This window comes from Vitis riparia, chromosome 8 (genome assembly GCF_004353265.1).
Source record: "Vitis riparia cultivar Riparia Gloire de Montpellier isolate 1030 chromosome 8, EGFV_Vit.rip_1.0, whole genome shotgun sequence".
Lineage (NCBI taxonomy): Eukaryota > Viridiplantae > Streptophyta > Magnoliopsida > Vitales > Vitaceae > Vitis > Vitis riparia.
In genome coordinates this window covers 16,249,019-16,393,197 of record NC_048438.1, presented here as the reverse complement: position 1 = coordinate 16,393,197, position 144,179 = coordinate 16,249,019, and the positions used below count along the sequence as shown (strand labels likewise).

Genomic DNA, 144,179 nt, shown 5'->3' with positions numbered 1-144,179 from the left:
TAGAGTTGAAATGGACTAAGTTGAAGGAATGAGCTTCTGTACAACAGAAACAGAGGAACTGATAGAGGATAGACATAAAAAAAGTGAACCTAGTTTGTTTTACTCTAGCATCCACAGATTCTTATTTGTCAAAATGAAGTCAAAACTGAGATATATGCAAGACCAGTGATATGCCATCAATGTGCAACACCATGTCTCAATCTGTTTGATCAGAAACATACCAGATCGTTTCTATCTATCAACACTATGTCTCAAGGCTAATCACTTTCCAGAAGAACATTGATCTCAGGGGTGGGGAGTTTGTTTGGTCTCATATTAGCCCCTTGAGGTATGGACACCTATCCACATTGGATGATACATTAAACTTTGATAGGATAAGATATTTGGATGTCTGAAGCAAAAGAGAAACCATGGAAAAAAAACAAAACAATTGCTGGAATCACAAATACTCTCTTGTTTTCAGAAAATGTAAGCCTTCATAGTTTTGTTTCTTGCTCTTTAACTTTACGATTACATTCCTTTTTTGTTTGATATCCTAGCTTATTCTAGTTACAACTTAGCTCTTCAAAATACAGCCCTGCAAAATTAAGCATGAACAAGGCACATTGCTTCAGAATTATTACTTCTCTGAACAAGGACTTATGATCAATACTCATTTAAATTAAATGAAGTCTAATAAGAGAAAACAAATAGAAGTATCACAAGCAATACAACAGGAAAGAAAAGTGAAATTGACCATCAAAATGTGATTACAAGAAGAGCAGTCCAAGATTCAGAAATCACATCAATTGAACAGAGATTCATCAATCTCAATTTTGACAACCTCATCATCTTCGAAGCGATCCTTCTTTGGGGGAGAAGGCGGTATCGGTGCCCTAGGAGGACCTCTCCCTTTCTTCTTGTTCCGAGGCCTTGCCTATTTTATGCAACCAATTTCAAACGCAACCGCCAAATCAAACCATCATAATAAACAGATAAGAAAATTTAAGAAACAAATAAACTTACATTTCCAAAGGAGTGATTGAACCGCTTTCCTTTTGCAGTCTTCTTATCACCTCTGCCACAGTACACTGAAGCACAAGAACAGAAAATTTAAGGCACCGCAATATAATTTTTTATATATGCATGTCAAGAGAGTGAGAGTCGTGTTTAATTATACCAGAAGGGATTGGTGGAGGAGAAGTTGCAGAAATTGAGAGTGAAACGAAACGAGTGTCGAAAGAAACGGCGAGGGTTTCGGATTGAGAAAATGAAAAGCGAGAAGAGAGATTTAGTGATTGAGGAGCGATTGCAGGAGCTCCGAGTATGAGTGCGGCCATGGCTGACCTGGAGAGATGGATAGAAATGGATAAGGTACGTTGGCTGTGTGCGATGGTCGCTAGAACAAGAACCAGTGAACGCAACCGATAAGGAGGTGCTGTGAGCAAAAAGGCCGAAGGTTTCATGCCACGTTTCACAACATGGTAGGGCCAAAATGAGATCCAGGCCCATTGAGCATATTGGGCCGAAAAGGAAAGTACTGGTAATTTGGGCCTCAGAGGCTAAACCAAACACGTTTTTCAAATAAAAATGTAGCCGAGGTAAGTTATTCCACTGGAAAAGTGATAAGCCGATATAGCTCGAGGTGATATGAACTTTGAATTTATGATTGAAAGTGGCAAAGGAATTAATCTCTGAATGGAGAGGAATTTTAAGTTGAGGGTCCAACCCAAAATTCGGTTTCCAATTGAAGGGCAGAGCCCGACCCTAAAATGGGGCCTTTCTATAACATTTGTGTAATTAAAAAAAAAAAAAAAAAATATATATATATATATATATATATATATATATATATATATATATATATATAAAATAAATAACATTATGCAACAAATATACATTTTTATCACATATTTGTATGAGATAAATAAATGAAAGTACATCATACTGAGAGAATTAGATTTTTGACTCGTTTATATCTTATTCATTATAAAACAAACTCCATCTTTGTTATGTCTGATTATAAAATTATAGGATTTATTAAATTTTGATAAGTATTAAATAGAATATATTTAATGAACTTTTTTATTTTTATTATCTTATTAATCAAATGACCAAACTATGTAAAAAAAATATCTTCAAAATAATACTTAATTAATTAAAAAAGAATTTAAAATTTATAATGTTATATAATATACATATATTAAATAATGTTAATAGAAGTGTTACAACACGAGAGAGCACCTATTAAAAACACAAATGAAAATAATTGGAAATATGGATTCCTAGATGGAAATACTACATCTGGAGTGTAATGAAATGTACATATAATATTTGGAATTGGTCCAGGATTTTGATTTTGGGATAATTAATAACATTTGTAATGTTTTGATACATTTTTATGTACAAAATTTCTAGTATTCATTTAATATATGTCTTAAGGTTAAATTTCATTTACCTCTTTGGAAGTTATGCCAAAATTTTAAATTTCTCTATATTTTATTTTTGTTTTTAAAAATAAGTGAAGATAACTTCTATATGTTATCTAAAAACTATCCTCTTACTTGTTTTTAAAAACTAAAAATGCAAAAAAAATGACTAAACAGTATCAAGAATTTTTAAAAATAATTTTTTGTTTTTAAAAACAAAAAAAATTATTTTTAAATTATATTGCCAAATAGGCTCTAATTGCCGACATGGATACACTTCATATCTTTATTTTTGAAAATAAAAATGATATTAAGTTCTATATAAAATTCAAGAATTCTTACACAGTTATATTGAAAAATATAATGTTTTTGAAATCTCATAACAAAATTAAGATATTAAAAAAAATTTACTACTTCAAATTAAAAAAAAAATTAAAATAATTTTAAAGGAGATAAAATAAGTTTATACCTTTTGTATAAAAGTTTCTACTTAAAAGTGAATTCAAACAAGCCCAAATATTTGCTTTTTGCATAAAAGTTGTGTTGCTATTTTTAAAAATGAAAATAGGAAGTATATCCAAACTTTACGTACATATTTTATAAAATTAAAGAACGCTGCAATCACGAATATGTCTATGATACAAATGGGTAAGTCAAATAAAAAAATGTAATCACATATGAAGATGTGATTAATGTCAAAAAAATTAATCAATGTATGAAAAATATAATCAAGATACTAAGGTATAAAAATTGAAATTAGACTGTGAAGTATGTAATTATGCAATAAAAATATTACTAGGATAAATAAAAAATGTGACTACAAAAATATGAAAAATATCATTAGGATATAAAAAAAAAACGACCAATATAACATGGTACTATCATAAAAAGAAATGAAGAATGTGATTAGTACAACTAATATTACTAAAATATAAAAAATATGAGAGAAGAGTAATCTTTATTTGTGGATATTGAAAAACAACATGGATGAACTCTTCAGGAATTAATGGTTCCAAGTGGCCACTGAGGGCACTCCAAAAGAATGCCCGGCTCGGTTGCAACACTATAATACATTTTCTAATTCGGAACCTCCATTATAATATGAGCAGACAGTATAAACGGTCCCTAATCCGGTGAGAATGAGAAGCAACAGAGAAGCTAGAACAGCTATAATTTTCCATGGATTTGAGCAATAATCACGTTTCAGCTCTCCAAAACATCTCCGGTTCCTGACTGTCCAGATTGCTTTCTGTCTCTGCCAGTGAAACCTGGATGCACGGTATTCTCTCACGTCAGTGCACAGCTTATTGAAAAAGAAGCGTTCGCTAAAAACGACATTCTTGCAGACACCGTCAATGGCAATCCAATCACTTCCACCCAGCTCCAAATCGGAAATTATGATCCCTTTCTGTTGAAGCAGTTTAACGTCCACTGAGGAACGGATGAGACTTCTCATCATGAGTGCATATGATGAAATGTGAAAGGTTCTAGTGCTAATATCGCATTGCTCCAGGGCGATGAAGTTTCTCAAGAGCGACTCTTTTTCGTCAATGGACAATGGTGGGATTTTGATCACTCCATCAATGGGATCGAACTCTATGTCCAATAATTGGCGGCTTTCATTCTTTTCGAACTGAATTCCAGCTTCTATGAGTTCTGAAGCACAAAGATCGAACCCCCGAGTTTCGCTGCCGCTTTGGCCCATGTCAGATCTGGGGAGCCAAATTTTGTGTAAGAGATCGAGTAAATGGTTTGGTTCCGTGGACATCCCTTCCTGCATATCATCCATTTTTAGGTGAAAGAATGAAAGAGCGAGTGAAGTGAGTGAGTGCTCTGGAGGTATATTGAGACGCTCCTGGAAGATGTTATACAATTTCACAAGAATAAAAAAGGGGATCTGGTTCTCGAGTAGCACCAAATCATGCTCCAGACTGGAGACCATCCAAGCATTATTGGCAATGGGATCATTCAAGTTCGTTTCCGGCGGGAAGGCACGCCTATAAAACATTTCAAATATAAAGCAACCATCGACCACCAGTATTTGGAGAAGCTTATTTTCAACAGAACGACGTATATCTTCGGCATAGCACCCACGAACTCTTTGGACAAGATTTTGAATGGCCATACCACAATCATCCAAGGTCTTTACTGGTGTTGCTGTTCGTTGAAGAAGATGTAGCACGTACTGCAGTTTGTACTTTTCCATATCTGGCAGGTTCCCTTTGCCATGGTGATAAGGACCAATGGAGACAATTTGAGGGCTATATGCTTCTTTTTTCAAACGTCGAAGTTCATTTGGAACCTTAGAAATTCTCGAAATCGATGACGGTGATTCCACTAGACCCAGTGTCCTTTTAAGAGGAAGCAGCCTGTCAGTTGCCATTGCTTTCGGCACCCTGCAAGATCAGAAGAAAGAAAATACAAAGTGGTCAAGTGTTGTGGGAAAAGAGGCCCAAAAAGATTTACTCTCACATTGATGCTGCATTTGATTTCAAAAAGGCTCTTGTGTAATTGAAATCATTTCTTCCTCCACAAAAGCCAGACAATCAAATTGAGTTTAGGGAGTAAAATGAATATGCATGGGTTTTGGTTGAGTATCTCTGCGTACCTGGTTGATCTCTATTTTGAACTCAAGCTAGTCTTGTGTTATCTTATAATGTTAGGTGACTTGGAGTTGCATTTATAGGAATTAGCCATGGATTCTCTGAGAGAAACAAAAAGTTGCGAAAAAAGAGATGAAATTGGCGAGGAGACCTCGATCAGGTCAGCCAACCTCAATCAATGCTATGCCTAGTTGCCAACTAGTGGAAGAAAGAAAAAATAATTTGGAACCTCAACTACTCCTCAACGAGGTGAGCCCAACAAGTTGAGTCGGTTCCTAACTGGTTCAGACTACCCCCAACCCTGAATTAAAATAGGATTCATCCATTTTCAAGATTAAGATGATTTTTGAAGCTTAAGTAAAGATGAAGAAAATAACTTTAAAGTGTATGAAAAATATTTTAGACCTAAATGCATCAAAGAAAACAACCTTATAGATTTTTTAAGCACTCTACGTCTTCAAGAAATCTATGCCTTTAAGGTTGCTCGAGTTCTTTTTTTTTTTTTTTAAATTATAATTAGAACTTGAAAACTTCACTTATTTTAAATTTATTAGTATATTTAATCTTATTTTCTAATCACTTTAAATAAAATAAACTTAAAATGGTATATAAAAATAATTTATTAATTTTAATATATATTTACTTTTTTTTTCTATATTTTCTATCCGTCTAATCTTTGGTCCCATTTTTAAATATTATCTAATTTACTTAGATATTTTTTAGTACATCGAGACACCTTTTGACCAGAACTAACACCATCTTCCTTAGTTAGGTGGGGTCGGGCTTATAAAAATTCCTTAGTACAAGGTAGGGGAACTTAACTAAATTAGAAATTAGAAGAAATAAAAAATAATACAAGCAATGAATAAAAAGTCGCCGGAAAAGTCGTGGGCGGATTTATGGGTCTTGACAAATAAAATTAACTACTTTTCATGTGTCATAAAACCCGTTGCCATATTCGCGGTCTCAATATCACCAATATATTTAGATGAAATTTTGTTTATTTGGGTGACTTGACTATTAGCTTAAAATAAAGACTAATAAATAAATTTTAAAATTTTATAAATTTTTTATTTTTTTATCTTTAATTACATAAAATAAGGATTTTTGTCAATGTATTTTTATACTAAAATTTCACTTCTTGTTGTCAATTTTCTTTTAAAAAAAATAAAATAAAATCTCCCTATTGTTATCCAAAAAAAAAATTAAATATTCTCTTAACAAATTTTTAAAGAAAATAAATATTTCAATTGAAGTCAAAAGAGAATAAAAAAATAAATATTCTATTGTTGGTAAATTTCTTTAATGAAGAAAAATTATTAAAATCAATGAATCAAATTCTTTGAATCGAATAACTAAATCTTGAGAAATTTTAAATTTTAATTTCATTACCTTAAACAGGAATGACTTCCTTTAATAGGGAGATTTTTTGCATGACTCTACATTAGAAAAAAGTTATACAAAGAAGAAAATTTTTTACAAGTTCAATTAATAACAAAAGTACTACACACGCAATCTTCGTCTTCTAATAAATAAATTTAGAGACCATCGATTTATCTTTAAAATTAAAAAAATATTTTCATCATCTTCCAAATTGTGATCAAAGTAAAAACATCAAAAGGACATATTTTTTTATAAAAGCATGTTGACACAAAGATTATATCTCCATAATTTATTAGTTTTAATAAAAATTTTGTTTATATTTTGCTTATTATTTTGGTTACATTGCAAGACTTCCAAGAAATTAATGCATAAACATATACTTGGTTCCATAAATATTAATCCTTAATCAAAGAATTATATTTTAAATGTTAAACTATCCAAATATCTCTTATATCCTACTAAATTCTAACGGTAGTTGAGAAATAATACTTATCCAAGTATGTCTTTTTAAACCTATATAAACATATAAAGGGAGATGTCTTTTTAACTCTCTTAGCTTAGTGAGACATCTTCAATCTAAGATTAAACATTCATATCTTTGGTAAAAATAGATTGAGTTAAATGCAAGTTAATCTAAATCAAGGCACGCTAGTTTAAGATATGTCAAAGCTTAAGCCGAAGCTTAAAACATGCCGAGATCCAAAACAATTCAAGAGAAATTTGTGTATGCAATGTCATTATATACCATTTTTAGACTTTAAGTATAAAATAAAACCCAATGTTTTAAACCTTAGATGATACGAAATGTTTTTCATATTTAAGAATTCAATAGTTATACTTCAATGATAAGATTTTAAAATTTTTAAATTTTTTGAGATATTTTGAAGAGAAAAAATTTGTTTTATTTATTTATTTATTTTTGATTTTTTTTTAAAGAGGAAATTATATTTCTAAGGACTGGGGTTACACTAAATAGAGATTTCATTTCAAATAACTCCACTTGATGGAGAGAATCAAATTTAAGATTAAAAAGGCCAACTAGATAAAGTCTGTATTTAAAAAAAAATAATACATATAGTTTAATGAAGTAAACTATATAATATCATATATGAGAAATGCACATGCGTTGGTGAGATTTTCAACACCAATGAGTAAGGACAAACCATGTGTAGCTGAAATTTTCAACACCGATGAGTAAGGACAAACCATATGTAGGTGACGTTTTAAAGATGATAAAGAAAATGACAAAAACATTATATTTTAGATTAGTAATGCAAACACCATATATTTTAAAAGCACTCACCAAACTTAACCCAAAAAACGAACATTATGTTTTAGTAACACCATCAAAACATTGTATTTTAGAACCACCCAATTGGTTAGTCATGTGGACACTATATATTTTAAAAAGACTCACTAAACTTAAAATAAATAAGAAAGACTTTGTATTTTACAAACACCCAATTGATCAATAATGCAAATATTATATATTTCAATCGATGCAGATATATTTTAAAAAGACTCATTAAACTTAAAATAAATGACAAAAGACTTTGTATTTTACAAACACCCAATTGGTCAATGATACAAATAATATATATTTTAATTGATGTAGATATATTTTAAAAAGACTCACTAAACTTAAAATAAATGACAAAGACTTTGTATTTTACAAACACCTAATTGGTCGATGATGTGAATAATACATATTTCAATTGATGCAAATATATTTTTAAAAGACCCACTAAACTTAAAATAAATGACGAAGACTTTGTATTTTACAAACACGTCAATGATGCAAATAGTATATATTTCAATAGATGTAAATATATTTTTAAAAGACCCACTAAACTTAAAATAAATGACAAAGACTTTGTATTTTACAAACACCCAATTGGTCAATAAAGCAAATAGTATATATTTCAATTGATGCAAATATATTTTTAAAAGACCCACTAACCTTAAAATAAATGACAAAGACCTCGTATTTTACAAACACCCAATTGGTTAGTGATGCATATATAGTATATATATATTCTTAAAAAAAACCCACTAAATTTAATAAAAATTACATAGACATTATATTTTAGAAACACTCAATTGATGCCGACACTGTATATTTTAAAAAGACCCACTAAAGTAATGGTCAACGATTAAGACATTATATTTTAAAAAGACTCATCAAGTATTTGTGTGCTACCCTTAATTTTTTTAGATTTACCTTGTATTTTTTAAAAATTTAAATTTAAGATAGTTAAAAAATTTTGACACAGTTTTTAAAATTATTATATTTTCAATATAAACTTCTAAAAATATTTGTACTATTATTTTTTAATTTTTAAAACAAAAAACAAGAAGTATATTGAAATGAATGCTAAATTCAAGTTTTTTTTTTTTAAATAATCAAATTGTTAAAGTGTCATTTGAGTACCATTTATATTTCTATTGCTAAAAATAGAAAGTTATAGAATCTATAAGAAATTTTATATAAGCAATAAAAATTTATTCTAAAAATAATAAATTTTAAATTTTTTCTAAAAAATAAATATTTTGAAAAATATACTGCATCATATTAAAAAAATTTGATAACAAGTTTTAAGGATATAACAAAAAAAAACTATTTTTTTAAAAAAAAATAAGTTTCTTTGATTTATACATGAATTACCATGGTTTTAAAAACTCGATTGGCTGACTGGTCCGACTGTCGACCAGTCACGGTTTCGGTCCAATTCGATCAATTGGATCGGGAAGTGGTCGGATTGGACCTATTAAACTGGTGGTCCCAAGGGCGAACCATCCCCTCGGCAAGATCCCCACAACCCCATTGGAATCCCCGTGCTGGAAAAACTTCCAGTTTTTGCCCGTTGGAACCCATCCCCCCACCATGTGTTGCTGGACCTCTTCCCAGCGATCCCACTGGAACCCACACTAGAAAAAGTGAAAAACTGTTTCCCTTTTTATCGGACTGCCTCATCCTTTCTTCCATATTTTTTTTAAAATTATTTTTTACCTCATCTCACTATTATTTATTTATTTTTATATTTATTATTTTTTACTTCATGTTTAAAACTTATAATTTTAATTTAAATTAATAAAAAAATTATAATTTTAAATAAATTTCTGATTTTAAAGTAAGTTTTTTATTTAAAAATGAATTTTTAATTTTAAAATTGAAACTAATTTTCTGATTTTTGAATAATATATAAATTATTATTTTTATTTTTATAATTATTTTAAATTTTAATAATTTATAAATTATATATTTATGACATCACCACCAATCCGACCAATGAACCGTGAACCGATAACTTTTTCGATTCAATGATTGATAACTTTTCCGGTTCAATGACCGGTCCGATTTTGAAAACATTGTGAATTACTAATATATTTTTTAAAAAAACTAAAAAAATAAGAAATTTATCCAAACAAGATTGACATGATTAATTAATATAGTTTTAATTTATGAAGGATGATGCTTTGATTAATGGTTGATAATCAAATCCTTTAATCTTCTACCAGCAATCTACAATTTTAATTTATTAAGGATTATCCTTTTATTAATGGTTGATAATCAAATCTTTTAAGTCTCTACTCAAATTTCAGCGGTTCATTCTTGTTATGCAATATGCTAATTTTTAAGACAATTGATTCTATCTATTTGTATGTATGTATTTGTAACACAAAAATAGGTTTGTGCTTCATTATTAAGTTATGTTTCATTTTTTTTTTTTATGTAGAATAATTTTTTCAAATTTGATTTTACAAAAATAGAAAATAAAATAAAATATAATTAAAATTATATATATATATTTAAGTTATTTAATCCTTGTGAAATGAATTTGAAATAGAATAAGAAAGTAATTTATCTAATTTTAATTTATTTTTAATTTTTTCTTTCTATGTTCTTTTCTTTACATTTGCTTCCTCAATGTTTTAAAATCAAATATAGCCAGATGATGGGAAAGTTAAAACAAATAAAAATAATAAATTAAATAAGCATCTATAAACGGTTAGATTTGTGGATGTTCTTGAAAATTATTCTAAAATTTTCAAATTTTGAGATAATAAGAATTTTTTGCTACCTTAATTATTTTTTTAATATTATTATTTCACCAAAAAAATATCTTAACTCATGTTTTTTAATAATAAAAATAAAAATTTATTTAAACTAGGTGTAAAGATGTTATTATTAATTTATTTTTTCCTTTTATTTTTCTATTGTTACTGAGTATTGAAATGAAAACAAATAATCTTTTCAATTTTACATTCCTAACTGCATTCAAATATAAGAATTGAAAAATGAATAAAAACAAAATATCTATTTCCATTATATTATGATAGGATTGAAATAATTATTTGTTTTTATTTCAATATTAAGTAACATTGTGAATAAGAATGAAAATGGTAATATTTGTATATATAATTTAAAATAATATTTTATTTTAATTTTTAAGAAAATTCTTATGTTATACATAGTTTAAAATAATTTTTTTTTTTATTTAAAAAAACGTCTTGAAGAGTTTTTTTTTTTTTTTTGTTCAATAATAAAAATCTATTTAGATTTGTGATTTAAAAGCAAAATTGTTTTTAAAATTAATACTTCTTTTTGGTAGTTGTTATTGAGAAACAATTTTTAAAAACAAAGTAATAAGTTCAATAATTTTATACTATAATTATTAAATTTAAATTATTTTTTTTAACAAAATAAATCAATTATAAAGGTGTTATTTTATAATATTTATATAAAACTACAATTTATGATTATATCATAATATTACTATTCATATTTTAATTTATTTATAATTACTCAATTATTTTTTTAACAAAACCTAGATTGAATTTATTTCGTATTATGTAAATTTAATTTACAATTTTCTTTTTACAAAATTAAAATAAAAAATTATTTTTAAAAATAATTTATCCAATTATTTTATTTTTAATTTTTTAAAATATTTTTAAAAATAATTTACACTAGGGAATCCAAATACCACTTCTTGGGGTGAAATGAAATCTCATTTTGGAATAATTCTTGATTCTATCATGATTGTTACTTAAGTTATCAAAATACGAGAATTGATGAGATAAGAATAAAGTGTTCATTCTTACTCCTTATCTTTATCAAACAAATACTTATAATTTGTTTTTACAGAATGTGACAAAAAGATATTAAATATTCTTTTGATAGAAATATTTATTTATTTATTTATTTGATTATATATATATATATATGATTGAGTGATGTTTACTTGGAACTTGGAAAATCCGTAAAATAGCGCAAATGAGATTTTATTTTCAAATTTAGAATATTTTATTACTTAAACAGGAAGTTGTCTTTTCGAAAGACAAGGGTTTGATTGCTAAAAATTTGAAATCGGCCAAACAGTAGAATTTACAACGAAGTCGTAAAGGCAATTTCCAACGTATCATTTCCTAAATTGCATAAATCCAAATCCTACTTACTTCTGCCAATTTCACAAATATTTCATAAGAAAGCCGTAAAAATATCATGTATCTTCTTGCAACAACATTATTGCCTGACAGAGTTCTCGCCAACTGCTTCCTAGTTGCGATTTGAAGAATTTAAGAGAAGTGAGAAGTAAAAGTTGTTATTGGGAGATTCAGGAATTACTAGCGTGCGGGACTGGATGGCCGGCCATATCAGTCGGTGGTAGTAAACACGTCGGGAAAGGCAGATTTTAACAGGTGTTGACCATCGGTTATCAGTCTCTCCCCTTCTTGGAACAACATTATTGCCCTTCTAGCTTCCTCGCCCTTGGGATTTGAAGAATTTAAAAGCATCAACACATACGCCGAATCAGCCATTTCAAGAACATCTTCGCACGCTTGTTGGGATTCTAATAGTTGCTTCAGGCGAATTTGAAGAGATGGCTGTAGATCATCCTTGAGCTTGTCAAATTGCTTCTTGGTTAGAGGGCGCTCGAACAATCTGTGGGCCATTTGCAGATCCAGCAGAACTGCATGAGTTGCATCTTGGTTTGGACTGCTGGAATTCTCGCCATCACCTGCGTAAGCAAACCAATATGCATTTTGACAAGTGTCACATGAAAAACTGGTGAGGTTTGGGCTATAAAATGTGAGCGTAAAAACCATTTCCCAATTCATTTGGAGTTGGAGGCACGCTGTGGCTTCTGCACCAAACCCAGACACCAAATGATTTAATTATCAGCATACTTGTTAGATGTTCCAGGTCAAATTATTTAATTAAGTTATATGTGGTGATTGATACTCATCGTTTCATCTACTTTTTTCCTCCTTTAATCTGCAAGCAAGGAATTGACAGGGTGATCCAAGAAGGCATCCGAGCTCTAAGAATAGAGATAAAGAGTAACGAACCTCGACGACGTTCTCTCTGAACTCTTAGTGGGGTTGGTGGAGGTCCAATGAGAGATTCTGTATTCAGGCTCTCTAATTCGTTCTCATCTAACTTACGTTTCTTAGTCGTAACGAATTTTGCGAATTCATTATTAAGACTCATTGTTGAAGAAGTGAATGGCAACGCACCGGTGAAACACATTCGGTTGACTTGTAAGCGTCCCAACATCGACCACATCCTGTTACAAATATTTGTAACGAGAAACAAAGTAAGTTATAAAAGAGAATTCAGAGAAGAGAAGAAGCAGAGAATGAGAGATGGATGTGTCCCCGGTACAAAATAGGAGGAGCTTTTTATAAGCTTTCCGCAGATGACTTCCATTGCTCACGAGTAAATGGAAATTCATAAATGAATTTTTAATTTTAAAATTTAATTCTACAATTAGTTAATGTGATGTTCAATCACCGCTTCATTTACAACAGAATTAATAATTTATTATTTATTATCTTACAGGGTCATAAGGTTGGTAATTCAACAGTAGATATAAATATAAATTATTTAATTTATGAATCTAAGTAATATTTTCATGATTATTGGCTTCAGTCACATCTTAATCAAGTTAAATATTAAGGCTGATTTGTTTAAATAATTTTCCGTTTTTATTTTCAAAGGAAATAGTATTGTTTGAATACACTTAACTTTTATATAAAACACAAAAAACTCTATTTTAAAATTTTGAGTTATTTTATAACTTGTTTGGTCGTATAATTTAAAAATAGTTTTTTGTTTTTCAAAATAAAAAAAATGCTTTTAAAAATTTCTAACACTATTTAACCATTATTATTTTAAAACAATTTTTAAAAATAAAATGAAGTAGATAACAAGTAAAAATTAATTTCACCATTTTTTAAAATAAAAGAAAACATGAGTTTGTTTGATCATGTTTTTTAAACCTTGTTTTTAAAAAACATTTTTTATTTTATTTTATTTTTTGAAAACAAATTTTGAAAAACATTGTCAACTAGACCCTTAGTACCTTAAATTTTTAAAGTACTTTTTGAGATAATAAGATAAGTTTAGACCTTTTTTTATAAGAGTTTTTATTTTTCTTTATAGAGAGTTCATGTTTAGAGAGAGAATAATTGGAGGACAACAATATTACACGTCAATTAAGAAAGAATGTGTGATTGTAATCAATTCATAAGAAAATTTTAAGGTCTAAAATTTCTTGAAAAAAAAATTAGTGAAAAACAAGACCTATTTCACTCATATTCAATTTTTTTAAATGAGAACTTTACTAATTTATAATAAATATATTTCTCATTTTTATAAAAATAAAATAATGTAATTAGTTTTTACAATAAAACTTCTTTAAAATTGTAAAAATAAACTTAATTTTTAAATTTGTATAAAAAAAATTTGAGTATTATAATAAAGTTAAGAATTGAAAAGATACAAAGGAGTTTTTTTTTTTATTTTTTTTTTATTAAGATAATAGTAAAAAAATATTATATTTTTTAATTAAAATAAAAGTTTGGTAGAGATTTGAAGAAGCATTTCTAATATTTTTAATATTTGAAAATTTTTATTTTTTAAATATTAAAAAATTAAAAATATTTTTAAAAATTATTATCAAATGCATTCTAAAATTATTTTAAAAAAAATGATAAGTTTAAAAAAGTCAACTCTAAAGCAACTTGTAAGTTTTACCAATATTTAATTTTTTTTTTTTAAATCCCCAAGTCTTCGCTACAATTTTTAATATAAAAAAAAATCTGACTTTTCAAGCTTAATGAATTGCGGTTCCAGAAAATAAGGTGGACATCGAAATAAAGAATATTCTTTTTAAAGAAATTAATACATATAGTTTAGTGAAGTAAACTATAGAATATCATACATGTAGGTGAAATTTTCAACATTGATGGGACAAACCATGTGTAGTTGAAATTTTCAACGTGAGTAATGAAAATGACAAAAACATTATATTTTAGGAACAGTCAATGGGTTAGTGATCCCAACACTCCATATTTTTAAAATACTCAATAAACCTAAGAAAGACATATTTTAAGAACATCCAATTGGTTAGTGATGCCGGCACTATATATTTTAAAAAGACCCACTTGATTTAATAAAAATTACAAAATATAATATTTTAAACACACCCGATTGCTTAATACTGGGATAACATATGGATTAGGGTTAATTTCATTAAGACTCCTTAAAATTTGGTGTAAATACACTCGATCATCATTGATTTTAAATTTCGTGAATTAACACCTTTATAAATTTATTTTAGTTTAGAAAGATTTTAAATAAAAATATTTTAGATAAAAGTGTTTAATAATTTTCTAAAAATTAAAATTTATTTTAAAAAATAAAATTCATATATAAAAGCACTAACGACAAAATTTGAAACTTGTGATAGGTCAATTTATTTACATTAAACTTTAGGATTCTCAATAAAATTAATCCTATATTTTAAAAACAACCATTATACTTAATAAAAATGATAAAAACACTATTTTAGAAAAAGCCAATTGATCAGCCTCAACCCTAAATATTTTAAAAAGACCCATTAAAGTCAACAAGCACTCTAGATGGAGACTTTTCTCAATAGTACAGTAATTTTAAAAAGTTATGCTTAAATTATTGTAGTAGAAGAAGTTATTACAAATATATGGTAGTTTTTGCTACCTAGGAGAGAGGAGATAGGAGAGAGGAGAGAAGGTGAACGGATAAATTTTTTTTTAAACCAAAATCATCTTTTCAAAATTCAAAAGACGAAATCGTCTTTTCAAAAGACGATTTTAAAAAAATTTCAAAATCCACATTTATAAAAAAAAAAAAAAAAATTCCTCAAGAGAACTCGTCTCTTCATGAAAATATATATATTGTAGACCCCCATTTTAAGGCCTCACTTTCATGCATTTTTTTTTTGCAGCTCTTTTTTTTTGCCAGGTGGAGTGGCTCTTAAAGAGCCACGTGTCGTCTCGTGCTTGGTGGACAGAGAATCAAGTAGTGGAATCAAGGAGCAAATGAGATTTGAACACGTGTAAAGGGGATTCTGCAGGCGGTTAGAAGGAGCGTATGAGAGAGGGGATATTCTGCAGAAAGTGGGGTGGCTTTTGGGAGGTTGGTTAGGAGATATTTTTTGGAGGAGGGGCAAATCAGGGAGAGAAAAAAAAGGCTGCAGAGAGCTTTTGGGGGTGAGGGAGCAAGAGGAAAGGAAAGGAAAAAGAAAGGGAGGAAAAGGAGTTGAGAAGGGGAGAAGAGGCTGCTGGAGAGTGGGTCTCCGGGAAGTTTTTGTTTGGGCGATTTTTGGGAGGAGGACTCGTTACAGAGGGATTGAGGTTTTTCCTAAAGAGATTTTTTTGAGGAAAGCAGCAGAGAGCTAGAGAGGAGGAGCTTTTGTTTTGGTGACTGTTGTTTGGAGTGGCAAGAGAGGGAGGATATAGCAGAACAGAAAGCTGGTGGGAGGGAGGAGAGGCCTCCATTGACGACTGTGAGAGATTTTTAGCAGCTGTAGTTTAGGAGTGATAGCAGAGAGCTTTGGAGAAGGAGGAGAAAAAGCTTAGAGGAGGAAGGTGACTGGACCGGAGAGTGAAAGGGAAGCATAGCAGAAGAACAGAGGAGTCTGCTTGCTCAGTTCTGCTAGAAAGGAGCTCTCCCAGGTGCGGACATGGTTGTTTCTTTTTAGTTCATTGTTTTCCTGTCACTTTGTTTTTCATGGTTTTTTTTTTTTTTTTTTTTTTTCTCTGTGCGTTTAACTCTCATTCACTATTTAGATGTGCTTACCCTGCTATTATCTTATGTTCTTGGGTTTCATTTGAAGTTATCACATACATGGATTGTATAAATTGATTTAACTTTCCCCTTCATCCCACCAGTTTTGAGCCCATAGATTGACCTTGAGATGAGACTACATGAGTTCTCTATCTTTCATGATTATTATTTTCTTCTATTTTTCTTTCTTTCTTCTCTTTCACTATTTGTTGTCGCTCAAAGAGTTGCTTTGTTTCTTCATAACTGTTTCATCAACACCTTGCATGAGGTGAGATTTATTAAAGGGCAAAGACGGGTAAGTTTGTGTTAAAGGAGGCTCATAGAGATGCCAATGAAAGAGCGGGACGTGGGATGATGACTGGTTTTGTTAGGACATTGTTTTTTAGAGAGAAGACCAGAATGAAAGCCTAAGGGCAGTGGAGGGAGAGAAAGGGAAGAGAGAGAGCTTTAGAAAAGAGCTTGAAGCCTAACTAGTCTGGCTGAATAATCTGGTGATACATAAGGTGATATCTGGAGAGGAGAGAAACAAAGAAAAGGGAGATAGAGACGGTCTGAGGGAGACGAAAAAAGGCTGCGCTCGGGAGGAGTCTTTTAGGTAAGGTTTTTTTTTTGTAAACGTCACATCTCTTTTTTCTCTCTTAGGTGCAGTCTTCAGTCTTCACGCCCACTGTGGAGATGAGGAATTCGTTGTTTTTTTTTGTAGAGAGAGAGAAGAATTGGGCGGCTGGGGGATTATAAGACAATGGGATGCTTTTTAAAAGATTTTAATTCAAATTGTTTCACTAGCAAGGCATTTGGATTCGTGCCAATTTTTACTTTGAGTAAAGCTCTCAAAGTCATGTATATATATATTTTTTATTATTCCTTTCTTGCATTGAAATCATAACATGGCAGAAGACTTTTTGGAGGGCTTGAATATTTATGTCCATTTTTATTTATTTATTTTTTTGTTTGTTTTGTTGTTTTTTTGGCTAACACGTTTCCACAAATTGAATTCTTAAAACAACTTTCAAAATTTCAGATTTTCAATCACTTCAATCTTCAAATTAATTTTTCAAAAATTCTAATATTTAAATTTAACTTCTAAAATGCCATCTTAAAATAAATCTTTCAAACAAATTCTGGTAGCCAAATTCAATTTCCAATTTCTGAAATTTTAATTTTCCGACTTCCAAATTTAATTTTCAATTTCCAAAATTTTAACATTCACATTCGTTTATTTAATCATTACTATTTTTTATTTATTTATTTATTTATTTTATTTTATTTTTATGATTATTATTATTCTATTTACTTATTTATCTTAAAATTCCATTTTCAAACATTTTTTTTCTCAAAATTTCAATTTTCGAACTTAATTTCCAATTTCCAAAATTCTAATTTACTTCAAATTTAATTCCCAAAATTCCAATTCTTAAATTTAATTCCCAAAATTCCAATTTTCAAATTTAATTCCCAAAGCTCTAATTTTCAAAAATCCAATTTTCACTCGAACAGTTTTTAATTCCGCTTTGGTTTTTAAATAATCTTCTTTTTTTTCTCTCTCTTAATTTTATATAAGCGTGAATGTCATTTTCATAATTTCAGAATAATGGAATTTGTGAGATTAATTCATGCAAAATAAAACGGGCTTTGGTGGGGGCCCAACATCAAATGAATTTTCTTTAAAATAAAAGTGAATTTTGAGTGAAGTGTCATGCGTGCCTTTGATGATTTTGCACTCAATTTAGTGACATGTGAGCTATGTTTATGCTATTTATTGTGCACTAACCCTCTCTCTTGATAGCGCATAGTGGTTCGCCGCTCAGGTACACACTCATTCTTACTCTGTTTAGTCTATGTGCATTTTCTGACTCCCGTATGTGCATGTTTCGCTCTGAGTATCCATTGATTTATTCATCCATTGCCATATCAACTTCATTTTATTAGTAGAGACCCGACTTTAGGGACTTAGAGGGGTGCTACGATTTTTACCATACCTTCCCGATAAGTAACCTGACCCCCGAACCCGATCCGGTTTTTCACAGACCGCCTTTTCCAAAACAAGGAGTTACGCTTAGGGTTTTTCTTTCTTATTTTGTTTACCCTTTAAAAATAAAACAAAAATAAGTGGCGACTCCAAGTCATTTTCAAATAATCAATAAAAATCAATTTTTCAAAATAAAAATCGAGCTCGCCATCGAGTGGGAAACGCATTGAGCCGAAATGCGGGGTCCACAAAATGGCGACTCCACTGTCATTTTCAAATAATCAATAAAAATCAATTTTTCAAAATAAAAATCGAGCTCGCCATCGAGTGGGAAACGCATTGAGCCGAAATGCGGGGTCCCCATATATATATATATATATATATATATATATATATATATATATATATATATATATATATATATTAAAAATTCCCAAATTATTAAAAAAAAAAAAAAAAAACAATTCCTCAAGGGAACTCGTCTCTTCAAGATACGAGTTCTATGAAATATATATATATATATATATAATATATATATATAATTTCCAAATTATTATAAAAATAAAAAATAAAAATAAATCCTCAAGGGAACTTGTTTCTTCAAGAGAAATTCCCAAATTATTAAAAAAAAGAAAAAAGAAAAAAAAAACAATTCCTCAAGAGACGAGTTCCCATGGAAAAAAAATATATATATTTTTTAAAAATTCCCAAATTATTAAAATAAAAAAAAAAAAATAAAATAAAAAACAATTCATCAAGGGAACTCGTCTCTTGAAGAGACGAGTTCCCATGAAAAAAAAATATATTTTTTTTAAAAAAATTCCCAAATTATTAAAATAAAATAAAAAATAAAAAAAATAAAAAAATATTCCTCAAGGGAACTCATCTCTTCAAGAGACGAGTTCCCATGAAAAATAATATTTTTTTTTTAAATTCTCAAATTATAAAAAAAAAAAAAAAAAAAATTCCTCAAGAGAACTCGTCTCTTGAAGAGACGAGTTCCATGAATATATATATATATATATATATATATATATATATATATATATATATATATATATATATATATATTATCTTTTATTTTTATTTTTTATATAATTTGGGAATTTTTTTTCCATGGGAACTCATCTCTTCAAGAGACGAGTTCCCTTGAGGAATTTTTTATTTTTTTTTATTTTTATAATTTGGGATTTTTTTTCATGGGAACTCGTCTCTTCAAGAGACGAGTTTCCCTTAAGGAATTTTTTTTTTTTTTAATTTGGGAATTTTTTTAAATATATATATTTCATGGAACTCGTCTCTTCAGTTCCCTTGAAGATTTTTTCTTTTCTTTTTAATTTGGGAACTTTTTTTAAAAAAAATATTTTTTTTCCATGGAGACGAGAAGAGACAAGTTCCCTTGAGGAATTTTTTTTTTTAAATAATTTGGAAATTTTTTTTAAAAAAATATATTTTTTTTCATGGGAACTCGTCTCTTGAAGAGACTATTTCCCTTTTAAATTTTTTTTTTTTAAATCGTCTTTTGAAATTTGAAATATGATTTTGGTTTAAAAAAAAATTTATCCGTTCACCCTCTCTCCTATCTCCTCTTTCCTAGGTGGCAAAAACTACCATATATTTGTAATAACTTCTTCTACTACAATAATTTAAGCATAACTTTTTTAAATTACCGTACTATTGAGAAAACTCCCTCTAGATGGTCAATGATGGATACATTATATTTTAAAAAGACTCATCAAGTATTTGTTTGCTACCCTTAATTTTTTTAGATTTATTTTGTATTTTTTAAAAAAATAAATAAATTTGAGATAGTTAATTTTTTTTTAACACCTGAATCTTTTAAATTATTATATTTTCTATATAAACTTGTAAAATGTAGTCTTCTCATCACCTCTGCCACAGTACACTGAGGCACAAGAACAGAAAAACTAAGACACCGTAACATAATATATTTTTAATACATGCACGAGCCGAGAGTGATTGGTATTTACTTACCAAAAGGGATTGGTGGAGGAGAAGTTGCAGAAATTGAGACTGAAAAGGGACGAGTGTTGAAAGAAACGGCGAGGGTTTCGGATTGAGAAAATGAAAAGCGAGAAGAGAGATTTACTGATTTAGTGATTGAGAAGCGATTGTCGGAGCTCCGAGTATGAGTGCGGCCATGGCTGACCTGAAGAGAGATGGAGAGAAATGGACAAGGTACGTTGTCTGTGTGCGATGGTCGCCAGGACAAGTACCAGTGAACGTAACTGATAAGGAGGTGCTGTGAGCAAAAGGCTGAAGATTTCATGCCACGTTTGACAACATAGTAGGGCCAAAAAGTGATCCAGGCCCATTGAGCAGATTGGGCCGAAAAGGAAAGTACTGGTAATTTGGGCCATCAGAGGCTAAACCCAGCACGTCTTACGAATAAAAATGTAGCGGAGGTAATGATATAAAGAAATATAATTAAAAGTCTATATACCATTCATATAATAGAATATGGTATATTATTAAAATGGACAATATTTTAAGAATAAATTATATCATAATATACACTATATTTTATATACACTATATGTAAGTTTATTATTATATTGCATTTACTCATTATTTGTTTTTTTATTATATTTCCATTTTAAATGGTACAATAAAATACTTATAAGTATTTATAATTAATTAAATAAATTATTTTAATATAAAAAAATATATCTACTTATAATGTAGTCTAAAAAATAAACAAAATATTTATACCATACTTTTACAATAATATTTGATTTTAATTGTATATGAAATAATCTTTTATTCGTATTAATATTTGTTGCACTTTCATAATATTTATATTCCTTTGATATTATGGGTCTAATAGGGCCTTTTATTTTATTTTATTTATTTTTTAAATAAAGAGATTTGAACAAAATTTTGCAATTTGGTTTCTAGAAAATGAAAATGTTTTCTTTAAAAATCAAGACAGAAAATACTCTAAACAAATAGAGTCTAAATGCTTACGTTTTATATATATATATATATATATATATATATATATATGTAAGTTTTTATATATTGCATGAGAATTTTTATTTTTAAAAATAAAATATAAAAAATGTATCAAAAGGTCACCTAGTTATTTTATAAAATAAATAGATAAATAAATCAAGAATTTGACTAGGATACAAATATATAAGAATGGAAAGAATGTAGATAACTATGAAATATATGTCTAGAATAGTAATATATGAAGTATAAAAAAGATGATCGAAACATAAAAAACATAATTAGAGTATAAAAAATATAATCAAATATGAAGAATGGAACTGATATATAAAAATGTAATCAATTTATAAAAATATTAATCAAGATACCGAGATACCAAAATTGGAACTAGAGTGCAAATTATGTGATTAAAAAGTTATAAAATAAAAAAGCAATTCAATTTTTTTTAAAAAAATTAGTAGAATACTAATTCATTTTTCACAATTGTTTTTCTTCAAATTGATAAATGGTAGTTTTTTTTCATTCATCCTTTCATTCGTTCATGTACAGAGTATATATAGAGGGTAATCATCATTCTAAGAATGGGAAAGAATGATACAAGGAAAGAATGATATAAGGAAATAACAACTAATATCTTAATATCTCAACTTTCCTAATATCTCAATATTCCTAGTATCTCAATATTCATAATATCTAAACATTTCTAATATCTCAACACTAAATGATATAAGGAAAGAATGATATAAGGAAAGCATTCCTAATATCTCAACACTCCTCCTCAAGTTGGTGCATAGATGTCACATATGTCCAACTTGTCTAAAAATTTTGAGAACACTTGACTTGAGACAGCTTTGGTAAGGATATCGGCCAATTGATCTTCTGATCGAATCTTAGGCAATTCCACAATCTTATCATCCAACTTTTCCTTAATGAAAAATCTATCCACCTCGACATGCTTTGTATGATCATGTTGTACTGGAATATGAGCAATGTCACATGCGGCTTTATTGTCACAAAACAATCGGATTGGTTGCCTAGATAGGTAACCTAAATCCTGTAAGAGGAGTCTTAGCCATAATGCCTCACAAAGTCCTAGAGTCATACCTCTAAATTCCGCTTTTGCACTTCAACGAGCGACGATATTCTGCTTCTTACTTTTCCATGTCACAAGATTACCACCTACAAAGGTAAAGTAACCAGATGTAGATCGCCTATCATCCACTGCACCAGCCCAATCAGCATCAGTATATACTTCTATACTCTGCTGATCAACATTTTTAGTGAACAAAATTCCTTTCCGAGGAGCATTCTTCAAATACCTCAAAATACGCATGACTGCATTCATATGTTGCTCTCCATGATTATGCATGTATTGACTCACTACACTCAATGCATAAGCAAGATCTGGTCTTGTATGAGCTAAGTACATTAATCTCCCCACAAGTCTCTGGTATCTTCCCTTATCGGTTGATACTTGATTAAGCTCAACACACAATTTCAAACCTTCTTCTATTGGTGTATTAACAGGTTGACATCCCAACATTCCAGTCTCCTGTAAAAGATCTAAGGCATACTTTCTTTGAGACAGAAAAATTCCTTCACTTGATCGAGAAACTTCAATCCCAAGAAAGTATTTCAGAGGACCTAGATCTTTCATTTCGAATTCTCTAGATAGATAATTTTGCAGAACTTTTCTTTCTTCAGGATCATTTCCTATAACTACCATGTCATCCACATATACGATGAGTGCCGTAATCTTACCATGTTGCTTTTTTAGGAACAAAGTGTGATCTGAATTACTTTGACGATAGCCAAAAGCTCTCATTGACTTTGTGAACCTTCCAAACCATGCTCTCGGGGATTGCTTCAACCCATACAATGACTTCTTCAATTTGCACACCTTCTGACATTGCTTTTCTGACACCATGCATCCTGGTGGAAGATCCATATATACTTCTTCAGATAACTCACCATGCAGAAAGGCATTTTTCACATCGAATTGTTGTAATGGCCAATCTAGGTTTGCAACTAAAGACAGTAATACTCGAATTGTGTTGATCTTAGCTACAGGTGCAAATGTCTCTGTGTAGTCAATTCCATAAGTTTGAGTATACTCTTTTGCTACCAGTCTTGCTTTAAATCGTTCAATACTACCATCTGCCTTGTACTTCACAGTATAGATCCAACGACACCCAACTGGCTTATTTCCTGGTGGACATTCTACGAGTTCCCATGTTTCATTCTTCTACAATGATTTCATCTCTTCATTCATGGTTGCTTTCCACCTTGGATCAGCTAAGGCTTCCTGCACACTGTTAGGAATAGCTACAATAGATAATTGATTTACAAATGACTTATTTGATTCAGACAAACGATGGGTAGACACATAGTTGCTCATGGGATATTTGACTTTAGTAGACAATTCAGGTTCATATGTGGGTTTAGGAATACCTCTATTATAACGATGTGGTAACCGTTTCATGAATGGATCAGGTTCCAAATTAAGAACACCCTCAACAGACGACGATTGGTTTGGTATTTCAGTGAAGACATCTTCGGACCCAAATTGTTGACCACTCATATCCAACTCACCCACTTCCTGGTTCACTAGTTCAGATTGTCCAGATTCATCTTCCTCAGAGATATGATAATCATAATCGAGAGTTTGAATTTCCTTATGGTACTCCCCCTGAAGTTCATACTCAGATGAAAAATACATTGAATCTTCATGAAATACCGCATCCATTGTAATATACATTTGTCGAGTTGGAGGATGGTAACATCGATATCCCTTTTTGTGCAATGCATATCCAACAAACACACATTGCAATGCATGGGAAGTTAACTTGGTGCGTTGGTGCTTATGTAGATGCACAAATGCCACGCAACAAAAAACACGAGGAGGTAGATTTGGGATGGTTGGGGCAACTACGGCATTAGTAAGAGCTTGGAGAGGTGTTTGAAAGTTAATTAAGCTAGAAGGTACCCGATTGATCAAGTATGCGGCAGATGTGATTGCTTCTCCCCAATAAGATATCGGTGTTTTTGCTGCTATCAAGGAATCACGAACAACCTCTAACAAGTGTCGATTTTTTCGTTCAACGACTCCATTTTGCTGGGATGTATTGGAACAAGTAGTCTGATGAATGATGTCATGTCCTTCCAAATACTTTTGAAGATCAGAACGTTGATATTCTCCACCATTATCACTACGTAGAACCCGAACCTTTGCATTGTACCGAGTTTCAATCATTTTATGAAAATTTTGAAACAACAAATTCACTTCATCTTTGGTCTTCATCAAGCATAATCATGTCATTCTGGTACAATCATCAATAAAAGTAACAAACCAACGTGAGCCACTCAAAGTTGGGACTTTGAATGGGCCCTAAACATCAGAATGTATAACCATAAAAGGAAACGGAATTAACGGAAACGAAGCACGATGGCTTTTAGCTAATTCACAAATATCACAACGGAAACCAGAAATATCACTCTTTGCAAACAAACTAGGAAACAATTTTTTTAAATAACCAAAGGAAGTATGTCCCAAACGTCGATGCCACAACCAAATTTCAGACTTTTTCTTCTCTCCCTCAGATCCATCTGCCATCAAGGCTTGTTGCAACTTATTTGAATCCTTTGACTGCAAGTCCAAGTAATAGAGTTTTCCCTGTTTAATACCACAACCAATCGTCTGTCTTGTTTGAATGTCCTTAATCACACAAAATTCAGGTCAAAAGATGACAATACAAGATAAGGCTGCAGTGATTTGAGAAACTGACAAAAGATTGTAATCTAAAGATGGAACAACTAAAACAGAATCCAAATTCAAAGTATCAGTAAGAGTTAAGGATCCTTCCCCAATGACTGGGGTTGTGTTACCATTGGCTGTGGAAACAATTTTTTGTGAGAAAGGTCTAAGGGGTGAAACCTGTCTAGAATCAAAAGTCATATGATCTGTAGCACCAGAATCAATTATCCATGCACTATTAATAACAGGTGTAAAAGTATTTAAAAACTTACCACCATGATCAGTAGTGGCTACCAATGCAAAGACTTTCTCAGCAACATTAGCCTCTGTTTTTATTTCGGCAACAGTTGCAGTCGAGGTTTTCTTGGAATCCTTCTTCCGTTGATCAGGATTAATAACAAAGTGTTGATAGCCTAAACATGATCTAAAGGTCCATGGTTCAAACCCTCGGTTCCTTATTGTTTTCCTGGTCATACCAAGAGTCGTTGCTTCGAAATTGTGGGATATCCAGACTGGTGGGACCAGTCTTATTGCAGTGAGTGCATTAGAAGGTTGACTTATCAATATTAGGGCTTGTCTTAGGATGGTTGATCGCTGTCGGACTACCATAGCGACAAAATATCCAGGATTTCAGTTCCATGGCTCTAATACCATCTTCAAATTGATAAATGGTAGTTTTTTTTCATTCATCATTTCATTCGTTCATGTACAGAGTATATATAAAGGGTAATCACCATTCTAAGAATGAGAAAGAATGATACAAGGAAAGAATGATATAAGGAAATAACAACTAATATCCTAATATCTCAACTTTCCTAATATTTCAATATTCATAATATCTCAACTTTCCTAATATCTCAACACTAAATGATATAAAGAAAAATGATATAAGGAAAGCATTCCTAATATCTCAACAGTTTTTAGTAGAAGTGTTATATTCTTATCAAGAGTACTGTCAGCTGTTCGTGAATAACCTTCTGCTAGCATCATTCCCAAATATACTACTAACAATCTTCTGAAATGTGTGTCGGAGGAGCGGGGAATTAATGGTTCATGAAAGCGGCCACCGAGGACACTCCAGACGAATGCTAGCTCAGTTGCAGCTCTATATCACATTTTCTTATTTAGAAGACCCGTTTCCCATCTCAGTGGCTGAACAACAAATTGATGAAACAAAAGCGCAAGATCAGTGAAGATGGTATGAGCGGACAGTATAAAAAGTCTATAATCCGGTCAAAAGTAGAAGCGCCAGAACAACTAGAAAAGCTACTGTTTTCCATGGATTTGAGAGATAATTACGTTTCAGCTCTGCTAAATATAAGTCGAAATGGACTCCGCAGAATCTTTGAGGAGAACGAAAACATTTCCACCCCTCTCCAAATCGGAAGTTATGATCCCTTTCCCTTCAAGTAGTTCAACGTCTGCTAAGGAACGGATGAGACTTCTCATCATGAGTGCATATGATGAAATGTGAAAGGTTTTTCAGCTATTGCTTAAAACTGTATTGCTCCAGAGCGATAAGGTTCCTCAAGAGCGACTCTATTTCGTCAATGGACAATGGCGGGATTTTAATCAATCCACTGTTACTATCAAATTTTGTGTCCAATAAATGGCGGCTTTCATTCTTTTCCAATTAAATCTCAGCTTTTAAGAGTTGTGAAGCACAAAGATCGAATCCTCGATCTTTTAGCTGCCGCTTGCGTCCATGTCAGATTTGGGGAGCCAAAACTTGTGCAGGAGATTAAGTTAATGGTTTGGTTCCCCGGACATGCTTTCCTGCTTGACGTCCATTTTTGGGTAAAAGAATGAAAGAGCAAGTGAAGGGAGTGAGTGCTCTGGAGGTACATTGAGACGTTTATGCTTAAAGATGTTATACAATTCCACATTACTAAAAAGTGGGATTTGGTTCTAGATTGGCACCAAATCATGCTGTAGACTGGAGACTGTCCAAGCACTACTGGCAATGGGATCATTCAAGTTCGTTTCCTGCGGCAAGGCCATAGTTTTAAAAGGCTCAAGGCGCACCAAGGCGCAAAGTAGTCCTGGAGCCTGAGGCGCAAGGCGCATCTAAGGCGCGGGCTTTAGTGAAGTGAGGCGCACCCTTTCCCCTTTCTTTTTCTCCTATTTTCCCCCTATTTTTCTTCTTCTTTTTCTTCTTCTTCTTCACTTCTCCAGCACGGAAGAGGCTAGGGCAAAGAGTGGCAGTGGTCTCGGGTTGAGAAAGACCAGAAAATGGGGGTGGATGGAAGGAACAGGCCAAAACGGCGTCGTTTTGGCCTGTTTTTTTTTTTTTAAAGAACAGGGTCCAAAACGACGTCGTTTTGGTTCCTGTGCACTTAAGTGAATAGGCTCCAAAACGACGTCGTTTTGGTCACTGTGCACTTAAGTGAACAGTGTCCAAAACGACGTCGTTTTGGGCCAGAAAAAAAAAAAAAATTAGGGCTGGCTGGGGTGTCTCTGCAGCTCGACTGGAGGAGGAAGAAGAGGAAGAAGAAGAAGAAGAAGAAAAAGAAAAAGAAGGAGGAGGAGGAGGAGGGGCGCGTACCTGGTCGGGCCGTCAGAGGCGCCTCGGGCGACCGCCTCGCGCCTTGCTGGAGGCGAGCGCCTTGCGCGCTTAAGCGGCGCCTTCGTGAAGGGGCGTCGCCTCCCTTCAGGCGAGGCGCCGGAGGGTGGCGTCGCGCCGCCCCGAGCCTAGGCGCGCCTTAGGCGCGCCTTTCAGAACTATGGGCAAGGCATGCCTAAAAAAAGTTCAAATATGAAGCGACCATCGACCAACAGTATTTTTGCCAAGCTCGATGTCATCAAAATGATCTATATAGTCGGCATAGCACTCACGAACTCTTTGGTCCAAATTTTGAATGACCTTAACACAATCATCCAAGGTCTCTATGGGATTGTTTGTTCGACGAAGAAGAGTTAGCCGGTACTGCAGTTTGTGCTCTTCCATATCTAGCAGGTCCGCTTTGCCATGGTGATAAGGTCCAAAGGAAACAATCTGTGGGCTATATGCTTCTTCCTTCAAACGTGGAAGTTTATTTGGAAACTTAGAAATACTCGGAGTCGATGACGTTGGACCTAGTAGACCCATAAGCTGAAGCAGCCAGTCTTCTCCACTGTTTTCTGCATCCTGCAATGTCGAAAGAAAGAAAATACCAAGTGGTCAGATATTGTGGGAAAGGAGGTTCAAAAACTACCATTGCTCTAGCCATGGATTGTCTCAGTTAAGAAAATTTAAAAATAAAAAAATAAAATCAACGTTAACTACAGTGGTAAGCATTTAACAAGGTCGGGTGAAACTCATCACAAAGGTTATATATATACTTCCTAAAAAGTCAGAATGTTTTGTCTCTGCCAAAGGCTACCTGGGTTTAATGTATGCGTTCACCTCCTTGCACAGCTCACGGAAATAGAAGTGTTTGATATAGACGTTCTTGCAGTTATCATTGATGAGACCCAAAACACTTTCACTCCCCTCCAAATCTGAAGTTATGATCCCTTTCTCTTCAAGTAGTTGGACGTCGGCTGAGGAACGGATGAGACTTCTCATCATGAGTGCGTATGATGAAATGTGAAAGGTTTTGCAGCTATTGCTATTACCGCATTGCTCCAGAGCGATGAGGTTTCTCAAGAACGACTTTGTTGCACCAACCGAAAATGGAGGGATTTTAATAACTCCTTTACCACCATCGAACTTTTTACGTCCAGTAAATGGCTTTCATTCTTTTTGAACTGAATTCCAGCCTTCGAGAGTTTTGAAGCACAAAGATGGAATCCCCGAGTTTTGCTGCTGCTCGAGTCATTGCTAGGTGGACTGCCACTTGAGTCGCTACCAGATGTAGGAAGCAAACATTTGTGCAAGAGATCAAGTAAATGGTTTGGCTCCGTGGACATCCCTTCCCGCCTAACATTCAATTTTAGGTTCAAGAATGAAACAGTAAGTGAAGTGAGTGAGTGCTCTGGAGATATATTGAGACACCGATGGAAGATATTATACAATTCCACAAGAATAAAAAAGGGGATCTGGTTCTCGAGTAGCACCAAATCATGCTGGAGAGCTGAGACCATCCAAGCATTATTGGCAATGGGATCATTCAAGTTCGTATCCTGCTGGATGACATACTTATATAAAAGTTCAATTATGAAGCAACCATCGACCAGCAGTATTTCACCAAGTTTAGTTGCATCAAAAGATTCAAAACGTATTTTGTCAGCATAGCACTCACGAACTCTGAAGTCCAAATTTTTAATGGCCTTACCATAATCATCCAAGGTTTCTACTGAATCATTTTCTCCTCGATGAAGAAGATTTCGCATGTACTGCATTTTATGCTCTTCCATACCACAATTATGAAGATCCAAGTTTCCATGGTGATAAGGTCCAATGGAGACCATCTGAGGGCTATAAGCTTCTTTATCGACTTTTCGAAGTTTTTTTGGAACCTTAGAAATGCTGGAAGTTTTTAGTATTTTATAAAAATAAGAATGTTTGACTTTAAAACAAAAATTGATTAGATAAGTTGTTTTTAAAAATAATTTTTCTATTTTGATTTTATAAAAAATATTATAAATTCAATTTCTACAATATTTATTAAATTTATTTCAAGTATTATTAAAAATGAAAATAGTTTTTAATTACAAATAAATTAAAAATAAATATTTTTTTTAATAAAATATGAATTATAATATTATAATAAAATCATAAATTATATTTTTGATATATATATTGGAATATGTTATAAAAATATAAATATTAACATCTTCATAAAAGCATAATTGTTTTTTGTTTGCTAAAAAATGTAAAATAATCATTTGAAAACGAATAATGGTCAAAATATTTAATTTAAAAATAATTAAAAAGACAAATAAAGTTTAACTTTTTAACTTGTAAATGGACAAGTTTTTTTTATTACATGCACACATTTAGTATTCCATTATAAATTAAGTATAGTGGAATGTTTTGATTTAATATGTAATTGATTGAATCAATTTTTTGAATTTCAAATTATTTTTAAAAATTATTAAACTTATTAATAAATTTAATAGAAACTAACACATGATTTAAAGATCCTTTCTCTAGTGAAAAAATTTATGAAATTACAATTATGTGTAGAAAAAAATAATAGTTGTTATGAATCAATTTTTATTCATAAATTTCTAGTATTAATTGATTCCTTATTTGAATTTCAAATTATTTATAAAAATTACTAGACTTGTTAAAAAATTCAACATCTTAAATTATTTTTAAAAATGTGATTATATGTAAAGAAGAAATTAGTCGAGTCATCCAGAATGAACGTTAGTCTAAGACTTTCTATTGTTATTGAGTCTTATGGTTTTTTAATTTTAATTAAATAAATTTTCAAGTTTTAGATTACTTTTTTAAAATTAAAAAAAAAATTATGTATCCAATAGAGTTTGATTTGGATTTTATTTGCTTAACTAAAATCTTTAAAGAAGTTAAAGGAAATTTAGAAAAAAAAAAAAAAAAAACATGTGTAATTCGAAGAAATTCAAATGAAGATCATATTTAAAGATTTATTGTATTAACATTAGGCTGTGAAGAAAAAATTAAAAAGAAAAAAAATGTTGTGTTCTACTTTATTTGCTTTTTATATTTTTTTAATTTCTCCATGTTTCCTTTTTGTTTTTAAAAATAAGTGAAGATAACTTCTATACGTTATCTAAAAGCTATTTTCTTACTTTGCTTTTTAAAACTAAAAATAGAAAATAATAACTAAACAGTATTATGAATTTTTAAAAATATTTTTCTATTTTTAAAAATAAAAAATTATTTTTAAATTATATTGCCAAATAGGCTCTAATTATCAAGCATGGATACACTTCCTATCATTATTTTTGAAAATAAAAATGATATTATCTTCTAATAAAATTCAAGAATTCTTACATACTTATATTGAAATATAATGTTTTTGAAATCTCATAACAAAATTAAGATATTAAAAAAATTTACTACTTCAAATTTAAAAAAAAAATTAAAATAATTTTAAAGGAGATAAAATAAGTTTATACCTTTTGTATAAAAGTTTCTACTTAAAAGTGTATTCAAACAAGCCCAAATATTTGCTTTTTGCATAAAAGTTATGTGTTGCTATTTTTAAAAATGAAAATAGGAAGTATATCCAAACTTTACGTACATATTTTATAAAATTAAAGAACGCTGCAATCATGAATATGTCTATGATACAAATGGGTAAGTCAAATAAAAAAATGTAATCTCATATGAAGATGTGATCAATGTCAAAAAAATTAATCAATGTATGAAAAATATAATCAAGATACTAAGGTATAAAAATTGAAATTAGACTATGAAGTATGTAATTATGCAATAAAAATATTACTAGGATAAATAAAAAATGTGACTACAAAAATATGAAAAATATCATTAGGATATAAAAAAAGAAATGACCAATATAACATGGTACTATCATAAAAAGAAATGAAGAATGTGATTAGTACAACTAATATTACTAAAATATAAAAAAATATGAGAGAAGAGTAATCTTTATTTGTGGATATTGAAAAACAACATGGATGAACTCTTCAGGAATTAATGGTTCAAAGTGGCCACTGAGGGCACTCCAAAAGAATGCCCGGCTCGGTTGCAACACTATAATACATTTTCTAATTCGGAACCTCCATTATAATATGAGCAGACAGTATAAACGGTCCCTAATCCGGTGAGAATGAGAAGCAACAGAGAAGCTAGAACAGCTATAATTTTCCATGGATTTGAGCAATAATCACGTTTCAGCTCTCCAAAACATCTCCGGTTCCTGACTGTCCAGATTGCTTTCTGTCTCTGCCAGTGAAACCTGGATGCACGGTATTCTCTCACGTCAGTGCACAGCTTATTGAAAAAGAAGCGTTCGCTAAAAACGACATTCTTGCAGACACCGTCAATGGCAATCCAATCACTTCCACCCAGCTCCAAATCGGAAATTATGATCCCTTTCTGTTGAAGCAGTTTAACGTCCACTGAGGAACGGATGAGACTTCTCATCATGAGTGCATATGATGAAATGTGAAAGGTTCTAGTGCTAATATCGCATTGCTCCAGGGCGATGAAGTTTCTCAAGAGCGACTCTGCTGCGTCAATGGACAATGGTGGGATTTTGATCACTCCATCAATGGGATCGAACTCTATGTCCAATAAATGGCGGCTTTCATTCTTTTCGAACTGAATTCCAGCTTCTATGAGTTCTGAAGCACAAAGATCGAACCCCGAGTTTCGCTGCCGCTTTGGCCCATGTCAGATCTGGGGAGCCAAATTTTGTGTAAGAGATCGAGTAAATGGTTTGGTTCCGTGGACATCCCTTCCTGCATATCATCCATTTTTAGGTGAAAGAATGAAAGAGCGAGTGAAGTGAGTGAGTGCTCTGGAGGTATATTGAGACGCTCCTGGAAGATGTTATACAATTTCACAAGAATAAAAAAGGGGATCTGGTTCTCGAGTAGCACCAAATCATGCTCCAGACTGGAGACCATCCAAGCATTATTGGCAATGGGATCATTCAAGTTCGTTTCCGGCGGGAAGGCACGCCTATAAAACATTTCAAATATAAAGCAACCATCGACCACCAGTATTTGGAGAAGCTTGTTTTCAACAGAACGACGTATATCTTCGGCATAGCACCCACGAACTCTTTGGACAAGATTTTGAATGGCCATACCACAATCATCCAAGGTCTTTACTGGTGTTGCTGTTCGTTGAAGAAGATGTAGCACGTACTGCAGTTTGTACTTTTCCATATCTGGCAGGTTCCCTTTGCCATGGTGATAAGGACCAATGGAGACAATTTGAGGGCTATATGCTTCTTTTTTCAAACGTCGAAGTTCATTTGGAACCTTAGAAATTCTCGAAATCGATGACGGTGATTCCACTAGACCCAGTGTCCTTTTAAGAGGAAGCAGCCTGTCAGTTGCCATTGCTTTCGGCACCCTGCAAGATCAGAAGAAAGAAAATACAAAGTGGTCAAGTGTTGTGGGAAAAGAGGCCCAAAAAGATTTACTCTCACATTGATGCTGCATTTGATTTCAAAAAGGCTCTTGTGTAATTGAAATCATTTCTTCCTCCACAAAAGCCAGACAATCAAATTGAGTTCAGGGAGTAAAATGAATATGCATGGGTTTTGGTTGAGTATCTCTGCGTACCTGGTTGATCTCTATTTTGAACTCAAGCTAGTCTTGTGTTATCTTATAATGTTAGGTGACTTGGAGTTGCATTTATAGGAATTAGCCATGGATTCTCTGAAAGAAACAAAAAGTTGCGAAAAAAGAGATGAAATTGGCGAGGAGACCTCGATCAGGTCAGCCAACCTCAATCAATGCTATGCCTAGTTGCCAACTAGTGGAAGAAAGAAAAAATAATTTGGAACCTCAACTACTCCTCAACGAGGTGAGCCCAACAAGTTGAGTCGGTTCCTAACTGGTTCAGACTACCCCCAACCCTGAATTAAAATAGGATTCATCCATTTTCAAGATTAAGATGATTTTTGAAGATTAAGTAAAGATGAAGAAAATAACTTTAAAGTGTATGAAAAATATTTTAGACCTAAATGCATCAAAGAAAACAACCTTATAGATTTTTTAAGCACTTTACTGATAAGGATATACAATCAAGTTGAGAAAGTCAAGGGAGAAAATCAAGGGATTTCCACGTTTGAATATCCGTAGTTATACCATTTATTTGTATTATTAGATAGTTACTCAATTTGTTTTGTTTCCTATTTCTTTGTAATCGGTTTCCTATTTTCGTGCTCATGCAATTTGTATATATGCTAACCACATCAATGAGAATCACACGCCATAATTCTTCAATCTCTCTCTTCCAAAAATCCTTTATGGTATGAGAGCAAAGGTTTGCTCTTTAATTTTTTTTTCCCCAGCCACGTTCTTCAATCTTCAGCAAGCCTTTCATCCTCCTCATTCTAATGGCTACTGAGAATACTCAAATCATCATCCCTAATGCCCAGGAACCCACAAAACCACTAACCATGATTACTATCCATAACTCCATTAAACTCACACCCACCAACTATCTTTCTTGGAAAACCCAAATGGAAGCCATTCTCATCGGCTATGATCTACAACAATTCATTGATGGATCCCACCCTGCTCCTCCGACCGCCATCACCACCAATAATGTTGTCTCTACTAACCCTGCATACCAAACATGGCTACGTCAAGACAAACTATTATTTGGAGCCCTTGTCGGCACTCTCTCACCTACTCTAGTTCCTCTCATCACCCAATCAAAAACCTCTTATGAAGCCTAGCAAATATTGGCCAACACCTATGCTCGCCCATCTCGTGGCCATATCAAGCAACTCAAAGACCATCTTAAAAACATCACCAAAGGTTCTCAGTCCATTACAGACTACATGCAGTCCATTAAAACCTAGGCCGATGAACTTGCTGCTCTTGGTAAGCCTCTTGACCAAGAAGATCTGATTGAAAAAGTACTTGAAGGCCTTGATGAAAATTATCAGTCCATCATTGATGCTGTCAACGGTCATGATTCCACCATCTCTTTTGATGAACTCCATGAAAAACTCATCAACAAAGAATTGTCTCTCCGCAATAAGATAAGCCCCTCACCCCTACCGGCATCTGCTCATGCCACCAATGTTCGCTCCACTCCATGGTTTGTCACCAATCGCACTCCTCGGCTCCCTGGGTCCACATCCACACCCACTCAAGGTATCATAAGAAATTCTCCCACCAACACCCGCGACAACCGTCCTCCTGCTCGTCCATTCCTTGGTCGTTGCCAATGGTGCAGTACTCAAGGTCATGTAGTATCCCGCCGTCCTCTTTTCCGACAACAGTTTCCGCAGGTGCAACCACCTCCTCGTCCCGGCAATTCATCACAATCTCGACCACCAGCTCCCTGGCAAGCTCAAGCACATGTTGCAACCACCATTCCCCCCAACACCACATGGCTACTTGATAGTAGAGCCTCACATCATGTCACCACTGACCTACACAATCTTGCTCTCCACAGTCCTTTTGATGGCACAGATGAAATTATGATCGGCGATGGCTCTGGTCTCCCCATATCTCACACTGGTTCCACCTCTCTTACCACTCCCTCTCACTCCTTTACTCTATCTAATGTTTTATGTGTTCCCACCATGAAACGTAATCTTATTTCTATTTCTCAATTTTGCAAGTCTAACAATACTTCCATTGAGTTCTTACCCTCTTCTTTTCATGTGAAGGATCTTCACACGGGGGCAATCCTTTTGCAGGGTCGAACTAAGGATGGTGTGTATGAATGGCCACTCCCCACTACCCAGTCACGTCCTTTAATTGCGTTTTCTAGTGTCAAGACCACTTTGTCCAAGTGGCATCATAGGCTAGGTCATCCTTCTTTGTCAATCTTAAAAAATATTATGTCTTCGTTTCATTTAGATGTCTCTCGTCCGTCCAATTTCAATTTTAATTGTAATTCGTGTCAATGCAATAAAAGTCATAAATTACCATTTTCTACTTCTACTCTCTCTACCTCTTCCCCTCTTGAAGTTATATTTACTGATATATGGACATCACCAGTCTACTCTACTGATAACTTTAAATACTATGTCATCTTTGTCAACCATTTTACAAAATATATCTGGCTTTATCCCCTCAAACGCAAATCCGACAGGCATGATGTCTTTGTACGCTTTAAGGCCCTAGTCGAAAAATTCTTTAACTGTTAATTATAACTCTCTACTCTGACAATGGGGGGGGGGGGGAATATCAAGCTCTCTCCTCATTCTTAACAATCAACGGGGTCTCACATCTTACTTCTCCACCTCACACTCCTGAACACAATGGGTGCTCTGAACGTCGTCATCGTCACATTGTCGAAACGGGTCTTTCGCTACTTACCCATGCATCCATGCCTCTATCATATTGGCCTTTTGCCTTTTCTACTGACGTCTACCTCATCAATCGTCTTCCTACACCAACTCTAAACCACCTCTCACCATATTTCAAACTCTTTGGCACATTTCCTAACTACTCCAAACTTCGAAGCTTTGGATGTCTCTGCTATCCTTGGCTTCGCCCATACACATCCCACAAACTCGAGTCTCGTTCCTCCCCTTACGTCTTTGTCGGGTACTCTCCCACTCAAAGTGCCTATCTATGTCTTGACACATCCACCGCTCGTCTATACACTTCCCGTCATGTTCGCTTTGTTAAGTCAATCTTTCCCTTTGTCACTTCTCATACTTCTCTTCCTCGCGCCACTTCATCCACCATCTCTGAATGGTGCTCTATGACTTTACCAATCGTGGCCATACCATCTGTGAATGTCGGTTCTACTCCCCCATCAAGTCTGCCCACTCCTACCACCCCAAGCCAATCCCAAGACCCAAGCCAAAATAATACCACCTGTGCCACACCTACACCAGAGCTCGATAGCCATTCCAGTGCGCCCGTACCAGAAACCAAGTGTGATTGTGCCAATAACCCACCCCTCCCGCCTGCTCAAAATGACCCTAATCAACCACCCGACCTCTCACCCTCACCTCATGTCATAGTCACTCGCTCCAAACGCAACATCCATAAACCAATTCAAAAGCTTAACCTCACAGCCCAACTCCAACAACCTACCCTTGAACTCACCACTCTTACCCAAGCCCTCAAGGACCCTAAGTGGCGACAAGCTATGTCTGCAGAGTTTGATGTTTTACTACGTAATGGGACATGGGACCTAGTGTCATCTCATCCCACTCAAAATTTGGTTGGTTGTAAGTGGATCTTTCGCACTAAATATTTACCTAATGGATCCATAGACAGGTACAAAGCTCAATTGGTTGCTAAAGGCTTCCACCAACGCCCTGGTGTTGACTACTCTGAAACCTTCAGTCCAGTCATCAAACCTACCACTGTCCGCCTTGTTCTCAGCCTTGCGGTCAGCCAGGGTTGGTCACTAAGACAACTTGATGTCAACAATGCCTTTCTTCAGGGCACTCTCACTGAGGATGTGTTTATGTCTCAACCACCGGGCTTCATTGATCGCAATCATCCTCATCATGTCTGCAAGCTACACAAGGCTATCTATGGCCTTAAACAGGCCCCACGTGCCTGGTATCATGAGTTGCGCCAATTTCTTCTCCAATTTGGCTTCATCAATTCCATTGTCGATACCTCCTTGTTCATCTTCAATAACCGTGGCACCATTCTTTATCTTTTAGTCTATGTCGACGATATCATTATCATTGGGAATAATGTTGAAGCAGCGCAGACTTTCATTCAACAACTTTCTCAGCGCTTCTCTCTCAAGGACCTTGGCCCCCTGACATACTTCCTTGGAGTGGAAGTTACCTCCCACACCAATGGTCTTTTCCTCCGTCAACGCAAATACATTGCCGATCTACTTAACAGAACTCACATGACTGAAGCCAAGCCTGCTCCTACACCACTAGCAACTAGTTCGATTCTCACTTTACAATCAGGAACCCCACTATCTGACCCGACCGAGTATCGAACAGTGGTTGGTAGCCTCCAGTATCTCTCCCTCACTCGGCCGGACATTGCCTATACGGTGAACAAACTCTCTCAGTTTATGCATCAACCGACAAGTGACCATTGGAATGCAGTCAAGCGTCTGCTGCGGTATCTCTGTGGCACCTTAGACCACGGCATCACACTTCGTCGGACCTCCCCACTAGCACTTCATGCCTTTTCTGACTCTGATTGGGCAGGTAACAAAGATGATTTCACCTCCACCAGTGCATACATAATCTATTTGGGTCACAATCCTATTTCTTGGAGCTCTAAGAAACAGCGAACTGTGGCTCGCTCTTCCACTGAGGCTGAATACCGATCGGTGGCCTCTACTACTGCGGAAATTCGTTGGATTTGCTCTCTCCTCACCGAACTCGGTGTCACTCTTCCCCAACAACCAATTATTTATTGTGATAATGTTGGTGCAACAAATCTCTGTTCCAATCCGGTCTTTCACTCGCGCATGAAACATGTTGCCCTCGACTATCACTTTATCCGAGAACAAGTTCAAAATGGTTTGCTACGAGTGTCACACACCTCTGCCTCTTATCAACTCGTCGATGCTCTTACCAAACCTCTTGCTCGTCCTCAGTTTGACTCACTCAAGGCCAAGATTGGACTTGCTCCACGACCGTCCATCTTGCGGGGACATGATAAGGATATACAATCAAGTTGAGAAAGTTAAGGGAGAAAATCAAGGGATTTCCACGTTTGAATATCTGTAGTTATACCATCTATTTGTATTATTAGATAGTTACTCAATTTGTTTTGTTTCCTATTTCTTTGTAATCAATTTCCTATTTTTGTGCTCATGCAATCTGTATATATGCTAACCACATCAATGAGAATCACACGCCATAATTCTTCAATATCTCTCTTCCAAAAATCCTTTATTTACGTCTTCAAGAAATCTATGCCTTTAAGGTTGCTTGAGTTATTTTTTTTTTTTAAAAAATATATATAATTAGAACTTGAAAACTTCACTTATTTTAAATTTATTAGTATATTTAATCTTATTTTCTAATCACTTTAAATAAAATAAATTTAAAATGATATATAAAAATAATTTATTAATTTTAATATATATTTACTTTTTTTTTTCTTTTTTTTTTCTTTCCGTCTAATCTTTGGTCCCATTTTTAAATATTACCTAATTTACTTAAATATTTTTTAGTACATCGAGACACCTTTTGACCGGAACTAACACCATCTTCCTCAGTTAGGTGGGATCGGGCTTATACAAATTCCTTCTTACAAGGGAGAGGAACTTAATTAAATTAGAAATTGGAAGAAATAAAAAATAATACAAGCAATGAATAAAAAGTTGCTGGAAAAGTCGTGGGCGGACTTTATGGGTCTTGACAAATAAAATTAATTACTTTTCACGTGTCATAAAACCCGTTGCCATATTCGCGGTCTCAATATCACCAATAAATTTAGATGAACTTTTGTTTATTTGGGTGACTTGACTATTAGCTTAATATAAAGACTAATAAATAATTTTTTTTTATTTTTTTTTATCTTTAATTACATAAAATAAAGATTTTTGTCAATGTATTTTTATACTAAAAATGTCACTTCTTGTTGTCATTTTTTAAAATAAAATAAAAAAATTCTCCCTATTGTTATAAAAAAAAATTAAATATTCTCTTAACAAATTTTTAAAGAAAATAAATATTTCAATTGAAGTTAGAAGAGAATAAAAAATTAATATTCTATTGTTGGTAAATTTATTTAATAAAGAAAAATTATTAAAATTAAGGAATCACATTCTTTAAATCAAATAAGTAAATTTTGAGAAATTTCAAATTTTAATTCCACGATTTTACCTATAAATAGGTGACTTCCTTTAATAGGGGGATTTTTTTGCATGAAAAAAAAGACTTTACATTGGAAAAAGGTTTTACAAAGAAGAAAATTTAAAAAAAAAAAAATTTATAAGTTCAAAAAACGACAAAAATACTACACACTCAATCTTCGTCTTTTAACAAATGAATTTAGTGACCATCGATTTATCTTTAAAATTAAGAAAATATTTTCATCGCTATCTTCCAAATTGTGATCAAAATAAAAACATCAAAATGATATATTTTTTTTATAAAAGCATGTTGACATAAAGATTATATCCCCATAATTTATTAATTTTAATAAAAAATTTGTTTATATTTTGCTTATTATTTTGGTTACATTGCAAGACTTCCAAGAAATTAATGCATACACATATACTTGGTTCCATAAATATTAATCTTTAATCAAAGAATTATATTTTAAATGTTAAGCTATCCAAATATCTCTTATATCCTATTAAATACTAACGTTAGTTGAGAAATAATATTTATCCAAGTATGTCTTTTTAAACCTATATAAACATATAAATGGAGGTGTCTTTTTAACTCTCCTAGTTGCATAGCAAGACATCTTCAATCTGACATTAAACATTCGTACCCTTTGGTAAAAATAGACTGAGTTAAATGCAAGTTAATCTAAATCAAGGCACACCGGTTTAAGACAAGTTCAAGAAACGACAAAAGTACTACACACTCAATCTTCGTCTTTTAACAAATGAATTTAGTGACCATCGATTTATCTTTAAAATTAAGAAAATATTTTCATCGCTATCTTCCAAATTGTGATCAAAATAAAAACATCAAAATGATATATTTTTTTTATAAAAGCATGTTGACATAAAGATTATATCCCCATAATTTATTAATTTTAATAAAAAAAATTTGTTTATATTTTGCTTATTATTTTGGTTACATTGCAAGACTTCCAAGAAATTAATGCATACACATATACTTGGTTCCATAAATATTAATCTTTAATCAAAGAATTATATTTTAAATGTTAAGCTATCCAAATATCTCTTATATCCTATTAAATACTAATGTTAGTTGAGAAATAATACTTATCCAAGTATGTCTTTTTAAACCTATATAAACATATAAATGGAGGTGTCTTTTGAACTCTCTTAGTCGCATAGCGAGACATCTTCAATCTAACATTAAACATTCGTACCCTTTGGTAAAAATAGACTGAGTTAAATGCAAGTTAATCTAAATCAAGGCACGCTAGTTTAAGACAAGTCAAAGCTTAAGCTGGAGCCTAAAACATGTCAAGATCCAAAACAACTCAAGAAATTTGTGTGCAATGTCACTATATACCATTTTTAGACTTTAAGTATCAAATAAAATCCAGCATTTTAAACCTTAGATGATATGAAATGTTTTTCATTTTTAAGAATTCAATACATATACTTCAGTGAAAAGATTTTTAAATTTTTTGAGATATTTTGAAGAGAAAAAATTTATTTTATTTATTTATTTATTTTTGGAATTTTTTTAAAGAGGAAATTATATTTCTAAGGAATAGAGATTTCATTTCAAATAACTCCACTTGATGGAGAGAATCAAATTTAAGATTAAAAAGGCCAGCTAAATAAAGTATGTATTTAAAAAAAATTAATACATATAGTTTAATGAAGTAAACTATATAATATCATATATGAGAAATGCACATGTGTAGGTGAAATTTTCAACACCAATGAGTAAGGACAAACCATGTGTAGGTGAAATTTTCAACACCGATGAGTAAGGACAAACCATATGTAGGTGAAATTTTAAAGATGATAAAGAAAATGACAAAACTATTATATTTTAGAAACACTCGATTGATTAGTAACGCAAACACCATAAATTTTAAAAAGACTCACCAAACTTAAAATAAATATTATGTTTTAGTAACACCTTCAAAACATTGTATTTTAGAACCACCCAATTGGTTAGTCATGTGGACACTATATATTTTAAAAAGACTGACTAAACTTAAAATAAATAAGAAAGACTTTGTATTTTACAAACACCCAATTAGTTAATGATGCAAATAGTATATATTTCAATCGATACAGATATATTTTAAAAAGACCGACTAAACTTAAAATAAATGACAAAAACTTTGTATTTTACAAATACCCAATTGGTCAGTGATGCAAATAGTATATATTTCAATTGATGCAAATATATTTTAAAAAGACCCACTAAACTTAAAATAAATGACAAAGACTTTGTATTACAAATACCCGATTAGTTAGTGATGCATATATAGTAATATATATTCTAAAAAGACCCACTAAATTTAATAAAAATTGCATAGACATTATATTTTAGAAACACTCAATTGATGCAGACACTGTATATTTTAAAAAGACCCACTAAAGTAATGGTCAACGATTAAGACATTATATTTTAAAAAGACTCATCAAGTATTTGTGTGCTACCCTTAATTTTTTTAGATTTACCTTATATTTTTTAAAAATTTAAATTTAAGATAGTTAAAAAATTTTGACACAATTTTTAAAATTATTATATTTTCGATCTAAACTTCTAAAAATATTTGTATTATTATTTTTTAATTTTTTTTTTTAAAAAAAGGTATATTGAAATGAATGCTAAATTCAAGTTTATTTTTCTTTAAAATAATCAAATTGTTAAAGTGTCATTTGGGTACCATTTATATTTCTATTACTAAAAATAGAAAGTTATAGAATCTATAAGAAATTTTAAATAAGCAATAAAAATTTATCCTAAAAATAATAATTTTTAAAATTTTTCTAAAAAATAAATATTTTGAAAAATATACTACATCAAATTTAAAAATTTTGATAACAAGTTTTATGGATATAACAAAAATAAATTATTTTTTAAAAATAAGTTTCTTTGATTTATACATGAATTACCATGGTTTTAAAAATCAGACCGGCCGGTCTGACTGTCGATCAATCAATTGAACGGGGAAGTGGTCGGATTGGATCGATTAAATCGGTGGTCTAATTGATGAACCGAACGGTTCCCTCTGAACTGTCCAGTTCAACCTTTTTTTTTTTTCCTCCCACTATTGTCGTCCCCCCGGCAAGACCCTAGCAACCTTGTTGGAACCGCCCGCATTGGAAAAACCTCCCATTTTTGCCCGTCGAAACCCATCCCCCCCCCCCACACTGGAAAAAGTGAAAAATTGTTTCCCTTTTTGTTGGACCTTCTCATATCTTCTGCTAGATTTTAAAAAAAAATTATTTTTTACCTCATCTCACTATTATTTATTTATTTTTATATTTATTATTTTTTTACTTCATGTTTAAAACTTATGATTTTAATTTAAATTAATAAAAACATTATAATTTTTAAATAAATTTATGATTTTAAAATAAGTTTTTTTATTTAAAAATGAATTTTTAATTTTTTAATTTTTAATTAAAATTATGATATTAATTTTAATTTTAAATTTGAAACTAATTTTCTAATTTTTCAAATAAAATTTTAATTTTTATATAATATTTAAATTATTATTTTTATTTTTATAATTATTTTAAACTTTAATGATTTATAAATTATATATTTATGATGTTATCGACCGTGATTTTACCACTGATCCGACCAATAAACTATAAATCGGTAACTTTTTTTGTTCAATGACTGATAACTTTTTTGGTTCAATGACCGGTTCTGAAAATATTGTGAATTACTAATATTTTTTTTTAAACTAAAAAATTAAGAAATTTATCCAAACAAGATTGACATGATTAATTAATATAGTTTTAATTTATGAAGAATGATGCTTTGATTAATGGTTGATAATCAAATCCTTTAATTCTCTACCAGTAATCTATAGTTTTAATTTATTAAGGATTATCCTTTTATTAATGGTTGATAATCAAATCTTTTAAGTCTCTACTTAAATTTCAACAGTTCATTCTTGTTATGCAATATGCTAATTTTTTAGATAATTGATTCTATCTATTTGTATGTCTGTATTTGTAACCCTGTCACGTAATACAAAAATAGGTTTGTACTTCATTATTAAGTTATGTTTCATTTTTTTTTTATGAAGAATAATTTTTTCATATTTGATTTTACAAAAATAGAAAATAAAATAAAATATAATTAAAATTTACATATATTTAAATTATTTATGAAATGAATTTGAAGTAGAATAAGAAAGTAATTTATCTAATTTTAATTTATTTTAAATTTTTTCTTTCTATGTTCTTTTCTTTACATTTGCTTCCTCAATTTTTTTAAAATCAAATATAGCCGGATGATGGGAAAGTTAAAACAAATAAAAATAATTAATTAAATAAGCATCTATAAAGAGTTAGATTTGTGGATGTTCTTGAAAATTATTTTAAAATTTTCAAAATTTGAGATAATAAGAATTTTTTGGTACCTTAATTATTTTTTTAATATTATTATTTCACCAAAAAAAATCTTAACTCATGTTTTTTAATAATAAATATAAAAATTTATTTTAAACTAGGTGTAAGGATGTTATTATCAATTTATTTTTTCCTTTTATTTTCCCATTGTTACTTAGTATTGAAATGAAAACAAATAATTTTTTCAATTTTACATTTTGCATTCAAATATAAGAATTGAAAAATAAATGAAAACAAAATATCTATTTATTATGTTCTGATAGGATTGAGATAATTGTTTGTTTTTATTTCAATATTAAGTAACATTGTGAATAAGAATGAAAATAGTAATATTTGTATATATAATTTAAAATAATATTTTATTTTAATTTAAAAAAAAATTCTTATGTTATACATAGTTTAAAATATATATTTTTATTTTCATTTAAAAAAACATCTTGAAGAATTTTTTTTTTGTTCAATAATAAAAACTTGTTTAGATTTGTGATTTAAAAACAAAATTGTTTTTAAAATTAATACTTCTTTTTTATATTTGTTATTGAGAAACAATTTTTAAAAACAAAGTAATAAGTTCAATAATTTTATACTATAATTATTAAATTTAAATTATTATTATTTATTTTTAACAAAATAAATAAATTATAAAGATGTTGTTTTATAAAATTTATATAAAAAAAATACAATTTATGATTATATCATAATATTACTATTCATATTTTAATTTATTTATAATTACTTAATTATTTTTTTAACAAAACCTGAATTAAATTTATTTTATATTATATAAATTTAATTTACAATTTTATTTTTACAAAATTAAAATAAAAAATTATTTTTAAAAATAATTTATCTAATATTTTTTAATTTTTTTAAAATATTTTTAAAAATAATTTACACCAGGGAATCCAAATACCACTTCTTGGGGTGAAATGAAATCTCATTTTAAGTTATCAAAATACGAGAATAGATGAGATAAGAATAAAATGCTCATTCTTACTTCTTATTTTTATGTATCAGACAAGTGCTTATAATTTGTTTTGGGGAGAATGTGAAAAAAAAAAAAAAAATCTTTTGATATAAATATTTATTTATTCATTTATTTGATTATATATATAAACGATTGGGTGATGTGAAAATAGCGCAAATGAGATTTTATTTTCAAATTTAGAATATTTTATTACTTAAACAGGAATTTGTCTTTTCAAAAGATGATTGCTAAAAATTTGAAATCGGCCCAACAGCAGAATTTACAACGAAGTCATAAAGGCAATTTCAAAAGTATCATTTCCTAAATTGCATAAATCCATATCCTACTTACTTTTATAACTGCCAATTTCACAAATATTTCATAAGAAAGCCGTAAAAATATCATATATCTTCTAATAGACATTACACCCTCGCTCAGCGGATAAAATGATAAGTAGAAGCATTCTTGAGAGATTCAAGAATTACTAGCGTGCATAACTAGATAGCTGGCCATATCAGTCGATGGCAGTAAACAAGTTGAGAGATTCACTTGTAATTCTCACCCCTTCTTGCAACAACATTATTGCCTTGCCAGCGTTCTAGCCAACTGCTTCCTAGTTGTGATTTGAAGAATTTAAGAGAAGTGAGAAGTAAAAGTTGTTATTGGGAGATTCAGGAATTACTAGCGTGCGGGACTGGATGGCCGGCCATATCAGTCGGTGGCAGTAAACACGTCGGGAAAGGCAGATTTTAACAGGTGTTGACCATCGGTTATCAGTCTCTCCCCTTCTTGGAACAACATTATTGCCCTTCTAGCTTCCTCGCCCTTGGGATTTGAAGAATTTAAAAGCATCAACACATACGCCGAATCAGCCATTTCAAGAACATCTTCGCACGCTTGTTTGGATTCTAATAGTTGCTTCAGGCGAATTTGAAGAGATGGCTGTAGATCATCCTTGAGCTTGTCAAATTGCTTCTTGGTTAGAGGGCGCTCGAATAATCTGTGGGCCATTTGCAGATCCAGCAGAACTGCATGAGTTGCATCTTGGTTTGGACTGCTGGAATTCTCGCCATCACCTGCGTAAGCAAACCAATATGCATTTTGACAAGTGTCACATGAAAAACTGGTGAGTGTAAAAACCATTTCCCAATTCATTTGGAGTTGGAGGCACGCTGTGGCTTCTGCACCAAATCCAGACACCAAATAATTTAATTATCAGCGTACTTGTTAGATGTTCCGGGTCAAATTATTTAATTAAGTTATATGTGGTGCTTGATACTCATCGTTTCATCTACTTTTTTCCTCCTTTAATCTGCAAGCAAGGAATTGACAGGGTGATCCAAAAAGGCATCTGAGCTCTCCATTAAGATCCCAAAAACTCACCATAAAGGAGTAGCCGTATTAAATCCAAATCCGAGGAATAAGGCGCAGTTTAATTTCAAAGAAGTAAGAATAGAGATAAGAGTAACGAACCTCGAACAAATTTTGCGAATTCATTACGACGTGGAGATTCTGTATTCAGGCTCTCTAATTCGTTCTCATCTAACTTACGTTTCTTAGTCGTAACGAATTTTGCGAATTCATTATTAAGACTCATTGTTGGAGAAGGGAACGACAACGCACCAGTGAAACACATTCTGTTGACTTGTAAGCCTCCCAACATCGACCACATCCTGTTACAAATATTTGTAACGAGAAACAAAGTAAGTTATAAAAGAGAATTAAGAGAAGAGAAGAAGCAGAGAATGAGAGATGGATGTGTCCCCGGTACAAAATAGGAGGAGCTTTTTATAAGCTTTCCGCAGATGACTTCCATTGCTCACGAGTAAATGGAAATTCATAAATAAATTTTTAATTTTTAATTTTAATTCTACAATTAGTTAATGTATGTTCAATCACCGCTTCATTTACAACAGAATTAATAATTTATTATTTATTATCATACAGGTTCATAAGGTTGGTAATTCTAAAGTAGATATAAATATAAATTATTTAAAAATATTTAATGAATCTAAGTAATATTTTCATGATTATTGGCTTCAGTCACATCTTAATCAACTTAAATATTAAGGCTGATTTGTTTAAATAATTTTCCGTTTTCATTTTCAAAGCAAATAGTATTGTTTGAATACACTTAACTTTTATATAAAACACAAAAACTCTATTTTAAAAAATTTGAGTTATTTTATAACTTGTTTGCTTGTATAATTTAAAAAATAGTTTTATGTTTATTTAAAATAAAAAACTGCTTTTAAAAATTTCTAACACTATTTAACCATTATTATTTTAAAACAATTTTTAAAAATAAAATGAAGTAGATAACAAGTAAAAATTAATTTCACAATTTTTTTAAATAAAAGGAAACATGAGTTTGTCTGGTCATTTTTTATTATTTTATTTTATTATTATTTAAAAAAAAACAAGTTTTGAAAAACATTGTCAATTAGACCCTTAATATCTTAAATTTTAAAAGTACTTTTTGAGACAATAAGATAAGTTTAAACTTTTTTTATAAGAGTTTTTATTTTTCTTTATATAGAGTTCATGTTTAGAGAGAGAATAATTGGAGGACAACAATATTACACGTCAATTAAGAAAGAATGTGTAATTGTAATCAATTCATAAGAAAATTTTAAGGTCTAAAATTTCTTGAAAAAAAATAGTGAAATACAAGACCTATTTCACTCATATTCAATTTTTTATAATGAGAATTTTACTAATTTATAATAAATTTATTTCTCATTTTTATAAAAATAAAATAGTGTAATTAGTTTTTACAATAAAAGTTCTTTAAAATTGTAAAAATAAACTTAATTTAAATTTGTATAAAAAAAAGGAATTTGAGTATTATAATAAAGTTAAGAATTGAAAAGATCAAAGGAGAATTTTTTTTATATTAAGATAAAAGTAAAAAAAATATTATATTCTTTAATTAAAATAAAAGTTTATTTGGTAGAGATTTGAAGAAGCATTTTTAATATTTTTAATATTTAAAAATTTTTATTTTTTAAATATTAAAAAAATTAAAAATGTTTTTAAAATTTATTATCAAATACATTCTAAAATTATTTTTTTTAAAATGATAAGTTAAAAAAAGTCAACTCTAAAGCAACTTGTAAGTTTTACCAATATTTAATTTTTTTTTTTTTTTTAAATCCCCAAGTCTTCGCTACTTTTTTTAATATAAAAAAAAAATTGACTTTTCAAGCTTAATGAATTGCGGTTCCAGAAAATAAGGTGGACAACGATAAAGAATATTTTTTAAAAAAATTAATACATATAGTTTAATGAAGTAAACTATAGAATATCATACATGAGACAACCATAGGTGAAATTTTCAACATTGATGGCTAAGGACAAACCATATTTAGGTGAAATTGGTGAAATTTTCAACGCCCATGACAAATCATGTGTAGTTGAAATTTTCAACATGAATAATGAAAATGACAAAAATATTATATTTTAGGAACACTCAATTGGTTAGTGATCCCAACACTCCATATTTTTAAAATACTCAATAAACCTAAGAAAGACATCTAAAAAACATCCAATTGGTTAGTGATACCGACACTATATACTTTAAAAAGATCCACCTGATTTAATAAAAATTACAAAATATAATATTTTAGACACACCCAATTGTTTAATACTGAGATAACACATAGTTTAGGGTTAATTTCATTTAGACTCCTTAAAATTTGGTGTAAATACACTCAATTATCATTGATTTTAAATTTTGTGAATTAACACCTTATAAATTTATTTTATTTTAGAAATATTTTAAATAAAAATATTTTAGATAAAAGTGTTTAATAATTTTCTAAAAATTAAATTTTATTTAAAAAAAATAAAATTCATATATAAAATACATTTATAAAAGTACTAACGGACAAAATTTGAAACTTGTGGTAGGTTAATGTATTTACATTAAACTTTAAGATTCTCAATAAGATTAATCCTATATTTTAAAAACAACCATTATACTTAATAAAAATGATAAAAAGACACTATTTTAGAAAAAGTCAATTGATCGGCACGTAAACACTATATATTTTAACAAGACCTATTAAAGTCAACAAGCACTCTAGATGGTCAATGATGGAGATATTATTTTTTAAAAAGACTCATCAAGTATTTGTTTGCTACCCTTAATTTTTTTAGATTTATTTTGTATTTAAAAAAATAATAATAAATTTGAGATAGTTAAAATTTTTTTAACACCTCAATCTTTTAAATTATTATATTTTCTATATACTTGTAAAATGCAGTCTTCTGATCACCTCTGCCACACTATACCGAGGCACAAGAACAGAAAAACTAAGAAACCGTAACATAATATATTTTTAATACATGCACGAGCCGAGAGTGATTGGTATTTACTTACCAAAAGGAATTGGTGGAGGAGAAGTTGCAGAAATTGAGACTGAAAAGGGACGAGTGTTGAAAGAAACGGCGAGGGTTTCGGATTGAGAAAATGAAAAGCGAGAAGAGAGATTTACTGATTTAGTGATTGAGAGGCGATTGTCGGAGCTCCGAGTATGAGTGCGGCCATGGCTGACCTGGAGAGACATGGAGGGAAATGGACAAGGTACGTTGTCTGTCTACGATGGTCGCCAGGACAAGAACCAGTGAACGTAACTGATAAGGAGGTGCCGTGAGCAAAAGGCTGAAGATTTCATGCCACGTTTGACAACATGCTAGGGCCAAAAAGTGATCCAGGCCCATTGAGCAGATTGGGCCGAAAAGGAAAGTACTGGTAATTTGGGCCATCAGAGGCTAAACCCAGCACGTCTTACGAATAAAAATGTAGCGGAGGTAATGATATAAGGAAATATAATTAAAAGTTTATATACCATTCATATCATAGAATATGGTATATTATTAAAATGGACAATATTTTAAGAATAAATTATATCATAATATACATTATATTTCATATACACTATATGTAAGTTTATTATTATATTGCATTTACTCATTATTTTTTATTTTTTTTATTATATTTCCATTTTAAATGGTACAATAAAATATTTATAAGTATTTATAATTAATTAAATAAATTATTTTAATATAAAAATATATATCTACTTATAATATAGTCTAAAAAATAAAAAAAATATTTATACCATACTTTTACAATAATATTTGATTTTAATTGTATATGAAATAATCATTTATTCATATTAATATTTGTTGCAACTTCGTAATATTTATATTCCTTTGATATTATGGGTCTAATAGGGCCTTTTATTTTATTTATTTTTAAAATAAAGAGATTTGAACAAAATTTTGCAATTCTTGACTTGGATTTCCAGAAAATGAAAATGTTTTCTTTAAAAATGAAGACGGAAAATACTCTAAACAAATAGAGTCTAAATGCTTGCTTTTTATGTATAAGTTTTTATATATTGCATGGGAATTTTTATTTTTAAAAATAAAAAATAAGAAATGTATGAAAAGGTCATCTAGTTATTTTATAAAATAAATAGATAAATAAATCAAGAATTTGACTAGGATACAAATACATAAGAATGGAAAGAATGTAGATAACTACGAAATATGTCTAGAGTAGTAATATATGAAGTATAAAAAAGACGATCAAAACACAAAAAAACATAATCAAATATAAAAAAATATGATCAGAGTATAAAAATATAATCAAATATGAAGAATGGGACTGCTATATAAAAATGTAATCAATTTATAAAAAAATTTAATCAAGATACCGAGATACCAAAATTGGAACTAGAATGTAAATTATGTGATAAAAAAGTGATTCAAAAATTTTAAAAAATAGTAAAATACTAATTGATTTTTCACAATTATTTTTAGTAGAAGTGTTATATTCTTATCAAGAGGTCCGTGAATAACCTTTTACTAGCATCATTCCCAAATATATTACTAATAGTCTTCTGAAATGTGTGTGGGAGGAGCAATCTTTATTTTTGGATATTAAAATATGACAATGCTAGGCTAAATTAACATGAGATGGACACTCCAAACGAATGCCAGCTCAGTTGCGGCTCTATATCACATTTTCTTATTTAGAAGACCCGTTTCCCATCTCAGGAGCTAAGCAATAAATTGATGAAACAAAAGCGCAAGATCAATGAAGATGGTATGAGCGGACAGTATAAAAAGTCTGTAATCCGGTCAGAAGTAGAAGCGCCAGAACAACTAGAAAAGCTATGGTTTTCCATGGATTTGGAGATAATTACGTTTCAGCTCTGCTAAATATAAGTGGAAATGGACTCCGCAGAATGTTTTTTTGTCTCTGCCGGTGCCGCCTGGGTTTATTTTAAGCGTTCACCTCCTTGCACGGCTCACCGAAATAGAAATTTTTGATGTCGACGTTCTTGCAGATAACTTGGAAGAGAGCCAAAACATTTCCACCCCTCTCCAAATCGGAAGTTATGATCCCTTTCTCTTCAAGTAGTTCAACGTCTGCTAAGGAACGGATGAGACTTCTCATCATGAGTCAATATATATGATGAAACGTGAAAGGTTTTTCAGCTATTGCTTAAAACCGTATTGCTCCAGAGCCAGAAGGTTCCTCAAGACCGACTCTATTTCGTCAATGGACAATGGTGGGATTTTAATCAATCCACTGTTACTATCAAATTTTGTGTCCAATAAATGGCGGCTTTCATTCTTTTCCAATTGAATCTCAGCTTTTAAGAGTTGTGAAGCACAAAGATCGAATCCTCGAGCTTCGCTGCCGCTTGCGTTCATGTCAGATTTGGGGAGCCAAAATTTGTGCAGGAGATCAAGTAAATGGTTTGGCTCCCAGGACATGCTTTCCTGCTTGACATCCATTTTTGGGTAAAAGAATGAAAGAGCAAGTGAAGGGAGTGAGTGCTCTGGAGGTACATTGAGACGTTTATGCTTAAAGATGTTATACAATTCCACATTAATAAAAAGTGGGATCTGGTTCTAGATTAGCACCAAATCATGCTGTAGACTGGAGACCGTCCAAGCACTAGTGGCAGTGGGATCATTCAAGTTCGTTTCGTGCGGCAAGGCATGCCTACTGTTAGAAATACTGAAAAATTGTATTGTATTTCTTGAGTGAAAGAATATACATCAGTGCCTTTATATAGGAGGCATATGTGTGTGGTACAAGTAACCTAACTGGGCCTAAAGCCCATAACATAATATACCCTTAATATACATTAACAGCCCCCCTCAAACTCAAGGTGGATGTAAAACCAACTTGAGGTTGTCAATTAAATCACAAGTGCGTCTTGTAGGAAGTGACTTGGTGAAGATATCTGCAAGCTGATCTTTGGAGGAGACGAAGAAAAGCTTAAGAGCACCATAGACAAGATGATAACGGATAAAATGACAATCAATCTCGATGTGTTTAGTCCATTCATGAAAGACATCATTGTGAGCAATATAAATGGCACTCTGGTTGTCACAATAAAGGGGAGTAGCAGAGGAGGTGGACACACCCAAATCCTTAAGAAGCCATCTTAGCCAAAGGAGCTCAGATGTGGTATCAGCAAGGGCACGATATTCTGCTTCAGTACTGGAGCGGGCCACAAAAGTTTGTTCTCTGATACCATGTTAGAAATACTGAAAGATTGTATTGTATTTCCTGAGTGAAAAAATATACATCAGTGCCTTTATATAGGAGGCATATATGTGTGGTACAAGTAACCTAACTGGACCTAAAGCCCATAACATAATATACCCTTAATATATATTAACACCTACAAAAAAGTTCAAATATGAAGCGACCATCGACCAACAGTATTTTGCCAAGCTCGATGTCATCAAAATGATCTATATAATCGGCATAGCACTCACGAACTCTTTGGTACAAATTTTGAATGACCTTAACACAATCATCAAGGTCTCTATGGTATTGTTTGTTCGACTTAGCCCGTACCGCAGTTTGTGCTCTTCCATATCTAGCAGGTCCGCTTTGCCATGGTGATAAGGTCCAATGGAAACAATCTGTGGGCTATATACTTCTTCCTTCAAACGTGGAAGTTTATTTGGAAACTTAGAAATACTCGGAGTCGATGATGTTGGACCTAGTAGACCCATAAGCTGAAGCAGCCAGCCTTCTCCACTGTTTTCTGCATCCTGCAATGTCGAAAGAAAGAAAATACCAAGTGGTCAGATATTGTGGGAAAGGAGGTTCAAAAACTACCATTGCTCTAGCCATGGATTGTCTCAGTTAAGAAAATTTAAAAAATAAAATAAAATAAAATCAACGTTAACTACAATGGTAAACATTTAACAAGGTCGGGTGAAACTCATCACAAAGGTTATATATAAACACTTCCTAAAAAGTCAGAATGTTTTGTCTCTGCCAGAGGCTACCTGGGTTTAATGTATGCGTTCACCTCCTTGCACAGCTTACGGAAATAGAAGTGTTTGATATAGACGTTCTTGCAGTTATCATTGATGAGACCCAAAACACTTTCACTCCCCTCCAAATCTGAAGTTATGATCCCTTTCTCTTCAAGTAGTTGGACGTCGGCTGAGGAACGGATGAGACTTCTCATCATGAGTGCGTATGATGAAATGTGAAAGGTTTTGCAGCTATTGCTAAAACCGCATTGCTCCAGTGCGATGAGGTTTCTCAAGAGAGACTTTGTTGCACCAACCGAAAATGGAGGGATTTTAATCACTCCTTTACCACCATCGAACTTTATGTCTAGTAAATGGCTTTCATTCTTTTTGAACTGAATTCCAGCCTTCGAGAGTTTTGAAGCACAAAGATGGAATCCTCGAGTTTTGCTGCCGCTTGAGTCATTGCTAGGAGGACTGCCACTTGAGTCGCTACCAGATGTAGGAAGCCAACATTTGTGCAAGAGATCAAGTAAATGGTTTGGCTCCGTGGACATCCCTTCCCGCCTAACATTCAATTTTAGGTTCAAGAATGAAACAGTAAGTGAAGTGAGTGAGTGCTCTGGAGATATATTGAGACACCGATGGAAGATGTTATACAATTCCACAAGAATAAAAAAGGGGATCTGGTTCTCGAGTAGCACCAAATCATGCTGGAGAGCTGAGACCATCCAAGCATTATTGGCAATGGGATCATTCAAGGTCGTATCCTGCTGGATGACATACTTATAAAAAAGTTCAATTATGAAGCAACCATCGACCAGCAGTATTTCACCAAGCTTAGTTGCACCAAAAGATTCAAAACGTATTTTGTCAGCATAGCACTCACGAACTCTGAACTCCAAATTTTGAATGGCCTTACCACAATCATCCAAGGTTTCTACTGAATCATTTTCTCCTCGATGAAGAAGATTTCGCATGTACTGCATTTTATGCTCTTCCATACCTAGCAGATCCAAGTTTCCATGGTGATAAGGTCCAATGGAGACCATCTGAGGGCTATAAGCTTCTTTATCGACTTTTCGAAGTTTTTTTGGAACCTTAGAAATGCTCGGAGTCGGTAACGTTGGACCCAGTAGACCCAGTTTCTCTTTCAGCGGAAGCAGCCAGTCAGCTTCCATTTCTTTGGGCATCCTGCAAGTTCTGGAGGAAAGAAAACATAAAGTGGTTAGAATTGTGGGAAAGAGGCCTAAAAAACTTCTTACATCTACATTGCATTTGATTTCAAAAAAAGCTCTTCTGTAATTGAAATGATTTCTTCTTCCATAAAAACCTGGCAATCAAATGGAATTTAGGAGGTAAAATGAACATGGCTTTCGGTTAAGTATCATTGTATACCTAATTTATCTCTACTTTGGAGTTACGTTTTATAGGATTTAGCTAGCATGAACTGACTTAAAAAAAAAAAAAATGAAATCAACATTAACAACAGTTGTTAACATTTAACAAGGTTGGGTGAACTCATCACAAAGGTTAAGAATTGACCCAAAATTTTCATACATGGGACAAACCCTAACGCCATATTTTGGTGATATAATCTTTTCTCTCCCTCTAAATTGAACTGTATGCGGTAGTTTAAAAGAAAGTTGAGGTCTTAGATAAGATTCAAAATAAATAAATTAATCATTGTTCATAAGCGAAAAAAAAAGAAGAAAAAATCGTAACTGTAACGTTATAAGCATGTTTCATGAAATAAACCACTTAAAAGTCAGAATGTTGCTGCCAGTCATACCTGGAATTACAGTATGCGTTCACCTCCTTGCACAGCTCACCGAAATAGAAGTCTTTGATATCCACGTTCTTGCAGATATCATCGATGAGACACAAAATGCTTTCACCCCCCACCGAATTGGAAGATATGATCCCTTTCTCTTCAAGTAGTTCAACGTCCGCCAAGGAACGGATGAGACTTCTCATCATGAGTGCATATGATGAAATGTGAAGAGTTTTGCAGCTATTGTGAAAACCGCAATGCTCCAGAGCGATGAGATTTCTCAGCAGCAACTCAGTTTTGTGAATGGACAATGGTGGGATTTTGATCACTCCATTACCACTATCGAACTTTATGTCCAATAGATGGCTTTCGCTAATCTTTTCGAACTGAATTCCAGCTTGTAAAAGTTCTGAAGCACAAAGATCGAATCCCCGAGTTTCGCAGCCGCTTGAGTCATTTGAGGGTGTGGGAAGCAAAGATTTGTGCAAGAGATCAAGTAAATGATTTGGTTCCATGGACATCCCTTCCTGGTTAACATTCACATTTGGGTGAAAGAATGAAAGAGCAAGGGAAGGGAGTGAGTACTCTGAAAATATATGGAGATGCTTTTGGAAGATTTTATACAATTCCACAAGAATAAAAAAGGGGATCTGGTTCTCAAGTAGCTCCAAATCATGTCGCAGAGTTGGGACCATCCAAGCATTATCAGCATTGGGATCGCTCGAGTTGCTTGTATGCTGCTGGATGATATGCCTGTGAAAAAGTTCTAATATGAAGCAACCATCAACCAGCAGTATCGCGCCAAGCTCATCTGCGCCAATATGCATATTGTCGGCATAGCACTCACGAACTCTTTGGTTCAAATTTTTAATGGCCATATAACAATCATCCAAGATATCTTCTGGATTTTGTACTCGACCAAGAAGAGTTTGCATGTAGTGCCGTTTGTGCTTTTCCATACCCAGCAGAACCGAGTTGCCATGGTGATAGGGTCCAACGGTGACCATCTGAGGTCTATAAGCTTCTTTTTTCACACTTCGAAGTTGAACTGGAACCATGGAAATACTCGGAGCTAGTTTCTCTTGATCAACAGCTTCCATTTCTTTGGGCTTCCCTGCAAGTTCGGAAGAAAGAAAATACAAGTGATCAGTATTCTCACATTTACGTTGCATTTGATTTCAGAAAAGCTCTTCTATATTTGAAATTATTGCTTTCATAAAAGCCTGACAATCAAATGGAAATAGGAGCTATTGTTGTATATACCTGATTTATCTCTTTTTTGAACGCAAGGAGGGTTTGTGCCACCGCATAATTTGAGGTGGGAGGGAGTTGCATTTATAGGATTTAGCCATGGATTGACTTGACTTAAAAAATATAATTTAAAATCCAAAAATAAAAAAGTAATAAAATCAACAATAATTAGAGTGGTTAGTATTCAACTAACATTTAATATTCACTAATGAGCCATGTTCACATGATTAAGATTGACTTTCTTTATTTTTCATTTAAATATACCATCCATGTTGAGCTCAAATCTAAAAGAACATGGGATAATCATTTATAAAAATACACATTATCATTTATAATTTTAAAATATGAAAGTTGCTTTTACAAAGTGAAAAAAAAAAAAAAAACCCCATTGGCATAGGTTATATTAAAAAATAAAAAATAGGGGTTGTTACGTAATCACATTAATGAAATCGGGTCTTTGGTATTCTTTCAATTAAAAAAGACCTAACTTTACAAGTTTCATGGACTCGTGGATTTCGAGGAATAAGGTTGTCTCCAATAAAGAATATTTAAAAAATACTAAAATAAAAGGCCAAAGCATCATTTGTGATGAATCTCTTGATCCACAAGGATTTTATTCTCTCTGTCATCTTTGGGCCAAATATTCCATTTAAAAAAAATAAAAAAATAAAAGTTGTGATGAACAAAGATAAAAATATCGATAATTATAGGATATATCCTAGATATATATTTTATGTGTGAACATAAAAAAAATTATAGAAATATAAGAAAAAAAATGCTTAAAAATAAAATTATAATAGATATTTTAAAATTGTTTTGCTCAATAAATTGATATATGTATAATATAATTTATTATATTTATATTATTAGATAATAATATTGTATGTGCTAATAAAAAAATATGAATTTCATAAGTATATATTTATTATTAAATTATATTAAATATTATTCGATAATAATATTGTGATATATGATTATAATATGTCTAATTTTAAAATATATTTAATTTTAAAATTATAATTCATTTAATTTAATTGTATTAAATGATATAAAATAAATGATGACATATGTATAATTTTTAATACTTAATTAATATATTAATGAGATTAAAAACACTATGAAGAAAATTATCAAGATAATTTTTATATTTTTTGTATTCAAATAGATGAAAAATTTTCATTTAATTATAAAATAAGTATAATTAATTTGTTATTTAAAACATTTTTATAAAATTATGTTTATATGATGAATTTGAGTTTATATATATTTGGTACAATTCATATATTAAGGGGCAAACTTACCTAGTGGTTGGCACAATGCCGGCACCATCCAAATTATTGTGATATATCAACAATAAATTGATAAAATGCTAATAAATCTTGAAAAATATGCGAAATTTATGATAAATTAACATAATATCATGGTACTGATATTTCTCTTCCATGTATCGTGTTTCGATACTTGATATTTCAGCGATATATTGTCAAAATATCTTGATATTTTAATCACTAGGTATGAATACATTAATGAAATGAAGTCTTAGGTAGACTTTAAAAAAAACATGACTTTGCAAGTTTAATGGACTAGTGGATGTCGAGAAATAGGGTTGTCTACAGTAAAGAATCTTAAAAAGTATTAAAATAAAAAACAATGCGTCATGTGTCATTAAACTCATGAGTTAAAAATAAGTTTTCTGTTATTTAAATAGAAAATTATTTTCTAATTCAAAAACATGATAAATTTTATTTTAAAATATTTTTTTAGAATATATTTTAAAAAATTGGTTTTCTAGAACAAATTTGACTTGCTTTTATAGGTTTCTTTTCAAATATTCCAATAATTATTCTTTAGATATTCTAATAAATATTTTTTTACAAATGAAAAAATATTTTTTATATTTAAGTTCTAAAATATAGTTTTGCTACTAATGTAATTAAAAATTATTTTTGAAAGCTATTTTTAGGCATTTTTATTTTTTATTTGAACAGATCCTTATATTTTGAATGGACAAATTTTATTTATTTATTTATTGTTTGGATTTTTTTAAAACAACAAAAAAATATTAGTAATATAGTTTAATGAAGTAAATCATACGATGAATAAAAGCATGCATGTGTAGATGAAGTTTTCAAAGCCGACAAGTAAGGAGAATGACAAAGACTTTATATTTAAAGAACGACTCCAATGATCAATGATGAAGACATTTTATTTTAAAAGACTCCCTCAACTAGACGTTATATTTTAAAAGGACTCAAGTATGAAAGGATGAAGAAGACTCACTAACTCAAGCATTCAAATATACTTTTGAATTATTCAAATAATTGTTTATTTTTATTTATTTATTTCATGTTGTTCAACTTTCCGATAATTGATGAATGCATGGGAAAGTGGGAACTCATTTTTTTTTCTTTAGAATAATCAAGTTGTTAAATTGTTATTTGGGTATGGTTTATATTTGTTATTTTTAAAAATAGAAAATAATAGTGTTGATATAAACTTTTATATAAATAATAAAAAATTATATTAAAAATGAATAGTTTTTAGACAATTTTAAAACATAGATATTGAAAAAAAATACTACTATTTTAAGTAAATTTTTTAAAAAATAAAAGTTTCTTTAATTTATATAAGAATTGAAGACTTTTGTAGTTTTATAAGCAAAAAATTTAGAAATTCAATTTCAAGCTTCATTTTTGCTAAGTAATGTGCTAATTTTTCTCACTCTTTGTTTTATTATCAAATATAAGAGAGAGGATTAATTAATTATATAAAAAATTTAATCATTAATGTATCATTTATATATATATATATATATATATATATATATGTATATATATATATATATATACATATATATATATACCTTAAAATAATAATATTTAAAAAAAAAAGATTTACCTTAAAATAATAATAAAGATTTACCTTAAAATAATTGTATATATATATATATATTTTTTAATATTTGTCATTTTCTGTAATAAAATAATAATAAAGATTTACCTTAAAATAATAATATATTCTTCAAACCTATTTAAAAATTAAAATATTAAAAAAAAATTACTATCTCAAATTTTTTTAAAAATGATTTTAAAAAGTATAAGATGATTTATTGTTTTTAACAAGTTTTTTTTTTTAAATAAAAATTATTACTATTTTTTATTTTTAAGAATGAAAACACAAAACTATATCTAAAAAAGTATTAAATTAGCATTAATTTTGAAGCATTTTAGGTATTGAATCTTTAGAAAATTAAAGTTGAAAATCCTTTACAAATTAATTTTTATTGGAATGACATTGCCTAATCTTTCACTAATAAATTGATTGCTCACCCATTCGTTTACTCCTAAATTTCTTCTAGTAGATAAAGATCAGTTGATGCAAAACGTGACAAGGAGATATTAAGATATTCTTTTGATGGAGTTATATGTTTATTTATTTGATTATATTATTTTAATATATTAAATGTTAACTATTAATTCCTAATCATGTTACAATATCTTAGAAATAAGTATTTGGGAATTAGAAAATAAACCACTATTAAAATTACAAATAAGACTTTGTGCGAGGTACGTCTTATAGATAGAATTTTATGAAATATGATATTTGAAAAAAAAAATGGGATAAGTTAAAATGCTACCCTTTTTAAAAATATTGGACCATTCAAAGTTTATTTTCAAATTTATAAAAACCAAAGACACGAAGGCAACTTCCAACCTACCATTTCCAAAATATCAAAAATCTATATCTAACTTATTTTATAACAGCTAATTTCACAAGTATGTCATAAAAAAATACAATAAAAATATAGATATTATGTTAAAAAGTATCTCAAATTTCTAATTAATATAGATTCTTTTTACATAAAGATATTATATATAATATTTTCTAAGTTGATATATTATTAAAATATTAGATTTCATTATAGTATAATGAGAGTTATTAGATATATTTTTATAAATATTTTAAGTTATAAAAGAAAAAGGTTATGAGATGTAGAAATGGTAAAGACTACACAAAGTGAATATAAATATGAGAAAGAAAATGAAGTGATTTTTTGAGAACTTAATAGTTATATCTAGTTCTATCGTTTGTAATATTACTTATGGTATGGTCAAATGATTCACGTCTATCCCTGCATATAGACATAGTTTGGTCAAATCACGTTAAAACTCCGTGCAACTTTATATATTCGTTTTATCTTTATATTCAAGAACTAATAATATTCTTGAACTAACAAATATATAATTCTTCTTACTATCCATGTTCTGAAATACGATTTAACATGAAAGGAATAGCATTTCAAGACACTTTGAAGAAGGGAATTCTTGGAGAAGCATCCATACAAAAATGAAGTTGAAGATATGATAGTTTGTTTGTTCTTTGTATCAACAATTCATTATTCATTCCTCTTACTGTGTTACTCATATTAACTTTTTTTTTTTTTTATCAATATTACTTTTCAATTATATCAAAAAATAAAAATAAAAATCGAATCTCTAATACTTGAGAAACAAATATCTTCATTTTCATTAACAGAAAGTGGTAGGCACTTCAAGACTTCATAAAATGGCATATAGTGAAAATTACATGTTAAAATGCAAATTAAAGGGCTTCTCAGTTTTCAAAAATTTTCTATCAAAATTACACAATATAAAGCTCACACCGTAATACATCTTTAAGAAACTGCTTTAGTTGCATTATAACTTGCAAACCACAACAGCCTCGAAACTTGTCCCTGCGAAATCGGTTAAACATGTTCCACGGTTACTGAAAATTCTACCATCTTCAACATAAGAAAATCCAAATAATCAGGAATGTCTCTCTCCAGTTTTTGGAGTTTTCAAATCTGTCTTTTTGGATATTGAAATGCAACAATGATTCTGAGCTCTTAAGAGATTCATCAATGGAAACCCAGCTCAGATGTAGCTCTATAAGATAGATATTCCTTACACAGAGTAAAGTTTCTTATCTCAATTGTATTTAAGCATAGAGACCGGACAACAAATTGACGAACTACACAAGATCAACGAGGATAATATGCACGGACAGTGTAAAAGGTCTGTAATCCTGTGAGGAGTAGAAGCAGAACTGCAGCTACAAATGATATGATTCTCCATGGATTCGAGAAATAATCACGCCTTAGGGCCGCTGCGTATCTGTGCCACCGTGCTTTCCAGGATGCTTTATGTCTCCGCCATTGCCACCAGGATTTATGGTATGCATTCACCTCTTCACACAACTTACTGAAATAGAAGTCTTTGAGAACAACTTCCTTGCAGATACTGTTGATGAGAGGCAAAACTTCTTCGCCCCTGCCCAAATTGTTAATTATGATCCCTTTCCTTTTCAGTAATTCAATGTCCGCTGAGGAATGGATAAGACCGTTTATGAGGATGGCATAGGATGTAATGTGATGGGAACTGCCGAAACTGCATTGCTCCAAGGCAATGAGGTTTCTGAGGAGTGACTCTGTTGTTGTACCAACAGACAACGGTGGGATATTAATTACTCCATTACTGAACCTTACGTCCAACAAACGGTCCTCCACAGTTGAACTCTTTTCAAACTGAATCCCAGCCTCTAAAAGTTTGGTTGCGCAATGTCTGAATCCCCAATTTTCCTTGCATTTTGGGTCGTTCACAGGAGAAGTGGGGAGGTAAAAATTGTGTAACAGATCGAGTAAATGTCTGCTACCTCGAATGCTTTTCCCCCTGATTGCCACTTGGTTCGAACCCAAGTCTGCGTGAAAGAAAGAGAGGGCAAGGGCTGTGAATAAACGAGGGAGAGTTTCAGGTGCAAATGGCAAAATGAATTCAAACAAATTCTGGAGAACAAAGAAGGGAATTTGGTTCTCCAGCAGAGCTAAATCATGCTGGAGAGTTGGGACCATCCAAGCATTATTGAATATGGGATCGCTCTTGTCCACAAAATCCCGAAGCGAGCGCCTGAGAAAAAGTTCAAGTATGAAGCAACCATCAACAAGCAGCATCTCCGCTAGCTCCTTTTTGTTAAACTTGATGTTTTCTGCGTAGCATCCTCGAGCCTTCTCTTCCAACTCTATAATGGATTTTCCACACTCATCCAAGCTCTTTTCTGGGTTCTGTGTTCGATGAACAAGGGATAGCATGTAGCGCCATTTGTGCTCTTCCATAGCTAGCAGATCACGCTTGCCTTGGTGAAAAGGCCCAATTGAGACTATACGAGGGCTATAAGCTTCTTCATTGACATGGCGAAGTTTATTTGGAACTTTGTAAATACTCAAATTCATTGATCTTTCACGCAGTATACCAAGCTTCACTTTGATAGGATGCATCCAGTCCGAAGTCGGAGTTTCACTGGGGTTTGGGGGTGACTCTTGCCTCATTTTTCCTTTCCACTCGACAAGGTTGATCTGGGATTCTGTTTCCTTTCACATCCTGCAAGGTCTAACCATAAATGTTGTAAGGGAAAAGGAAGAGGATTTGGGTCATTCCAATTTTGATCTCTTCTCCTTGAATGTCGGCAATGAAAAGGATCTTTGGAAGATAAAGAAAAGAAGAAACAAAAAAGGAACTTCAAATAGCTTTTGATCAAGGATCTGTACCTGATTTATCTCTTGTTTTGGAGAAAGATGAAGTTTAGAAGACCAAGAATTGCTTTGTGGATCAACTTGAAGAACCCTAAAAATTGAAAAAGAAGCCAGACCAAATTTTACAGTAAAGAATATGTAAAATGCAACTATGGAGCAGAGCTAAGTGATGGGCATGTGTGATAAAAAACAAAAACAAAAAGGAAGTCAATGAAATGCAGCCTTCTGGACGGTGTGCTTGTGACCCTGAATCAAGGGCTGGCACATTCATTGTCAGTGCGATTATTAAAGTCGACTTAAAAGCTTAGGAGCATGAAGCTATATTTCCTAGAGATGGGCGAGAGACCACTGTGGTTGGCCGAGCCAGCACTTGTATACCACTCAAGTAAACTTACCGAGATACACGCCTTTTCATAAGGCGGGCGGAACTCGTGGCTACCTCAATGTGGGACCCAGGAATGGCTAGTAGACTGATGGATTGGATTCCTTTCCCATGCCAGTGGCTCCTCTTGTGAGCAAAGGGTCAGCATCACAAATGTTAAAATAAGGAAATTGTGTTCTGACCAAATTAGAAGTCAGAAACTTGAGACAATAATGACAAAAATGACAAATGATTTGTGATTGGGTTTTAATTAGGAGGTTTCTCTTCTCTCATATATCCGCTACTTTCCCATAAGGCTGAGAGGAGAAATCATATTACTGATAGAATTTTGTGAAAATTTACATTCAGTGATAGACTGGTCAATATTCACAAGTCGGAAAAAAAAAAAAAAAAAAAGTTAAAAAAATTGAATAAATGCAGAGGAGTACTTGACTAGCCTGCATTGCTCATCCTGGACGGAAGATGGGAGAGTTGAGGGATGATAAAGAACAGAGAAAGAGGAAAATAGCGCCGGTGCCCTACAATGATTCATCTAAACAGTATGCTTTTCGAAATGATTTTGCTACCTATGCTGCATCTGCCACTGATTCGGCACCGGTTTATAGTTCTGGACTGCCCAAGGATGCATATTCTCCGGACGAGGGTGATGGTCATGACCCCAAGAAATTTAAAAGCGTGGACGGTTCCTACCGTGCCCACCTCTCTGCATCTGCCACTTTAAAGACGGATTCATTCTCTTCACTCTCCGCTCCATCCAGCCCAAAAAAAGGAGCACAAGGCATTTCAGGCCCTCCCGGATTCTCAACACCTCCCGCCAACTCCGGCAAGTTTTACCAATCTTGCCCTTCATCGACTTCATCTATCTCGCCGTCATCTGTTCTTTCCTCTCAGGATTCTATGAATTCAACTGCCTTCGGGCCATCAGCGTCGGTGCCCTCTTCAGCTAGTGAGTTTCATTTCTCTCTCACTCATCTATGGCACTCTTCTTTAGTTTATCAGTAACTGCTGCTAAAATTATGCATTTTATTCTTTCCGGGAAATTAAGCCATAATAGTCCGTTATTTAAAGACATTTTGGGACCAGAACATGGGTTTCTAGCCTCAGAAGCCTTTAATTATCATGTCAGTTCAAAACCACAAAGATGTATCTGATGAGATCTTCGAAGCCAAGGGTTTGATCTGGTCCGAAAGCTTGCTTTCATATTTTATTAGGTTTGCATTTGATGTAGATTTATGGGAAGGTCTGGATAGGCATGGCCACCAGACCTTAAATTTATAATGTTTAGGTCATCTCATACTTTTTTATTATTGGGATTAATTCTAGATTTTAGATTAGCCTTCGGAGAGATTATAGAGGCTTGATAATTTAAAATAAATTCAATCTTATATAGAACATGGAATATATAGAAAAAAAATTACTTATAAATATTGTTTCAACCTCTGTAGATGTAAATGATATACCCCAAGGAACAACTCTATCTTCCACATAATCAAGATATTCTCCTGCTACTCATAAGTGGGAGTTTTCAAAGATTTACTAGGAGATAAAATCCTATAAGAATTTCAAGGAGTGAAATTAGGTCTTTACTTTGAAGTATTTAAGAACTCATTTGGTAGTGATTCTAAGAAATGCTTTTAATATTTTTAATACTTGAAAATTTTTATCATTTAAGTGTTAGAAACGCTAGAAACGATTTCTAGAATCATTCCCAAACGCACTCTAAGTCATCTTTTTTAATCCAAATTTGTCTAGTCTTAGATAGTACTCCATAAAATGAAGTTGAAGAACCAATATGAGAATTTTGAATATTCCTCGTAGGTTGGACTTGGGTGAGGGTTTCTTTTCGTATTAAACACCCACCAAGTATTCTTTCTTTTCCTATTAAATAAAATTTTATCTATTAATACTTTTAAACTTAATTATAAACTTGTTATTTTGTTTGTGAAACACTTCAAACTTCCTAATGTGATACGCTATTACTAGTGTGGTCATTCATATGACAAAATGAACATGTGTACATGACCATAATAAGTGTTTGGACAATATGAGTTATCTTTTTAGCTTTAATAAAGTTAGTTTTTCCACCATTAGGAGTAATAGACTAATCCTTAATTTCCATAATGAGGATTAGGAGTAATAGACTTGTCGATGAATCCTAGATATCTCTTATCACTAGAAAACTTACCTAAATTTATCAAATTATTCAACAACTAAGTACATGAGTGTCTTCTTTTTCGAGCACACTTTTTATATTCAAGTTCAAGTAACTTTAATTGATTTAGCATGTCAATTTTTTCAGATTCTCAAGAATTTCAATTTCAACAACTCAACATTTTCAAATTTTAAAATTTCATTTTGTTCTTTAGTTTCGAGTTCTCTTCTACTTATCCTAACATTCTCAATCTTGATTTTGATTTTTAGATTGTATCCATACAAATCATCATATGTAATATGAATATTTTCAAATTCAAATCCATGGTCATTTTATTCAGCTTCATTCATGTGTCCTATCCAAATTCAACCAAAGAACTAGTGAATACAATCAAGTTTGACGTCCTCTTATTACAATGAATTCTTTTTCTGAAAAGGCAATTTTAAGAACATTTTTCACTTTATGAAAATTTTTAATTACTTCTTGATGACATTTTCATTTCAGGACAGAGATTTAGACTTTTTTTTTCAAAAAAAAAAAAATATTTTCTTCATGCAATCTTTCTTGATTAAGATAAACTTTTTCACAAACTCAAAGTAGATTTCTTTTTTGCTTCTTTAAATTCCATAAAATCAAGAGCAAAGACAGGAATTGAAGAAAATTATGATTATTTTTAATTTATTTAAGCTCTAATAACACTTGAGAGGTTTGTATTCTTGATTCACAAGATTACCTAGAAAGAGTGAATATGTTGTACTCACAATTTTTATATCTAAAGAGAGTATCTTAAATTAATTACCTTGAGCCCCATCTTAGATCGATTAAATCAAATCAATTATCAATGTTTTTTTATTATTGGAATTCTATTTTAGGCTTTATATTAACCATAGAAATCATATGAGCCTTGATAATTCAAACTAAAGCCAATCATATATAGAACATCAAATATGTGAGGAAAATCACTTACATATAAAAGCTCAATCCTTATAGATGTAAAAATCATGGGTCTATCAATTGTAGCAAAAATATACTAAATATAAAATAATCTTATATTATTTTACTTGACCTGGATGCCTTTTCTCATATATTGTGGTATGTCACTTGGACATTATAAACATCTATCTCAGGATTTGTAGGGACTTGGACTGTCTGTCCAGTCACTAGGTGACGAAGGTAGACCCAAGTTATTCATTTGAGAACTCTTATTCTGTACTTATCCTAATGGCTTGACTATATGATGCCCTACTGTCCTAGTTTCCTGTGAATCCTGGGGAATATGGTATACTATGCCTTTTTGTTCTCATTTTGGTTCTGACTGTTCACCTTCACTAATGATTTGATTTTCGATCCTTTGATGGCTTTTTTTTTCTTTTTTTTTTTAATTTAAAAAAAAAATCTTTTCCAAAATCTTGATTTTTGAAGCAAAAAATTCTCAACCTAATTTAATACATTAACAATGCTTATATATAATACATCACAAACCAAACGTAATAATCTTTCTCATTATGTTTGTTTGCTTACACAGATCGGGAGAATTCCAGGAATCCAAGGGAAGATGTTAGTCATGGGGATCAGCTGGACTTAGTCATGGCTCAGAGATTGTTTGAGCGCAGTACGACAAAGGGCATTTTCAATAATCTCAAGACCAATCTACAACCCATTCTTGTCAAACGCTTAACAGAACTGTCACAATTAAAACCAACAATTGATGTTGGCCTTGAAATGGCTGATTCAGCATATTTACTGAAGCTCCTCAATTCTTCAAATCCCAAGTTCGAAACTGTTGGCAAGAAAGCTGGGAAGGGAGCAATGTTGTTGCAGGAAGGGATGAGGTTAATCGAACAAGGTCAAGAAGCATTGCGATCTGCTATACTTGAGTTGTCAACTCCTGTGGACTGATTTCAACTCACCTAAAGTCTTACATGCTAATACTTTTCGCAGCTTGCAGCAAGTACTTCAACTAGTGTAATGTTCCTCTCTTGCTTCCTAATGTAAAGCAAAGGAGTGGCCTATTGTCTGTTTAATCAATATTTGTATTTGTATAACTTATGCTACTTATACTCCAAATAAACTCCTGGGTTTGATTCTGCAGGGATTGCATCTGGTTTGTGGAAGCTAATTTCTTAGGAGTTATTTGGATATTAAAAATAAAAAAGAGCTTAGTATAGAAGTGTAGTGTGATTCAACTGTTATGTCATTTAAATTCCATTCCAAATCCATTATTGTATCAATCAAGTATTAGTGTCCAGGCCATCTGTTCAAAGTTGGGACCTCCACATTGAGTCCATTGGCCCCAATTACACCCTGGAAACACAGCCATAATAATGGTTATTTCAAAGAATTTGGGAATCAAGAATGCTTTGACACCTTTATTTGTTTGATTTTGGTGTCACATCTTAAAGGAAAAAGCGAAAGCATGTAATTAAAATACAATGTTTAAAATTGCTTTTAAATTTTTAGTTTTAAATTTGAAAATCAATTTATGACCAACGCCAATGGTTCCCCAACATTTAAGAGGCGGGGAAGGGGGGCAATAGTCAAGTATAAACTGGGCTAAGGTTGATATATTTTAGCCCATGATCGCACTCCGGCCCAAAATCTGTGAGTGGATGGCCTCTCAGATGTCGAGCCCGACATTCATTCATTGAGGCCCAAGAATTGACAGTTCACCGACAGGGATTTCGAAAAGCAGAGGTTAAAAAATGAAAGAGAAAAACCCAAGGTGTCTGGGGGCCTGTATGAGCGGCCCAAGAAAGAGTAGTTGAGAATCATTAAAAGAGGTTGATTCTCCTGGAGTGTGGCCGAATAATTGGTTTGATAGCATTTTTTTTGTAATTGCAGACACGAAAAGGCTTTTCTAACCTCTTTTAAAACGTTTGCGTCTTTGAACAGCTGCAATCAAACAGGCTTGAAGTGATGAGACTATCAAGTATCAACCCTTTTTGTTGTGGTACCAACCCACATTAATTGGCTTCTCCAAGAGGAAATGAATATTGAAGCTGGAAGCATTGAGTAGGTGACGACAATAACTATAGGTTTTGAAATCTGTAGCCCATACTGGACTTTACAAAAAGCCTCTCCTTTAGTCAAAAACGCTTTGTCAATGAGCAACTGGAGAATGAAGAAGATGCCACCATCGTGGTAGTGACCACTGCATCCATGGCCCAAAGCATTGACAAGCTTTGGGCCATAGAGCATATGGTAAAGAGAAAAACTAAATATATGTTGAGGCTTGTCCTTTTCTCTCCTCTCTTTTTATCCTCTTCTGTCTAAATGGATTGGACCCGTTTTTCTAAAATTAATGCCTCCTGAACGCCCTTTTTCTTCTCTCGTATTGAAGAATAAAATTAAAAACTAAAGAACACGTAAATACTTGTCATCTGCCCAAACAGGCCTAACGTCACCTGAAATATGGCCCGTGGTCACATGCGAATGACCCTAGGATGCTGTGTACCGGGTTATGAATAGTGAAGTCCAAGGCTGTGAGGATGATTGGGAGGCTTTTACCGGGCCTGATCCGGTTTGACAACGGAAGATTACCAATCAAGAGCCCACAAGTAGTCAATCAGATGAAGGTTACGCCCAAAAAGGAACACAGCCCTCTTTATTTGCACGTGACTGTCAATAATGGATACGTAAAGGTTTACCTCATCTTAGATTCTCCCATTCAAGTTCACAAACACCCCCCAAGGTCCGAAGTTATTGGGACAAGATTTAGATCTACTCATTACTTTAAAATCCGCTTCTCACATGCTCCTGCCTGCTCTCCCAAAATCCATAACCCGCCTTTACACAAGCTTCATTTTTTTCGCTTTCTTTTTCCGAATTTTGAAAATGAAGAACTTTCTCTGACCCCTTGTGACATGATATGCTCATAGCCTCTTCATTAATTTATATCCTTGGGCTAAAATTCTCACAATCGCATGAAGGATAGGAGTACAAAATGAGCTATTCATAGTCCACCTGAACAAAACTTAATATGCTATGAGCCTTCTGACATGTTATCGAGCTCATTAAATTTATAAAGGCTATCATTCAACTATTACGGCACAATGTTGTCCCAGTTGTCATATGGGCCATGTTGGGGAATTCTTTCAATAACTTGTTCACTTTTGGAGACTGATGAGGTCTTTGAGTGAAGCAAGCGGGGTTGTTCCATTTTCCTTTAGGGTCCAATTATTCTACTAAACCAAAAAAGGAGCCTAAAACGGGTCCAAGTTAGTTTGATTGGAAGCACTACCAAAGGAGACACTAACACACTTTTTCCTTTATTAATGTAAAAGAAACAACCATGACTAAGACCTAACCATCGGGGGTCATGTGGAAGTTTAAATTAGATTTTTTCTAAAAGAGAAAAAGAGAAAAGAGAAATATCTAATCTAGGAAATGATGGTCAAAGGTCATAGATACACTAACATTAAATAGAAAACTGGTTGGAATGGCATAAAAATAAAACCATGGGGGAGGTTCATGCATTGGGTTCACATGTGGTTTAAGGAGAATATTGAGGAAAGTGTGGCACGTGACACACAGGTGAAGCAACGTGCAGCCCATGTGAACGGACCGATGGGTCCACCCCCCACTCTCTCAAATAGAATCTTGGGTCAAAAGGGAGAGTGAGAGATGTCCGCATCTGCCTTCTAGATCAAGCCACGTTGAATTTAAATACTACAGAGGCCCATGCTACTACATTTTAATAACATACTTTGGAAACATGATAGTAATAATGACAGTGCCAGGGAGGAAAAACAACCCAATTTTTATAATATCCCAACAAAAAGAGAGAGAGAAAGAGAAAGGCACCAAAAAAAAAAAAACTTAAAGATATATTTGATTTTAATTAGCCAATGCTTTGAGAGCAATGGAATCATCACAATTCAACACACTATTTTATCTAATAAATTAAAGAAAAAAAATAGAAAATAAAAAAAGGGGAAAATCCAGCAAACATCACATCACATTGTAGGGGAGAGTATTGCAACCTCCCCATGTATGATACAAAATATGGAGGAAGAGGAGGGGTGTCTGGTTTAGTAACTCGGTGTGAGTTAAACTCTGAGTGAGCTCAGTGATGCGGGGGAGGAGAAGGATGTTGAGGCGTGGGAGGCTTGCACTGATAGCACTTAGCGAAGAGTCCAAATGTGTCAACTTGCCTGACGAAGTTGGTCATGCTGGCCCAACCACCGAACCCAAACCCAACCACAAGCACCCACACCACCACAAAGGTGTTGACCACATACATTGCCGTCCAGCTTGGAAGGAAGAAAGGGGGCTTCTCCGCAGCATTCTGCAACATGACAAAAAAAATTGGGAAAAATAATAAATTGCTGAATGATTTAATGCATCATGTGAATTATAAAATATGTGTATATAAGTACATACAAGGGAATTGACGGGTGAACCAACTGACAGCCTATAATGGTGGATTACTAATGGGTGAAACGCAAGGCATAGTTGGGAAGCAAGTGAGCGGGAGTGAGTCAACTCGCCAGCTCATGGAAGACAGAGTACAACAATCCAACTGTAGCATATAACTGAATGAAAAGGACATGCCACCTATCCTATCCCATCTCGTAATATTTCCAAATCCCACCCTTAAATGCTATTTGTACACTTGCACCCCCCCACTCCCCCCACTCTCGTGCCCACTCCACACCCCCTCGAATATGGGATTCCACCCCCTCCAAAACAGGGCCTGCCCACTCATTTTTCATTCATCAAAATACCCCTTATCGGCCAACATTATTACAACTTAAGTATTCATCCCACCCCCCTTCTCTATTAAATTTTAATCGAACTTCTAATTCTTAAAAGAAAAAAAACACCACACGCATGTATACCTGACGGGCAGAGGCCTTTCTGTAAGTGAGCATATGAGCCAGAGATGGGATGATGTAGACAGTGAAGCTAACCAAAAGGGCCCCGACGGCAGAGTTAATAGGGCCAAAGAAGGGGAAGATTATGGCCAAGAACCATATCGGGATAACAACTGGGAGTCTGGCCAGTGCCCTCAAACAGATGCTCCTTGTGTCATGCATCCCTATCACCTTCTCCCACACGAAGTACAGTGGCGTACATGCGAACCCAAATGTAATAAACTACAACACCCATGCATTTTTATCAGTAAAAGTTTCACTATCTTGAGGCCAAGTCAGTCATTACGTCTACCAATAATTCAAAATAATTTGAATGCATTTGAGTGAATTAATTTACAAACCTGGTGAATGAGCATTAGGATAACAGCCGCATCGCGCCAGCGGGTCTTGGGAAGGAGGGAGAAGGCGTTAGAGTGATTGAGAAGCTCGTCCCCAAAAGCCCAGTAGACGGCGGAAGCTGAGGGAAGTGTTAGAGTGAAAACGTAGAGTGTGGCCATTAAGTATATGTACTTGAATTTCTGGGGTTTCCACATGGCGTGCATGATTTCCCTGAAACATATTCCGTCACCCTTCACGGATCAGAACCCATTTTTCTTATCCGAAACTCAAGACTAGAAATGAATTTATTACACTAGTTCTCTTCATTCTTTTGAACTACCAATGAATTCATGTCTACAGAAGCGGTGTAACCAGGCCAATAAGTAAGCAAGGAAGTTTACAACGAAATGGCCAAAATGCCCATGAGCATTGGATCCTCGAGTTCTTGCCCCAGGCCACGGAAATGATTTAGATGAAAAGAAAATGGAGACAAGATCCCTCAGCATCATAATCAATCTGAAGGCAAGAAAATCACGCAGCAAAAAATAGAAATTTTTTTTCTTCTCTTTCACTGTTTTTTTTCCTCCAAGAGAAAATGAAGGGAAAATAAAGGGAGTAATGTTGTTTCCCTAAGCAAGCAAAAGTAGTTTGCATGATTTTGTCTGTAGTCTCGAAGTCCGAGATGACCGGCAAAAGCTGCAAACAGAAGCCATGTAGAAAGAAGTGAAGAAGAAGAAGAAGATAATATGGTGGCAAAAAGCTTACACAGTAACAGCATGTCCACCAAAGGTGTAGAGGATGTTGGTGGCGCCAGTAAAATACAGCACTAGCTTTGTTGGAGCTGAGTGTGCCACTCCTTCAGACTAAAAAAAAAAAAAACAAAAAAAAAAAACACCCGCACAAAACTTTACTCACTGCAATATAGAAAATCAGCACCATAACCTCAAACACTGATTCAGAGAAATAAACCCTAGAAAGATGATGATGGTTGATGAGTAATACCTGTCCGTGAATTAGAGCTGCGATGGCCAAGTACCATGCTGTGTAGGTGGTCATGCCAAGACCCAGAAAAGACCAAATTCGGTAGTTGTGAAAGGAGGGTATGAACACAGTAGTAGCACAGCAAGCTCCAAATATGTAAGTCCATGTCCTCTTATCCAATTTGTCATTGATATAGTATATGTTACTGTTCTCATCAAGAACCAACCAAAACAGTTAAAGCAAACAGATCCAAGATTAGATTTTTCCAATATCAGCTGAGGAACTGAAGAAAGATCTTACCTTGCACACGCTATCAGCTGAATGACAGATCCAAAGAGGAGGAAAGTACAGTTGAAGGCCAGACCCACTGCTTTCCAGTAAGGACCCAATAACCCATCAAGCACTTCAAACCACTGGAATTCAAAAACAAGGAATTTTCCTTTTTGGTAAAATGGAGATTGGTAACTGGTTTGGATTGTAGCAAGTGGAGATATTTGCTAGCGTTTTGTTTTGCTTTGGCCTGAAGCAAACTAACCTGTATGACATGGTTCTTGAAGCTAACATTCTCTTTCTCCTTCCGACTTCGATACTCTATGTAGAGAACACTGATGAGGTAGGCTGTCCAGCTTCCCACGAGGCCATAGAATATCTGGAATATGATCCCTGATAGCATGCCCAGCTGAGAGAAGGAGTAGGGCAGTGTCAACAGAACTTGTGCCACCTGCGATCAGCATAACCAAAAAATGTTATTTTCTTGTGCTTGAAATTCCAACGGAAAAAAGAAGAAGCACCATCTCTCTTTTTCCCAGTGTCTGGCTTTACTTGATTCGAGGCGCAACTGAACCAGGCATCCCAAGCGGAGCCACCGTGCCAGAGGGCGTTCCTGATGCTAAAAAACGACTCATCTTCTTCCTTATCCTCCTTCCCCTCATGGTCTGCCTCGCTGATGTTCGAGACAATTGCTTCTTCTGCTTGCTTCTGAGGCAACATTGTCTTCGTTTCCCGTCAAGACTACGTCCAAATCCCACGAGATCTGAAACATAAAAAAGACACTAAATGAGACAAAATATATAATCAAACCCTTCCAAGAAAACGAAAGCCAATAAGGCCCCAGATCCCAAAGCCAAAAAAATTCTCATAGAAATTAAAATCCTACCCCGAAAAAACAGAAAAGAAAAAGAAAAGGGCAGAAGGAAGAAATAACCCAAAAACCAAATCAACATGCTTTTCATGAACCAGACTAAGTAAAATACCTTGTTTGAGATGTCTCTTTCGCTAGCAGATTGAAGAAATCAGAGACTCGTCAATAGACGAATGCGTGCAAATTTGAAAGTCGTCCTTTGCTTCAGTTGATTTTCCTTGCTTTCGGAACCAGAAACAAGGCGTTGTGTAAATATGAATGATCCTGTGTTGACTATAGAGAGAAAGGAAGAACAGGGTACAGTTGAATCAGAGGTTTAAGAATTCTCCATTCCGAGATATGGCAGCGGAAAGACTTAAATGCAAGAAATAATTGCGGAAATCTCCAGCTAAGTATATCTATTCCTGTCAACACTTGAGCCTAGCCTCAAAGCCTCCACTTTAATGCGCCACCAATCTGCACCGAGAAAAGCAGTGCCGCATCCGAAAGCGGCGAAGACCCTCAAAAGCAGCAATCTCAGAGAGGCTTGTGCAGAGAAATTCTAGAGAGATTGAAGAAAAGACCCTTTTCACTCCTATTTGGTGCTGATTTATATACCTATATCTATATATATATATATATATATACCTATAAATATATATAAAAATAAAATAAAAAACTATAAGTAAAACATTACTCTATTTTGTTTTTCCGTTTTTGGGTTGAAAATCCTCCCTCTTTATAGAGAGAGAAAGTTAAGAGGTGGGGAGAGCGAGGTAAGGGAGAAGGGGAGAGGGTAGGGTAAGAAAGACGAAACCCCAATTCACTGTATTCCACTTCCGATTCGATTCTCGGTTCGCCCTTTGATCACAGAGAATCCTGGTTTCTCAACAACAGTAAGGCCTCTTAGTGTACACTTGAGCTGCGTTTTATAGGCCCCTTCAACTGCTCCCAACGGCTCCACTATATAATCTTACATTATCTAACTTTTGAAAAAAATTACCCAAAAAGAAGAAAAAGGAAAAATATGAGAAATATTATTTATTTATCTATCTGTATTGAGACTTGAGACTCGCAGACTTCAGAGCTCTTAATTTCTACTTCAGAACTTGTTTCCCACCGCTCTGTTCTTTCATCATTATAAATGCCTATGAGAAATGCTAAGCTCTGATCCGAATCTCACTCTATTAATTCTAGGAATTATTTTCCCAATTAATTCCCAGCTTTTATTCATTTCTTTGCTGAATAATTCTAATTCCTCCAGGGTCCATCAACCTTCTCCAATTTCCAATCGAACGGTGATCGTCAGCTTCAAACACTTTCGCAGCGCGTGACCCCACTCTCCATCGAAAATTTGCCTCATGTGTTGTCGCGACTTTCGAAAGCGAGTGGGAAGATGGGAGATACGGCGGGGGTTCGTTCAATCGTGGGCCGCCTACCCAACCAAACTTTGAAAATGGAGGCCCATTATCATATTTGATCCTCGTTTTTCTTGTGACAAAGTTCGGCGCAGCGCGGCGCAGCTAAAACCCATCTTTTTTAATTTAAGTTGGCTGAAGCCGAGCCGCCCTGGACCCGCCACAATGTGGCACGCTTATAAAGCAACACGCGCACCATAAACCCTAACCCCACTTCCCGCCGGCTTATAATAGCGAGACGCGCTTTTGATCGGAAGATCCTACGTGGCCTAATGGGGGCTGCTGGACCCACACACATCACTTCTCCATTAGATCATGGTTCCACTGCCACGTCAGATTGAGGAGGGTCACGGTTACCATGGTGCAGTAAAAGTGGTGTCCTGACTCCTGAGGATATTTATTTTTGAGGGACTTAAAAATTACAAATACTTATTTCTCAAGCTAAAGACGGGATAGGGTCACCATCAAATAATTCCATCTGCTTCCTACTACTTGTAAGTTGTAATCCCATTTTTACTATTTATTGACATTATTAATGATCATAAATTTTGAAAAATAGAACACATTCATAAGAAGTAAAATCATAAATGACCCATTGTCGGGAGGAAGTCTATTTAGTCACCATTATTCAATGTTCATGGATGAATTTGAATTCCACTGATTTAGATAAGGGAAAGGGAGGCAAGATTGTTGCACATGGAAGTGGCGGCCGCCAAAAAAGGTGGTGCAGGTGGAGAGGTGGAGACCACCACCTCCACCACCACCACCACCACTAGCACGGTGGTCTGGGGCTGAAAGGAGGGCATGTTAAAGGGAAATGGTGTTAGAAAAATACCATACAAAACACGCACAAATGCCCCGTTCAAACGGGATGTGTCGGCTGGGTGAGGGTCTGGGCATTGGCCCGCTCCTCCGGCCCAACACCCACCACTTGGTTTTCTCTGCCACCAAAATATTCCACGACTACACATCTCTCCCCTGCTTTTTCACCCTCATATCTTGACTAATAAAAAAGTGAAGGCATGAAGTGGTTTTCACCAATGGCAGAGTGGCGTTTAGATTTTGTCAACCATAAATAAGATTTTAACTTGGGGTTAGTGGGAGAGGCAATGATTAATGAGTGGATTTTGACGCTCACCCTAGTTGCCACCCAGGGGATCAAATTTCGGAATATGTTCCATCGTTACCCTCCACATGGGCCCCGCGACTATCGCCCTTACCCATCTTTTGTTTATATCACTCACTCCAATCTCCATCACTCCACATTTGCATTATATAATCATTTCACTTCTACTCTTCCATATGGTAACAAATTTGTTTGTAGATGCCAGCTGTTTAGCTCCCCTAACCACTAACAGCTATCCACCAACAAGTTACCATACCCAAAAGGATTAAATCATTTTAATAATATAAATATTTTACCACCATTGTCCTTATCATTTCCTTTCAAAATCTCAACCAAACTTGAAAATGCACCTCAAAGAATTCAACGCCAAGATACGCGCACACAAGAATCCAGCACTGAAATCTTAAAGCAACCGGAGAATTAACTAATAGTTCTGTTCATGAAACTTAATATTCAATTTTGCAGGCACCTCGTTTCATTGATGCTCAGGTCCCTCATTATATATTGTATTATAGCTAGATTCAAAATTTTGATTTTAAACGATGAAATAATAATATATGTTAAATTAATTAAGCTCCAAATTTAATAATTTTTTTTTAATTATTTTAAATATTTTTAATTGTTGAAGTGCCAACAAATATTAGGCTGCTATTACGGTTAATTTTAATTTTGTACCATTACGCCGATTTTTGGGTTTTATATATAAATCTTGATGTATATCCAGAGATAAATATCCAGGAAAGCTAATGATGTGATTCTCAATTGATGGTGGATGGATCCTGTTCACCATGTATGACGTGTTTTTTCTTTCTTTCTTTCTTTGATCGGAAAGCATATGTGGAAGTGAGGAATCTGGAGACGTCTGGATAGGCAGTAGGAAAAGGGCGAAGTGGGGGCAAAACGTCACTCCAAAGACGGAAAATACCTTTTCAAGTTAGGGGGCAGCGCACTTAGGGGGTGGGTACTCGATACCTCCACTCAATTACCCTTTCCCTCTCTTTGAAGGTCATGCACATCCTCTCCTTCTCTATCCTTTCTTTTCATCCGTAACGGTCAACTCATCTCTTCTCCCTTCCCACCCCACTCCTGCATCCGCAATTCACCCACCTGATTCATACTGTTAGGATTATAAGTATGAAAGAACCATAATATATGTTTGGAATTTTTCTTTTATTCAAGCGACTGATCAAATTATTGGAGAATGAGAATCCGGCATCATGAGATGGCGGTGCATTTGACGAAACAAACCATCATTGGTCCATAGTCCATTACCCAGTGTATGCTCAAACTAATGGTCATGTGTTCAAGCACGTTAACCAATTCGGGGCCCATGATTTGCATTCATTGTTGGCAACATTGTCATTTCTTCAAGAACCCTCTTTCAATTTGACTCCGCAGATGCCTATTTCTGCTCTTTTCTAACGTGAATGCACCTCCTTAAAGGCCCTTAAAAAGGTCAAAATCAGCCGCTATTGGGTCGCAAAGTATGATAAAGTGACCATATTTAGATGGGGTATGGTGCGATAAATATACCATCAACAAATTTGTGCTTCAATTGAAAACCCGGAAGGATCATCAATAGCTGTTACTGTCATAGGATGATTTACCTTTATTTGGGAAGAAGGGTCGGGCATTGTTGTTCCAATTGATGTATAAGTTGTAATTAGATGACAAATTAGTCGTAATTCTGGGATGTGGGCATTAAATTGAATAGAATTATATACATCCATCAACCGTTATGGTGCGATTTGGAAGGAATTGAAAAGGATCCAATATTCAAAGTGGCAAGTGCGGAGTTATTGATCTAGATGGGGCGAGGTTTATGAAGTGTGAGTATGGTTTAGGATCCGAACCTTAGTTTGGACCTTAGGAAGAATATTACACTTTAATAATTGGTGATAAATGACCATACAGATAAAGCAAATTCGGATAAGAGACGAACCAGTGCTGGTAAGGACCCCAGGAAACCGATGTTTCGGAAGAGGCCCGCATATTATTTGTACCAAACTGTCAAGTCCAGGTCCCCACACGCAAGGACTCATACCATCAACCATAAATGTTTACTTGCCCCGCTTCTTCCACTTAAATTTCAGTGTAACCATACTCTTTCTTATTTGATTGATTGGAATGTATGGGGCTCCTAGCTTTAATGGTTGCATCTATAAAGCTAGACAAATTCCTGATGAGTTCGAGCGCCCGGTTTGAATTCAGCCTGAATTCCAAATCAGATTTAATTTTGATGATTTGGTTTGAACACATCCTGATCCTGCTGAAAGTGAAAACTTTGGGGGAGAATTTTGGGAAACCTACCCAATTAAATAATACTGGAAACACATTGGGGGAATTTAGATGGGATCATCTTAGAAAAGAGTTCAAATAAATAAATAAATAAATTGTTCAAAAGATCCCCCATTCAGCATAAAATTTCCAAAAAATATGAGTATTTTGGGTCACAACAACAGTAATAGTTCAATCACTAGTCAATGGAAACGATTCTATACTGGTTGTTTTCAGTTTCTTTTTGGTTCATTAAGATTTGGCTCTTGTTCTGTGCTCTACAGCTGCTATGGAGTATCAAAAAAAGAAGGAGAAGGTGATGTGGGTTGTACATAATGAAATTCCAATTCCGATTCCAATTCCTATTCCAATCGTAAAACTCGAACCTAAGTCTAGCCATCGATAGCGGGCGGGTCCCAGATCCTAATATGAGCTCCAGGATAATGCCACATCCAAAAGGCATACACACACGCACCCTTCTCCTGCATCAGCATGACAAATGTGGAGAAAGGGCAGGGGAGGCCTTGTTTTGTATTAATCAACTATAGTTAGTTGTAAAATCATGATAATCGATACAAAGGGAATTTATTAATGCACCAACAAGAAGAAAATTTCTTAGGAAGCTCAGTGGAATGAAAAGGTGGAACTTGTGGGTTTCCATATCTCAAAAAAGTATCTCAGGCTTATTAGAACAAATTATCATATGATGGTTTGGATAAGTAAAGGGCAAATAAAGTGAAGTACGAGTCTTCTTCCTTTATAGCTTCCCCTTTTGTTTCTTTTTCTTTTTCTCCTTCCTCTTTAGAATCCTTTTTGGTTGGTGGGGGGTCTGAGGAACCCTAGGACATGATTTCTATTCTTAATCCCTTTCCCCACAAGAGGGACTTCTGTTTAGGGTTTAGCAGTAAGTGTATTTTAATTATAAATTAAATTGTTGGAAAAAAAAAACTATTCACCATTCACTATTCAGATATAGCTGCCAACTGTTCTGGTGGGATGTTTGATCAGTGAGGCTAACATAGGATGTTGGGTTGCTCTTAAATCGTCGGAAATTTTGATGTTTGAATATGGAGTATTGATTGAAAATCATGACCTGTGATTTAACAAGTGCCCATACAATGATGCCCCTTCAGATCATTTATATTGCATTTACTTTATACTTGGACACATAAAAAATGTCATGTTTTTAAAATACTAAAGCAAAATGAAATGACCCTACTCGAAACATCTCCTTCATTGCCTGAATTTAGTGTGAGAATGCCAATATTAAAATAATAATAAATAAATAAATTTGATGCTCGTTTGAATGTTAAATAATGTCACATCATATTAACTCATTGAGAATGGTCCTTGAGGGGACTAGCATAGCTGCATTAAAGGTATTTCAGTGTCACATTGAAATCAAGTGGCCCCATTCTTGTTTTGTGCTTCTACAGCATTCTTATGGTGATTATTTTAAAAGCTAAAATGTACATAATCCCAAATCTATTATCACAGCTTAGTAAAGCATGACGCAAGGGAAAAATAACTTCAGTAAAACATAACTATATATTAATTAACCACTCAATTTATGCATCATTATTTTATCTTATTTTTCACATGAATTGATCAGAAGAGGCAAAAAAAAAAAAAAAAAATGAATGCCGCCACAAATATTCAACGTTCCAAGAGCACCAACGGTGGCGATGCCACCGAATGTGTCACTGCCATCAAACTCCACCCCACACAGAAAACCACACCGACAAAACCTGTTTCGGTTTTCACCAATTCGAAGCAACCATATATATATTTTTTCGATTCACCCATTAATAATTAATGTGATACAGGGTTACCAACTTCGAGTAAATTTATAATGAACTTTGACTTTCCATTTTGTCCCAAATTCATCGCCCTTTGCTCATGTTCACATTCTCTTTTGCTTTCCACCAAAGTTGTGTTAGGTCGCCCAAATCAGATCTAAATTGAGAAGAGTGAATTGGGTGCCTCGGGTTAATAACATAACAGCAGCCGGAATTGTGGAAGCCAAAATTTTTGCCTTCCTTGGAATATGACAACTCGCAAAAGGGTAACTTCATTTTTACTCCATGTGTTGTTTTAGCTATTTTTATCCTTTCATTTACTGAGTATGATGATAAATATAATACATCACTCTTTATTAAAAGAAATAAAAAGAAGAGGTCTTTTCAATTTGAAAGATGTTTCCTCTCTCAAAAAGAAAATTCAAAGTTTTAGTAGGGCTTTGAATTTTGCCTTGTGAACCGCAAGATACTGAGTTAGGCGTATCTTTGAATTTGAGTGGCTGGCTTTTCCCGTGTTACCTAACTTTAGAAATTGAACTAGATCTTCAGCCAGCTAACGCAAATCCAGTGCTTCCACCAATGGCTGTCAAAAGTTCTTTTATTTTCAAATAAGAGCAGGTAAAAAACCCTTGAAAAACGCTAAAATCCAATGCTTCAACCAACGGCTGTCAAAAGTACTTTCATTTTAAAATAATAGCAGGTAAAAACCCTTGAAAAATATTGAAGTATCATAATCGTACTTAAAGATATCATTAAACATCCACAATAAAATCTAAATCATCGTAAATGATGAAGATTAAGACATAAAATAAATAAATTAAATTAAAATATAAATAATATGTCAAGAAATATGATATGATATGTACATTGCATCCAAATTCCAAAAATTTAAGCTTTTAAAAAAAATTAATAATTCAAAGTAATAAGATTTAAAAAGCATATTTCTTACTGACTTTCCCCTAAACATTTACAACATTGTACATATCTCAACCCTGATTGAACTTTTTTCTGGTTTATTAAATAGCAATAGTCAATTGATTAGCAGTTGGATTGTAAAGATCTAACCCTCTCACTGAATTCATGTGAATGCAAGCCAGTTCATATTATTGGAATTGAAGAAAAGGATCCAAATGCAATTGGGGTTCACAAACTTGTAGTCAAGAAATATAAATGTAGGACTGTCCACCTGTCTGATACAAACATTGACCATCAGCAGTATTAACTCATTACAACTCATACAAGATATAAACCCTTTGAAGCAAAGAGGGGCCATGGAGTGTAATGCAATGGCGACCTTGCCCAGGACGTTGTCACTTGTGTGGTGGTGGCAGCTGGGAGCCATATTCAGCCTGCTGGTGCCTCTATTCAAACCTTTGCACCATTGTTTCCAGAAACAATGATTTGAACCCTGCATTTTGGTGGGCCACTTCCTCCACTCTTGCCACATCGCCAAGATATCATCCATCTCAACCACCAGATTTATGCGCCTTAAACATTGATAGCCGCAGAAAATAATGAGATTAATGCTCTGATTATTACAATTTACATCTCAAACGAGAACCCAGTCGTGCAATTCAGTCGGTGGGTCTCCTGTGTACAACTTGATTGATTCACATATCCAAAAAAAAAAAAATCTCTGAAATGAAGTAAGTTATATAATTTTAAACTGTTATTGGTTACTGAAATGTTGTTTGATGTCTTTCAGTTAACACAACTTGAATAGCAAGGTTGCAAATGGGCAACATGAGTGGGAAAAGTTGACTTGTTTTCTTTACGGAAAGAGTTAAGGTTTGCTGTTTCACAAAGCTTTGTGCTTCAACAGTTAGGTTTTAAGTGAGAGAAAGGAAAGAAAGAACGTACAGATACAAAATAAATAGTATCTTTTTGGAATTTTACAGGGGTAACAACAAGGCGTTGGATTAGGGAAGATGTTAGATGCCTGACTTTACGGATACAAAGCATGTGAGTCATGTTCTTGGGGCTCGTGGCATGGCAATTGGCCTGAGAGAGAGAGAGAGAGAGAGATTGATTTAAGATTTTGGAGATTGAATGTGGAGAGGCTTGGCCCCTTTGCACGCCGAAAAAGGGGCTGCCACATCCCAGCTTAACTCCGGATGTTCCTGCATTCAAGTGAATGATAGGTGAAAGAAAGAGTGGTTTTAGTCAAACAGTTTTGAGCATGTAAGTTATTATTCATCGCTACGCACACTGTTATCATTATTATTTTTTTAACCTTTTCAATTTTATTTTATTTATAAGATCATTAATTGAAGATTAAAAAACTAACCAAAAGAAATAAATAACATCACCCTGTTATTCGAAAACTAAGAGCATAGCCAAAGTTACTTGAATGTGTCTTTTCTTATAGAGACCCAGACAATCCCAATTACGACGCTCTAGGGAGCTTTCAGATTCCAAAACAGTGTTTCCACAAGAATCAAATAAGCAAACAAAATCTTCAAGACCTTGATTTCTACAAACAAATTTCAGAGGTTTCAATAAAGCTTTGTTAAGGATTTTCTGTGTCCTCCAATGCTCCGACCTAATCAGTAATCACCCATGTCATGTATATCCTTCATATATTATATGGTCGCTGCCCTTGCCCCCTCCTCTCTCTCTCCTGCGGGAAAAAAAGAAGAAGAAGCAAGTATGCATAATACGGGTCTGATATTGATATTATTCCTCATAGATTACAGTGTTGAAAATTTCGAAAGAAGTTTATGACACCGAAAAAAAAAGTGTTCCATGGCCTGTACAAAAGTGGAGGTGAGCTCCAATTTTATTGGTTTCAATTTGGCAGAAGAGGCAAGAACAAATTTTTTATCAAATCTTAGCTGGTACAATGAGGATCCGCCGATTCATGGGCAGTAAAGATGTGTATGGGTGCATGTAGACACTCCAGACGGACCAGACCCCACGTAACTGCAATATTAATCTAGCCATTTGTTAGGCCAGCATGTACAAGTTCTTCAAGGCTGTAGTAATATTTGTATTGCTGAATTGATTCTCTGATGATATATTATTTCTAAGCAAAAAAGTACATATGAAATCGAAGAATCCCTCAAAAAGTAACAACAATATTGTATGTACTTGTGTTGTCTGCACACTATATATTAAAAGAAAAATGATGAAAACTCATTAAAAAACTATGCCCTAATTGATTTTTTCTTTAAAAAATGAACCTCAATTTTAAGTCCGTACAATAACCCACCCACTGGAACATGATTCTTTTTTATCGGGGCATGATTTCTAGTGCTCCAAATGTGACCCGATGAGAAGTTCAGTCTTTTCCCAAGCTTGACATCAGGAGAAAAAAGGGTGAAAATTTAGTGGGAGGTTCCAGAAGACTTCCACTTGCTGGCTGTTTGCAGTACAAAATCATTAGTAATCCCTTCATGGAAGCATTTAAACTTGTCCAAAATGGAGTGGATCATTGCAGTACTCTCCAGGTGTACGGTGCTGGAGGTGTCGTCCGTCTTATTCATCTTACACTAGGCACATTAACACTAATGTCACATTATACAACTCTCACAATAAAAATTGATACAATTATTGCTCCATAATTTCAAATATTTCTTTTTCCTTTTTTTTTTATAAAGCAACCACTGGCTACAGGAATCCAAAGATGATAGTGGCCCACTTGCTAATCCACCTGACAGCCGAATCATAATCAATCCACGTACCCTATCAGCGCAAACTGCAGCAGTGATCGTGTGGAAATTCCATGATATGAAGTCAAAATTGGGTGATGCTGATCTCATACGTATATAATTAATTTTGTAGAGTTAGACTAATGATGAGCTAGTCACTAGAGACTTGTGATTTACAGTGATGATACTGATTCTTATTACTTCATTATTATCTCATTCAATTATGTGACTAACATGCCTTGCTTAATTTATTGATTCACACCGTGGCCTATACACCCAGTTCCTATGCTTAATGAGTTGGCATTAAGATGGTGTAGAAACTAATAATATGTTGCTGTCAGGATCTTTGAATTTTGCTCCGAGGTAAGGCCTTTGTTAATTCCAACTTGGAAAAGCACACTTGTATAAACATATAATAATCATACGTTTGGATGGTGCGAATTAGGTACTAGGAGAAAAGGGTACCAAAAAAATAATAAAAAAAAAATGCAATGTTGCAATGCAAAATTAGGAAATGTATAGTGTGGAAATTCTGTATCCTGGGATGAAATGTTTGTTCCAAATGAAAATTTGTTTGAATTGATGAAGGTACAGGCTGATTTGATTTTGACAGTCCAAATTATTAAGAAAGGGGGAGATGGGAGCAAACAGTTAGAGACACAAAACAGGAATTATGTGCATTAAATTTAAGAGGAAAATACCAATTGCTTGCTGGACAAGTATAATGTTGGGATTGAACAAATTGAAGGCGAAATATAGAATGGAATGAAATTCAATCGGAATGTCTCTTAAGTTCAGTAGATGTGATGATAAGTGTTAGAAATGGTGGGAGAGAGAGAGAAAACAGGGCGTCCCTACAAGAAAATGTGAATTAAAAACCTGCTGCTTTCAAACAGTAATGCATACCCCATCCCACTTTCTCTCAATGCAAATTGCAATAGCAACAGGGTGTGTCTCTCAACTGTCTGCTGAGAGGAGAATTCATTGCACATCGCTGTCCATGAATGGAACAACCAGTGGTGGTGAGAAGCCATGATTCTCCGGGCTTAATGGGAAAAATACCCGGATTTCAGTTCCCATCAATCTTTTCAATGTTTCTCCATCTTCTTCTTCATCATGGTCATGGTGGTTTATGAGGACACTTTGAATTTTTTGGATTCATGTGGCCACAACTACAGGCCCTTTCATTTGTATTTTTTCCTCTTCTCAACTTGGGGGAAGTTGGTGTTCAGCTTGTCAAGGGGCCATCAGCCCCATCAACCCCCTCTCTCCCTCCCTCTCAGTTAGTGTCATAATTATTCTAGGAGGGAACCCTCAGTTTTTTATGGTCAAAGGAGGGGGGTCCCTTGTCAAGGCATGGCCGTTGGTGGATGGTAGAAAAATGGGGCGGCCCCACTAACTGAGGATACATGATACATATACTGGGGCCCATTTAGATATGGAGGATAAGGGCCATTTTGGAGTTAATGCATACCCACTCCTCCTCACCCTCACAGCCTAACGTTTGGTCTTTTGCTTAGCTGTGGACTGCTACCCCACCTTTACCCTTTCAGGGTCCCTTTCCCAATCTGGACCCGTGAGTAGCAGAGTATTACAACTTTGACATTCTCATTTATCAAAGGGAATAGACGCTGGGGGGCTTGATGGTTGATACCATTTTGTTGCTTTCCTCTATGTAGATAAATGTGAGGTAGAGGGGCATTTGGTAAGAGGGGTTTAGTCTCACAGCTTGTCAAACATTGATGATCAATATGAGGTAAGGGAGGTGGGAGGGGTTTTTAATTTGGAGGCATCGAAGACAGACATTCGAGGGGGGCCCCTCGTGCTCGTCACGTGCTCCCTTTCCTAAGACCAACGACAGCTGCCCAACCATTCCTCCTCTTCTTCTTCCTCCCATCCTCTCATCCGCTGCCACGTTTCACTCAGTTTCATCCCCACCCCCACGTGACATTGTATTCACTTGAAAACTAACCCCCCACCACCCCTCCCTTTGCACCAACTTCGCTCTTACATTTCTTTTTCACAATTTGCCGTAAATCATCTCCTAATAACCTACACATATGTTTATATGTTTTTTGTTTCAAATTTGTAGCGTGTCTATTTCTTTGTACTCCGATGTTTGGTAATTGAACTCATATTTGGGGAGACACTAGGAAGCATCTTTTTTTCTCTTTTCAAATAAGGCCACTGTTTGTTAGGGTTTTAGAGAAATTCATAGACCATTAATCAGTAGGATTCCAAACATTGATGATTGAAAATTTTGGTCCCATCAGATAATTGGAGCCGCTGAAGTTGGGGCATCTTTTAGCTTTGAGATACCCTCTACAATGGGTGGATCTATCACGCAGAGAGAGAGGAGGAGGAGGAGAGCCTTTATTGGATATTGAAACACATCTTCACAGGGTTTCACGCTCCAAGGGAATGTGAGAAACAAGATCCAATAAAAGGAGATACTTGGAGAGTGTTTCACATGTGGGTTTCTGGACGACTGGGGCATGCAGGCATATTCTCATATCCACAGATAGAAATACTGGGGGGAAAGCTTTAGCTGGCCTTCTCTTTTAACTTACCCTTTCTATGTTTCCCGATAAAAATTAAGAATCAGAACTTTATTGGCATGGAGCTTCCATGTAGCAGGATTGAAAGTTGAAACATCTGATTACAAAAGGAGAAAAAAGAACAAACAAATGTAAAAGCAAAGACAAACGCTTTTTTCTTTCCCCTTTACACATGTATGTAATCCTCTCTTTTTCCCACTCTTTTTCTTTTCACCTGGCTTTCAGTTCATTTCAGACTTCTGTTTGTTTTGTACTATGCGACTTGGGCTTTATCCACTCACTCCAAATTCATACACCAGCCGGATCTCAATGAAATTCTCTTAACTATGCTTGCCAAATCTATTAATGAACCCCTCTTCAAGGCATCAGAAAACACACTTCTTTCATTTATTTAAATCAACCTTAGAATAGATCAAATGTTGCAGTAATTTTTGGCTGACACATTCTCAAGAGTGGGAAGCTGGATTACACAAATGTGGATGCATATGGAGCAGCCTCGGATCCCATTAATGGAACGTGTTTGTCTCCAGAGGGGCTCCCTAATGAGGGAATGGAGATGGGCAATACCTTTTACCACCTTGTAGCAACAAATGGTGGAGTATGGCCTACCTCCATTTCCTGAATTTTAAGTGGCTCAAGTGCACGTGAAGCAGTCAGTTTCCCATCTCTCTGTCTCTGCACACTCGGAATGCAATCTGATAAAGGATAGTCCATGAGAAAAGTCATTGTCTGCTTTGGAGTATTATGATTTTGTATTTTGAGGAATGAAATAAAAATTACAGGCTTAAAAGTATCAAAGTATTTCTTGCAACTAGATTTCTCTCTCGTCTGTCTTTTCACTTTCATTTGCCCACTTTTTTCATGGCACGAATGGATTTGAAAGATTGTGGCAGACATTAATAAATTCATACGAAACTGCATTGAAAATTTGGGAATAAAAAGGAGATTCCTCTCAAAGTCAACAGCAAATTTTGATGAGTGGATTCTCCCACTACAAGTGCACATCTTTCATAAGTTTGAATCACGCATGAAATCTTCAAGGAGGCATTTGTTTCCTCTAGTATTACGATTGGAAGAGAGATCATGCTCCAAAGCTCAAGGTTTCGTAAATGTCAAGTTTTATTTTCTTGCTTTTGCCGTAGTCAAGACTCGAGACAGACTTCATCATGTAAGCACCAACGAGTTTAAAACCCATTTGAAACCCAGTGACATTTCAGCCCACTTCAGGACAGCGGGCTTGGAAATGGGCCGACTGCAGCCCACGTTAGCCAACATTCTATTTCCTCCGACACCTTGCTCAGCCCAAATCAAATTTCAGATTAGCTTGAAGCGACTGGATACCTGCCCAGCTCAAATTAATTGACAATCCTAAGAAAGTTACCACAATGAAATTAATAGAAGGGAGGAAGGGGGCTGCTGTGGGGATTTTTAAAATACGGCAGTTCACAAACTATTTTCAAATCTACAATATATTTTAGGCATCAATAGAAAATTGCATTTTAAGGAGACAACTTCAGTTTAAATAGACATATTCTGATTTCATTTTTTTCACTTGCCATAGATTTGGAAATATTTTTTAAATTACTGTATTTTAAAAATATATATATATATATATATTTTTTTTTATCAAAATCCAATCGTGGTGGTGGCAAACAACAATGTAACATATCCACACCATTTCTTTCTATCAAAGTTTATGAGAATCACACATAGTGTAACATATTTTTATTTTCCTTATTGGTGCAATTTTTAGGGTTCTATTTTCAGGGTGTTTTAGGGTTGTACTTATTGTTGAATACTTGGCCATGGCTTGCTTAATTAGAGACTTAAAAGTCCCATTGAGCCAAAGCAAACCTAAAATGCGCCAGCCCAACCTAGTACACCTGGTCCATATAGAAAGACAAGGTGGAGCCCAATAGTGAACTAACCTTGAAATTGGGCCTGGGCTGGGCTGTATTGATATTTTGTTTTTCAATCACAAACATTGAATGGAATACATCATTTTTAGCTTTTGCCCGTCCCTAATGCCCTGAGAGGCTGACATTATTGAAAGGGAAAGTTGTGTTTTCATGGGCCAATATGGTAATAATATTGTTTTTGGAACCCAGGTTTGTGAAATGGGAAAAACATTTGTTAATGTGAAAACTTATATCAGTTTTATGCACTCTGAGCCGGTTGTTTTTTTTCTATCGAAATTGCCCCTCCAGGTATCCAGGTCAGCAGCCCATCTCAGCACGTGAAGGTAGTACTTGAGGTGCGTTAAGGTAGTACCTTATGTGCATTAAGGTAGTACCTGAAATTTCTTATAATTACATAAGGTACCGTTGGAGTAACCTATGAGAACATAACAATGTCATGCTGCAATAGGTAATGAAATTAACTAATAAAAATCTGAAGCCACAAAATGGCTACATTTCTCGCAGGTGCGTTAAGGTAGTACCTGAGGTACATTAAGGTAGTACCTGAAGACCATTAAGGTAGTACCTTATGTGCATTAAGGTAGTACATGAAATTTGTTATGATTACATACGCCACCGATGGAGTAACCTATGAGAACATGACAATGTCATGCTGCAATGTGTAATGAAATGAACTAATTGTGTCTTAAGTCACACAACAACAACATTTCTCAAATATGCACTAAGATAGTACCTGATGTACATTAATGTAGTACCTCAAGCTCATTAAGGTAGTACATGTTTTGCATTAAGGTAGTACCTGATGCGATGAAACAATTCTGTCTTCGTTGACAAAAGATGTACACTACAAATTCCAACAAACATTACAAATTCACAAACACTACCAACAATTTCTACTAACCAACACATAATTTATGCATTTTAATCGCCAATATATGATATTGCCTAATTATATTCATCAATTATTACCATCAGTCTAAAAATCTGAATAAATACACAAGTTTTCCACCCAATTTCTAAATATGTCCACAACATTTTTCCATTTCATGAGTCTCCAATACACAAAAATATTGAGATCGAACAGCCGCTCATACGATCCAAAATCGACATTCGCCTCAACCTATGCCCTCACCAAAGGAGGAAAAATTGCAAATACAACAACCACTCGAAAATCACTCTTATGCTCCAGTTTAAACAAAAAAAATATTAAAAAAACAACCCTAAATACAAATTAATTACCTTCACATTTGATGTGAAGGTTACAGAAAAATGTGATCCAATGAGAAGAACACAAGATTCTTCTTCATGAACCCAATATATCAGAGTTGTCGCTTCCATTCTGGTTCGCTTTCCTAAACCAGATTTTCAGTCAACACGTACCCTCCTCAAGCCGTCTTCTTAACTCGACCTTGTTTCAATGAAGTGCTCCATTTGGTTCTTCACAATTACCACAAGCAACAAAAATTTCGATTCAGGTTTTCAAGTAAAGGTTTATACTTTCAAATGTGTGAAATTTTGCAAATTTTCACACCCTCTTCGATCCGAAGGGGTGACGAAATTGGGATGATCGGGTTCAAATGGTTAGGACTTTGAGAGGAGAAGGGGCTGAAAATGGTTAGGACTTTGAGAGGAGAAGGGGCTAAAGATAGAAAACTAGATTGGAGTTTGGGATTAAAGGCTTCAGAAATTAAATGAGAGAAATTGTTGAAAAATATACAAGATTCTCTGCTTCGCCTCGGTGACGGAGTGAAGACAAATGAGAGGAATGACTGCAAAAATGAGAGAGAAGGAAGAAAGAACGGCTGAACGCTAGGGTTTTCTTGTGGGAACCTCTGCTTCGCCTCCGTGACAGAGTGTAGAAAGATGAGAGGAATGGGTACCAAATGAGACAGAGGGAGAAACAACGGTCAGTCGCCTAGGGTGTTTTTTGTGTTTGATTTTGCAAAAGAAAACTGGTTCAGTTTCAGCCCGTGCTGAGATGGGCTGCTGACGTGGATACCTGGAGGGGCAAGCTCGGTAGAAAAAACACAGCCAGCTCAGAGTGCATGAAACTGATATAAGTTTCCACATTAACAGATGTTTTTCCCATTTCACAAACCTGGGTTCCAAAAACAATATTATTACCATATTGGCCCATGAAAACACAAACAATTGTTAGAGTCAACCCAGCCATAAAAAGCCCAGCACCAGGGTACGTGGTTACGTTAACCAGGTCCATAGCTCTTCATGGACTTGGCCGAATGATGACATAAAAAATAAAATATAATGATTGAGTCCATCTTCAGCCAGTCCTTCCAGGAGTCCGCCAATGATTGAGAGGACAGTTATGGGAATATTTTCTGCATCTCTTGGAATGTTATCAATTAAGTTCAATCCGTGGGCCCCAACCCGCCAAGCAGAACTGCAGCATAGGATTGATAAAGCTATTCCAACACCAATTCCCAGTAGGACGGCTTGTTTTCGGGTCCATCCTGCCCAATGTGATTGATGAAGACGGTCGAGAAGGACTTGATGGCAAAGAGAGAGACATGGGCTTAGGTAAGTGATTGGTTGTCGTGTTGTTAATTTGCTCAATAAAGAAAGTGTTTACCGTGAAGAGGACTAGACCGTACATAATGAAGATGGTCCATTGTGAGAAGGACCTTTATTTCCTTGCTTTCATTTCTTGTTCTTCTGGAGTGGAGTGAGGAAGGAAGGTTCTACAATGGCAGCTTTTTCTAACCATCTGTTTTCCACTACATGTTACTGCTGGAATATTACTCAAGAAGCAGAGAGGGACAGAGAGAAAGAAAGAGGTGTGCCTGATGAGTGGAATACGTGAGGCAGCAAAATTAGTTGATCACTAGGGTTGTTATAGAATTGGTTAGCAGTAATTAGAGGAAAGGGCAGATGTCGTTTAGATGTAATGGTGCTTCCGCCTGTTGGCTTTTGGCATTGGTAAAAGGGAATCCCGCAGGAAAACAAACAGCAAGGCAACCCCATCACCAGCGCTCAGATTTCGAACGCAAGTCTCCATTTCAAATAATTTTATTAGAATTGAGGATTAAAGTTAGTATGGTTTGCTTGATCTAATAAAATAATTTGAATGATCTTGCCAGATAAATTTATCAACAAGAAACTTAACAACGAAGTTGCTAAAACTGCTACATCAAGTAATAGAAAGAAAATCACAGTAACATTGATGTTCAAACTTCAAATGCCACCATAAATTTCAAAAGTTTTGGAGCGTCTACGAGAGAGACTCGTAGTCGCTTGATGGAGTGAAGACTGAGTGGTGGATTGGGAACCATTACTGGGGTGAGATGCGGTAACTGAATCCTGATGTCCATCATCGGAAGTTGTGGATGGGTGGACGCGAACTGCTTCACCCTCCCCATGCATGTACCAGTAGGAGACGTAGCAGTAGAAGCATAGATTCCCGGAGCTTAGTAATGTCAACATAAGGTAATACTTATATAGATGACTCGTGTTGGCGTTCTCACCGAACCAGTCTTTGAAAAATAAAAATACAAAGTGTGTTGACGAATTTTCCAATACTCAATATGCCCTTTGTGAAGGGCTCCCCATAACTCTCCATCGACTAATCAGCTACCTCAACACAGAAGAAATCTTCGAGTCCATCTTCCGCCAGTTCTTCCATGAGTCATGACAGCAAGAATTGTGGAACCAACCACAAGATGCTCATTCGGATTTCCACGTCTGAGTCCACTCCTTCTATCTCAACCATACTCAATCTGCGCACCTCAACCAGCCAAGCAGCACAACAGCATAGGACGGATGAAACCATTCCAACACCAATTCTCACTAGCAGACCACCTTGTTTTTGTCTTCCATCACTCCACCTCCGTTGAAGTAGTAACTCGTACAAATATGAAAGAATGAGAAGCTTGTGAAGGATTTCATCACATTGAAAGCAATCACGATATCGACAAAGCTGTTGGTAATAGGTGAACTCAGGATGGAGGTCTGTAAAATAAAAAAAGTGCTCCCCGTTGATTCAACCACGCCATACACCAGGAAGGTCGCCCACATAGGAACCATTTTTAAGAGAGACTTTGTTTCCTTCACTTGTGCAACGGAGCAGAGCTTCCCCTGCATTTCATGTTCTTCTGGACTGAGGAAGGATGGGTCTACAATGGCCGCTTTATCTAACCATCTGTCTTCCACCGTCAAGGCTTAAATGTCACAAATGAGAGGCACTGTTTTTCTACTTATGTAAATAAAGATAGATAGATAGAGAACAGCTCTGTACCTGAAGAATGGAATATTGGGTAACAAAATTACTTCATCACCGTCGTTTTTGAACAACAGGCTAGCCGCACAGGGTAGGGGAGACGTCGTTTCATTATTGCAGCCTTAAGAACGCGATATGCAAGGGAAAGGGGGCTGCCTGTTGCTTTTTGTCGCCTGGTTTGTTTTTCTTTGCCGGGTGGTCTTTGGCTATAGTAAAGGGATTCGCCAGAACAAAACAACCAATAAGCAGCAAGCATCACCACTGCTGTAATTTTGAAGGAGGTTACCCAGTCATCTGGGAAGGCAAATGATGCCGTGATGGAACCCAAACACCACCAAAAGCGCCACCAAATTTCGGTACGAGTCTCAACCTTATTATCGTTCTTGCCATCCAGCTAGTTTTGCTCCTGGCCCTTTAACGTATCTGCAGGCGTCTGGATTTCATGCTTGTCATCCAGGCTCTCGTCATGGCCCCTTGACCGATCATCCTGATTTTTCATTAATGGCGGTTCTTGCCCCTCCACATGATTTTCAAGCTTGTCATTCAGGCCCTTCTCCTGCTCCCTTACCTGATCCTCAGCGGGAAATTTCTTTAATGGCGGTTCTTGTCCCTCCACCTTATTTTCATTCTGATCATTCCGGCTCTGCTTCTTGTCCCACAACTGATAAGCGAGGAATTCTTTTAACGGTGGTTCTTTCCCCGCTTGACCCACTGACATTAGCAACAGGGCTATTACGAATAGCCAAGTCCGAGCATCTGCAATCCATAAGAGTGTCAACCCCTGCAACAATAAGGATCCGGATATCCAGAGATGATATTCTAATAAAAGAACAGGGTACAAAACCATTGGCCAGAAGAAGGGAAAGCCCACTGGAACAGGACTACGTAGGAAGATAATAATAATAATAATAATAATTGAAAGAAGAGAGACTGAAATACTTGCTACAACGTAGGTAGCAGTGGTGAAGAGGATCATTTTGAAATGACCAAAGTAGGCATTAGTAATGAAAGCGATAAGAATTGTTGCTATGGCAGTTGTCACTTGTTGCATATTCACAACTGCTGCAGCAATGGGGAGATTTACCTCCTCCTCCACATCTGTGATGTATGACATCAATACATCCACCACTGCATGTTCTACTAAGCTGTGGCTGAACACCAGGCCTGAAAAGAGTATATATATATTTGTACACACCATTTTAATTATTTTGTTTCTCCGAGTTAAGACTCAAAAAGAGTAAAGCAAGTAAGCAAGATTACCTGAGATTAACAGAACAGCCTTGGAAAAGAAGTAATATCGAAACCATTCAATCAATCTGCTTATCCAGACCTTCCAGTACTTCATTCTCAGTCTTATCCGTCAAATTATATTCGACGTGGACGACCAGCACAAGGCTAGGATATATCATATAACATATATGGCAAGCTTACAGAGTACGTAGTGAAAACAGCTTAGGATATCCACTCTCTTATGCTGGAAATAATATCGCTTGATTGCAATTAATATTATACGAGAGATGAAGTAATATGGCATAGGAACACGTAGCAGTGAGAGCCGCCGTCAGTCAACTGGGTCGTTCTTTATTATATCCTTTTCTTCAACCCACCTCCTTCATAATTTTTCTTTGGTATTGAAGACCCCAAAAAGATTCGAAATCATTGGCGGATGGTTCAGGGTCTTAGACGATGCAACATAAACAATCAATAAGAAAATCTTTCTTCCTCCACATCATTTTTAAGGCCCACCACTCTTGTCCATTCCTGCTTCCAAAAACATGGCACCATCAGCACTAGTGAATTTGTGAGTCTTCCTTGACCTCATATGGTTCACGGGAATACAATAATACAAATAACTAGGAACAGATAATGCCCTGAATTATTCTTTTCGGTTGGCACCATTGAATGATTTTTAATGTCATAGAATTTCATTCCATCAAAAGCATCGACAATTTTATTTCCACAACGCAGACTTGAAGTTTTAATAGTTTATAATTATTGATAATATATCTCCAATATTTTGTCTTAAATTAAACAAATATAATTTAATCACCCTCTGAATTCAGTATCTTTAAAATTTTATGGACTATTCTTTTATCCTCCTTTTCCATGCTAATCATCAACTATTTAAAAATTATTATTACATATTAAGATTAATGTAACTACTTTCGAGTTCCAGCTGGAAATCAGCTGTACATTTAAAAGGCCCACTTTGGCCTTTGGACTACAAAATGGAGGGCATCTTTAAAAAGTTGTTGCACTACATAAGAAAGCTTTCCCTCAAATTAGATGAGGCTAGGCCCATTGTCTCCACATGCCTGAAAGACCTAGGTTCTACCATATCCTTCACAAATTATTAAGAGTATTGGTGGTTACATCAATCATGTTTGGCTTTAGTTTTTCAATTTTTTAAAAAAAGGCTATTATTAGCTCAAGAAAATAATAATAATAATAATAATAATAATAAGCACAAAAATTTCAGCTTTTATGTGAATCTAATCATATTTAGACAAATTAAATTCCAACTATAACTAATGGTCAACTTCCGCACTTTTGGAGATGTTTTTCTTTGTTGTTTAATTAAATAATGATGAATTTAAAATTATAAATTATATTTACGATATAAAATTATTTAATAACTTTCTTATTTTACCCTTGCTAACTTTTCCTGCCTGCCCATTGATGACCATTTCTTGCTCTATCAGATTCGACAACATGGGGATTGCTGATCATATTATTATTATTCTATCATACCTAGACTTGGTGCGAGTCAACTTAGTCTCCAAGCACGAGCCTTCCTTACATGTAATCACCTTATATTTATTTTGGTGTGATTGAATTATCTTTAACTCGGAACTCTTCTTTTTCTTAGAGATGTATAGTAGCCAACTTGTTTAGCAGCAAACACGATTATGGAACCAAAGAAAACAGACAAGTGACGAGTTCATATGTAGACTACATAGATTTGATTAAATTTCATGGACTATTCTTAGCTCACTAAAGTCTTCTTCTTCTTCTTCTTCTTCTTAGAGAGAATTTATTAGAGAAGCATAGTAGGCAATGTGTTTAGCAGCAAACAAGGTTATGGAACCAAAGAAAATTGACAAGTGATGAGTTCATACGTAGACTACATAGATTTGATTAAATTTCATAGACTATTCTTAGCTCACAAAAGTCTTCTTCTTCTTCCTAGAGACAAGATTTATTATAGAAGTATAGTAGCCAACTTGATTAGCTAACACAGTTGTAGAACCAAAGAAAACCGACAAATTACGAGTTCATGTAGACTATTGATTTGAGAAAGATTTTCCAAAAGATTGCTCCCTCCTTCTTGAATTGATCAACTAATGGACATTAGTGCAAGTTTTAGTAAGTTATATTTTTGTTTCCATTTTCTTTAGTCAAAGATAAAGAAAGTTTAAGAAAGGTGTTTTTTTCTTTTTTTTTTTCCTTATATTGTTCCAAACTATTTCTTTTTATGAAACTTTTTGAGAATCAAACATGCTTATATTGTTTGGGCTGATCCTGCCCACCTTGGTGGGATAATTAAGCAATCGTCCAAGTATGTGATGAAGAAAGTGGAGAAGGACCTGATCCAAAGAGAGAAACGTAAGGTTTAGGTATGTGATTAATTTGATCGATCAATCAAAAAAGCGTTTCCGTGGGGATCAGGCCGAGACTGTAATGAAGGTGGTCAAGAGACCAGGAAAAGCGCCACCAAACTCTCTTCCCCTCATCTTCATTTTTCTCCCTTTTCATAATTACAAATTATTATCTTGAGTTCATATTAATTAAATTTAGGCTTAATTAGCAATAGTAAAGATGATGCCTCTAAATTTTTATAACAGAATAACGCAACAATTATTAATATTTAATTTATTTCAATTATGACATTATCCTTATCATATTTTTATCAAAGCCAGTGGTGATTTTTTTATAAAAAAAAAAAAAGAAAGTGTGAAAAATATATATATATATTTTTTTAACATTTCATTTAATTAAATGATACAAATGTGGTAAATGAATGGGATAAAAAGTAGCACTATTTTTTTTTTTAATTTTTCAATTTTCAAATTAATGTGAAGAGATATTTAAATTATACTTTTATTAGAATTAAGGATTAAAACTATTATATATTAATATATTATTTTGCTCTAATAAATAATAATACAATATGAATAAGCCAGACAAATTTTATTAATGAGAAACTTCATAAAAGAAGTTGCTAAAACTGCTACATGAAGTAATACAAGGAAAATGATAGTAACAATGATGTTCAAACTTCAAACGTCACCATTTGGAGCTTCTAAGAGGGCGATTCCAGGTGGTTTGGACTGAAGATTGAGGGACGGAGTGACACCTGATGGTTTGACGGACCGAAGAATGAGTGGTGGAGAGAGAACCAATACTAGGGTCAGATACGGTCCCGAACACTTGATCTCCATCTTCCAAAATTGCATGTGGTTTGTTGTTAGCTGTTGCATCTTCCTCACCCCCCATGTACTCGTGGGAGACGAAGCAGTACAAGCACAGATTCGCGAAGCTTAGTATTGTTAGCATAAGGTAATACCTATCTAGATGACTATCGTTTACGTTGTCTCTGAACCAGTCGCGGAAAACAAAAACACAGGCAATGTTGACCAATTTTCCAATACTCAGTATGCAATTAGTGAAAGGTCTCGCATAACTCTTCATCGAGTCAGCTACCAGATCACAGAAGAAATCCGCGAGTCCTTCCATGAATCCCAACAGGCAGAATTGTGGAACTAACCACAAGATACTCATGTGGATTTTCTCATCTGGGTAGTCTTTAACTCCCTCACTCTCAACCATATTCAATCTGCGCACCTCAACCTGCCAAGCAGCACAACAACATATGATGGACGAAACCATTCCAACACCAATTCTCACTAGCAGACCACCTTGTTTTTGTCTTCCATCACTCCACCTCCGTTGGATTAGTAACTCGTACAAATATGGAACTATGAAGCTTGTTAAGGATTTCACGGCATTGAAAGCAATCACGATATTGACAAAGCTGTTGGTAATAGGTGACCTCAGGTTGGAGGTCTGTTCAACAAAGAAAGTGCTCCCCGTTGCTTGAACCAGACCATACACCAGGAAGGTCGCCCACATAGGAACCATTTTTAGGAGATACTTTATTTCCTTCACCTGTGCAACAGAGCAAAGCTTTCCCTGTTTTTCTTGTTCTTCTGGACTGACGGAGAATGGGTCCACAATAGCCGCTTTTCTAACCATCTATGTTCCACCGACAAGGTTTAAATGTCACAAATGAGAGGGAGGAGTGTTTTTCACTTGTGTATTAGAAAGAAAGAGAGAGAGAGAGAGAGAGAGAGTTGCAACTCTGTACCTGAAGAATGGAATATTGGGCAACAAAATTAGTTCACCACTGTCGTTTTTGAAGAACTTGCTTGCATCAGGGTAGTGGAGATGTCGCTTCATTATTGCAGCCTTAAGAACGCGATATGCAAGGGAAAGCGGGCTGGCGCTTGCTTCTTGTTTCCCGGTTTGGTTTTCTTCGCTGGTTGGGCTTTGGCAATAGGGAAGGCTTTCGCCAAAACGAAACAGCCAATAAGCAACGAACATCACCACTATCACGATTTTGAAGGTGTTTGGCCAGTCAACATCTGGGAAGGCGAAGGTTGCTGTGATGGATCCCAAGCACCACCAATAGAGCCACCAAACCTCCGTACGTGCCTGCACCCGAATTTCATTATTGCCATCCAGGCTCTGTTCATGGCGCCTTAACTGATCAACCAGGAATTCTTTCAACGGTGGTTCTTTCCCTGCTGTGCCCACCGAGATTAGCACCAAAGCCACAACGAGCAGCCAAATCTTAGTACCTGTAATGCATAATAGTACCAACCCCTGCAACAACAAGAATTGACACTAAACATGAATCCACGAATTATCGAATCTAGTGAATTAATAAGAGTACCAAGACATCCGAGTAGAGAGGAAGCCCCTAGGAGCAGTACTAACGCCAGGTTTGGTACATGCTAATAAAAAATGGATTGAATATTTTGTTTTTGTTGACATTTATGTTTGTATGGAAATGAATTTAATGATTTTCGGATTCATTTACACGAATGTAAAATTAAAATGATTATTTATTTTCAATTCAATGTTACTATGAAAAAATGAAATAAAATGATCCATATATAAAATTTAAAATAATACTTTATTTTCATTTTTAAAAAAATCTTTTACACTTTATGCATTTTAAAATATATTTTATTTTCATTAAAAAAAAAACATCTTTAAGAGTTTTTTTGTATTACTATTGTTTGATTGTTGTTAAGAAACAATTTTAAAAAACAAAGTAATAAATTTCACAATTTTTAAAAATAGCATTAGTAATTATTATTTTTTATTTTTTAAAAAATAAACCAATTATGTTTTAATAAGATATTAAGATATTTATAAGAGAGAATGTTATTTATGATTTTATTATAATTCTACTATTCATATTTTATTATAAAAAAAATATTTATATTTTTTAATAAGACTTAAATTAAATTTATTTATATGATATAAATTGAATTTACAATTTATACTTTATAAAATCAAAATAAAGAATTATTAGTGAAAATCATTTTTCATTTTTAAATTTTTGAAAAGTGTTTTTAAAAATGACTTATACAAGGTATCAAAATAGCATGTTTAAGGGTTAAATTAAAATCTCACTTAACTTATCTTATCCATGATGTGAACTGTGAAGGAGAATAAATAAATAATTGGAAGAAGAAACAACCTAGCGTTACACTTACAATAATGTAGGTTTTAGTGGTGATTAGGATCATTTTGAAATGACCAAAGTAGGCATCTGACGCGTGAGCGAGAAGAACCACTACTATTGTAGATGTCACTTCGTACGTACTCACAGCTGCTGCTGCAACGTGCAGATGTACGTCCTCCCACGTATCTCTGATGTATGACATCAACACGTCCACCACTGCATGTTCTACTAGGCTGTGGCCGAACACCAGAGCTGAAAGGGAAAAAAAAAAACACGAAAATGAGAACAATTCTAGGGCTCTAAATCCTTAGAAGCGAAATTATTTTATTTCTTCAAGTTAAAACTCAAAAGTAACGAAAGAAAGCAAGATTACCGGATATTAACAGGACAGCCTTGGAAAAGACGAAGTAATATTGAAACCATCTAGTCAATTTGCTTTGGATCTTGGAGTATTTCATTTTCAGTCGTATCAGTCAAATTGGTTTCACTGTGTATAACCTGCACCAGACGAAGTAATATTGAAACCATCTAAGTCAATTTTATTATTATTATTTTATCCTGTTAGATTTGAGTTATAAAACCACATAGCATTAGATCTTCAATAAACGACCTGTCCTATGGTTACTATCTTTAGAAATCAAACAAAGAAAAAAGTTCCTTTTAAAAATGAAATCTTTCATTATTTGTTAAGAGTAAAATTGTATACTTTTCACTTAATAGTGGAATTGTGTTTTGTGGTTCAGATTCCATGATTTTTACCTTTAGGTTATGTTTGGTTCCAGAAAATACTAAGGAAAGAAAAAAAAATGTAAAGGAAAATGATTTTTTCATGTTTGGTTATCCTATGAAAAATATAAAAGAAAATCAAATATAATTAAAACTAATTAAAAACTTATATATTTTAAAATTATTTAATCTTTATATTAATGAGTTAAAATAAATAAAATGAGTTTGAAGTAAAAAATAAAAATAACGTATCAACTTTTAATCAATTTTTTATTTTCCTTCACTTTTTCTTTCCTTCTATTTTTCCTTTGTATTTTCTTTCCCTTACATTTTCCCTCAAATTTTCTGAAAACCAAACATAGCCTTAGTTTTTGGGGGAGATTATGTGGGTAGTTTCCATGCTGATGCTCTTGGTGTGATGATTTCTTCTTTTCACTTTTTAATATTAAAAACGGAAATTAAAATAAATTAATTTTAATTTAAAGTAGACGCTTATTCACCATAATTGAGATCACTAAATTTTCAATAATATATATATATATATATTAATTTAAAGTAGACGCTTATTCACCATAATTGAGATCACTAAATTTTCAATAATATATATATATATATATATATATATATATATATATATATATATATATATATATATATATATATATATATATATTAAAGGTGATTTTTTATGTAAAATATCAAGCAAAAACATAAGAATTTTTACAAAAGTAAAATTGATACTAAAAATTAAGATGAAAATATTTTATTAATATAATGGCACACAAGAGTTATAATTTTAGATTTATAAAATAAAAAGTTTTTTATTATTTAATAAAATATGACAAATGTAATTTTTAAAAACAAATCTTTTAAATAAAATATATTTCTATCTTTTTGTATTCAAAAATTAAAAAGTTATTTATGTTTTGTCAAATATTTTTATTTTGATACGTCTTTTACCATTTTTTTCATCATTTCATTATTTTTTAAATATATTTATAAGTTAAGATAAAAAAAAAAAAAAAATCATTTTCCTGTATATAAACGGAAACCAAACATATAACCTTAAAGAAATGCATATGCTAGCAAATAACAATAGAAAAATTAAATAAATAAATAAATTAAAGAGAGACAGGAAGGGATACGGATTTGTTGGCAGAAATGGACCTCCCTGGTGAGTGACTTCGATGAGGGCCGGTGGATAAATGGATCTGGTGTTGAGGTAGCAAACTCCGGTGGTGGATCAGGGCGAAAATCTAAACAGGTTTGAAGTGGCTTCAAATGCGGGAAACCTGGAGAAATTTTTAGTTCAACAAGAGTATGCAGGTTTGAAAAACATTTCAGAACGAATCAAGAAATTCCCCACTAAAGCCCACCACCAAAAATTTCTAAAAACCTCCTCACTCCTCTCTTCTCCCCAGACGCCTTCTACTCGACCCACCTATTTTTCCCTATGGTTATATGGATAGATGACTCAAAATAAAGGTATAACCTTACCATGGAATCTGAACCACAAAACACAATTCCACTATTAAGTGAAAAGTATACAACTTTACTCTTAACAAAAATCAAGAAACCGATTTTTTTCAAAGATGATTTACTTTCTCTTCATTTAACACATCATTCTTATTCTCACCTACACCATGAATACGACTCTCTATACACCATTTCCTGTAACACCCATAACCCTTTTCCCTAACCCTTGCCTTCATCATTTTATCGTACGGTTGTACCCAAAAGAAAAATCAGTCTCAAGACTCTCCACCTCGATTACTTAAACATGTCGTATTCTTATTTTTTTTTTTATTAAATAGAATAAAAACTCAATTATTGTAATGATTAAATACAAAATAAAAATTAATTACATTATTATTAAAACAATAAATTTAAAATAATAAGATACAAAAATATTAATTTCTCACACACAAAATATAATAAAATATCAATTTTCGTTCAAATTCCATCACTTTATTAATACAACATTTATTTTTAATTTTTATGATGGCGATTTAATTCTTTAACTCAAGCCATCCATAAAACCCATTATCACGATCTCATAAAAATTAAGATAATAAAGTGATGAAAGATAAATTCAAATTGTAATTTTTAGAAAATAAATGTTTATAAAAAATTGAGTTTGGAGATCAAGTTATTTATGGAGAAGATTTTTTTTAATGTAATTCAAATATTTTGATCAACATTATTTTATAAATTATGAATATTGAGGTATTAATCAAGATTGTTAAACGAATAAATTGAAAAATAATATGTTAGGATTACTAAATATATAGTTTAAGATTTCTTTTATGCCCAAATAAATTTTCTTTTTAATATTTCATGAACCATAAATCAAAATAAAAATTTGAAATTTTAATATATCAAAACAATTATCTTTTTAATATATGAACTAAAAATAAAATTAAAATTAAAGTTTATTACATTTAAAATATACCAAACACTCCTCGTAACAGCTCATTTTGTCTCTTTGCAATTTAACACATTAACCTCAGTAGTTGTAATCTCCTCACCCATCATAGCCCAATGAACTCAGCTGGAATTAGTTGTTCCACTCTCGGCACATATCCCTTCACTCATCACTTGTCCTTCTCTACCACAGCCCATATTTTTTTAGGGAGAATTACCCAAAAGTGGGTTGGAAAAAATAATGACTATAAAGACTAACTCTAAAAGAGAACAATTTTACCATTAAATATGTTTTCTATATTATTTATAAATAAATTGGGATTGTCAATGATGTGGGACCCATACATGATGATAAGTATAGCTTGATAGGCAATCAATGATATATTTTTCAACTTAAAAAAATTATTATCACTTTTGAACAATTGACTGTTTAAAAATTTGTTATTTTTTTTATAAAAAAATTGAGATTTTTTAAAGAATCTTGTAAAAAAAATAATTTTTAATATCTCATAAATAAAAACTATATCATGAAGTTATTATATCATTTTATATATAAAACATACAATTAAAAACTTTATTATTATAATATAATGAATAATTATTTTTTACAACCACTCATCAATTAATAATATATAAATATTCAATTGACTAACACACACCTATTAAATGGAATAACGCACAATTATTCATTAAGTAATATAGTACATGAAAAAATTAAATAAAAATAACACGATCCTCCATTTTTGTGTTTTATTTGGTTTGGATCAAAGTATTTTATGATTGGTGAGTACATCTCGTTTTCTTGTTGTTGATTTGAGTTTGATTATCTCAGAATTTTTTTTGAATAGATTTTTTTGTGGCCTCTGCATCTTATACAGTGTCTCTATCATTTTTGTTACAGTTTGTTTATAATAGCTTTAAAAATTTTAGATCCAAGACTTTTTCTCTGTTTGCTTCTGTAGATGTTTAATATGTTTTGATTTTAATCATGAAAATTTTTGTTTAATAAATTCTAAATAAGTTGTTACGTGATTAGGGACTCATTACTTTAGGTGTGATTATAAAAAATTGAAATGATTGCTTTTGAAACTTTAGATCTAGGCCTTTCCTCTGTTTTCTTTGGATTAGTTTTGCTAACTGTAGATCATTGTTTAATAAATTCTGAATATATAATCACAAGGTGAGAGATCATTTTAGGTATTAATGTTTTTCATTTAAGGACTCTAATCTTAATATTAGTTTTCATCACCTTATGTATTTAATTGGTGATTCATTTGGAATTTTTATGACTCTGATTTAATTCAACATATAAAAAAATTTAATTCTATAAATTCAAACAAGCTTAATTGATATTAATCCTTATTTTATGTGAGGTTACTTTGATTTTCATATGTATTTGATTAATGACTCAACTGAAATTTTCATATTGATTCAAAACATTTGGATTAAAAAGAAATAAATCATTCTGAAATCTTCTTTCTATGTCCTTTTTTATAATCTCCATTAAATCATCATGTCTCAAATGAATTTTCTAAAATCCCTTAACTGTTATGTTCTTCAACTCTCTATTTAATATTATTTGCACCAGAATATTGTGTAATTAGTAACTTTATGTATTATATGTGATTTTAAATGAGTTTTAATTATCTTTTTAAATGCCAATTTGTAATCATTCTTCATTTTCCAACAATTTTATAATAATTTGATTTCATTTGAAAATATGGTTTGATTAATCTGTATTTTTTAGTTTGGTAATTTAATTAACAGTTGAGTAGTAGGCAGTGTTATTAATGCACATTGATTTGTCTATATTTGCATATTTTGGGAGTTTATATAGGAGGAAATCTAATCTTGATAAATTGATTTAATCAAACACTTGAAATAACCTCTTCTTAATTTACATTAATTTTGAGTTTGATTGATGACATTTGATACACATTTTTAAGTGTTGCTAATTAATCTATATTGAGAATGTAAATTATTATTATTATTATTATTATTATTATTCAACGTTTGAATATATGATGAATAAATGAATGAATATCCTGATATAAACATGCATCAGCTACCTTTGTTTTCCTCCGGTGCACCTCCCTTGTTGAAAGCCAGTGCCAAGCCACTGTGGTTGGCTCCACCATATCATTGTATATGACTGATCTGGTCGTTGCTGCATCAGCTCCCAAATTCTACCAATGGTTATGCAAGGTCAGCTGGTTAAGGAAAGCTCAGGTTATGAAAGAACTTAGCCGTTAATTAATTAATTAATTAAGTAATAGTGAGGTGTCGGTACGGAGTTGCATCAGCTGTGAATAGACTAGGCTAAGGGATGGATGGGGGTTTACAGGAGATCCCAGAGGCTCGCTCGGAAAGGCCTGATCTACGACCACTTCTGATCAAAGATCAGCCTGATCTACGCGTTATAGAACATGGGATTCTGCAGGAGCAATAATAAATAGGTATGAATAGAACAAGAGAGATTAAGGGGCAGTAGTAGAGAAAGTTATACAAAGCTATATACGAGTCATCCCCCCCTCGTTTTTTGTATTTCATTGATTGAATTTGAATTTCGTTTGATTAAGACGAAGTTCCGTAAAAACCTCCGCTTTCTTTGAAATATCATGAACAGTTCCTGTAGGTTGAGCTCCTTTTTCAAGGAAATATAGAATAGCAGGAACATTTGAATAAGTTTGAGCCATTAGGGGAGAAAAAACAACCTAGTTAGTGCACTAACTCTTGCCAACTAGTCCAAACATCAAAAACTCTGCCATGCCTTGATTAATCACTGGATCATTGTATTCTATGAGGATGCAAAAACGTTCCAAGCATACAATTAAATTGTGTAATACCGTTAGACAAGAAACCTTGGCAAACCTCAACAGCTAGCAAAACTACACCACCCACAAAAAAATTAAAAAGATAGCTTGACCAAGGAAAAAAAGACCAAAATACTTGCACTGATATAGGCGGCAGAAGAGAAGCAAGCCATTTTAAAATGACCTGTGTAGGCATCTGAAATGTGAACAATCCAACCTTCCTAATCAACTTTTATTAAGGTTTCACCGGGCAAACCTTCCAACAAGTAGAATAAAAGTTGACCACAAAGCCTCGACCACATCGCACCCTCACTTCCTTTCTGATATTCGAGTGGTCACTGTTCCCTTGATAGTGGGGCAAAACCTTGATACTTAATCATGATTCGTGGAATCCTTCTTTTTCTAGCCAGTACAGGATATTAACAATACACAGGGCTTCTCTATTATGCATTACACGGCCATCGCCCTCCTTCAACCTTCCTGTTTTCCGGCATTGTATGATGTTATCATGTTCAATCTATGTTTAATTTATTTCTATTTGGTTTTTATAATACGATATTAATTACTAGGTGACTCTCCAAGCACCCAATTGTTAATTTGTAGACAGCAACGTTTTTAGACAAGATCTTATATAAAATTAAATTAATAGCTGCAACATCTCGCTTGAGTTTTTTGGGGTTGCTAACTCTCTCTTGTAGCAGCTAGTAAACTTTCAATTTCTCCATTAGCACTACCATGCATTCCAAAAGAAAGCTATCCAACTTTTTTTGTGAAGCCCAGGGCAAGACAGAAACTCGAACAAAGAAATGGAGTGAAGGGGATGTGAAGTTAATGCTGCGAAATGCAACCCAATGGAGCAAGCCATCTAATTTCGTGGACTTGCCAATCAATTAGGCCTTATGTGATAAGTGTTTTTTAAAACAATTCTAAAAAATAATTTTTAAAATTAGTTTTTGAAAACTATTTTATAACGTTTTATTGAATAAAAGCATGTTTGAAAACTAAAATATTTTTAACTTGTTTTATTTGTTTTTATATGTCTTAAAAACAACTTTAATATATAATATCTTATTTTTATTCATTTTTTATATTTGTATAATTATTTTGTAAAACAAATTTTAAAAAATAGGTGAAAATAATTAACACCATGTTTGGTAATTATTTTTTAAAATAGTTTTTATAAACAGTTTTTGACAATTGTTATTTGATATTTTATAAAATTTTGTAGGAAAATATTTGTTTGGGAATCTAAAATGTTTGTAACTTATTTTTAATATTTTAAAATATGTTTTAAAAATAACTTTTATATATATTGTTTTATTTTTAATCATTTTCCATTTTTATATATGTATTTTTAAAATAACTCTAATAAAACAAGTAAAACAACTAAAATAACTAAAAGATACCTCTAAAAACATCATTTTTTTTTGTTTTGAAAAATAAAAATTATTTATATTTTTTTGTTGTCAAACACATTTTTCTATTTTTTTATTTTAGATAATAGAAAATTATTATTTAAAAAAAATACTAAATAGGTCCTAAAAGATCTCTTTAAAAACACATTGATTTCTATTCCTAGTTATCAATTTTTTTTTTTTATATCTATAACAAAAAATTATTTTCAAAAATAGTTATTAAAAAGAGTTTTTAGTACTACAAATGCCTACAGCATGCAAAGAACCTACCTTCTAATCTTGTCCTTATTAATCAATTAAGTACTCCAAATGTTTAAACATTACTTAATGATCCGTGAGGGTAATTATTTTTTTCCTCGAGTTCTGCCATGGACTAAATCTAAATCAATGGATCCTAAGTTTAGTTGCAAATATTAGGATCATATTGAACGAAAAATAGAAAAATAACAGCTAAAAACCAAATGGAGATTCAGTTTAAATCAAATGCATAACGTCTAGATTGGATACATATCAACGTGATTAGGACTAATCAAGCCTCTAGACAAAGCTAAAACGCAGCCAGTCAGTGGCAAAACTTCTGAGAAATATCAGTACCCTTTTCAAAGTTAGATTGTAATATTGAGTAGCATTGAAGCAATTGAAGTTGTCGGTGCTTACCTAAACTTTGACTTGGTAGATCACCGGTAATTTAAATGGGGGCGACCTTGTCCTCATAGGTCCAACCTAAGGGAGTGGGACAACTAGTCATAGAAAATGCCCTCAAAGTGGGTTCATTGTCCGAGAAAAAATAACTTAAGCCCAATTTGGTAATTATTTTTAAAAATAATTATAAAAAATAATTTTAAAAACAGTTTTTAAAAATCGTTTTATATTTTATTAAATAAAACAATATATATTTTATTAAATAATTATAAAGAATAATGCCCTGAATTATTCTTTCCGGTTGGCACCATTGAATGATTTTTAATGTCATTGAATTTCATTCCATCAAAAGCATCGACAATTTTATTTCCACAACGCAGACTTGAAGTTTTAATAGTTTATAATTATGATAATATATCTCTAATATTTTGTCTTAAATTAAACAAATATAATTTAATCACCCTCTGAATTCAGTATCTTTAAAATTTTATGTACTATTCTTTTATCCTCCTTTTCCATGCTAATCATCAACTATTTAAAATTATTATTACATATTAAGTTTAATGTAACTACTTTCGAGTTCCAGCTGGAAATCAGCTGTACATTTAAAAGGCCCACTTTGGCCTTTGGACTACAAAATGGAGGGCATCTTTAAAAGTTGTTGCACTACATAAGAAAGCTTTCCCTCAAATTAGATGAGGCTAGGCCCATTGTCTCCACATGCCTGAAAGACCTAGGTTCTACCATATCCTTCACAAATTATTAAGAGTATCGGGGTTATATCAATCATGTTTGGCTTTTAATTTTTAATTTTTTTTAAAAGACTATTATTAGCTCAAGAAAATAATAATAATAATAATAATAAGCACAAAAATTTCAGCTTTTATGTGAATCTAATCATATTTAGACAAATTAAATTCCATCTATAAATAATGGTCAACTTCGGCACTTTGGAGATGTTTTTCTTTGTTGTTTGATTAAATAATGATGAATTTAAAACTATAAATTATATTTACCATATAAAATTGTTTAATAACTTTCTTATTTTACCCTTACTAACTTTTCCTGCCTGCCATTGATGACCATTTCTGGCTCTATCAGATTCGACAACATGGGGATTGCTCAGCGTATTATTATTATTCTATCATACCTAAACTTGGTGCGAGTCAACTTGGTCTCCAAGCACGAGCCTTCCTTACATGTAATCACCTTATATTTATTTTGGTGTGATTGAATTATCTTTAACTCAGAAGTCTTCTTTTTCTTAGAGAAGTATAGTAGCCAACTTGTTTAACAGCAAACACGGTTATGGAACCAAAGAAAATTGACAAGTGACGAGTTCATATGTAGACTACATAGATTTGATTAAATTTCATGGACTATTCTTAGGTCACTAAAGTCTTCTTCTTTTCTTCTTCTTCTTCTTCTTAGAGAGAATTTATTAGAGAAGCATAGTAGCCAACTGTTCAGCAGCAAACAAGGTTATGGAACCAAAGAAAATCGACTAGTGATGAGTTCATATGTAGACTACATAGATTTGATTAAATTTCATAGACTATTCTTAGCTCACAAAAGTCGTCTTCTTCTTCTTAGAGACAAGATTTATTATAGAAGTATAGTAGCCAACTTGATTAGCTAACACAGTTGTAGAACCAAAGAAAACCGACAAATTACGAGTTCATGTAGACTATTGATTTGAGAAGGATTTTCCAAAAGATTGCTCCCTCCTTGAATTGATCAACTAATGGACATTAGTGCAAGTTTTAGTAAGTTATATTTTTGTTTCCATTTTCTTTACTTAAAGATAAAGAAAGTTTAAGAAAGGTGTTTTTTTCTTTTTTTTTTTCCTTATATTGTTCCAAACTATTTCTTTTTATGAAACTTTTTAAGAATCAAACATACTTATATTGTTTGGGCTGATCCTGCCCACCTTGGTGGATAATTAAGCAATCGTCCAAGTATGTGATGAAGAAAGTGGAGAAAGACCTGATCCAAAGAGAGAAACGTAAGGTTTAGGTATGTGATTAATTTGATCAATCAAAAAAGCGTTTCCGTGCGGATCAGTCCGAGACTGTAATGAAGGTGGTCAAGAGACCAGGAAAAGCGCCACCAAACTCTCTTCCCTCATCTTCATTTTTCTCCCTTTTCATAATTACAAATTATTATCTTGAGTTCATATTAATTAAATTTAGGCTTAATTAGCATTATTAAAGATGATGCCTCTAAATTTTTATAACAGAATAACGCAAACAATTATTAATATTTAATTTATTTCAATTATGACATTATCCTTATCATATTTTTATCAAAGCGAGTGGTGATTTTTTTATATAAAAAAAAAGTGTGAAAAAAATAATATATATATATATATATATATAAAGTGTGAAAAATATATATATATATTTTTTTAACATTTCATTTAATTAAATGATACAAATGTGGTAAATGAATGGGATAAAAAGTAGCACTATTTTTTTTTTAATTTTCAATTTTCAAATTAATGTGAAGAGATATTTAAATTATACTTTTATTAGAATTAAGGATTAAAACTATTATATATTAATATATTATTTGCTCTAATAAATAATAATACAATATGAATAAGCCAGACAAATTTTATTAATGAGAAACTTCATAAAAGAAGTTGCTAAAACTGCTACATGAAGTAATACAAGGAAAATGATAGTAACAATGATGTTCAAACTTCAAACGTCACCATTTGGAGCTTCTAAGAGGGCGATTCCAGGTGGTTTGGACTGAAGATTGAGGGACGGAGTGACACCTGATGGTTTGACGGACCGAAGAATGAGTGGTGGAGAGAGAACCAATACTAGGGTCAGATACGGTCCCGAACACTTGATCTCCATCTTCCAAAATTGCATGTGGTTTGTTGTTAGCTGTTGCATCTTCCTCACCCCCCATGTACTCGTGGGAGACGAAGCAGTACAAGCACAGATTCGCGAAGCTTAGTATTGTTAGCATAAGGTAATACCTATCTAGATGACTATCGTTTACGTTGTCTCTGAACCAGTCGCGGAAAACAAAAACACAGGCAATGTTGACCAATTTTCCAATACTCAGTATGCAATTAGTGAAAGGTCTCGCATAACTCTTCATCGAGTCAGCTACCAGATCACAGAAGAAATCCGCGAGTCCTTCCATGAATCCCAACAGGCAGAATTGTGGAACTAACCACAAGATACTCATGTGGATTTCTCATCTGGGTAGTCTTTAACTCCCTCACTCTCAACCATATTCAATCTGCGCACCTCAACCTGCAAGCAGCACAACAACATATGATGGACGAAACCATTCCAACACCAATTCTCACTAGCAGACCACCTTGTTTTTGTCTTCCATCACTCCACTCCGTTGGATTAGTAACTCGTACAAATATGGAACTATGAAGCTTGTTAAGGATTTCACGGCATTGAAAGCAATCACGATATTGACAAAGCTGTTGGTAATAGGTGACCTCAGGTTGGAGGTCTGTTCAACAAAGAAAGTGCTCCCGTTGCTTGAACCAGACCATACACCAGGAAGGTCGCCCACATAGGAACCATTTTAGGAGATACTTATTTCCTTCACCTGTGCAACAGAGCAAAGCTTTCCCTGTTTTTCTTGTTCTTCTGGACTGACGGAGAATGGGTCCACAATAGCCGCTTTATCTAACCATCTATGTTCCACGACAAGGTTTAAATGTCACAAATGAGAGGGAGGAGTGTTTTTCACTTGTGTATTAGAAAGAAAGAGAGAGAGAGAGAGAGAGAGAGTTGCAACTCTGTACCTGAAGAATGGAATATTGGGCAACAAATTAGTTCACCACTGTCGTTTTTGAAGAACTTGCTTGCATCAGGGTAGTGGAGATGTCGCTTCATTATTGCAGCCTTAAGAACGCGATATGCAAGGGAAAGCGGGCTGGCGCTTGCTTCTTGTTTCCCGGTTTGGTTTTCTTCGCTGGTTGGGCTTTGGCAATAGGGAAGGCTTTCGCCAAAACGAAACAGCCAATAAGCAACGAACATCACCACTATCACGATTTTGAAGGTGTTTGGCCAGTCAACATCTGGGAAGGCGAAGGTTGCTGTGATGGATCCCAAGCACCACCAATAGAGCACCAAACCTCCGTACGTGCTGCACCCGAATTTCATTATTGCCATCCAGGCTCTGTTCATGGCGCCTTAACTGATCAACCAGGAATTCTTTCAACGGTGGTTCTTTCCCTGCTGTGCCCACCGAGATTAGCACCAAAGCCACAACGAGCAGCCAAATCTTAGTACCTGTAATGCATAATAGTACCAACCCCTGCAACAACAAGAATTGACACTAAACATGAATCCACGAATTATCGAATCTAGTGAATTAATAAGAGTACCAAGACATCCGAGTAGAGAGGAAGCCCCTAGGAGCAGTACTAACGCCAGGTTTGGTACATGCTAATAAAAATGGATTGAATATTTTGTTTTTGTTGACATTTATGTTTGTATGGAAATGAATTTAATGATTTTCGGATTCATTTACACGAATGTAAAATTAAAATGATTATTTATTTTCAATTCAATGTTACTATGAAAAAATGAAATAAAATGATCCATATATAAAATTTAAAATAATACTTTATTTTCATTTTTAAAAAAATCTTTTACACTTTATGCATTTTAAAATATATTTTATTTTCATTAAAAAAAAAAAACATCTTTAAGAGTTTTTTTGTATTACTATTGTTTGATTGTTGTTGAGAAACAATTTTAAAAAACAAAGTAATAAATTTCATAATTTCTAAAAATAGCATTAGTAATTATTATTTTTTATTTTTTAAAAAATAAACCAATTATGTTTTAATAAGATATTAAGATATTTATAAGAGAGAATGTTATTTATGATTTTATTATAATTCTACTATTCATATTTTATTATAAAAAAAATATTTATATTTTTTAATAAGACTTAAATTAAATTTATTTATATGATATAAATTGAATTTACAATTTATACTTTATAAAATCAAAATAAAGAATTATTAGTGAAAATCATTTTTCATTTTTAAATTTTTGAAAAGTGTTTTTAAAAATGACTTATACAAGGTATCAAAATAGCATGTTTAAGGGTTAAATTAAAATCTCACTTAACTTATCTTATCCATGATGTGAACTGTGAAGGAGAATAAATAAATAATTGGAAGAAGAAACAACCTAGCGTTACACTTACAATAATGTAGGTTTTAGTGGTGATTAGGATCATTTTGAAATGACCAAAGTAGGCATCTGACGCGTGAGCGAGAAGAACCACTACTATTGTAGATGTCACTTCGTACGTACTCACAGCTGCTGCTGCAACGTGCAGATGTACGTCCTCCCACGTATCTCTGATGTATGACATCAACACGTCCACCACTGCATGTTCTACTAGGCTGTGGCCGAACACCAGAGCTGAAAGGGAAAAAAAAAAACACGAAAATGAGAACAATTCTAGGGCTCTAAATCCTTAGAAGCGAAATTATTTTATTTCTTCAAGTTAAAACTCAAAAAGTAACGAAAGAAAGCAAGATTACCGGATATTAACAGGACAGCCTTGGAAAAGACGAAGTAATATTGAAACCATCTAGTCAATTTGCTTTGGATCTTGGAGTATTTCATTTTCAGTCGTATCAGTCAAATTGGTTTCACTGTGTATAACCTGCACCAGACGAAGTAATATTGAAACCATCTAAGTCAATTTTATTATTATTATTTTATCCTGTTAGATTTGAGTTATAAAACCACATAGCATTAGATCTTCAATAAACGACCTGTCCTATGGTTACTATCTTTAGAAATCAAACAAAGAAAAAAGTTCCTTTTAAAAATGAAATCTTTCATTATTTGTTAAGAGTAAAATTGTATACTTTTCACTTAATAGTGGAATTGTGTTTTGTGGTTCAGATTCCATGATTTTTACCTTTAGGTTATGTTTGGTTCCAGAAAATACTAAGGAAAGAAAAAAAATGTAAAGGAAAATGATTTTTTCATGTTTGGTTATCCTATGAAAAATATAAAAGAAAATCAAATATAATTAAAACTAATTAAAACTTATATATTTTAAAATTATTTAATCTTTATATTAATGAGTTAAAATAAATAAAATGAGTTTGAAGTAAAAAATAAAAATAACGTATCAACTTTTAATCAATTTTTTATTTTCCTTCACTTTTTCTTTCCTTCTATTTTTCCTTTGTATTTTCTTTCCCTTACATTTTCCCTCAAATTTTCTGAAAACCAAACATAGCCTTAGTTTTTGGGGGGAGATTATGTGGGTAGTTTCCATGCTGATGCTCTTGGTGTGATGATTTCTTCTTTTCACTTTTTAATATTAAAAACGGAAATTAAAATAAATTAATTTTAATTTAAAGTAGACGCTTATTCACCATAATTGAGATCACTAAATTTTCAATAATATATATATATATATATTAATTTAAAGTAGACGCTTATTCACCATAATTGAGATCACTAAATTTTCAATAATATATATATATATATATATATATATATATATATATATATATATATATATATATATATATATATATATATTAAAGGTGATTTTTTATGTAAAATATCAAGCAAAAACATAAGAATTTTTACAAAAGTAAAATTGATACTAAAAATTAAGATGAAAATATTTTATTAATATAATGGCACACAAGAGTTATAATTTTAGATTTATAAAATAAAAGTTTTTTATTATTTAATAAAATATGACAAATGTAATTTTTAAAAACAAATCTTTTAAATAAAATATATTTCTATCTTTTTGTATTCAAAAATTAAAAAGTTATTTATGTTTTGTCAATATTTTTATTTTGATACGTCTTTTACCATTTTTTTCATCATTTCATTATTTTTTAAATATATTTATAAGTTAAGATAAAAAAAAAAAAAAATCATTTTCCTGTATATAAACGGAAACCAAACATATAACCTTAAAGAAATGCATATGCTAGCAAATAACAATAGAAAAATTAAATAAATAAATAAATTAAAGAGAGACAGGAAGGGATACGGATTTGTTGGCAGAAATGGACCTCCCTGGTGAGTGACTTCGATGAGGGCCGGTGGATAAATGGATCTGGTGTTGAGGTAGCAAACTCCGGTGGTGGATCAGGGCGAAAATCTAAACAGGTTTGAAGTGGCTTCAAATGCGGGAAACCTGGAGAAATTTTTAGTTCAACAAGAGTATGCAGGTTTGAAAAACATTTCAGAACGAATCAAGAAATTCCCCACTAAAGCCCACCACCAAAAATTTCTAAAAACCTCCTCACTCCTCTCTTCTCCCCAGACGCCTTCTACTCGACCCACCTATTTTTCCCTATGGTTATATGGATAGATGACTCAAAATAAAGGTATAACCTTACCATGGAATCTGAACCACAAAACACAATTCCACTATTAAGTGAAAAGTATACAACTTTACTCTTAACAAAAATCAAGAAACCGATTTTTTTCAAAGATGATTTACTTTCTCTTCATTTAACACATCATTCTTATTCTCACCTACACCATGAATACGACTCTCTATACACCATTTCCTGTAACACCCATAACCCTTTTCCCTAACCCTTGCCTTCATCATTTTATCGTACGGTTGTACCCAAAAGAAAAATCAGTCTCAAGACTCTCCACCTCGATTACTTAAACATGTCGTATTCTTATTTTTTTTTTTATTAAATAGAATAAAAACTCAATTATTGTAATGATTAAATACAAAATAAAAATTAATTACATTATTATTAAAACAATAAATTTAAAATAATAAGATACAAAAATATTAATTTCTCACACACAAAATATAATAAAATATCAATTTTCGTTCAAATTCCATCACTTTATTAATACAACATTTATTTTTAATTTTTATGATGGCGATTTAATTCTTTAACTCAAGCCATCCATAAAACCCATTATCACGATCTCATAAAAATTAAGATAATAAAGTGATGAAAGATAAATTCAAATTGTAATTTTTAGAAAATAAATGTTTATAAAAAATTGAGTTTGGAGATCAAGTTATTTATGGAGAAGATTTTTTTAATGTAATTCAAATATTTTGATCAACATTATTTTATAAATTATGAATATTGAGGTATTAATCAAGATTGTTAAACGAATAAATTGAAAAATAATATGTTAGGATTACTAAATATATAGTTTAAGATTTCTTTTATGCCCAAATAAATTTTCTTTTTAATATTTCATGAACCATAAATCAAAATAAAAATTTGAAATTTTAATATATCAAAACAATTATCTTTTTAATATATGAACTAAAAATAAAATTAAAATTAAAGTTTATTACATTTAAAATATACCAAACACTCCTCGTAACAGCTCATTTTGTCTCTTTGCAATTTAACACATTAACCTCAGTAGTTGTAATCTCCTCACCCATCATAGCCCAATGAACTCAGCTGGAATTAGTTGTTCCACTCTCGGCACATATCCCTTCACTCATCACTTGTCCTTCTCTACCACAGCCCATATTTTTTTAGGGAGAATTACCCAAAAGTGGGTTGGAAAAAATAATGACTATAAAGACTAACTCTAAAAGAGAACAATTTTACCATTAAATATGTTTTCTATATTATTTATAAATAAATTGGGATTGTCAATGATGTGGGACCCATACATGATGATAAGTATAGCTTGATAGGCAATCAATGATATATTTTTCAACTTAAAAAAATTATTATCACTTTTGAACAATTGACTGTTTAAAAATTTGTTATTTTTTTTATAAAAAAATTGAGATTTTTTAAAGAATCTTGTAAAAAAAATAATTTTTAATATCTCATAAATAAAAACTATATCATGAAGTTATTATATCATTTTATATATAAAACATACAATTAAAAACTTTATTATTATAATATAATGAATAATTATTTTTACAACCACTCATCAATTAATAATATATAAATATTCAATTGACTAACACACACCTATTAAATGGAATAACGCACAATTATTCATTAAGTAATATAGTACATGAAAAAATTAAATAAAAATAACACGATCCTCCATTTTTGTGTTTTATTTGGTTTGGATCAAAGTATTTTATGATTGGTGAGTACATCTCGTTTTCTTGTTGTTGATTTGAGTTTGATTATCTCAGAATTTTTTTGAATAGATTTTTTTGTGGCCTCTGCATCTTATACAGTGTCTCTATCATTTTTGTTACAGTTTGTTTATAATAGCTTTAAAAATTTTAGATCCAAGACTTTTTCTCTGTTTGCTTCTGTAGATGTTTAATATGTTTTGATTTTAATCATGAAAATTTTTGTTTAATAAATTCTAAATAAGTTGTTACGTGATTAGGGACTCATTACTTTAGGTGTGATTATAAAAAATTGAAATGATTGCTTTTGAAACTTTAGATCTAGGCCTTTCCTCTGTTTTCTTTGGATTAGTTTTGCTAACTGTAGATCATTGTTTAATAAATTCTGAATATATAATCACAAGGTGAGAGATCATTTTAGGTATTAATGTTTTTCATTTAAGGACTCTAATCTTAATATTAGTTTTCATCACCTTATGTATTTAATTGGTGATTCATTTGGAATTTTTATGACTCTGATTTAATTCAACATATAAAAAAATTTAATTCTATAAATTCAAACAAGCTTAATTGATATTAATCCTTATTTTATGTGAGGTTACTTTGATTTTCATATGTATTTGATTAATGACTCAACTGAAATTTTCATATTGATTCAAAACATTTGGATTAAAAAGAAATAAATCATTCTGAAATCTTCTTTCTATGTCCTTTTTTATAATCTCCATTAAATCATCATGTCTCAAATGAATTTTCTAAAATCCCTTAACTGTTATGTTCTTCAACTCTCTATTTAATATTATTTGCACCAGAATATTGTGTAATTAGTAACTTTATGTATTATATGTGATTTTAAATGAGTTTTAATTATCTTTTTAAATGCCAATTTGTAATCATTCTTCATTTTCCAACAATTTTATAATAATTTGATTTCATTTGAAAATATGGTTTGATTAATCTGTATTTTTTAGTTTGGTAATTTAATTAACAGTTGAGTAGTAGGCAGTGTTATTAATGCACATTGATTTGTCTATATTTGCATATTTTGGGAGTTTATATAGGAGGAAATCTAATCTTGATAAATTGATTTAATCAAACACTTGAAATAACCTCTTCTTAATTTACATTAATTTTGAGTTTGATTGATGACATTTGATACACATTTTTAAGTGTTGCTAATTAATCTATATTGAGAATGTAAATTATTATTATTATTATTATTATTATTATTCAACGTTTGAATATATGATGAATAAATGAATGAATATCCTGATATAAACATGCATCAGCTACCTTTGTTTTCCTCCGGTGCACCTCCCTTGTTGAAAGCCAGTGCCAAGCCACTGTGGTTGGCTCCACCATATCATTGTATATGACTGATCTGGTCGTTGCTGCATCAGCTCCCAAATTCTACCAATGGTTATGCAAGGTCAGCTGGTTAAGGAAAGCTCAGGTTATGAAAGAACTTAGCCGTTAATTAATTAATTAATTAAGTAATAGTGAGGTGTCGGTACGGAGTTGCATCAGCTGTGAATAGACTAGGCTAAGGGATGGATGGGGGTTTACAGGAGATCCCAGAGGCTCGCTCGGAAAGGCCTGATCTACGACCACTTCTGATCAAAGATCAGCCTGATCTACGCGTTATAGAACATGGGATTCTGCAGGAGCAATAATAAATAGGTATGAATAGAACAAGAGAAAGGGGCAATAGTAGAGAAAGTTATACAAAGCTATATACGAGTCATCCCCCCCTCGTTTTTTGTATTTCATTGATTGAATTTGAATTTCGTTTGATTAAGACGAAGTTCCGTAAAAACCTCCGCTTTCTTTGAAATATCATGAACAGTTCCTGTAGGTTGAGCTCCTTTTTCAAGGAAATATAGAATAACAGGAACATTTGAATAAGTTTGAGCCATTAGGGGAGAAAAAACAACCTAGTTAGTGCACTAACTCTTGCCAACTAGTCCAAACATCAAAAACTCTGCCATGCCTTGATTAATCACTGGATCATTGTATTCTATGAGGATGCAAAAACGTTCCAAGCATACAATTAAATTGTGTAATACCGTTAGACAAGAAACCTTGGCAAACCTCAACAGCTAGCAAAACTACACCACCCACAAAAAAATTAAAAGATAGCTTGACCAAGGAAAAAAAGACCAAAATACTTGCACTGATATAGGCGGCAGAAGAGAAGCAAGCCATTTTAAAATGACCTGTGTAGGCATCTGAAATGTGAACAATCCAACCTTCCTAATCAACTTTTATTAAGGTTTCACCGGGCAAACCTTCCAACAAGTAGAATAAAAGTTGACCACAAAGCCTCGACCACATCGCACCCTCACTTCCTTTCTGATATTCGAGTGGTCACTGTTCCCCTTGATAGTGGGGCAAAACCTTGATACTTAATCATGATTCGTGGAATCCTTCTTTTTCTAGCCAGTACAGGATATTAACAATACACAGGGCTTCTCTATTATGCATTACACGGCCATCGCCCTCCTTCAACCTTCCTGTTTTCCGGCATTGTATGATGTTATCATGTTCAATCTATGTTTAATTTATTTCTATTTGGTTTTTATAATACGATATTAATTACTAGGTGACTCTCCAAGCACCCAATTGTTAATTTGTAGACAGCAACGTTTTTAGACAAGATCTTATATAAAATTAAATTAATAGCTGCAACATCTCGCTTGAGTTTTTTGGGGTTGCTAACTCTCTCTTGTAGCAGCTAGTAAACTTTCAATTTCTCCATTAGCACTACCATGCATTCCAAAAGAAAGCTATCCAACTTTTTTTGTGAAGCCCAGGGCAAGACAGAAACTCGAACAAAGAAATGGAGTGAAGGGGATGTGAAGTTAATGCTGCGAAATGCAACCCAATGGAGCAAGCCATCTAATTTCGTGGACTTGCCAATCAATTAGGCCTTATGTGATAAGTGTTTTTTAAAACAATTCTAAAAAATAATTTTTAAAATTAGTTTTTGAAAACTATTTTATAACGTTTTATTGAATAAAAGCATGTTTGAAAACTAAAATATTTTTAACTTGTTTTATTTGTTTTTATATGTCTTAAAAACAACTTTAATATATAATATCTTATTTTTATTCATTTTTTTATATTTGTATAATTATTTTGTAAAACAAATTTTAAAAAATAGGTGAAAATAATTAACACCATGTTTGGTAATTATTTTTTAAAATAGTTTTTATAAACAGTTTTTGACAATTGTTATTTGATATTTTATAAAAATTTTGTAGGAAAATATTTGTTTGGGAATCTAAAATGTTTGTAACTTATTTTTAATATTTTAAAATATGTTTTAAAAATAACTTTTATATATATTGTTTTATTTTTAATCATTTTCCATTTTTATATATGTATTTTTAAAATAACTCTAATAAAACAAGTAAAACAACTAAAAATAACTAAAAGATACCTCTAAAAACATCATTTTTTTTTGTTTTGAAAAATAAAAATTATTTTATATTTTTTTGTTGTCAAACACATTTTTCTATTTTTTTTATTTTAGATAATAGAAAATTATTATTTAAAAAAAATACTAAATAGGTCCTAAAAGATCTCTTTAAAAACACATTGATTTCTATTCCTAGTTATCAATTTTTTTTTTTTATATCTATAACAAAAAATTATTTTCAAAAATAGTTATTAAAAAAGAGTTTTTAGTACTACAAATGCCTACAGCATGCAAAGAACCTACCTTCTAATCTTGTCCTTATTAATCAATTAAGTACTCCAAATGTTTAAACATTACTTAATGATCCGTGAGGGTAATTATTTTTTTCCTCGAGTTCTGCCATGGACTAAATCTAAATCAATGGATCCTAAGTTTAGTTGCAAATATTAGGATCATATTGAACGAAAAATAGAAAAATAACAGCTAAAAACCAAATGGAGATTCAGTTTAAATCAAATGCATAACGTCTAGATTGGATACATATCATGATTCGGACTAATCAAGCCTCTAGACAAAGCTAAAACGCAGCCAGTCAGTGGCAAAACTTCTGAGAAATATCAGTACCCTTTTCAAAGTTAGATTGTAATATTGAGTAGCATTGAAGCAATTGAAGTTGTCGGTGCTTACCTAAACTTTGACTTGGTAGATCACCGGTAATTTAAATGGGGGCGACCTTGTCCTCATAGGTCCAACCTAAGGGAGTGGGACAACTAGTCATAGAAAATGCCCCTCAAAGTGGGTTCATTGTCCGAGAAAAAAATAACTTAAGCCCAATTTGGTAATTATTTTTAAAAATAATTATAAAAAATAATTTTAAAAAACAGTTTTTAAAAATCGTTTTATATTTTATTAAATAAAACAATATATATTTTATTAAATAATTATAAAGAATAATGCCCTGAATTATTCTTTCCGGTTGGCACCATTGAATGATTTTTAATGTCATTGAATTTCATTCCATCAAAAGCATCGACAATTTTATTTCCACAACGCAGACTTGAAGTTTTAATAGTTTATAATTATTGATAATATATCTCTAATATTTTGTCTTAAATTAAACAAATATAATTTAATCACCCTCTGAATTCAGTATCTTTAAAATTTTATGTACTATTCTTTTATCCTCCTTTTCCATGCTAATCATCAACTATTTAAAAATTATTATTACATATTAAGTTTAATGTAACTACTTTCGAGTTCCAGCTGGAAATCAGCTGTACATTTAAAAGGCCCACTTTGGCCTTTGGACTACAAAATGGAGGGCATCTTTAAAAAGTTGTTGCACTACATAAGAAAGCTTTCCCTCAAATTAGATGAGGCTAGGCCCATTGTCTCCACATGCCTGAAAGACCTAGGTTCTACCATATCCTTCACAAATTATTAAGAGTATCGGGGGTTATATCAATCATGTTTGGCTTTTAATTTTTAATTTTTTTTAAAAGACTATTATTAGCTCAAGAAAATAATAATAATAATAATAATAAGCACAAAAATTTCAGCTTTTATGTGAATCTAATCATATTTAGACAAATTAAATTCCATCTATAAATAATGGTCAACTTCGGCACTTTTGGAGATGTTTTTCTTTGTTGTTTGATTAAATAATGATGAATTTAAAACTATAAATTATATTTACCATATAAAATTGTTTAATAACTTTCTTATTTTACCCTTACTAACTTTTCCTGCCTGCCCATTGATGACCATTTCTGGCTCTATCAGATTCGACAACATGGGGATTGCTCAGCGTATTATTATTATTCTATCATACCTAAACTTGGTGCGAGTCAACTTGGTCTCCAAGCACGAGCCTTCCTTACATGTAATCACCTTATATTTATTTTGGTGTGATTGAATTATCTTTAACTCAGAAGTCTTCTTTTTCTTAGAGAAGTATAGTAGCCAACTTGTTTAACAGCAAACACGGTTATGGAACCAAAGAAAATTGACAAGTGACGAGTTCATATGTAGACTACATAGATTTGATTAAATTTCATGGACTATTCTTAGGTCACTAAAGTCTTCTTCTTTTTCTTCTTCTTCTTCTTCTTAGAGAGAATTTATTAGAGAAGCATAGTAGCCAACGTGTTCAGCAGCAAACAAGGTTATGGAACCAAAGAAAATCGACTAGTGATGAGTTCATATGTAGACTACATAGATTTGATTAAATTTCATAGACTATTCTTAGCTCACAAAAGTCGTCTTCTTCTTCTTAGAGACAAGATTTATTATAGAAGTATAGTAGCCAACTTGATTAGCTAACACAGTTGTAGAACCAAAGAAAACCGACAAATTACGAGTTCATGTAGACTATTGATTTGAGAAGGATTTTCCAAAAGATTGCTCCCTCCTTGAATTGATCAACTAATGGACATTAGTGCAAGTTTTAGTAAGTTATATTTTTGTTTCCATTTTCTTTACTTAAAGATAAAGAAAGTTTAAGAAAGGTGTTTTTTTCTTCTTTTTTTTCTTTTTTTTTTCCTTATATTGTTCCAAACTATTTCTTTTTATGAAACTTTTTAAGAATCAAACATACTTATATTGTTTGGGCTGATCCTGCCCACCTTGGTGGGATAATTAAGCAATCGTCCAAGTATGTGATGAAGAAAGTGGAGAAAGACCTGATCCAAAGAGAGAAACGTAAGGTTTAGGTATGTGATTAATTTGATCAATCAAAAAAGCGTTTCCGTGCGGATCAGTCCGAGACTGTAATGAAGGTGGTCAAGAGACCAGGAAAAGCGCCACCAAACTCTCTTCCCCTCATCTTCATTTTTCTCCCTTTTCATAATTACAAATTATTATCTTGAGTTCATATTAATTAAATTTAGGCTTAATTAGCATTATTAAAGATGATGCCTCTAAATTTTTATAACAGAATAACGCAACAATTATTAATATTTAATTTATTTCAATTATGACATTATCCTTATCATATTTTTATCAAAGCGAGTGGTGATTTTTTTATATAAAAAAAAAGTGTGAAAAAAAAAAAATATATATATATATATATATATATATATATATATATATATATATATATTTTAACATTTCATTTAATTAAATGATACAAATGTGGTAAATGAATGAATAGGATAAAAAGTAGCAATTTTTTTTAAAAAAATTTTCAATTTTCAAATTAATGTGAAGAGATATTTAAATTATACTTTTATTAGAATTAAGGATTAAAATTATTATATATTACTATATTATTTGCTCTAATAAATAATAATACAATCTGAATAAGCCAGACAAATTTTATTAATGAGAAACTTCATAAAAGAAGTTGCTAAAACTGCTACATGAAGTAGTAATACAAGGAAAATGATAGTAACAATGATGTTCAAACTTCAAACGTCACCATAAGTTTCAAGCGATTTGGAGCTTCTAAGAGGGCGATTCCAGGTGGTTTGGACTGAAGATTGAGGGGCGGAGAGACACCTGATGGTTTGACGGACCGAAGAATGAGTGGTGGAGAGAGAACCAATACTAGGGTCAGATACGGTCCCGAACACTTGATCTCCATCTTCCAAAATTGCATGTGGTTTGTTGTTAGCTGTTGCATCTTCCTCACCCCCCATGTACTCGTGGGAGACGAAGCAGTACAAGCACAGATTCGCGAAGCTTAGTATTGTTAGCATAAGGTAATACCTATCTAGATGACTATCGTTTACGTTGTCTCTGAACCAGTCGCGGAAAACAAAAACACAGGCAATGTTGACCAATTTTCCAATACTCAGTATGCAATTAGTGAAAGGTCTCGCATAACTCTTCATCGAGTCAGCTACCAGATCACAGAAGAAATCCACGAGTCCGTCTTCCGCGAGTCCTTCCATGAATCCCAACAGGCAGAATTGTGGAACCAACCACAAGATACTCATGTGGATTGTCACATCTGGGTCGTCTTTAACTCCGTCTCTATCAACCATATTCAATCTGCGCGCCTCAACCTGCCAAGCAGCACAACAACATATGATGGACGAAACCATTCCAACACCAATTCTCACTAGCAGACCACCTTGTTTTTGTCTTCCATCACTCCACCTCCGTTGTATTAGTAACTCGTACAAATATGGAACTATGAAGCTTGTTAAGGATTTCACGGCATTGAAAGCAATCACGATATTGACAAAGCTGTTGGTAATAGGTGAACTCAGGTTGGAGGTCTGTTCAACAAAGAAAGTGCTCCCCGTTGCTTCAACCAGACCATACACCAGGAAGGTCGCCCACATAGGAACCATTTTTAGGAGATACTTTATTTCCTTCACCTGTGCAACAGAGCAAAGCTTTCCCTGTTTTTCTTGTTCTTCTGGACTGAGGGAGAATGGGTCCACAATAGCCGCTTTATCTAACCATCTATGTTCCACCGACAAGGTTTAAATGTCACAAATGAGAGGGAGGAGTGTTTTTCACTTGTGTATTAGAAAGAAAGAGAGAGAGAGAGAGAGAGAGTTGCAACTCTGTACCTGAAGAATGGAATATTGGGCAACAAAATTAGTTCACCACTGTCGTTTTTGAAGAAGTTGCTTGCATCAGGGTAGTGGAGATGTCGCTTCATTATTGCAGCCTTAAGAACGCGATATGCAAGGGAAAGCGGGCTGGCGCTTGCTTCTTGTTTCCCGGTTTGGTTTTCTTCGCTGGTTGGGCTTTGGCAATAGGGAAGGCTTTCGCCAAAACGAAACAGCCAATAAGCAACGAACATCACCACCATCACGATTTTGAAGGTGTTTGGCCAGTCAACATCTGGGAAGGCGAAGGTTGCTGTGATGGATCCCAAGCACCACCAATAGAGCCACCAAACCTCCGTACGTGCCTGCACCCGAAATTCATTATTGCCATCCAGGCTCTGTTCATGGCGCCTTAACTGATCAACCAGGAATTCTTTCAACGGTGGTTCTTTCCCTGCTGTGCCCACCGAGATTAGCACCAAAGCCACAACGAGCAGCCAAATCTTAGTACCTGTAATGCATAATAGTACCAACCCCTGCAACAACAAGAATTGACACAAAACATGAATCCACGAATTATCGAATCTAGTGTATTAACAAGAGTACCAAGACATCCGAGTAGAGAGGAAGCCCCTAGGAGCAGTACTAACGCCAGGTTTGGTACATGCTAATAAAAAATGGATTGAATATTTTGTTTTTGTTGACATTTATGTTTGTATGGAAATGAATTTAATGATTTTTGGATTCATTTACACGAATGTAAAATTAAAATGATTATTTATTTTCAATTCAATGTTACAATGAAAAAATGAAATAAAATGATCCATATATATAATTTAAAATAATACTTTATTTTCATTTTAAAAAAATCTTTTACACTTTATGCATTTTAAAATATATTTTATTTTCATTAAAAAAAAAACATCTTTAAGAGTTTTTTTTATTACTATTGTTTGATTGTTGTTGAGAAACAATTTTAAAAAACAAAGTAATAAATTTCATAATTTCTAAAAATAGCATTAGTAATTATTAATTTTTATTTTTTAAAAAATAAACCAATTATGTTTTAATAAATATTAAGATATTTATAAGAGAGAATGTTATTTATGATTTTATTATAATTCTACTATTCATATTTTATTATAAAAAAATATTTATATTTTTTAATAAGACTTAAATTAAATTTATTTATATGATATAAATTGAATTTACAATTTATACTTTATAAAATCAAAATAAAGAATTATTAGTGAAAATCATTTTTCATTTTTAAATTTTTGAAAAGTGTTTTTAAAAATGACTTATACAAGGTATCAAAATAGCATGTTTAAGGGTTAAATTAAAATCTCACTTAACTTATCTTATCCATGATGTGAACTGTGAAGGAGAATAAATAAATAATTGGAAGAAGAAACAACCTAGCGTTACACTTACAATAATGTAGGTTTTAGTGGTGATTAGGATCATTTTGAAATGACCAAAGTAGGCATCTGACGCGTGAGCGAGAAGAACCACTACTATTGTAGATGTCACTTCGTACGTACTCACAGCTGCTGCTGCAACGTGCAGATGTACGTCCTCCCACGTATCTCTGATGTATGACATCAACACGTCCACCACTGCATGTTCTACTAGGCTGTGGCCGAACACCAGAGCTGAAAGGGAAAAAAAAAACACGAAAATGAGAACAATTCTAGGGCTCTAAATCCTTAGAAGCGAAATTATTTTCTTTCTTCAAGTTAAAACTCAAAAAGTAACGAAAGAAAGCAAGATTACCGGAGATTAACAGGGCAGCCTTGGAAAAGACGAAGTAATATTGAAACCATCTAGTCAATTTGCTTCGGATCTTGGAGTATTTCATTTTCAGTCGTATCAGTCAAATTGGTTTCACTGTGTATAACCTGCACCAGACGAAGTAATATTGAAACCATCTAAGTCAATTTTATTATTATTATTATTTTATCCCGTTAGATTTGAGTTATAAAACCACATAGCATTAGATCTTCAATAAACGACCTGTCCTATTTCAATGGTTACTATCTTTAGAAATCAAACAAAGAAAAAAGTTCCTTTTAAAAATGAAATCTTTCATTATTTGTTAAGAGTAAAATTGTATACTTTTCACTTAATAGTGGAATTGTGTTTTGTGGTTCAGATTCCATGGTTTTTACCTTTAGTTTTTGGGGGGAGACCCATGCTGATGCTCTTGGTGCGATGATTTCTTCTTTTCACTTTTTAATATTAAAAACGGAAATTAAAATAAATTAATTTTAATTTAAAGTAGACGCTTATTCACCATAATTGAGATCACTAAATTTTCAATAATATATATATATATATATATATTAAAGGTGATTTTTTATGTAAAATATCAAGCAAAAACATAAGAATTTTTACAAAAGTAAAATTGATATTAAAAATTAAGATGAAAATATTTTATTAATATAATGGCACACAAGAGTTATAATTTTAGATTTATAAAATAAAAAGTTTTTTATTATTTAATAAAATATGACAAATGTAATTTTTAAAAACAAATCTTTTAAATAAAATATATTTCTATCTTTTTGTATTCAAAAATTAAAAAGTTATTTATGTTTTGTCAAATATTTTTATTTTGATATACCATTTTTTTCATCATTTCATTATTTTTTAAATATATTTATAAGTTAAGATACAAAAAAAAAAAAAAATCATTTTCCTGTATATACACGGAAACCAAACATATAACCTTAAAGAAATGCATATGCTAGCAAATAACAATAGAAAAATTAAATAAATAAATAAATTAAAGAGAGACAGGAAGGGATACGGATTTGTTGGCAGAAATGGACCTCCCCGGTGAGTGACTTCGATGAGGGCCGGTGGATAAATGGATCTGGTGTTGAGGTAGCAAACTCCGGTGGTGGATCAGGGCGAAAAATCTAAACAGGTTTGAAGTGGCTTCAAATGCGGGAAACCTGGAGAAATTTTTAGTTCAACAAGAGTATGCAGGTTTGAAAAACATTTCAGAACGAATCAAGAAATTCCCCACTAAAGCCCACCACCAAAAATTTCTAAAAACCTCCTCACTCCTCTCTTCTCCCCGGACGCCTTCTTCTCAACCCACCTATTTTTCCCTATGGTTATATGGATAGATGACTCCAAAATAAAGGTATAACCTTACCATGGAATCTGAACCACAAAACACAATTCCACTATTAAGTGAAAAGTATACAACTTTACTCTTAACAAAAATCAAGAAACCGATTTTTTTCAAAGATGATTTACGTTCTCTTCATTTAACACATCATTCTTATTCTCACCTACACTACGAATACGACTCTCTATACCCCATTTCCTGTAACACCCATAACCCTTTTCCCTAACCCTTGCCTTCATCATTTTATCGTACGGTTGTACCAAAAAGAAAAATCAGTCTCAAGACTCTCCACCTCGATTACTTAAACATGTCGTATTCTTTTTTATTATTATTATTAAATAGAATAAAAACTCAATTATTGTAATGATTAAATACAAAATAAAAATTAATTACATTATTATTAAAACAATAAATTTAAAATAATAAGATACAAAAATATTGATTTCTCACACACAAAATATAATAAAAAAATTTAATTCTTTAACTCAAGCCATCCATAAAACCCATTATCACCATCTCATAAAATAAACTTTTAAAATATATAAAAGTATTAATGTTAAAAAAATAATAAAAGGAATGAGTAAACTTCAAAGATTATTTAGAGAAATAAAATTAAGATAATAAAGTGATGAAAGATAAATTCAAATTGTAATTTTTAGAAAATAAATGTTTATAAAAAATCAAGTTATTTATCGAAAAGATTTTTTTTAATGTGATTCAAATATTTTGATCAATATTATCTTATAAATTATGAAAATTGAGGTATTAATCAAGATTGTTAAATCTCTTCTAAAAGGTGGATTGTTCCAACTTCCAAGAACTTGTTTGTTACTTGGAGTTTTGGGGGCCCATTTGGCACATTCATAACTTCTACTGAAGTCCTGTCTGAATAGTCTAATCATAGAAAACATTTTGTAAAGAGATTTGCTGGTGTGTGGTCACTAAATTTTGAGAACTTATGTCTGGTGATAATAGCTGTTAAAAGTACTTAATATTTGATTTGACAATAACACTATGAAATTTTATTTCTTAATTTTTTTTTCTGTTTACATAGCGATACTTCCATTTGCTTATAAAATGTTGTAAAATACAACAAAACAAGTACTTAGGTGGCGTTTGTTTTTTTGGCTTTTTGCTGAATACAATTTGCTTTCAGAATTTAGGTTGTTTGTTTTTTTAATTTTTGATGACTTATTACTGAATTTTTACAATTTTTGACTAAATAAAAAAAGCTAAAATATTTGGCTTTTTCTATTTAGAAAAAGCCAAAATTTTAAACCTTTACCAAATACGATTGAACCCGAACCCGACGCCCAAACCTACCCACCCATCCCTTGTAGCTCTCTGCAACCCCGATCCTCAACCCTCACCTCATCCCCAAAGCAATAATTTCTTCATTCTCCTCCTCCATCGCTCTCCTTCCGAGACTACAGAGTTGGAAAGAAGCTCCTCTTTCATTCAGCATCGTTGATCTGATCGAAGGTAACTGACCTAAATTTATTTTGGGTTTTAGGATTTCAATAGAGCATTCGAGTCTCATTTTCCAGTACTTCTCTTTCTAAAACTCTCATTTTCAATAGAGCATTCTGGTTCACGTGTTGCAGGTCCGTTTATTTTTTAAGGAAGAAAAACTTTGTTTGGTGATATCTTATTATTTAGAGCCTATTTGATATGGTTGTTGTCTCATTGTTAATTTGGGTTTGTTTGATTGTTGTGATTTTTGTGGTTTGTTGGGTTATTTTTTAAGGAAGAAAAATTTTGGGTTTAATCTTATTGATTTCATATTATAGTTTGTTGGGTAGAGCATTTGTGCTCAAACTGTTTGTTAGAATGCCCATGAGAGTTCTTAAATAACGTGGAATACCCCCTCCAAATGATTGAACGCTATTGAAAGTTGTTGCAGAGATGAAAGGTTTCCCTGAATGTTGGAGGGTTTATAGGATTTTTTGAGTCCTCTTTGTAAGGTTGCAGGGGTTTGGATCATCCAAAAATGGCTCCTACACTTGCCTACTGCATTGGACTTGTGCATCATCCTGTCCTGATGTGAAATAGTTTAGAAGGATCAGCCCATCCCGAGTAGCATGGGCTTTTCTCTACAGTGAATTTATGATTTTGTCTTTCTCCATCATTTTTTAATCTCTTAAACAAGGCTTACATAGTCAGCCTTGTAACCTATTCAATTAGAATCCATCTTTAGAGGCAATTTTGACTGTTAAATGTGAGGGTCATTCTCCATAGGAATCATCATCTCCTTTTCATAAGGAGAAGTTACATATATTTCACATGGACAAGGATTTAGATGCAAGGTACACGGTAGCCATAGCAATATCCCATTTCTCCCCCAGTTTAAACAGAGGCTCATGCTCTTTTGCAATCCCATTCACTCTTATATCATAATCTGTTCCCCACTCCAATGCCAAGCTCTTACCCTGTTTTACCCTTCCTTAAGTCATTAGCAGCTGGATTTTTAAGAATGGTATGCCCCCCATTGCCAAAGAAATTGGTAATTCAAATCATTCCTTTCTTTTTCCACAAAGATCAAGATGGCTTTACAGTTCCTGTGAGCCCAGAAACTAATTACAGAGGAACCTAATTCTAAAATGATTTGGCATCTGAAATGTTTAGTTTTACATGAGCAGTGATTTTTTATACAATATCCACTCAATCTGCTGAGAACCCAATTTGTTACCAAGAAGCAATGAGGTTCCAGAATCTTAAAGATGGATCAAAGGCATGAGGCTCAAACAGAGCATCTCCTCCTATCCTTTTCTTCTTAAACCCCAATGCTGATTTTGGAATTTTTAACATAATGCCATTATCAATATTAGATAGATTATCAGGCTTTCAAAGTAATCTTCTGTCATAAGCTGCCCCTTCCCTTTCCATATCCCAAATTATATTCTTTTGTTCTGATTATAAAAAACTAATATATCAATATTTTATAACCCACAAGATTAAAATAGCTTGTGTGTATAATGATATTTTATAACAAATTTTATTTTTCAAAGGGTGTATGTCGTCATCTACATGATATTAATTTTTTTCTCTTTTTTCTTTATGATAACATGAAATACCTATTGTTCATAATTTTTTCCTTTAATACAATATTTCATTTCATCTTTATTCAAACAATTAATTATTATGATAAATAAATAAATTTGATTTTATCTAAATAATAAGTGATTACCAATAATATTATTTTTCAAAATTTATTTTTAAATTTTGTTGCTAAATTAATCCAGTGTGAATATATATTTTTTTTCCTATATTAGTGATTATGTTAATAACCCTTATCATATATTTCATTTTTATTTTAAGAAATGAGGGAAATTGCTCCTGGAGAAGCACAAAAAGCAAGAGTGCACTGTGAAAGTCAAAAGGCCATGTGGAAAAAGGACTGCAAATAATTAATGGTCTTACATGTATAGGTAAGGTGGGGTAGGCCATCACATTTGGGGTTTGGAGCTTTTAACCAACTACTCTCTTAGAGTTGGGGTTTCCAGAAGTAAAAAAAAAATAGCTCTTCAAAAGTCAATGGCATTCTCACATGGACTCCTGTATCTCCATTTTCCTTTGTTGAGCCTCATCTCCCACTCCCACTTCCACTTCCAGTCGGAATTTTTGATAAGATTATAAGAGTTTTAAAAAATAATTTTTAAATTATAGTACTCAATCAATAACCCAAACACCAAGATTGTTTGTATAATAATATCATTTTTTTTGTGTAAGATTTATGTTTTTATCACTCTCAGGAATTTAGATAAACTATTTGTGTTTGGTGACAGATTTCTTTCTGGCATTCAATCTATCTAAAGCCACGTCTTTGATTGAGGCATTTATTTTTTCAACTTATTGCATTAATGACTTTATGACCCTTTCAATCATTTGCTCAAGTTTGTACAATCTTTACCATGTATCTAATAATACATATAAATGCAAGGATGCTGCATACTCCACAAATCTTCTCTGTATCTGAACCACCTCCATGTTTTTGCCTTTGCCTGTGCCTCCTCTCTACACTCTACACACACAACTCTACCTTGTTAGCTATGACCCTATAAAGCTTTGAAATTTTGAGAGTGCAAATCTTGTGCAATTATTACACAATCAAATGATATAAATGCTGAGAAACTTGAAAGGGATATGATGAATTTAATGTGCAGTAGCAAAATCCAAAGTTTTCTTACTTTTGGGTACAGTCTACTATGAATACATAGTAGACCCTTTTCGTACCTCTTTGTATTTGTGTTATCCTTTCCTACAGAATCACAGCCCCCACCATTTGCTCTCTCTTTCCACCATTTATGAGCTGCTACTTCCCTCAAAAGCGCCCCTTCACTTTCTCCCACTTTACATATAATCCTTTTTAGTTGTAGTTGATGTTAATTCGAAGCCATTTTTACGTTTTAATCCTAGTGAATTAAGAAATAAGAGCCAATGAGATATAATCAATGAAATGTAAATAGAGTTTAGGCTCAAATTCACATAAGAAGGTTACACTAGGTATAAAGCAAGCCATACTCAAACTTTACATTCATGAAGATTTTTATTTTATTTTATTTTATTGTATTGTCTTTAATTGAAAATTGAAAATTAATCATTAATGTTGGTTGGTTTTTTGTACAGTAATGAGTCAAAATATTGAGATTAGTAGGGCAAATTGGACTGACCCCATCCAAAGAAAGCACTTTATTGATCTTTGTCTTCAAGAGGCAAACAAAGGCTTTAGATCAGGTGGAGGTTTAAAGTCTAGTGCTTGGCCTCGAATTGCTGAAGAGTTGGAGAAGTTACTTGGAAAACGTTATACTTCAAAACAACTTAAGAATGGGTGGGATTACATGAAAAGACAATATCTCATTTGGAGTAAAATGATGACTATGACAGGACATGGTTACAACTCTGTAACCAAAACTTTTGATTGGCCAGTTGAAAAATGGGAAGAATATCTACAGGTAGTTTTTTTTATGGATTTGAGTGAATTTTAAAAATAATTGTCTTATATATATGTATATATGACTAATTTGTTGTTTGTCTTGTAAAATAGAAATATCCAGAAGCTAAACAATTCCGTTTTAAACCATTAGCAAATGTGGAAGAATTAGAGGCATTGTTTGGAGGAGTGTTAGCTACTGGGTCTAAAAATTGGAGCTCAGGGGGAGTGATAGCTTCTGGGGCTGAGGAATCATCAACACATTCTACATCTATGCCTAGCGAAACTTCAATTAGTTTAGAAGAAGATGAGGATTTGTCAAGAAATACTAATGATGAAGCAGAAGGTTCTAAGAAAAAACAGAAGAAAGGAAAGAAAGAGCAAACTCAAGAAGAAATGAATAGAATAGTGAATGTGTTGGAGAATCTTGAAGGACCCACAGTCAAAGAATGCATGAAGATTTTGAAGAGGCTTTTGACTTATGAGGATCCATTATACTATGTAGCAATTAATGCATTTTGCAAGAAGAAAGAGTACAGAGAGGTGTGGATGGAGATGGAAAGTGACGAAGAGCGAATGGGATGGATTCAAAGCTTGCGAAAATAACTTTTTAAATATTTGTTTTAGATTTGTGGAATGCCTAGGGTATATGACTTATATGATGATTTTAATTTGGTACTTTTGGTTTGTTTGTTTTGGATATTTGATACATTTAAACTTTTCCAATTATAAGACTTTCTCTCTACATTTTATGGATATTTGTTTTGGATATTTATTACTCATACATTGTTATAACTATTTAATTATATTGTTATGTTTTATTTTATAACTATTTTTTTTTTATAATAGATATTCTTATGGAGAATCCTTCACATCACTCAAATAGTTCAAGTTCATCATCATCAAGTGAAGATGAAGATACAAAGTTAGAAGTGACAAGAGTTTTAAAAAAAAGATTGGTTGTGTTGTTGCTCAAATTATTGAGTGACTCATCCATTAATAAGGAACGAGTCTCTACTTCATCATTTACAGGTTCACTTTTCATTCAAGAGCTTTTAAATGGTTCATCTAGCACATGTTATGAACTAATGCGGATGGAAAAACATGGATTTATTTCTCTATGTCACATGTTTCGAGAAAAAGGATGGCTTGTTGACAGTAAACATTTGAATGTTGATACTTAGTAAAATTATGAATAATAGATACAAGGAATTCAAATTGACCAGCATCATAAGGTGTCCAAACTTACCAACATGACATGAATAAGAAAGGTTCAAAATCACACATTCTAAACATAAGGCACTCAGATTTGCTCAAATTACAAACTTTAGAGAGATACCAAATTTCATCCAATACTTGAGCACACATCAATATCTACCCTGATTTGACTAGCAATGCAATCATGCAAAGCTCTCTTATTGGGTACATCTACCCACTAGTGTTATATGGCATTCAACATTTGAAACTTTTCATCAGATATTGCATGTTGCCTAATAAAGCCATCCATGACTATGCATGCAATTATTTGAGTTTTGGGTCAAAATGGCCCTTTTTTTTTTTTTTTTAATTGTAACATCTAACCACTTTTTTAAACTTATATTCAAATTAGCCTTTTTGATGCCACGTAAGTGCCACGTCATTAAAAAATATTTTTTTCGTCATTATAGTGAAAGCGCAGTTGGAAAACGCGACTTCATTTTTGTACTAAAGTCGTAGTTGGGAAACGCGGCTTTATTTTTGCACTAAAACCGCAGTTGGCAAACACGACTTCATATTTGTACTAAAGTCGCAGTTGCCAAACGCGGCTTCATTTTTTAACTAAAATCGCGGTTGGCAACTGCGGCTTTAGGTAATTTTTATTTAAATTTAAAATTTAATTAAAAAATTATTAAATTACAATTTATGAATAAAATTAAAAATATACTTAAATAATAAATTATTTATATTTAAATTTAAAATTATAGTATTACTTCAATAAACATAAATTGATAAATAGAAGATATTATAAATAAATATTTTATTTATTAATAAATTAATAATCTTAAAATAATAAACTTATATAACATATAAATAATATATAAAATTGTATAATTTATTAATTTAAGATATTTAATTTGTTAATTTTTAAAATATTAATTTATGTATATTATGATAAATTTATCTTTATCGAAATAATAGTATAGCAGTTGATAACTGAGATTTCAATTATAATATTTTTTTTAATTTCAAATTTAATTAAAAACTATTAAATTACAATTTATGATTGAAATTTAAAAATATACTTAAATAAAAAATTATTTATATTTAAACTTAAAAATCTAGTATTACTTCAACAAACATAAATTAATAAATAGAAGATATTATAAATGAACGTTTTATTTATTAATAAATTAATAATCTTAAAATAATAAACTTATATAACATATAAATAATATATAAAATTGTATAATTTATTAATTTAAGATATTTAATTTGTTTTTTTTAAGATATTAATTTATTTATATTATGATAAATTTATTTTATCAAATAATAGTATATAGTCAGTTGTAACTGAGATTTCAATATAATTTTTTTTTACTTTCAAATTTAATTAAAAACTATTAAATTACAATTTATATTGAAATTAAAAAATATACTTAAATAATAAATTATTTATATTTAAACTTAAAAATCTAGTATTACTTCAACAAACATAAATTAATAAATAGAAGATATTATAAATGAATGTTTTATTTATTAATAAATTAATAATCTTAAAATAATAAATTTATATAACATATAAATAATATATAAAATTGTATAATTTATTAATTTAAGATATTTAATTTGTTAATTTTTAAGATATTAATTTATTTGTATTATGATAAATTTATCTTTATCGAAATAATAGTATAGTAGTTGATAACTGAGATTTCAATTATAATATTTTTTTTACTTTCAAATTTAATTAAAAACTATTAAATTACAATTTATGATTGAAATTTAAAAAATATACTTAAATAAAAAATTATTTATATTTAAACTTAAAAATCTAGTATTATTTCAACAAACATAAATTGATAAATAGAAGATATTATAAATGAATATTTATTTATTAATAAATTAATAATCTTAAAATAATAAACTTATATAACATATAAATAATATATAAAATTGTATAATTTATTAATTTAAGATATTTAATTTGTTAATTTTTAAGATATTAATTTATTTATATTATGATAAATTTATCTTTATCGAAATAATAGTATAGTAGTTGATAACTGAGATTTCAATTATAATATTTTTTTTTACTTTCAAATTTAATTAAAAACTATTAAATCACAATTTATGATTGAAATTTAAAAAATATACTTAAATAATAAATTATTTATATTTAAACTTAAAAATCTAGTATTACTTCAACAAACATAAATTAATAAATAGAAGATATTATAAATGAATGTTTATTTATTAATAAATTAATAATCTTAAAATAATAAATTTATATAACATATAAATAATATATAAAATTGTATAATTTATTAATTTAAGATATTTAATTTTTAATTTTTAATATATTAATTTATTTGTATTATGACAAATTTATCTTTAACAAATAATAACATACTCTTAAGCCGTAGTTGTCATATATAGATTTTTTTACAAAATTAGTTAATGAAATTAATTACAAAAAGTCTACTACAAAATGTAATTTTTAATAGTTTAATTAAAGTCACAAAAAATATCCACTAAACATTAATATAGTGGAAAATAAAAAACATATATAATCTCACATGCCTCCACAAGGAGAGAACCTATGTGTAACTGGTACTCTCTTCCTTTTTGGACGCCCCTCTCTAACTGTAGCAGGTACTGCATGTGACACATGAAGAACATCTGTCTGTGATGGGGCTAGAGCTGGAAATAGAGGTGGTGGTGGAGGTAGCAATCTAGGTCGACGTAGGCCCCGCCTACCCCTCGGAATGGCTGGCGGTAAATCTAGCTGAGTAGATGTGTCAATCTGCACTAATGGTGGGTCTGAAGAGGTAGGAGGTTGTAATGGAGGTAGGTCTAAAGAGGTAGGGGGTTGTACTGATGGTGGGTCTGAAGAGGTAAGGGGTTGGGTTGATGGTGGGTCTGAAGAAGTAGGGTGCTACACTGATGGTACGTCTGAAGAGATGGGTGACTGTACTAATCGTGAGGATAAAAAGGTAGGGGGTTGTAATGATACTGATACTGACGATGTGATGGGCTAACAACTACTATATCTACCTCTCTCTCGAGATATCGACCGACCTCGAACAAGTGGTGGTCGAGCAACTGTCGACTGAGCTGGTGACCTATCTCCTCCATGCTCTACATGTGGGAGACGATAATCTTCCCAAATAATGCACATAACATCAATGGTCATATGAATAATATCAACAATACCAGTACGACAAGCATCAATATCAGAGTCCTCCAATGCATGACCTCCTCGAGATATGATAGATGTCATAGTCTCAATCTGTCACATAAAATGATATATAATTATTTGTTGGAATAAATATTATACAGAATATGTACATAATATTAAAGTGATACAAACCAATAAGTGGGCAGATAAAGCAGTAGCCTGGTACCGCATAGGTCCAAAATCATTCATAGGTGTAATAAAACGACGTGTAATACGACGATACCATGTCATGTACGGAGCATGGTAGTCCATATGAGGCCCTATAGGCTCCGCAGTGACAATGTGGTCCCCCCTAGCCTCCCATAATGCCACGTAGTGCTCATGATACAACCTCCAATCAAACTGAGGTCGACCACGTCGATCTATGGAGTGAAGGTCAGAATCTATAGGGGGTGTCGAAGGAATACCCTGTATGAGTCCAAACTGTCGCAACACACGCTCAGGACGATGCCACTCAACAATATAAAAAAAAATAAGTGGTGACATCGTCCGCCAAATATCCTGATCAGCTAAACAAATGTCTGGAAGCAACGCTAGTATATCATCTGTGTAAGGCTGCCATAATACCTGATATATTCATAGATGAGTATGTATTTAATAAAGTATAAATTATATTATTAATATTAAAATGTTCATGTTAAAGAATACTAATATTTAGCCCAAACCTGATCAGATCGCTGTCTATCAAACTCATCTCTGTATGTGACCAACACATGATGAGGAGTGTCTGTATGAGATAAGGGAACTCTCCACCTACTCCTAGTGCATCTGGTGGGAATCTCTCATCTACAGGCACTGGTGCATGGGGAAGTGATCTACTAGGATGACCCACATGTAATCGCTCCCATGACCATAGCTAAAAATGAAATAAAATTATGTTTAAATGCACATAATTATGACAAAATTACATAATTAATAAGACTAGTAGTTATACCTGCAACAAATGTAATGGTCCTGCAATAGATTCTGCACTATCTAAGCTAGCTCGACATAACTCCGATAAAGATGTGCTAGTGTCGCACTCTCCCAACTATACTGTGCAGTCTCACCAAAATCTCTTAACATGGGTAGAATTGCTAATTGGATGTAAACCCCCTTCTTATCTGTAAATAATGAACCACTAACTAACAATAAAAGATAAGCTCTAGCATGGCGCTGTAACGTAACCTCATCTACAACCCCTGGTGGTAAGCGGGAGAAATGGGTAGTAATAAAACGAACTGTAAGGGATGCTCCACGAATATCAGTCTCTGTCGGTCGAACACCCAATAACTCCTCACAAAGTGCATGCCAATCAATATCTGTAGAACCAGTGACAGGATGGCCATGTACACGTAATCCAAATAAGATGGCTACGTCCTGCAATGTGATGGTCATCTCACCAACTGGCATGTGGAATGTGTGCGTCTCTGGGCGCCATCTCTCTACCAGTGTAGTAATCAAAGGCCAATCAACCTTAACATGGCCCACTCGATGAAAGACATAAAATCCTGACTGTATAATGTATGGTCGAACATGATCATCCAAAACCCACTCTCGAAGCATCCTGTGTCGGCAAGTCAAAACACTACCCATATCTGGATCAACACGAATGGTGGATGATCGATGTCGATGCTGAAGAGTAAACACAGATGTATCCTCAGGGTCAGGACGAGCACGAAACAACGGAGTATCCATGTCTGCATGTACATCAATACATGATATAAACAAAATATGAATGAATTGACAAGAAACAATAATATCTAACAACATGAATTTCATTATTAAAATTGTAAAAATTTGAACAGCATTTCCCCTAAACAGTAGAGATTCAAAATTTTTCAATGTAACCTGATATAAGTAAAATATGAATGAATTGAAAAAAAACAACAATTTCTAACAACATTAATTTCATTATTAAAATTTTAAAAATTTGAACAATATCTCCCCTAAATAATAGAGATTAATATTTTTTTCATGTAACCTGATATAAGCAAAATAAGAATGAATTGACAAAAAATAATAATTTCAAACAAACAAACGTCAATAAGATGTTCAATAAGATAGTTTCTACATATATCTTAAAACGATTAAGGTCAATACTAGTAAATTTAAAAAAAAAAAAAAAGTACAATAAGATGTTCATGAAGTACATCAACTCCTCCTATCATTGGTTTCTCTATTAGACAAGAACGCCGATTGTGACCCGATTGCTTGCAAAGTCCACATGTTTGTGGAGTCCTAGTTTCCCTTGCATCCATCTCATTATGCAAACGACTTGATTTTGGTCGACCAGAAGTTAGCCGTTTCATTGAGTCTGAAGGCACAATTATCGGTCCATTATATTAAGGCTACTCCAAGTCATCAAATATGGGATAAAACAAGGGAGCCCATGTTGATAGGTAAGCACGTGTGGTGTAATAACCTTGTACAAATTGTCGAAAATCAATTGCTCGACAATGACAAGCAGCAAGAATGTGCGAACATGGGAATCCTAACAAAAGTGTTTTGTTACATGTGCAAGACCTCGTTTGAAGGGTAACATGATATATGCGAGGTTTCCTATTACTGCTTCCAACAGAGTGTCTAGTTTTAATATGAAAACGTCCCGCCACATGATCATACAAAAGAACCTCATGTGCACCCGCCTTAACAACTTTAACCTTTATCTTGGCGTCAATATGTGGAGTGAATTCTTCACCTGAAGCGAACCGACTGGCACCATGCTCCCACCTGACTGTGAAGTAACTATTAACCCGATAGAAAGTTAACTGGACTAAAGTTGTTATTGGTAAGTTACGAGCACCCTTAAGGACACCATTAAAAACTTCAGACATATTAGTTGTCATAATCCCATATCTCCGCCCACCATCATATGAGAGTGCCCATTTTTCAAGAGGAATTTGCTCCAACCAATTTCTAGCCTCGGCATTTATCCGGCTAATTGTATCCATGTGAGAAATAAATTTTTTAGCTTTACTCTCCATAGCAGCCCTACACATAAGATCCTTTAAAGTCTTATCTTTGAACTTTGTGTTGAAATTACTCGCTAAATGACGCATGCAAAATCTATGACAAGCATCTGGCTGAGTCCATCCCGAATACGTTTCATTGACAGCAGCTATAATGCCAGGATGACGATCAGAAATCAGACACAACCCTTTCCTTTGTGTTACTCCAACTCGGATACATGCCAAAAACCAACTCCAACTATCTATATTCTCTCCTTTTGTAATGACAAATGCAAGTGGAAACAATTGGTTATTACCATCACATCCCATAGCAATCAGCAAAGTCCCTTTATATTTTCCATACAAATGTGTCCCATCAATACTCAGAACTGGTCGACAATGTGCAAACCCTTTAATAGATGGAACGAATGCCCAAAAAACACACTGAAAAATTTCTTCATTCGGATTGTTTCCAGGAACCATTTTGGAATACATAATGCATCCAGGATTTGACTGCTCCAAGGCAAGGAAGAAACGAGGCAACTCTACATAAGACTTGTACCAATCACCAAAAAATCGAGTCATTGTTTTCCTTTTTGTCTTCATTGCTTTTTGATAAGAAATTTGGTAACCAAATTGTTCCGCAACAACAGCTTGAATTGCAGCAACTGTAATGGTCATTTTTGCCTTCACCAGTGTTTCAATATACTTAGATACAAAGCTAGAATCCAACTGTGAATGATTTTGATTAATACATGAATTGACACATGTATGAGAACCTTTGTACTTTGTGATTCTAAACATACCCGTATCTTTCACTGTCATTGCCCTTAGTCGCCATTGGCACTCTGGTGTTTTTTTACATTGAAGAACTAACGCACTTGCATTTGATCTATAAATAGTAAACTCTTGGTGCGCCTTTACGGAAAACATCTTCACAGCATGTTGCAAATCTGATTTTGAGGAAAATATTTGGCCAATTGATAATTCTCCATCAACATTTCCTAAAGTTGGCTTTTTCCATGAAGTCCAATCACTTACAACACAATTAATTGCCGCGTCTATATTTAAAAATTGTGGTATAGGTGGCATATGGTATGAAACGGGTACAAATGTTTCCTGTAGGTTGTCATTAGAGATATTAAATTGGGTACCATGTGGGGAGGCAACTAGTGATGTGTTTTCAACCTCAAACTCAACCTCAGGATTATTAGACCTATCACCAACTTCAAGGTTCACAAATCTTGTGTTTTCACATTCCACAACTTGTTGGACCATCACCAAATCAATATTTTCTGTTTGACAACAATTTTCATCATCATTAGGTAAATGAATCTCATTTGTGTCGATTGCATCATCTCTCTCATTTTCGTCATCAACATCAGTATCACTTGTTGATAATCGTGTCAAATGACCCATTTTCATTACTCAAATGATAATGGTTGGAAGTTTGCTCTATGAATAATTGAACTAAAGACATTCCATACTTCGATTGCACCAGTAGCATACGTGCAACTGTCCAATCATTTCTCACCACTAATGGTTGAAATTTGTTCATTTCAGTTGGATGACGACATTTCAAGACTAACTGATAGTCTCTGTCAACACCAATGATATCATATATCATCTTCAACAACTCCACAAAGGTCGTATGAATGGGCACATCTATAGGCTCAATCTCTACATTATTTCCAATATATCTCAAATCTGTTTCTGTCCTCAAAATTGTTCCATTCCAATAACATAGCACTTCTACTGTGGAATCAGTCATAATTGCCTTCACATAAATAATAACAAAAGGTTATTACATTAAAAAAATAATATTTATTCAAGTAAAAAATAATACTTTATAGTCAATGATTCATAAAATACAATAATAAACCTAATAAATATTGGAATGTAACAAAGCTTCATGTCTAAATACCAAGTTCAACTCAAATGAAAGCAATGTATAAGCAAATAAGTGTATAAGTAAAGAGTAGGTTGATATTATGAATTAATATTATTTTTGTGGTCCAATAAAATGTTTTACATGTGTTTGGGTTACAAACACGTTTAATTTATTTTTCTAATTTCATAATTAGGATGAGATTAACTTTTAATATTTTTTTGATAAAATGAAATTAATATTTTTATATTAAAAATTAAATTTTAAAATAAATATGTGTTAATTATGTTAATTCTTTTACAACTCAAAATTATCTGTTAAATATATTTTTAAAAATAAATATATGTTAAATATGTTATTTTAAATAAAAAAAATGAGATTTTCTAAAGAACCTTGTAAAAAAAATAATTTTCAATATCTCAAAAATAAAAACCATATCCTAAGGTTATTATATTGTTTTATATATGGAATATAAAATTAAAAACTTTGATCTTCTATTTGGAATTATTTTAAAAATTAGATCCTGAAAATCATATTTGATAACCTTCCTTGCTATTATGCTTGCACTGCAGAATGTAGATAGCATGTAGATTGTGATTCTAAATTCTAGTATAATAATAAAAATGCTTTCTTGGCAATTTTTTTTTTATATTCCCTGGCATCACACCCTACTTGAACATCTAGACGTGTCCAAGGGCCACACCAATTGTAATACTGTCTAGTGTGCACTCACGAAAATGAAGTACAACCCAATTGACAAAGGATCACATAAACAATATGGTCTCTACCCACATTCAATTTTTCCAACCCATAATCAAAGTTTTTCCAAATGGGTTCACTTTTGACCTCCCTTTCATCCTCCTCCATCCCCATCACATCCACAATCTAGTAGTCTAAGTGGAGTCATCAAACATGAGGCATATGGTCTATTTTATAATAGTTTTTTTTTAAAGTTGGACCATTCATTTTATACTTTTACTATTTTATTTTAATAATATTTTTATTAAAAGTATGGGTAATTTTGATATCTTTAAAAAATATAATTAAATAAAAATTAAATTTTTGGATATAACCAAATACAAAAGTCTTTTTAAAGAGAAAATGTCTGTACTTTAATAATCTGGTTTTTTTTTTTTTTTTTTTTAAAAAAAAGTGTTTACTCATATTTGAGAAGTTTTCTTGATATCAAGGCAAAAAAATTCTAGATGAGTATTTTATATTTAAGAGCTGTTGGGACAAAATTATTCAAGATCTCTTGATCAGAAAAAAATTATTTATTCAATTTTTACTTTGAAATTGTTTATATCCAAAATCATTTTTTTCCTAGCAAACATGTTATATATATATATATATATATATATATATATATATATATATATATATATATATATATATATATATATATATATTCATGCAAGATACATCCAGTTTATGATAGAAACATTAAATTTAGATAACCAAAAAATATATTTAAAAATCACATTATCTATTGAGTCGGTCGAAATTCTTAGCAAACACATTCCCTATTCCACTCAAATTCTAAAAAAAGAAAAAAGAATTAAAAATAATTCCATTCAAATATATTTATCACTATTTACAACTTTCATTTTTTTTTTAAAATCTGTTATCTATGGCTATTAATATTATTAATTAATGCCCCATAATAATTTCAAAAAAAAAATTTCGATTAATCCTAATTTTTTTCCCCTTAACTACAAAATCTTATAAGTTAATTTCATATATATGATAATATCCTCATAAATCTTTTTATTATTTAAATATTATAGAATATTATTTTTTTTATTTCCAAATTTAAATTAAAAATGCAAACTAACCACATATTCTATATTGCCAGAATTCCCAAAAATGTATGCCCAATACTTAAAAATGAATATGACAGATTTTAACATACATGTGTTTGTGTATACAACTGAACATGTTTCTAAAGATAAATACATAAAGACATACCCTCTCTCTAATACACACACATATGTTTGTTAGTATTTCACATTGCAAGTTTTGAATCACCTTTAAAAGTCAGGTGCAGGGAAAGGTATAAAACAAAAATGGCTTCAAACAGTAACAATTGCCTAGAAAAAGTAGTGGAAACAACTTCTAACAAATATTTTTTTTATTTCCAAATATTAATCCTAGGATACCTAAAAAATATTTAAAATATAATACAAATTTTAAATTATTGAAATAGAAATTGGATAATTTTTTGGTGGCCAGCTACTTACTGAAACAAAAGGTTATTGCAAACATGGACTTAAATACAAAAAACAAACAAACCCAAAACCTCCATTTTTTTAAGCAACAACCATGTTTTTCATGCTCATTTCCTGTTCTTGTTCTGTTTTTCAGAACATTAAAAACTCATTTTAATTAAGCCCAACAGCTGCAATGGGAGGGCCTCGGTTTTTTGTGACAATAATTTACTCTCCTTG

At 32.6% G+C, this 144,179-nt stretch overlaps 11 protein-coding genes across 15 annotated transcripts; 2 read left to right on the top strand and 9 right to left on the bottom strand.

The window, feature by feature from the left end:
- Window positions 1–623: 623 nt before the first annotated feature.
- LOC117919924 (30S ribosomal protein S31, chloroplastic) lies at window positions 624–1,401 on the bottom strand. The gene is made up of 3 exons (XM_034837229.1): window positions 1,160–1,401; window positions 1,006–1,070; window positions 624–916 (listed from the first exon to the last, which is right to left on the bottom strand). The coding sequence occupies exons 1-3, from the start codon at window positions 1,317–1,319 to the stop codon at window positions 785–787; spliced, it is 357 nt and encodes a 118-aa protein (XP_034693120.1). The 5' UTR covers window positions 1,320–1,401; the 3' UTR covers window positions 624–784.
- A 1,933-nt stretch (window positions 1,402–3,334) lies between these two features.
- LOC117920117 (UPF0481 protein At3g47200-like) lies at window positions 3,335–5,137 on the bottom strand. The gene is made up of 2 exons (XM_034837478.1): window positions 5,017–5,137; window positions 3,335–4,804 (listed from the first exon to the last, which is right to left on the bottom strand). The coding sequence occupies exon 2, from the start codon at window positions 4,789–4,791 to the stop codon at window positions 3,472–3,474; it is 1,320 nt and encodes a 439-aa protein (XP_034693369.1). The 5' UTR covers window positions 4,792–4,804; window positions 5,017–5,137; the 3' UTR covers window positions 3,335–3,471.
- A 6,572-nt stretch (window positions 5,138–11,709) lies between these two features.
- LOC117920928 lies at window positions 11,710–13,031 on the bottom strand. Its single transcript, XM_034838631.1, has 2 exons — window positions 12,749–13,031; window positions 11,710–12,417 (listed from the first exon to the last, which is right to left on the bottom strand). The coding sequence occupies exons 1-2, from the start codon at window positions 12,963–12,965 to the stop codon at window positions 12,053–12,055; spliced, it is 582 nt and encodes a 193-aa protein (XP_034694522.1). The 5' UTR covers window positions 12,966–13,031; the 3' UTR covers window positions 11,710–12,052.
- Window positions 13,032–31,835: 18,804 nt separating this feature from the next.
- LOC117920658 (UPF0481 protein At3g47200-like) lies at window positions 31,836–33,540 on the bottom strand. Its single transcript, XM_034838255.1, has 3 exons — window positions 33,380–33,540; window positions 32,449–33,167; window positions 31,836–32,368 (listed from the first exon to the last, which is right to left on the bottom strand). Exons 2-3 carry the CDS (start codon window positions 33,152–33,154, stop codon window positions 31,836–31,838), a joined length of 1,239 nt encoding a protein of 412 aa, XP_034694146.1. The 5' UTR covers window positions 33,155–33,167; window positions 33,380–33,540.
- Window positions 33,541–45,230: 11,690 nt separating this feature from the next.
- On the bottom strand, window positions 45,231–46,667 carry LOC117920059. Its single transcript, XM_034837410.1, has 2 exons — window positions 46,378–46,667; window positions 45,231–45,980 (listed from the first exon to the last, which is right to left on the bottom strand). Exons 1-2 carry the CDS (start codon window positions 46,574–46,576, stop codon window positions 45,616–45,618), a joined length of 564 nt encoding a protein of 187 aa, XP_034693301.1. The 5' UTR covers window positions 46,577–46,667; the 3' UTR covers window positions 45,231–45,615.
- A 5,813-nt stretch (window positions 46,668–52,480) lies between these two features.
- On the bottom strand, window positions 52,481–56,277 carry LOC117921002. Its single transcript, XM_034838737.1, has 4 exons — window positions 56,246–56,277; window positions 55,001–56,096; window positions 53,239–54,411; window positions 52,481–52,998 (listed from the first exon to the last, which is right to left on the bottom strand). The coding sequence occupies exons 2-4, from the start codon at window positions 56,080–56,082 to the stop codon at window positions 52,947–52,949; spliced, it is 2,307 nt and encodes a 768-aa protein (XP_034694628.1). The 5' UTR covers window positions 56,083–56,096; window positions 56,246–56,277; the 3' UTR covers window positions 52,481–52,946.
- A 4,703-nt stretch (window positions 56,278–60,980) lies between these two features.
- On the bottom strand, window positions 60,981–63,157 carry LOC117920942 (UPF0481 protein At3g47200-like). Of its 2 annotated transcripts, none has more exons than XM_034838653.1 (2): window positions 62,817–63,157; window positions 60,981–62,649 (listed from the first exon to the last, which is right to left on the bottom strand). In XM_034838653.1, the coding sequence occupies exon 2, from the start codon at window positions 62,595–62,597 to the stop codon at window positions 61,257–61,259; it is 1,341 nt and encodes a 446-aa protein (XP_034694544.1). In that variant the 5' UTR covers window positions 62,598–62,649; window positions 62,817–63,157; the 3' UTR covers window positions 60,981–61,256. The 2 variants fall into 2 exon arrangements, with proteins under 2 accessions (XP_034694544.1, XP_034694543.1); XM_034838652.1 differs by having other exon boundaries at window positions 60,981–62,658; window positions 62,817–63,156.
- Window positions 63,158–63,532: 375 nt separating this feature from the next.
- LOC117920943 (putative protein TPRXL) lies at window positions 63,533–67,505 on the top strand. The gene is made up of 2 exons (XM_034838654.1): window positions 63,533–64,129; window positions 66,861–67,505. Exons 1-2 carry the CDS (start codon window positions 63,646–63,648, stop codon window positions 67,232–67,234), a joined length of 858 nt encoding a protein of 285 aa, XP_034694545.1. The 5' UTR covers window positions 63,533–63,645; the 3' UTR covers window positions 67,235–67,505.
- Window positions 67,506–70,141: 2,636 nt separating this feature from the next.
- LOC117920710 (auxin transporter-like protein 2) lies at window positions 70,142–74,630 on the bottom strand. Its single transcript, XM_034838298.1, has 9 exons — window positions 73,764–74,630; window positions 73,333–73,543; window positions 73,046–73,231; window positions 72,811–72,923; window positions 72,532–72,715; window positions 72,295–72,392; window positions 71,553–71,760; window positions 71,176–71,433; window positions 70,142–70,622 (listed from the first exon to the last, which is right to left on the bottom strand). Exons 2-9 carry the CDS (start codon window positions 73,498–73,500, stop codon window positions 70,401–70,403), a joined length of 1,437 nt encoding a protein of 478 aa, XP_034694189.1. The 5' UTR covers window positions 73,501–73,543; window positions 73,764–74,630; the 3' UTR covers window positions 70,142–70,400.
- A 16,760-nt stretch (window positions 74,631–91,390) lies between these two features.
- Window positions 91,391–127,449, bottom strand: LOC117919797 (protein NRT1/ PTR FAMILY 5.7-like). Of its 4 annotated transcripts, XM_034837054.1 has the most exons (7): window positions 127,217–127,449; window positions 126,181–126,305; window positions 125,839–126,059; window positions 124,423–124,940; window positions 123,745–124,312; window positions 110,367–110,517; window positions 91,391–91,814 (listed from the first exon to the last, which is right to left on the bottom strand). In XM_034837054.1, exons 2-7 carry the CDS (start codon window positions 126,263–126,265, stop codon window positions 91,570–91,572), a joined length of 1,788 nt encoding a protein of 595 aa, XP_034692945.1. In that variant the 5' UTR covers window positions 126,266–126,305; window positions 127,217–127,449; the 3' UTR covers window positions 91,391–91,569. The 4 variants fall into 4 exon arrangements, with proteins under 4 accessions (XP_034692945.1, XP_034692944.1, XP_034692942.1 ...); XM_034837053.1 differs by lacking the exon at window positions 91,391–91,814 and having other exon boundaries at window positions 109,998–110,517; XM_034837051.1 differs by lacking the exons at window positions 91,391–91,814; window positions 110,367–110,517 and having other exon boundaries at window positions 123,209–124,312.
- Window positions 127,450–128,852: 1,403 nt separating this feature from the next.
- LOC117920116 (L10-interacting MYB domain-containing protein-like) lies at window positions 128,853–133,232 on the top strand. Its single transcript, XM_034837477.1, has 3 exons — window positions 128,853–129,028; window positions 132,173–132,498; window positions 132,591–133,232. The coding sequence occupies exons 2-3, from the start codon at window positions 132,175–132,177 to the stop codon at window positions 133,080–133,082; spliced, it is 816 nt and encodes a 271-aa protein (XP_034693368.1). The 5' UTR covers window positions 128,853–129,028; window positions 132,173–132,174; the 3' UTR covers window positions 133,083–133,232.
- The last annotated feature ends 10,947 nt before the right edge of the window (window positions 133,233–144,179 follow it).

What these genes read in the sequence shown, in the direction of transcription:
- LOC117920943 (XM_034838654.1), top strand. Translation starts at nt 63,646, where the DNA reads ATGGGAGAGTTGAGGGATGATAAAGAACAGAGAAAGAGGAAAATAGCG. An exon ending in GTCGGTGCCCTCTTCAGCTA is followed by an intron (nt 64,130 to 66,860) that starts GTGAGTTTCATT and finishes TTGCTTACACAG; the next exon opens with ATCGGGAGAATTCCAGGAAT.
- LOC117921002 (XM_034838737.1), bottom strand. Translation starts at nt 56,082, where the DNA reads ATGGAAGCTGTTGATCAAGAGAAACTAGCTCCGAGTATTTCCATGGTT. An exon ending in AACGCATACTGTAATTCCAG is followed by an intron (nt 54,412 to 55,000) that starts GTATGACTGGCA and finishes TCTTTCCTCCAG; the next exon opens with AACTTGCAGGATGCCCAAAG. An exon ending in AACGCATACATTAAACCCAG is followed by an intron (nt 52,999 to 53,238) that starts GTAGCCTCTGGC and finishes TCGACATTGCAG; the next exon opens with GATGCAGAAAACAGTGGAGA.
- LOC117920059 (XM_034837410.1), bottom strand. Translation starts at nt 46,576, where the DNA reads ATGTGGTCGATGTTGGGAGGCTTACAAGTCAACAGAATGTGTTTCACT. An exon ending in ATTCGCAAAATTTGTTCGAG is followed by an intron (nt 45,981 to 46,377) that starts GTTCGTTACTCT and finishes TTGCTTACGCAG; the next exon opens with GTGATGGCGAGAATTCCAGC.
- LOC117919797 (XM_034837051.1), bottom strand. Translation starts at nt 126,265, where the DNA reads ATGAAATACTCCAAGATCCGAAGCAAATTGACTAGATGGTTTCAATAT. An exon ending in GGCTGCCCTGTTAATCTCCG is followed by an intron (nt 126,060 to 126,180) that starts GTAATCTTGCTT and finishes TTTCCCTTTCAG; the next exon opens with CTCTGGTGTTCGGCCACAGC. An exon ending in CCCAATATTCCATTCTTCAG is followed by an intron (nt 124,313 to 124,422) that starts GTACAGAGTTGC and finishes GGTGGAACATAG; the next exon opens with ATGGTTAGATAAAGCGGCTA.
- LOC117920658 (XM_034838255.1), bottom strand. Translation starts at nt 33,154, where the DNA reads ATGGCAACTGACAGGCTGCTTCCTCTTAAAAGGACACTGGGTCTAGTG. An exon ending in AAGCGGCAGCGAAACTCGGG is followed by an intron (nt 32,369 to 32,448) that starts GTTCGATCTTTG and finishes TATTGGACATAG; the next exon opens with AGTTCGATCCCATTGATGGA.
- LOC117920942 (XM_034838653.1), bottom strand. Translation starts at nt 62,597, where the DNA reads ATGAGGCAAGAGTCACCCCCAAACCCCAGTGAAACTCCGACTTCGGAC.
- LOC117920117 (XM_034837478.1), bottom strand. Translation starts at nt 4,791, where the DNA reads ATGGCAACTGACAGGCTGCTTCCTCTTAAAAGGACACTGGGTCTAGTG.
- LOC117919924 (XM_034837229.1), bottom strand. Translation starts at nt 1,319, where the DNA reads ATGGCCGCACTCATACTCGGAGCTCCTGCAATCGCTCCTCAATCACTA. An exon ending in TCCTCCACCAATCCCTTCTG is followed by an intron (nt 1,071 to 1,159) that starts GTATAATTAAAC and finishes CTTGTGCTTCAG; the next exon opens with TGTACTGTGGCAGAGGTGAT. An exon ending in TCAATCACTCCTTTGGAAAT is followed by an intron (nt 917 to 1,005) that starts GTAAGTTTATTT and finishes TGCATAAAATAG; the next exon opens with GCAAGGCCTCGGAACAAGAA.
- LOC117920116 (XM_034837477.1), top strand. Translation starts at nt 132,175, where the DNA reads ATGAGTCAAAATATTGAGATTAGTAGGGCAAATTGGACTGACCCCATC. An exon ending in AATGGGAAGAATATCTACAG is followed by an intron (nt 132,499 to 132,590) that starts GTAGTTTTTTTT and finishes CTTGTAAAATAG; the next exon opens with AAATATCCAGAAGCTAAACA.
- LOC117920928 (XM_034838631.1), bottom strand. Translation starts at nt 12,965, where the DNA reads ATGTGGTCGATGTTGGGACGCTTACAAGTCAACCGAATGTGTTTCACC. An exon ending in TCAGAGAGAACGTCGTCGAG is followed by an intron (nt 12,418 to 12,748) that starts GTTCGTTACTCT and finishes TTGCTTACGCAG; the next exon opens with GTGATGGCGAGAATTCCAGC.
- LOC117920710 (XM_034838298.1), bottom strand. Translation starts at nt 73,500, where the DNA reads ATGTTGCCTCAGAAGCAAGCAGAAGAAGCAATTGTCTCGAACATCAGC. An exon ending in TCAGTTGCGCCTCGAATCAA is followed by an intron (nt 73,232 to 73,332) that starts GTAAAGCCAGAC and finishes TGCTGATCGCAG; the next exon opens with GTGGCACAAGTTCTGTTGAC. An exon ending in TCAAGAACCATGTCATACAG is followed by an intron (nt 72,924 to 73,045) that starts GTTAGTTTGCTT and finishes TTTGAATTCCAG; the next exon opens with TGGTTTGAAGTGCTTGATGG.